This window comes from Salvelinus alpinus, chromosome 9 (assembly GCF_045679555.1).
Source record: "Salvelinus alpinus chromosome 9, SLU_Salpinus.1, whole genome shotgun sequence".
NCBI classification, from domain to species: Eukaryota; Metazoa; Chordata; class Actinopteri; order Salmoniformes; family Salmonidae; genus Salvelinus; species Salvelinus alpinus.
Window position 1 is genome coordinate 24,037,467 of NC_092094.1, and position 142,598 is coordinate 24,180,064.

The 142,598-nt window shown below is 43.2% G+C and overlaps 2 protein-coding genes, 2 long non-coding RNA genes, 1 other non-coding gene and 1 pseudogene across 8 annotated transcripts; 3 read left to right on the forward strand and 3 right to left on the reverse strand.

Moving 5' to 3' along the window:
- Positions 1 to 1,319: 1,319 nt before the first annotated feature.
- Positions 1,320 to 4,823, reverse strand: LOC139584515 (uncharacterized). The gene is made up of 3 exons (XR_011676770.1): positions 3,518 to 4,823; positions 1,743 to 1,847; positions 1,320 to 1,603 (listed from the first exon to the last, which is right to left on the reverse strand). It is a non-coding gene; the product is annotated as an uncharacterized lncRNA (long non-coding RNA).
- A 14,823-nt stretch (positions 4,824 to 19,646) lies between these two features.
- Positions 19,647 to 37,687, reverse strand: LOC139584517 (F-box only protein 31-like). 3 transcript variants are annotated; one of them, XM_071416479.1, is made up of 10 exons: positions 37,172 to 37,687; positions 35,599 to 35,670; positions 33,187 to 33,273; positions 32,564 to 32,640; positions 32,194 to 32,361; positions 31,355 to 31,429; positions 30,904 to 31,013; positions 23,682 to 23,835; positions 22,106 to 22,509; positions 19,647 to 21,773 (listed from the first exon to the last, which is right to left on the reverse strand). In XM_071416479.1, exons 1-10 carry the CDS (start codon positions 37,590 to 37,592, stop codon positions 21,551 to 21,553), a joined length of 1,791 nt encoding a protein of 596 aa, XP_071272580.1. In that variant the 5' UTR covers positions 37,593 to 37,687; the 3' UTR covers positions 19,647 to 21,550. The 3 variants fall into 3 exon arrangements, with proteins under 3 accessions (XP_071272580.1, XP_071272578.1, XP_071272579.1); XM_071416477.1 differs by lacking the exon at positions 33,187 to 33,273 and having other exon boundaries at positions 37,172 to 37,686; XM_071416478.1 differs by lacking the exons at positions 35,599 to 35,670; positions 37,172 to 37,687 and having other exon boundaries at positions 32,830 to 33,812.
- A 2,623-nt stretch (positions 37,688 to 40,310) lies between these two features.
- fanci (FA complementation group I) lies at positions 40,311 to 61,097 on the forward strand. 2 transcript variants are annotated; one of them, XM_071416476.1, is made up of 38 exons: positions 40,311 to 40,692; positions 40,857 to 40,961; positions 41,262 to 41,334; positions 41,466 to 41,596; positions 41,793 to 41,946; positions 42,048 to 42,105; positions 44,339 to 44,380; positions 44,502 to 44,625; positions 44,716 to 44,801; positions 44,944 to 45,076; positions 45,313 to 45,390; positions 45,662 to 45,798; positions 45,983 to 46,166; positions 46,585 to 46,672; positions 46,862 to 46,992; positions 47,109 to 47,179; positions 47,426 to 47,540; positions 47,704 to 47,826; positions 48,370 to 48,438; positions 48,512 to 48,613; positions 48,799 to 48,993; positions 50,183 to 50,301; positions 50,599 to 50,754; positions 50,890 to 51,069; positions 51,219 to 51,385; positions 51,902 to 51,987; positions 55,550 to 55,666; positions 55,760 to 55,811; positions 56,435 to 56,562; positions 56,836 to 56,901; positions 58,275 to 58,371; positions 58,558 to 58,742; positions 58,818 to 58,874; positions 58,980 to 59,039; positions 59,288 to 59,365; positions 59,465 to 59,560; positions 59,783 to 59,884; positions 60,214 to 61,097. In XM_071416476.1, exons 2-38 carry the CDS (start codon positions 40,866 to 40,868, stop codon positions 60,274 to 60,276), a joined length of 3,999 nt encoding a protein of 1,332 aa, XP_071272577.1. In that variant the 5' UTR covers positions 40,311 to 40,692; positions 40,857 to 40,865; the 3' UTR covers positions 60,277 to 61,097. The 2 variants fall into 2 exon arrangements, with proteins under 2 accessions (XP_071272577.1, XP_071272575.1); XM_071416474.1 differs by having other exon boundaries at positions 40,311 to 40,589.
- LOC139530934 (DNA polymerase subunit gamma-1-like) lies at positions 60,633 to 89,463 on the reverse strand (annotated as a pseudogene).
- Positions 88,952 to 89,024, forward strand: trnaq-uug (transfer RNA glutamine (anticodon UUG)). The gene has a single exon. It is a non-coding gene; the product is annotated as a tRNA-Gln (tRNA).
- Positions 89,464 to 93,362: 3,899 nt separating the features above from the next.
- Positions 93,363 to 111,067, forward strand: LOC139584519 (uncharacterized). The gene is made up of 4 exons (XR_011676771.1): positions 93,363 to 93,557; positions 95,518 to 95,786; positions 97,633 to 97,913; positions 110,664 to 111,067. It is a non-coding gene; the product is annotated as an uncharacterized lncRNA (long non-coding RNA).
- Positions 111,068 to 142,598: the final 31,531 nt, after the last annotated feature.

The following is a 142,598-nucleotide window of genomic DNA, read 5'->3' on the forward strand; positions in this document are numbered from 1 at the left end:
TGTGATATTTCCATTTTTTATTTGTAATAAATTTGCTAATATTTCTTAAAACCTGTTTTCGCTTTGTTGTTATGGGATATTGTGTGTAGATTGATGAGGGTAATTTAAAAAAATCTATTTTAGAATTAGGTTGTAACCTGACAAAATGTGGGAAAAATCAAGGGGTCTGAATACTTTTTGAAGGCACTGTATATGGGCCAGATTATGATTTAGGAAATTATGTCTTTCTTATGCATGCCTTTCCAATGCACTTCCCAGTAGTTGGTATTCAGACTTACCTTATGAAGGTGCCTAAGTGCATTTATCTTAGCCATCCCTTAAAATACGTGTAGCCTACCTTTCAGTTCAGATTCTGTCGACAGACTCAATAAAATACATAAAGAGAACAGGTTCAGAATATTAGGGACCAATGAAAGAAAGCCATCTAAATATATGCATATTCATCTCAGTTTCACCACCAATTGATAGATTAAAAAAATACTTTGATCTTGTAGATGATTTAGCGTTTGGAACGTATTTATGAATCATAAAAAACAGGTTTGGAGAGCTTTTATGTACGAAAGAAAGAAAATTATGGTTTGATTCATTCAGAAAATTGCTACATTCAGTTTTTTAACTGTTAAAAGATTTTATAAGGAATTAAGATAAATGATTAAATAATTCTACCCAGAAACTTAACCATTAGGGATTAGAGGTTATGTAGCATGGACAAGGAGTAATTAAAAATAGTAAGGGAAGAGAGGAATGTATGTGTGTGCCGAAAGAAAGCAAAGAGAATCCTTAACCTATGTTTGAACCGACCCGGCTATAACTCTGTGGAGATAAGATAGGACAGGGAGTACCCCTCCAGGTTTCCCTTATCTGGGGGGGACTGGAACTGTCAGCTGGGTAGTGATCAACTGTGGTGAGAATTGTAGAGACCAAGAAAGCTCTCCTAATGTTAGTGTGTATGTTTGTGCGTATGTTAAGATAATGTTATAAAGGGAACATCATTGTATATGCACAGGAGCGCTCTCATAAATACATTTTCTGACTATCGTAGCTGGGCCTCCATTTGATTCATTCCAACCAGTTTCATACAAATTCTTGGTTTCAGGTTGAGTAGTTAATTGAATTGGGTTTATGAACATCGAGAACAAAATTCTCGTGACATTAACCCATGGTAATGTTGGAAGATTAGTGTACGTATAATTATAATAGGTAGATTAGTGTACATTAGTAGACTATACCCTCATCTATTGCCTGCACTAACCATGGAACTGTGTGATGACACAGCCAAGTACTGCGCCATGCATTGACTTCAAACAATTACGGCTTGATCTGCGTTCCGCACCATAACTGTTTAATTAGAACGTATTTTTTTATATTATCAACTGTTACAAATGATCCTCAGTCAGTCAAGTCAGGGTTCCATAGCCTCTGGAAGAACAGTTGAAACTGGAGCAGCAAGCACGGCAAGGTAGCACTTCTGGTGAACAGGTCAGGGTTCCATAGCCACAGGCAAAACAGCAGAAACTGGATCAGCAGCACGACCAGGTGGATTGGGGACAGCCAGGAGTCATCAGGCCAGGTAGTCCTGAGGCCTGGTCCTAGGGCTCAGGTCCTCAGAGAGAGAGAGAGATGGGACAATTAGAAGAAGTTCACACTATGCCTTGAATCTATACTATCGTGCCCAGAAACCTGCTCCTTTTACTCTGTTCCGAACGTGCTAGACAGCCAGTTCGTATAGCATTTATCCGTACCTTTATCCTACTTCTCCTCTGTTCCTCTGGTGATGTAGAGGTTAATCCAGGTCCTGCAGTGCCTAGCTCCACTCCCACTCCCCAGGTGCTCTCATTTGTTGACTTCTGTAACCGTAAAAGCCTTGGTTTCATGCATGTTAACATTAGAAGCCTACTCCCTAAGTTTGTTTTACTCACTGCTTTAGCACACTCTGCCAACCCGGATGTCTTAGCCGTGTCTGAATCCTGGCTTAGGAAAACCACCAAAAACCCTGAAATCTCCATTGCTAACTATAACAAAGATAGAACTTCCAAAGGGGGCGGTGTTGCAATCTACTGCAAAGATAGCCTGCAGAGTTCTATATTACTATCCAAGTCTGTACCCAAACAATTCGAGCTTCTACTTCTAAAAGTTCACCTTTCCAGAAACAAGTCTCTCACTGTTGCCGCTTGCTATAGACCTCCCTCTGCCCCCAGCTGTGCCCTCGATACCATATGAATTGATTGCCCCCCATCTATCTTCTGAGCTCGTGCTACTAGGTGACCTAAACTGGGACATGCTTCACACCCCGGCTGTCCTACAATCCAAGCTTGATGCCCTCAATCTCACACAAATTATCAATTAACCTACCAGGTACAACTCCAAATCCGTAAACACGGGCACCCTCATAGATATAATCCTAACTAACTCGCCCTCCAAATACACCTCTGTTGTTTTCAATCAAGATCACTGCCTAATTGCCTGCATCCGTAATGGGTCTGTGGTCAAACGACCACCCCTCATCACTGTCAAACGCTCCCTAAAACACTTCTGCGAGCAGGCCTTTCTAATCGACCTGGCCGGGATATCCTGGAATGACATTGACCTCATCCCGTCAGTAGATGATGCCTGGCTATTCTTTAAAAGTGCCTTCCTCACCATCTTAAATAAGCATGCCCCATTCAAAAAAAATTGAACTAGGAATAGATATAGTCCTTGGTTCACTCCAGACCTGTCTGCCCTTGACCAGCACAAAAACATCCTGTGGCGTTCTGCATTAGCATCGAATATCCCCCGTGATATGCAACTTTTCAGGGAAGTTAGTAACAAATATACACAGGCAGTTAGGAAAGCTAAGGCTAGCTTTTTCAAACAGAAATTTGCATCCTGTAGTACTAACTCAAAGTTCTGGGACACTGTAAAGTCAATGGACCATCACTACCGCTAGTAAGACGGCGGACGTAAAGGTAACGTAAAGGTAATGGCGGACTGAACGAAGTTATGTAGAGCACCTCAAGATAAAACATAATATTCGAAATATCTGCTAAATTAGACTAAAATATTAGCACTAAATAATCTGGTGGGTGATAACCTTCAATCTGGATAATAACACAAAACAAATCCTAAGACTAGAGACATTTATCGACAAATATTACGAAAACAAGCAACACCCAAACATGACGGAGAATAAGACAGGGGAACCGAATCAAAAACGAAAACGTGACTCCTCAACCGACACGGATGATCTAATATTCTCAACACCGGCAATGGTAAAGGTCGAAACCGATCTGTTAAAATCAATAAATGACAAACTGGGTATACTTGAATTAGTTAGTAAAGATATAAAAGAGTTGAAGGCAAGCCTAGAGATGAGTGATGAAAAAGCTGCGGCTTTGGAGAAGGAAACACACGCGCTAAAAGGGACGATCAATAAGATTGAAACCGAAATGAATGAATTTAAAAAGGAGAACAACGTTCTGAAGGAATGCTTACTGGACATACAAACTAGATCCATGAGAGAGAATTTGGTACTTACAGGTATCCAAGAGAAAGAAGGAGAGGTTCCTGAATCTGTAGTTAGAGAGTTCCTTTTTGCAGCGCTTCAGATACCGCGCGAAGTTATCGATAAGATCCAACTTGAACGTGTACACCGCCTCGGACAGAGAGGGCAGAGGTACGAACGCCCAATCGTTGCCAAATTTGCTTCATTTAAAGATAAAATAATGGTTAAAAGCCTGGGTAAAAGACTTGCTGGGACCAAAATTGGCATGAATGATCAGTTTCCGAAAGAAATTGCAGAACGGCGCAAAGTTCTGTATCCAATTTTCAAAGAAAATAGATTAAAAGCGAAACGAGTAGCTCTCGTCGTTGATAAACTATATATTGATAACCAGTTGTTCAGAGACACAAAGATTACTCCATGGTTATTTTAAAAATTACAAAGTTCTCATAGATGAGGAAAATAAACACAATTCAAGCCCGGTTACTGATTGTAACAATACAATACAAAATATAGCTTTTCTATAAATCTTCACATATAACTAATTGAACACAAGCACTATTTCTATATAGTGAAGATAAAAACTAAGTAAACAGAAGGCACAGTATGTGTGGATGGTGTGGTGTGTGTTTATTTTTATTTGTTATGTTTGAAAAGTTGAGTGAGTGAGTAATGAAATAGTTGCATATCCCAGAGCCAGTGTATTGCTGTGGGCCGGGTATGAGAGGGCTTTCAATGTTGTTCAGATGATGGATATACTTTTATAATGAATTACACGTCTTATTTATTTATTGTCCTATCATGGGGAACTACATTTTTTAAATAAATTATATCTAATTATTTATTATCCTATTTTAATGGTACGGTCCATGGCCCTATACCCTAGACACCCACATGAATAGCCCAGATACTAAGGAGAAGTCCCTAACTGTTTTATGTGCATGCTGTATGCGGTCTGTATGCAGCCAAAATGAGGTCAGGGACCAAGAGCAGCACTGCCCCCTCAAGATTCTGAGCCTGCTTGGCAGGGTTGGTCCTGCAAAGCCAAAGCCCCCTAAAGGGAGAGCATAATAAACAAGGAAATTCTCAAAGCTGCTAATGAGAACCTTGATGACCTTGTACCTAGCCGGTGGGGATTCCGGTGGGGTGCCCCCACCCAGGCAGTGGCAGTGCTGGCAACACTAGCTGCAGTAACCCATGGGGAGGGGGTCACACTCGGACATTCAGAGAGGGGGTATATTATTGTGGCCCTGGTGGCACGAAACCAATCGGACTGCATGGAGAGGCTTGGGAACATGGTCAAAATGGATGACCGTATTGTGGGTGTTTCAGGAAGAAGGTGTACATTTGACCTCCATCATCTAGGATGTGACAATGGTAAATAAATCTCTACATTTATGCTCATTTTTTGCACGGTCTTGCAGGCCTTCTCATGCAGCTGCAACTGCAAGTACATTTGTAAATCATGACCCATCTTGAGTTGGGCTCTGGGATGGTGCAATTGTTGAGAGGGTGAGCTTATGGTTGTGTGGGGGTAAGGGCTGAATGTGTGTGGGTGTATGTGTGTATCCCACAACTGTTGCGAAGGAAGAAGTAAAAGATGTTAGGGACTATAGAGGATGATTCACAGCAATATGGAATAAAAATCGAGGTGAGGGCGATGGAAATGCATTTGGCAATGGATCTGCTTCGGTTCGGTGGATGGTGCTGTGTGCACTTTTCGAAGGATGGATCCCAGTCGGTCCGGGGCTGTGCGATGCGGGGGGTCGGGGGTGGTCTGCCGGGCATTGGGATGACATCCCAACTCGAGATGGGGGCTTTTGGCGGGTGGAATAGTGGGGACCAATTGGAGGTTTGCTTAGTGGAGATGCAAATGTCATGGTACAACTATATAGACACTCAATCATTATGTTACTTTTTAATAGGACGTTTACAAACATATATTTTGATAAAAATAATTGAAAGGTGTGTCTCATTATGGTAAGTGGTGAAATAAGTATAGCCAGTTACAATTGTAATGGCTTAGCAGATAATAAGAAAAGACGATCAGTATTTACCTGGCTAAAAGAGAAGGATTATAATATCTACTGTTTACAGGAAACCCATTCAACAGTTTTAGATGAAGTTTTGTGGAAAAAGAACTGGGGGGGCGAAATATATTTCTCCCATGGGCAAAGAAATTCAAAAGGGGTGATGGTTTTAATTAATAATAACTTTGATCCAAATGTGCAACTTGTCCAAACAGATCCTCAAGGTAGATGGATTATTTTAAATATGTTATTGGACAATAAACATATATGGCTTATTAACCTATACGGTCCGAATAATGATGATCCAAGCTTCTTTGACAATATATATAAGAATGTATCAACTCTACAAGCAACACTAGACTCTATTATTATAGTGGGAGATTTTAATACGGTCTTAAATACCTCTATGGACCGGAAAGGAAATCACACTACAAACTATCACCCTCAGGCACTTAAGGAAATCAGGAATGTCATGGATATATTGGAATTAGTGGATATATGGAGACTTAAATACCCTGACCTAGTGAGATATACATGGCGGAGGCTTAATCAAGCTAGTCGCCTTGACTACTTTCTTATATCATTCTCTCTGGCACCAAAAGTTAAAAAGTGTTTGATAGGGGACAGAATGCGGTCGGACCATCACATAATTGGCATATATATTACTCTTACAGAATTTCCACGTGGGCGAGGATATTGGAAATTTAATCAAAGCCTACTAGATGATAAATTGTTTAGAACTAGGACAGAAGAATTTATAACTGACTTTTTTAGACATAACATAGGTACAGCAGATCCCCATATTGTATGGGACACTTTTAAGTGTGCCTTTAGAGGCCATGCAATTCAGTACTCATCTATAAAACAAAAGCAATTTCGATCAAAAGAGTCCATATTAACAAAGGAAATTGAAGGACTAACAGTACAGTTAGATAACAATAAAAACGGTACCATAGAGGCACAGAATAAGTTAGAGGAAAAACAAAAAGAAATGGAGGAACTTATTCAAGAAAGATCCAGTGTAATATATTACAAAAATAAAGCTAACTGGATGGAATATGGGGAAAAATGCACCAAATTCTTTTTCAATCTTCAATATAGAAATGCTACCAAAAAAAACGTATTAAAACTTGTTACAAATGATGGAGTCACGCATGATTCACCAAATGATATTTTGAAAGAGGAAGTAAAGTACTTTAAGAATATATTTTCGTTTCAGGCTCCTCCATCTCCACTAACTGAAACTAATTGTATGGATTTTTTCCCTAATAATAATGTAAAATTAACATCTGTACAGAAAGACTCATGTGAAGGCCTAATTACAGAGGAGGAACTACTTGATGCAATTGGGGCCTTTAAGGATGGGAAAACTCCAGGACTGGATGGCATACCAGTGGAAGTATACAAACATTTTTTTTATATACTCAAAGGACCACTATTAGCTTGTTTTAACCACTCCTATATAAATGATAGATTATCAGACACGCAACAAGAAGGTGTGATATCATTATTACTGAAACAGGACCCAAGTGGTATATATAAAGATCCAGTCCATTAAAAAAATTGGAGACCTCTTACACTTCAGTGTTGTGATGCAAAAATCCTAGCAAAATGCTTGGCGCATAGAATAAAAAAAGTTTTGTCAGATATTATTCATCCTAATCAGACAGGTTTTTTACATGGACGATACATTGGAGATAATATAAGGCAAGTACTGGAAACAATAGAACACTATGAAATATCGGGGACACCAGGCCTGGTTTTCATAGCTGATTTTGAAAAGGCTTTTGATAAAGTACGACTGGAGTTTATATATAAATGCCTAGAATATTTAAATTTTGGGGAATCTCTTATAAAATGGGTAAAAATTATGTATAGTAACCCTAGGTGTAAAATAGTAAATAATGGCTACATCTCAGAAAGTTTTAAACTATCTAGAGGAGTAAAACAAGGTTGTCCACTATCGGCATATCTATTTATTATTGCCATCGAAATGTTAGCTGTTAAAATTAGATCAAACATTAATATTAAGGGATTAGAAATCCAGGGCCTAAAAACTAAGGTGTCATTGTACGCTGATGATTCATGTTTTCTTTTAAAACCACAACTAGAATCTCTCCACGGCCTCTTAGAGGATCTAGATACATTTGCTATCCTCTCTGGATTAAAACCAAATTATGATAAATGTACCATATTACGTATTGGATCACTAAAAAATACACATTTTACATTGCCATGTAGTTTACCAATTAAATGGTCTGACGGTGATGTGGACATACTCGGTATACAAATCCCAAAAGAAAGAAATGATCTCACTCCAATAAATTTTTATAGAAAGTTAGCAAAAATAGATAAGATCTTGCTACCATGGAAAGGAAAATACCTGTCTATTTGTGGGAAAATCACCCTGATTAACTCTTTAATCATATCACAGTTTACCTATTTGCTTATGGTTTTGCCTACACCTAGTGACCTGCTTTTTAAATTATATGAACAAAAAATATTCAATTTTATTTGGAACGGCAAGCCAGATAAAATTAAAAGGGCCTATTTATATAACGAATATGAATTCGGAGGGCAGAAATTATTAAATATTAAAGCATTAGACCTCTCACTAAAGGCATCAGTCATACAAAAGTTATACTTAAATCCAAACTGGTTCTCTAGTAGATTGGTACGAATGTCTCATCCTATGTTCAAGAAGGGCCTTTTTCCCTTTATTCAGATTACACCTGCTCTTTTTCGGTTGCTTGAAAAGGAAATAATCTCCAAAATATCTTTATTTTTTAAACAAGCCTTAGAAAGTTGGTTGCAATTTCAGTTTAATCCACCTGAAAGGACAGAACAAATAGTACAACAAATCTTGTGGTTAAATTCAAATATAGTAATTGATAAAAAAACTGTATTTATCGAAGAAATGTTTAAAAAAGGTATAATTTTTGTGAATGATATCATAAATAGGACTGGTGGAGTAATGTCACACATGCAGCTAACACAGACATATGGAAATGTCTGCTCTACCCAAAATTACAACCAATTAATTGCAGCATTACCACAAAAATGGAAGAGGCAGGTGGAAGGGGATAAAAGTAAGGAACTTGTATGTCGGCCTTATATTAAAGAACATAAATGGTTAAAGAAAAGTGTGATAAATAAAAACATATACCAATTTCATTTAAGGACCAAAAAACTTACAGCTGTGCCATATAAATTGCAAAATAGTTGGGAAGAGATTTTCGATGTACCCATTCCATGGCACATGGTTTATGAATTGATACGCAAAACAACGCCGGATTCAAAACTTCGAATTTTTCAATTTAAATTATTGTACAAAATTCTTGCAACTAATAGAATGTTATATATATGGGGGATACAATCTTCTCAGCTCTGTAGATTCTGCTGTGAGGAGGCAGAGTCATTAGACCATTTATTTTGGTATTGTCCGCATGTAGCTCGTTTTTGGTCACAGGTCCAGGAATGGTTGAAGAATTGCAACATTTGCGTAGAACTAACGCTACAGATAGCAATACTGGGGGATTTGAAAAGCCATAGTCAATCAATCAATAATATAATAATTATTTTAGCAAAAATGTTTATTTTTAATTTACAATCCGTGGAAGCTATGAGAATAGGAAGATTCAAATCTTTTGTGAAGCATCACAGCACAGCTGAAAAATATATGGCAAATAAAAATCCGAAATAGATGATGTTGGAAGATAGATGGGAAAGGTTGAGTGGAGCTGAAGGGTGGGACTAATAACAAGATAAACAATGTAGGGCATACGGGATCTGTGAAATGTGTATAGGTGCGGAGCTATTGTGAAATAGCACAGTTACAAGTGGAAATCAAACTGGATGGACAACAGAAATAGAGGAAGGACTAAGAACAAACAAGAGAGAACTATTATAAAGTAGACTGTGTCTGTAAATGTGTATAAGATGTATAAATTGAAGGTAAAAACAGAAATGTTTATCAGTTTACTCCAATTGGGGGATCGGTGGTAGGGTTTGCAGGGAATAATAATAAAGGTATACTCTTTAAAAAAAAGTATGTATGTCTATGTAGGTATGTGTATGTATATATGTGTATATGTATGCATACGTGAATGGATATATATATTTACCCAAAAAAATATGGGGGATTGGAAATGATGCAGACAATTACATTGGAAACAACATTCTTTCCGCAATATTAAGCTGATCCACCCCCCAGAAAAAAAATAAATAAAAAAAATAATAATAAAAATAAATAAAAATAAATAAAAGTCAATGGAGAATAAGAGCACCTCCTCCCAGCTGCCCACTACTCTGAGGCTAGGAAACACTGTCACCACCGATAAATCCACTATAATTGAGAATTTCAATAAGCATTTCTCTACGGCTGGCCATGCTTTCCACCTGGCTACCCCTACCCCGGTCAACTGCCCGGCACCCTCCACAGCAATCCGCCAAAGCCCCCACCATTTCTCCTTCACCCAAATCCAGATAGCTGATGTTCTGAAAGAGCTGCAAAATCTGGACCCCTACAAATCAGCCGGGCTAGACAACCTGGACCCTCTCTTTCTAAAATTATCTGCCGAAATTGTTGCAACCCCTATTACTAGTCTGTTCAACCAGGGGCGAAAATCTGATATCAACTTTGGAGGGGACAATTACATGAAATTTTCTCAAGAGCAATTCCTGAGGGGGACACCAAAAGTAATGCTGTAACACATAGCCTACTTTGTAATATGTTAAATGTATATTGAGGAACCATAATCACTACTACTAGATAATTGATAGGTACAGTAGTTAACTGAAGGGTTGTCCCAACTTGTTCAAATGTTTAAATCATTATAATACTACTACTAATAATAGTTATAGCAGTGTTCCTTATAAGTCCAGTATGTATGCAGGTATTTGTACTTACAACGAGCAATACCAAGAAAGGCCAGTAGGTGGCAATGGTACTGTACACTGTATGGGTGCAGTTTTCATAAATACAATGAACATGGTGTGATCTCGTCTAAAATAATCTCCATTGAAAACCATCACAAAGTTGATTCAAACATGCTCTTAAACTTTCCTGACTGGCCATAGAGGACACCTAACTGATGGACCCAAGAAAGGGAATCCCGGATCAGTGGGGAGGCTGAGCAGCCAGCCTGTGTAATCAGATTTACACAGTGTGCTCCACAATGCACATAGAGAGCTAATGGCTGCTGACTCCTCACAATTGCCTGTGCACCTGTGTATTTTCCTGCCATGTTTGAGGCACCATCATAACTCTGCCCACGTAAACCAGATTATGGGCAAATTGAGCCTCAACAACACATCAGTTGCCACTTTCGCAATGCCCTCGCATGTTGTCTCCGACACCCTGTATAGCCCAATAAACTCCTCGTGAGGGACAAGGCCATGGTCAACATAACGCAGACAGACACTCCTGTTCAGCACCAGAGACATCTTGAGTACCATCAACAATTACTGAAAATTGTACAATCGGAAGAGACCTAATCTCAGCTGCAATGCCTCGAATGACTGTATTGGCCATGATGTTCAGAATTTCATTCCGTGCTTTGGGGCCTGTGTACATTGTGGTACGCTCTGTTAACCACTTCAGTAAAATGGGATCATCCTCTTCTGCCCTAAGTTTCAAAAGCTGGTATAAATTCCCACTGTCATCCGTGTGGCCTTTAAAGGCTTGTCCCTGTCTTACTACTTGCCGCACAAACTAACAATTTTCATCAATCAATGCCTTGCGTCCTCCTGCTGTTTACCCCACGCGCTGGATAACTGGACACTGATTGGATTTAGCTGGTGTGCTGTTACAGTTACAAAGTGGCGGTGGGCTTGGCAGTTTTGATGTGCTGTGAATTTTTCAATGGCTTTTCTCCAGTTCCTAAATCCTGCACTAATGAAGGCAGCATCTGCTCTTTGGCCAAAAGATGGCTGGCTTGAAAACCCTTGACAACAGTGAAAACACAACACTCCTTTTATTGATGGACTATTTTACAACAACAACAAAAAATTGAGAACCTTTCATAATGTTGCCAAACAAAGACTCAACAAACTTACCTGAGACTCCCTGTCTCTGCCAGTCTGTCCCTGCATATCTGTCCCCAACTCTGCTGTCTATGTGTCATCTGTTGCCTGCTCTGCCTAATGACATCATTGTGAAACATTCCCATTAGCATTTCACTTCTTTCTTATGAACATTTTATCAACTAGTCTTTGAGATATTAGGCTACTAGGGTTCTTACTTTGCGTTTTGGTGTACTGAAAAATACTCTGATGTCCGTCTTTTTTCTGCCATTTTTCTACCTGGCTGGCTACACACACACAGTGTGTAGGTTATTTACAGTAGGAGATGGGCTTCTATCATCTTATCTTCTATCATTCTATATGTGCTTCGATCTAAAAGGTAGCTAGCAAATGTGAAACGGATTGCAGTGACAAGAGTTGACAGCTGTATGAGTTCACCATTTACACAACATATGTTGCAACCTTTCGTAATGTTAATATAGTTTGTTTCATATTGGCTGGCTTCCAACAATAGCTGAATTTGCAAAGCTAGCGAGCACCAATTCCGTTTCTGTGGTATTTGCTATAATCTTTGCTACCTGGTTAAATAAAGGTGAAATAAAATTAAAAAAGTTCACTAGCGACAATTTAGCTTTTGCAACGAGACCATTAAATATATTTAAGACAATGGTAGAAGAGTGTGTAGTTCTGTTCAGTTTGGACTTCAGTTTATCGCTAACCTTATCACAGGGACTTTGAAGCACTATAGCTGCATGCTGATCTTGGAATAAACTGACGATAGCAAAGATTCCATCTTTGACGACGCCACATAAATGGAATAGGTACTAGCTAGCTTGATGGTTAATGTTTGCTTTAGTTTGCGTGCTAGCTCTGCAAATTCAGCTAGTGTGTGTGTGAACCCTGCCAACATAAAAAAAAAACATTGCTATGGCCGTTTGACTAGATAAACCTCACGTCAGTTACGTGCATTGAGTGCCTTTCACACAGTAGATACGAACCCTCTGTTACCTTGTCAGCTAAGGAACTGGCAGTGGATCAAACCATTGTGAGGCAAAGGGCGGGGGTCGCAATCTTTTGAAACTTAAAAACGCGCTATTAAGTGTCTGTAATCAGCATAAGTGCTTTCATTGCGTATTATTAATATTATTGAAATTACATAGTTATGTTTACAGTGATATATTGGGGGGGACAAATCATATTTTTCCCAGGATGGGGGGTCGTGTCCCCCCCCCGTCCCCCCTGGGATTTCCGCCTATGCACTGTATATAGACTTTTTGTTTTCTTTTGTTCTACTGTATTATTGACTATGTTTTGTTTTTTCCATGTGTAACTGTGTTGTTGTATGTGTCGAATTGCTATGCTTTATCTTGGCCAGGTCGCAGTTGCAAATGAGAACTTGTTCTCAACTAGCGTACCTGGTTAAATAAAGGTGAAATAAAATAAATAAAAATAAACACAGGACACCAGATAAAACAGGAGAATTTCACCAAATAGGACAGACTGACCCTAGCCCCCTGGCACATAGACTATTGCAGCATAGATACTGTATCATTAAACAAGTGCATTTATATTTGCAAGGAGGTGGAGTTATTGAGAAGGGTGCAACTGCAGCCTGCAATTCGAGGCATTCCTGCATGTGGGCATTCCTGCATCTGCAGGAACCCCTCTTTATACTTTTATTGGTACATTTTTAAGCTATGGTGCCAGTACATAGGTAGGAGGCAGGGGCCTTCTAGTGCAGTAGATGGTGGTAATGCACTATAACGTTGGATGCCAACCACCGATAAACCCCACAGAAGAGGCGGGGTGTGAAAATGATAGCTAGCAATAGCTAGTACACACTGGTAGTGTCCTTCGTCCCCACCTGTCATGCACTGTTTTGGTTGGGAGCAAAAAACACTGTGTGCTAGCTTAGCCAGCTAGTCTTAAGGAGGACTCCGATACAAAGGAGGTGGGAGGCGACACCGTATGCTAGATAACTAAATAGCAAGCTAGCTAGCATACGGTGTTGTCCCCACCTGCTGTGTACAGGAGTAGCTAGCTGTAGGCGGGGGCTACACCGGTAGACAGTGTCCTTCGCAAGCTAGCAAATGGTCTCGCTAACTATCAAGCTAGTACACAGTGTCGCTAACTTGCAAGTTAGCACATGATGTCGCCCAAGCCTCCCGCCTGCAATCCTAGTAGACAATGTCCTTCGACCTGCCTGTCGTGCACTGTTTTCCCGCAGTTCTGTTAATGACGGTGAGGGCAGGCGGGAGCAAAGGACACTGTCTACTCATGTCGCTCCTGCTAGTTAGCAAAGAGGACTCCGGTACACAGCAGGCTGGGGCAATAAAACTCAGATATTTTTATTTCCCTATTGAACCACATTCAAAAGTGTCACACAAGCATGAAAAGGAATGTCCACATGCAGGAACGCCCCCGAATTGCGGGCTGCAGTTGCACACTATTGGAATTATTTGGGATAACGTTATATGTCAAAGTCAGAATACAGCATATCTGTAGACACATATCTGTAGACATTTATTCAATATCCACCCAAAACAAATAGCAGGTGAATAGCATTATTCTCATGCTTAAATTCAAGGTCAGAATACGCATAGAGAGAAAAGTGCATAAAAATATTACGTTCCATTTACACACGCTTAACTCAGGTCGGGATCTGGCCTACGGTGATGAAGTGAACATCTGACACCCGCACCCGACCCTGACCCGCAAATATAAAAAATACCCTGTAGGCTACAGTCAGACGGCAGAACTATTTTTTGACGGGGGTGCAGGATTGTTTGGGGCCCAATTTAGATAAGATTTTGCTTATAGTTTCCAACATTTTGGTAGGCTATTAGTTTTTCACCTTGTCTATAGGATACATGCAGCTTATCTTCTGTCATTATATGTTGCCCTAGAGGACTAAATAAACCCTTTCTCACCAGAATAATGTCATAAATTATAGAACATCAGTAAAATTTTCTTTGCTTTGTAAGCGGAGCAAAGAAGTTTCTGGACCCGGAAGAAAATGCTATGAAAAATAAATAAATAAACTAATGGATCAGATTTTCTGAGCAAATTTTTTTCAAAAAGCAGTTGTAAGGAAATAGAAAGCTGTGAAAACTACCCAACATGTTTCTGATAAGATTTCAGTTTGGCTTGGATGCATATTTAAAGTGGTTGAAATACGATCAGCTTTTATGATGCTGATATAATAGCACCTCTACAGATGGTCCCTAAATGTTCATTAACATTCTTTCAAGATGCTGAAAGAAATGAATCTCTCTACTCCTGTTCCCGAGTCAAAATGTACATTTGGTGTGTACTTTTACTGCAAGAAATACTTAATTATGCATGAGTTAGTCTTTAATATTACGTGAGAGAGGAGGCTGGTGGGAGGAGCTATAGTAATGCCTGGAATGGAATTTTTGGGACGGTATAAAACTCATACATATGGAAACCACATTTGACTCCGTTCTATTTATTCCATTCAAGCCATTACAATGAGCCCCTCCTATAGCTCCTCCCACCAGCCTCCACTGAGGAGGTTATAGACCTACAGTCAGTGACCAGATTTAAGTTTCCATTTAACCCATCTAAACAGCAGGGTACAGCTCTCTTGACGTACCATAGGCCTATTGGAAGTCCCCTTCTTGTGACTGTCTAATTTGTATAGCGCCTCACAATCACACATAACATAGGCACTGCTATCATCGTCTTTTAACACTTAAAATCTTTCCCAAACATTACTTTTCTGGCTCTCCCTTCTCTTTATTTTCAACTCTACATTTAGCATATTTTCTCTTGTTGAATTCAACTCAGACATTGTCATTTTTGCCTAAGTGGATCAATGTCAACTTTTACTGGCCATTCCCAAAACCATTTGGCTATTTGGCATGGGTACTTCTGTGCTTGCAAACTCCCTTAAAATACCTTCACTTGAAAAACTAGAAAAAAGCTACAATATACACTAACATTCAAAAGTTTGGGGTCACAAAAAATGTCCTTGTTTTTGGAAGAAAAGCAACTTTTTTGCCCATTAAAATAACATCATGCATTTCTCAGAACAAGAATAGACTGACGAGTTTCAGAAGAAAGTTCTTTGTTTCTGGCCATTTTGAGCCTGTAATCAAACCCACAAATGCTGATGCTCCAGATACTCAACTAGTCTAAAGAAAGCCAGTTTAATTGCTTCTTTAAACAGGACAAATGTTTTCAGCTGTGCTAACATAATTGCAAAAGGGTTTTATGTAGATATTCCATATAAAAAAATCTGCCATTTCCAGCTACAATAGTCATTTACAACATTAACAATGTCTACACTGTATTTCTGATCATCAATTTGATGTTATTTTAATGGACAAAAAAAATTGCTTTTCTTTCGAAAACAAGGACATTCCTAAGCGACCCCAAACGTTTGAATGGTAGTGTATTACTGTTTATCCCTCTTGATATGCCATAGCAACATAGCCAGTATACACTTCCTCAAAATAGTCTAAATTAATCTAAGATAAATAAAGAAATCTGTCATTTATTTTATGTTTTTGCCAAGGTCTCAGACACTCTTTTAACTAAGATGTTTGGTGCAGTATTTCAAGTGAAAAAAATTGCATGAAAACTTGTCTTGCATTTAATGACAAACACTTCCTCGAAGAATCCTGTCCATAGTTCCCACGTGTACTAGGAGTAGACAGACCTAGTACTGTTGACAAACTACAGACGAGGGGGCATAACTTCGGCTTCCCTCAGGTAAAAATGTTGTTTACGTGAACAGCCGAAAAAATAAAACTACCGGACACCAAAACGAACAAAAACGTCACAAAATTTTGCCATAATATATGCGCAAACTGTTTTGACTGGTAAGCATGCGACAGGCTTTAGAATGCTATCCGGAATCCTTGGGACGTCTCACCCCGTTGAAGTTGACATTTATAATGGTTAAGGTTAGTAAGGGCAGTACTTGACTTGGACTGATAAGTTACGGTACTCATGTTGGCTTTATACACAGCTCAAAAAAATAAAGGGAACACTTAAACAACACAATGTAACTCCAAGTCAATCACACTTATGTGAAATCAAACTGTCCACTTAGGAAGCAACACTGATTGACAATAAATTTCACATGCTGTTGTGCAAATGGAATAGACAACAGGTGGAAATTATAGGCAATTAGCAAGACACCCCCAATAAAGGAGTGGTTCTGCAGGTGGTGACCACAGACCACTTCTCAGTTCCTATGCTTCCTGGCTGATGTTTTGGTCACTTTTGAATGCTGGCGGTGCTTTCACTCTAGTGGTAGCATGAGACGGAGTCTACAACCCACACAAGTGGCTCAGGTAGTGCAGCTCATCCAGGATGGCACATCAATGCGAGCTGTGGCAAGAAGGTTTGCTGTGTCTGCCAGCGTAGTGTCCAGAGCATGGAGGCGCTACCAGGAGACAGGCCAGTACATCAGGAGACGTGGAGGAGGCCGTAGGAGGGCAACAACCCAGCAGCAGGACCGCTACCTCCGCCTTTGTGCAAGGAGGAGCACTGCCAGAGCCCTGCAAAATGACCTCCAGCAGGCCACAAATGTGCATGTGTCTGCTCAAACGGTCAGAAACAGACTCCATGAGGGTGGTATGAGGGCCCGACGTCCACAGGTGGGGGTTGTGCTTACAGCCCAACACCGTGCAGGACGTTTGGCATTTGCCAGAGAACACCAAGATTGGCAAATTCGCCACTAGCGCCCTGTGCTCTTCACAGATGAAAGCAGGTTCACACTGAGCACATGTGACAGACGTGACAGTCTGGAGACGCCGTGGAGAACGTTCTGCTGCCTGCAACATCCTCTAGCATGACCGGTTTGGCGGTGGGTCAGTCATGGTGTGGGATGGCATTTCTTTGGGGGGCCGCACAGCCCCTCCATGTGCTCGCCAGAGGTAGCCTGACTGCCATTAGGTACCGAGATGAGATCCTCAGACCCCTTGTGAGACCATATGCTGGTGCGGTTGGCCCTGGGTTCCTCCTAATGCAAGACAATGCTAGACCTCATGTGGCTGGAGTGTGTCAGCAGTTCCTGCAAGAGGAAGGCATTGATGCTATGGACTGGCCCGCCCGTTCCCCAGACCTGAATCCAATTGAGCACATCTGGGACATCATGTCTCGCTCCATCCACCAACGCCACGTTGCACCACAGACTGTCCAGGAGTTGGCGGATGCTTTAGTCCAGGTCTGGGAGGAGATCCCTCAGGAGACCAGCCGCCACCTCATCAGGAGCATGCCCAGGCGTTGTAGGGAGGTCATAATGGTTATCCCCCCTCTGATAACCAGGTGGTGAATCGCATCTCTGCATGTCTGGCAGACATATCAGTGTGGATGACGGATCACCACCTCAAGCTGAACCTCGGCAAGACGGAGCTGCTCTTCCTCCCGGGGAAGGACTGCCCGTTCCATGATCTCGCCATCACGGTTGACAACTCCATTGTGTCCTCCTCCCAGAGTGCTAAGAACCTTGGCGTGATCCTGGACAACACCCTGTCGTTCTCAACTAACATCAAGGCGGTGGCCCGTTCCTGTAGGTTCATGCTCTACAACATTCGCAGAGTACGACCCTGCCTCACGCAGGAAGCGGCGCAGGTCCTAATCCAGGCACTTGTCATCTCCCGTCTAGATTACTGCAACTCGCTGTTGGCTGGGCTCCCTGCCTGTGCCATTAAACCCCTACAACTCATCCAGAACGCCGCAGCCCGTCTGGTGTTCAACTTTCCCAAGTTCTCTCACGTCACCCCGCTCCTCCGCTCTCTCCACTGGCTTCCAGTTGAAGCTCGCATCCGCTACAAGACCATGGTGCTTGCCTACGGAGCTGTGAGGGGAACGGCACCTCCGTACCTTCAGGCTCTGATCAGGCCCTACACCCAAACAAGGGCACTGCGTTCATCCACCTCTGGCCTGCTCGCCTCCCTACCTCTGAGGAAGTACAGTTCCCGCTCAGCCCAGTCAAAACTGTTCGCTGCTCTGGCACCCCAATGGTGGAACAAACTCCCTCACGACGCCAGGTCAGCGGAGTCAATCACCACCTTCCGGAGACACCTGAAACCCCACCTCTTTAAGGAATACCTAGGATAGGATAAAGTAATCCTTCTAACCCCCCCCCCCCTTAAAAGAGTTAGATGCACTATTGTAAAGTGGTTGTTCCACTGGATATCATAAGGTGAATGCACCAATTTGTAAGTCGCTCTGGATAAGAGCGTCTGCTAAATGACTTAAATGTAAATGTAAATGTCATACAGGCACGTGGAGGCCACACACACTACTGAGCCTCATTTTGACTTGTTTTACAGACATTACATCAAAGTTGGATCAGCCTGTAGTGTGGTTTTCAACTTTAATTTTGAGTGTGACTCCAAATCCAGACCTCCATGGGTTGATAAATTTGATTTCCATTGATCATTTTTGTGTGATTTTGTTGTCAGCACATTCAACTATGTAAAGAAAAAAGTATTTAATAAGAATATTTCATTCAATCAGATCTAGGATGTGTTATTTTAGTGTTCCCTTTATTTTTTTGAGCAGTGTATTTCGGTGCAGGAGCTCCACAATACTTTGAGCTAATATTCTATAAGAGGAACAGGAGCCCAAGTCAAGGGTAAGGGTTAAGGTCAAGGTTTAAGGTAGGGATGTCCCAGATTGCACTAACACTTTAGAAAGTGCTTTTAGATCCAAGAGGCAGAATGATCAAATGTGTGCGCTTATTTTAAATGGAAAATTTCAGCATTATTGCGTGGAAAAAGAGAGGAAAAACAGAGTAGAAATGTGTTGTTTCTTTTTTTTTTTTATTGAGAAGAGAAAGAGCCGTAGGCTGCAAAGCTCCCTGAAATCAGATTAAGAGCAGTTCAACAGGTCAAACAGTTTCCAGTCGTGCCACTGGGATTGGCAATTTACAAAGCGCAAGACTCAATTTACAAATGTGATTCATTTAAACAGCGGTGTACAGAAGCATTACTTACAAACAGATGAGCGATGTGCTTGCTTACAAAACACAAATCAACAAGCAATGATTAAAAAATGTCTACAGTTGTCCCAAAAATAAAAACATCAAAACACTTATTAAATAGTTTCCTTTCATTAATATATATTACTTATTTACTCTCTATAGAGTTAGTTTTTTGCTAATGTTAGTAAAGCTGTAGTCTAATACAAAAGTACTGCTTTGAATGAAGCCTCCCATGAGATAGGGAGTCTCAATACTGCCCACTAGCTTCTTTTCCTTATGTCCTGCCCTCCATGATCACTGACATGTCAGGTGACAGGACAAGACTGGTGAAAGCCATATGGTGGAAAAACCCTCCTGGTCCATTTGTGGTCATGAAGGAAAGGAGTCAAGGAAAGGGACCCATAGAGGAGTAGAGAGTTGAGAGACAACCATCCACTGACCTGCCTAGAAAAGTTAACTTGCAATAGGAGACCCCCTGGGCACCACTGTTGCCTAATGCGAGACAAACACACATTTTTCACAATGTAAATAATGTAAAGTATGAGAGTACCTTGAATTACATTTTGTGTTGTGCAATGTTTTGCAAACGGTCATTATTAAAGAGGATGTTGCAATATCTTTATAACACCCTATTATTAAAAGCATCCAAAGGACAATGCTATCAGTCCAACTAAGAATGGCTGATACAGCTACAGTACAGCATAAGCTTGTACCAAACACGCAATTTTCAAATCTCCATTCATTCAACATTTCCATTTTACTACATACAATCCATCAGAAGTATTTTGCAAATAAAAAGTAATAATTTCTGATATGCACATGCCCAATTGTGTAATATTAACATAGTTACAGTATATTTTCCTTGACCGAGTGACAAAAAGAGTGAAAGTGCCTGAGATGCAGTCTTTTCCAATTCCATAATGCCATCTGTGCACCAAACTATAAGCAATATACAGCAAACCAAAAGTGTTTAATCGGATTGTGAATAAGATAATTAGAGATAGGTGGCATTAAACAAATTAAATGCTGCATGCATCCAAACATGAGGCATTCAAATAGTTACACAATAATAGCTTTAGTAGAATGAATAGGAAATCCCTAGGCAATGCAGACATGGTATAGTTAGAACTCATGGGCTGCATTTACACAGGGAGCCCAATTCTGATTTGTTTTCAATAATTGGTCTTTTGACCAATCACATCAGATCTTTTTCAAAGCTGATCTGAGTTGTCCAAAGATCAATGAGGGGAAGAAAGCAAAAGAATTTGGCTAAAAATGCAGTCAGAGGCACGGATACTTTGTTCCAGAGTTTGTGGGATGAAACGTCATCAAATCCTCTTCTTTGGTTTAAAAATAAATAAGAAGCTTTTGAGAAAGCCTTTGGCTGGGTTTACACAGGCAGCTACTAATTGGTATTTTGACCAGTCAGATCAGCTGTGAAAAAGATCTGATGTGAAAAGATCAAATTGGTCAAAAGACTAATTAGTGGAAAAAATATCAGAATAGGGCTGCCTGTGTAAACACAGCCTTAGTGTCATATCATATGACCTGTGGACATGCCTCAGCAGTAGAGATACTGAGGTCACGTGGAGGTAAGCAGAGGGGAAACATTGGACAGAGAGAGATGATTAGATAATAAGCGATATGGTACTATCTCCACATTTCCCTCCGATAGGCTAGGTGGACTTTTAGGTGCCTAGGGGGTAGGGGGGCTAAAGGTTGTTTCTGTCCAGGTCCAGAAATGTGTGGGACGGTGTCGAGGTGGTTGGGTTGTAAAGCTGTGTGTGCATACAGTAGTGATTCTACAGGGATAGGTGAGGGTAAATATCATGTTGTGTTTTCGGGGTCTATAGAGGGAAAATATACATACATAAGTGATAATTAGGGCCCAGAGTTTTTCCTAACCACATGACCTAATCAGGAAAAAACTATGGGCATTACTTTTAGTTTACAAACTAGGGGCCTAGAGCTATTCCAGGTGCAGTCAACACATCGGGGTGTGTGTATGGGCCTAAGTAAACGTGTTTGTATGAGACGTGTGGGTCTGCCCCATCAGGATGTCCAGGACTGCATGTTGCGCAGCATAGCCTCAAACCGCTCCATGTTGGGGGCATAGGCGTGGGCCAGCTGGTCGGTCAGGCGGCTGTATAGGCTGAACGACTTGAGCTCCAACCAGATGAAGCCGAAGCGGTCCTCGTCAAACAGGATAAAGAGGCCAGGCGTGCGCTCCGGGCTCGTGAAGCCGTGGCCGGCAATCAGGCCTGTCCCGTAGAAACTGAAATCGATGAAGAAAATCTATCAAGATATCCTGTTGCGTAGCCTACATGTTGCGATCCAATGTTTCAGATGGCCGGAGGGTTGTGCTTGTAACACTTGAGTTGTGTGGGTCTGACTCCCACATGGGCCACATATACTGAATACATGCATTAACTTTAAGTCCATTTGGATGAAGGAGTCTGATAAATTACCATTATATTCTATTACAAGTGTACATACATGTGTGAGTATCTCTTCTCACTCTGCTATGCAGCTACATTTGACAGGCACTCTTGGCTATACGAGGACATGTGCAAAACAACTTGAACACGTGTGAGATAGATGACTCACCACATCTTGCAGGTACGGGGGTACACCTCGTTGCGGGCCATGACCCCCAGAGGCAGGACAAAGGGCTGGGCCTCCGAGGTAGCACTGCTGCTGCTGCTACTGGGCCCAGGCTGGGGGCTCTCTGATTGGGCTTCCATAGCCAACTCCAGACCCTCTGCCCCGCCACCATCCACAGCCCCCTTTGCAGCAGCAGCCCCCTGGGGGGCCACAGCCCCCTCTCCAGCAGCAACCCCCTGGGGGGCCACATCTGGGCTCTGCGCCTCCTGCTGCGCCTCCTCATGCACCCCCAGCACCAGGCGAGACAGCTCCTCCACGCTGCGCTGGTGCTCCAGGTCCGGAAGGTGCACAGGCCGATTCAGGTCCACATCGAGCGTTAGCTGGCCTGCTGGAACGTTGGGGTCCCCCTGGGAGGGAGGAGAAAGGACAGGGGCATGTTCAGTAGGGGGAAAACGTTTTGAAATGGAAGAGGTACTACCCAAACATCGGTAATAAGGACGTTTGTTTTCATGACACAACAGTAGTAGGCCTGATTACCAACAATGATGAGACAGCCTACAGGGAGGAGGTGAGGGCCCTGGGAGTGTGGTGCCAGGAAAATAACCTCTCACTCAATGTCGACAAAACAAAGGAGCTGATCGGGGACTTCAGGAAACAGCAGAGGGAGCACCTCCCTATCCATCGAAGGGACAGCAGTGGAGAAGGTGGAAAGTTAAGTTCCTCGGCGTACACATCACAGACAAACTGAAATTCTCTATTCACAGGAGGCTGAAGGCGGCTGAAGAAATTTGGCTTGTCACCCAAAACCCTGACAAACTTTTACAGATGCACAATTGTCAGCATCTGTCGGGCATCACTGCCTGGTACAGCAACCGCAGGGCTCTCCAGAGGGTGGTGTGGTTTGTTCGATGCATCACCGGCGGCAAACTACCTTTAACTTGATTTGACCTTCCCTACAGGACCCGATGTCACAGGAAGGCCAAAAAGATCAAAGACAACAACCACCTGAGCCACTGCCTGTTCACCCCACTATCATCCAGAAGGCGAGGTCAGTACAGGTGCATCAAAGTTGGGATCGAGAGACTGAAAAACAGCTTCTATCTCAAGGCCATCAGACTGTTAAATAGCCATCACTAGGTGGCTTCCAACCGGTTACGTAACTCAGCACCTTAGAAGGTGCTGCCCTATATACATAGACTTTAAATCACTGGTCAATTTAATAATGGAACACTAGTCACTTTAATAATGTTTAAAAAAAGAAATCTTTACTCATCTCATATGTATATACTGTATTCTATTCTACTGTATTTTAGTCTATGCCACTCCGACATTGCTCATCCTAATATTTATAAATCCCTTAATTCCATTCTTTTAGGTTTGTGTGTATTGTTTGATATTACTGCACTGATGGAGCTACAAACACAAGCATTTCACTACACCCACAATAACATCTGCTAAACGTGTATGTGACCAATAACATTTGATTTGGTTTTCCATTTCAAAAACTGTTGGTTTGGAAACATTAGGGGCCAGGCAGGGTGGGAGCCCAGCCGGGGTGCAGTGGAGGTGGGGGACTCACGGTGAGCTTGGTGGCCCTGGCGCGAGGCCCATGGAAGCTGAGCATGATGATCTCCAGGCCGTGGCTGCCGTAGGTGCCTTTGAACAGGCCCGGCTGCAACAGATCAGAGGGCAGTCGTGGAGGGAGGTAGATCCGCCGGTACGTCAGGCAGTTACTGTCAGAAAATAACATTACAGCATCATCAACATTAATGAAGCCAACTAGATGGTAATTTTCCATGACGAAAAATTGTGCGACTTTCTTCAGCTCTTTGAAAAAATATTTTTATGGTGGTGGAAGAAGTTTAAAACATTTTACTTAAGTGAAGCGGTGAAATACAGTCAAAGTTAAATATATACAAAAAATCTGGTCTGATAGACAACATTTACTTTAGAGTGTGGGGCAGTTGGATGACATATTTCATCACAATGAATACTACTACACTTTCAAATTCTCCTACTAGAAAACCAAAGTATATACAAACTGTAATAATTACGCATAAGGAATAGAAAAGTTTTAAGCTATCATTTGGGGAGGGAAATACAATGGTGCCTCTAGTGGAAGAAGTTTAGAAGTTTGTTTTAGCTATATTAACTAGAGGTCTTCACGGATATACGTTAACCCGATTACCAACCAGATATATGAACAGGTCGGATCCAAAATTCTGCAGTTGACCCTCGGATCCCGGGTTGGATCACGCTCGGTGGCCACGGACCTCGGATTTGTCGGAAAATATGTGAAATATTGACCAGATCTGAAATTATATTTGAAGACAACATCCTGATGAAAATAGGCTTAAATATCGTCTTTAAATCACATTTGCTACGCATGGCGGTTGGTTCAGTCAAAAGCATTAAGTGCTCTCCTCTGCCTGTCAACCTCTCTTGGCCTGGATTGAGCTTTCGCTATAGCAAACTTGCAACATTGTTTCAACTGGGCCCTCACCGTTTCCCGCGCCAATGAGCTAAAAACAGACATAACTGTAAATGTTCAGATAGCCTATTTTATGACATTCCCACTGGAGATATGGGATCAGCAATATGTTGCTAATTCACACTGAAGCACGGTGGTTACTTAGGCTTATTGAGAAGGACCAACTGGGCACAGACGTCAGTTCAACGTCTAGTTTGGATTTACATTTGGTTGAGTTGTCAACCAACAACAAATGTCACCATGTCATTGGAATTAGGTGAAAAGTTTGGTGAAAAAAGGTCTAAATGCCCTTAAATTGATTACTTTTTGCAAACCCAATCAGTTTTCCATATCATCACTTGGCTTGGGCGGTATCCAGATTTTCATTGTCATACACTACATTACCAAAAGGTATGTGGACACCTGCTCATCAAATATCTCATTCCAAAATCATTGGTATTAATATGGAGTTGTTCCCCCCTTTGCTGCTATAACAGCCTCCACTCTTCTGGAAGGCTTTTCACTAGATGTTGGAACATTGCGGCCGGGACTTACTTCCATTCAAGAGCATTAGTGAGGTCGGGCACTGATGTTGGGCGATTAGGCCTGGCTCGCAGTCGGCGTTCCAATTCACCCCTAAGGTGTTTGATGGGGTTGAGGTCAGGGCTCTGTGCAGGCCAGTCAAGTTCTTCCACACCGATCTTGACAAACCATTTCTGTATGGACCTCGCTTTGTGCACAGGGGCATTGTAATGCTGAAACAGGAAAGGGCCTTCCCCAAACTGTTGCCACAAAGTTGGAATCACAGATTCGTCTAGAATGTCATTGTATGCTGTAGCGTTAAGATTTCCCTTCACTGGAACTAAGGGGCCTAGCCCGAACCGTGAAAAACAGCCTCAGACCATTATTCCTCCTCCACCAAACTTTACAGTTTGCACTATGCATTAGGGCAGGTAGCATTCTCCTGGCATCCGCCAAACCCAGATTAGTCCGTCAGACGGCCAGATGGTGAAGCACGATTCATCACTCCAGAGAACGCGTTTCCATTGCTCCAGAGTCCAATGGCGGCGAGTTTTACACCACTCCAGCCGACACTTGGCATTGCGCATGGTGATCTTAGGCTTGTGTGCGGCTGTTCGGCCATGGAAACCCATTTCATGAAGCTTCCGACTAACAGTTATTGTGCTGACGTTGCCTCCAGAGGCAGTTTGGAACTCGGTAGTGAGTGTTGCAAACGAAAACCGATGATTTTTACGAGCTACGTGCTTCAGCGGTCCCGTGCTGTGAGCTTGTGTGGCCTACTACTTCATGGATGAGCCGTTATTGCTCCTAAATGTTTCCACTTCACAATAATAGCACTTACAGTTGACGGGGGCAGCTTTAGCAGGGCAGAAATTTGACGGACTGACTTGTTGGAAAGGTGGCATCCTATTTTGGTGCCACGTTGAAAGTCACTGAGCTCTTCAGTAAGGCCATTCTACTGAAAATGTTTGTCTATGGAGATGGTATAACTGTATACTATACTTTAGTATTGAATTGCATTCAAGTGTAACTTCATCACCTCATGTGTGCCGCACAACAGACTCGCCAGCGCCAGACTCGCCAGACTCTATTTAACTAGGCAAGTCAGTTAAGAACAAATTCTTATTTTACAATGACGGCCTACCCAGGCCAAACCCTCCCATAAGCTGGACGATGCTGGGACAATTGTGCGCTGCCCTAAGAGACTCCCGATCCCGACCGGTTGATATACAACCCCGGATCGAACCAGGGTCTGTAGTGACGCGTCTAGCACTGACGCCTCTAGCACTGAAAACTATGAAATAACATACATGGTAACCAAAAAAAGTGATAATAAAATCTAAAATATATTTTATATTTAAAATTCTTTAAAGTAGCCACGCTTTGCCTTGATGACAGTCAGTTTTGCACAATCTTGGCATTCTCTCAACCAGATTTGAGGTAGTCACCTGGAATGCATTTCAATTAACAGGTGTGCCTTGTTAGAAGTTAATTTGTGGAATTTCTCTCCTTCTTAATGCGTTTGAGCTAATCAGTTGTGCTGTGACAAAGTAGGGGTGGTATACAGATGATAGCACTATTTGGTAAAAGACCAAGTCCATATTATGGCAAGAACAGCTCAGATATTACCTCGACTAACCGGTGCCCCCCGCACATTGACTCTGTATCGCTACCCCCTGAATATAGCCTCGCTATTATTATTTTACTGCTGCTCTAATTATTTGTTACTTTATTATTATTTATTTTTTTACTAATCTATTTTTTACTTAACACTTATTTTTCTTAACTGCATTGTTGGTTAAGGGCTTGTAAGTTAGCATTTTACTGTAAGGTCTACACCTGTTGTATTCGGCGCATTTGATTTGAAATTAGCAAAGAGAAACAACTATCCATCATTACTTTAAGACATGAAGGTCAGTCAATCCGGAAAATTTCAAGACCTTTGAAAGTTTCTTTAAGTGCAGTCGCAAAAACCAACAAGCGCTACGATGAAACTGGCTCATGAGGACCGCAACAGGAAAGGAAGACCCAGAGTTACCTCTGCTGCAAAAGATAAGAGGTGGTGGTGTGATGGTGCTTTACTGGTGACACTGTCAGTGATATATTTCAAATTCAAGGCACACTTAACCAGCATGGCTACCACAGCATTCTGCAGTGATACGCCATCCCATCTGGTTTGCGCTTAGTACGACTATCATTTGTTTTTCAACAGGACAATGACCTCCAGGCTGTGTACGGGATATTTGACCAAGAAGGCGAGTGATGGAGTGCTGCATCAGATGACCTGGCCTCCACAATCACCCAAACTCAACCCAATTGAGATGGTTTGGGATGAGTTGGACTGCAGAGGGAAGGAAAAGCAGCCAACAAGTGCTCAGCAAACTCCTCCAAGACTGTTGGAAAAGCATTCCAGGTGAAGCTGGTTAAGGGAATGCCAAGAGTGTGCAAAGCTGGCAAAGTGTGGCTACTATGAAGAATCTCAAATATAAAATACACTGCTCAAAAAAATAAAGGGAACACTTAAACAACACAATGTAACTCCAAGTCAATCACACTTCTGTGAAATCAAAAACTGTCCACTTAGGAAGCAACACTGATTGACAATAAATTTCACATGCTGTTGTGCAAATGGAATAGACAAAAGGTGGAAATTATAGGCAATTAGCAAGACACCCCCAATAAAGGAGTGGTTCTGCAGGTGGTGACCACAGACCACTTCTCAGTTCCTATGCTTCCTGGCTGATGTTTTGGTCACTTTTGAATGCTGGCGGTGCTTTCACTCTAGTGGTAGCATGAGACGGAGTCTACAACCCACACAAGTGGCTCAGGTAGTGCAGCTCATCCAGGATGGCACATCAATGCGAACTGTGGCAAGAAGGTTTGCTGTGTCTGTCAACGTAGTGTCCAGAGCATGGAGGCGCTACCAGGAGACAGGCCAGTACATCAGGAGACGTGGAGGAGGCCGTAGGAGGGCAACAACCCAGCAGCAGGACCACTACCCCCGCCTTTGTGCAAGGAGGAGCACTGCCAGAGCCCTGCAAAATGACCTCCAGCAGGCCACAAATGTGCAAGCGGGCTGTCATGTGCGGGCTGTCATGTGCCTTTTATTGATGAGTGGCTTCCGTCTGGCCACTCTACCACTCCAAGAACTCTGTGTTCTTGGGGACCTTCAATGTTGCAGAAATGTTTTGTTACCCTTCCCTTCCCCAGTGCCTCGACACAATCATATCTCGGATCTCTAAGGACAATTCCTTCAACCTCATGACTTGGTTTTTGCTCTGACATACACTGTCAACTGTGGGACTTTATATACACACACAGGTGTGTGCCATTCCAAATCATGTCCAATCAGTTGAATTTACCAAAGCTGGACTCCAATCAAGTTGTAGAAACATCTCAAGGATGATCAATAGAAACAGGATGCACCTGAGCTCAATTTCAAGTCTAATAGCGAAGGGTCTGAATACTTATGTAAATAAGGAATCTGTTTTTTTATTCTTAATAAAGTAGCAAACATTTCTAAAAACCTGTTTTCACTTTAACATTATGGGTTATTGTGTGTAGATTGATGAGGGAAAAACATATTTTAATCAATTTTAGAATAAGGCTGTAACGTAACAAAATGTGGAAAAAGTCAAGGGGTCTGAATACTTTCGAAATGCGCTGTAGATTTTTTGGGGTTGATTCAAACAGTTTTTGCCCAGTGGGGAGGGGGTTGGGGTGATTTTTCAAATACAGTGAGGAACTATTGTCATTCGCAATGAATGTAAAACACTCTGTTGACTTTCAGTGTGAGGTGATGAAAAAAATACTTTGAGAAGTTCCGCAGCTCAGAAATACTAGGCTCAGTCATCCCCAGATAGGAACTTTTATAGGCCTACATTTGCACACAGGATAGGTACTTCTATGCGTGCTGAAGCAAAAAAAAAAAAACATTAACAAACAAAGGGCAAAGAATTCACACAATGATGCGCACGAATTAGCAGAAGACAGAGAGCGCATTCTGGAGAGTCTTCGCCACACACCCCTTCCCTTCTTCTTGTGTCTACATTTTAAATTAGGGATGTAATTTATGACAGGTCCAGAACAGAGGCTGGGAAACACACAGCATTAAATAGAGCCAAGACTACATGGAACTCTCTGCCTCCTCAGTTAACTCAAGCTAGCAATAAAACCAGATTCAAAAACCAGATAGAAGAACACCTTATGGCACGATGGGGACTGTGAAGAGAGACATTTTTATTTATATGTATTGTATATTGCATTGTATTATGTAGTAGTAGTGTTGTGTATATTAAGTATTTCATTTGTTGTGTTTTGTTTCCTGTTTGGACCCCAGGAAGAGGGTATAATTGGGGAAGCTAATAAAATACTAAGCTGTAGTGTAAGTAGTGGCTCATAGGGCGTGGACCCTTCTCCTGTTTCTGTAGCGTGAGGCACCTTGATATAAAAGTACACCTCCTGGACAGTACACTAGTCTAAAGCAGGGCCTTACCCCCGATCCATCTCCTAGTGTAGACCACAACTAAATTATTTTAGATAGGTCTACAACAGAAAATGCATGTGAAATGTAAACGTTCACTGCCTGCCAGACAATTCAAAACAATTCTGCTGGCTTGCACATCAATAAAGCTTAATTTTTTATATTTCAGGTCCATTTGGGACCGATACAGACCCAACCCAATTTGGATCCGATTCTCCCTCATCTAGGACATATTTTGGGTCTGATCTGGTCCACCTCGGTTCCGAATCGGTAATGATTTTAAAAGAAATGACAGGGTCCTGTCAGTGTTGGATGGGAATTTCACAGATCCAATTCAGTTCAGATCTCAATTTCAGGATCCGAGAAGACCTCTAATAGTAACCTCTCTTCAACCATACATGTATTTCTTAAGCAAAGAAAAAGACATATCTCAGACTGGCCAATAAAAATAAAAGATTAAGATGGGCAAAAGAAAACAGACACTGGACAAAGGAACTCTGCACTGCCTCTTCACTGTTGACGTTGAGACTGGTGTTTTGCGGGTACTATTTAATGAAGCTGACAGTAGAGGACTTGTGAGGCGTCTGTTTCTCAAACTAGACACTCTAATGTACTTGTCCTCTTGCTCAGTTGTGCACCTGGGCCTTCCACTCCTCTTTCTATTTTGGTTAGAGCCAGTTTGCGCTGTTCTGCGAAGGAAGTAGTACACAGCGTTGTACAACATCTTCAGTTTCTTGGCAATTTCTCACATGGAATAGCCTTCATTTCTCAGAACAATAATAGACTGATGAGTTTCAGAAGAAAGTTATTTGTTTCTGGCCATTTTGAGCCTGTAATCGAACCCACAAATGCTGATGCTCCAGATACTCAACTAGTCTAAAGAAGGTCCGTTTTATTTCTTCTTAAATCAGAACAGTTTTCAGCTGTGCTAACATAATTGCAAAAGTGTTTTCTAATGATCAATTAGCCTTTTAAAATGATAAACTTGGATTAGCTAACACAACGTGCCATCGGAACACAAGAGTGATGGTTGCTGATAATGGGCATCTGTACACCTATGTAGATATTCCATTAAAAATCAGCCTTTTCCAGCTACAATAGTCATTTACAACATTAACAATGTCTACACTGTATTTCTGATCAATTTGATATGATTTTAGTGGACTTTTTCATGTTGCTTTTCTTTAAAAAACAAGGACATTTCTAAGTGACCCCAAACTTTTGAACGGTAGTACACACACACGCACACACACACATATATGAGAGAGAAAGAGATCTGGCCACAGTACCTGCACACCCCTGGACTATGTCATAAGGAAAACCTACTCGTATTGGCTTGTGTAGATGAACTTCATGAGTATGAGCTCCTGCATGTGCTCATGGAAGATGTCCTCCAGTGTCCTCCCCCACTCCTCCTCAAGCCACGTCCGGAACTCCTGCCAACAGAACATCAAAAACCCACGGTCATGCCCACTTACCGATTCGCCCCAATCCCCTATTGAAATCAACTGTCATCACAGTATCTATCCTGTTACAATGCACTCTTGCCTGCTTGAGCATTATTTACCATCTGCTGAATGATTTGATTCAACACAAATTTAGACAATCGGAACACTTTCAGTATGATAGCTTTGAGGTTAAATGTGTTTGCAAAAAGTGCTATACAAATATGTGATTGATTAATTAATTAATTAGACAAATACTGAGTAGCCTCAGCCATGTGAGAACAATATACAAACTGTTGCGAAGTTACAAGAGATCGTTCTCTCCTCCTCACCTCCTGCCTCCCCCCTGGCATGCGGTGATGGTCTGTCTGGTTGCATTTGGTCGAGAACTCGTCCTTCTTCCCAGTCTGGAAATAAGAAAAGACATCCCAACTTTTACAAAACCATGGAAGACAGGGGACTACTTCACCACACAGTGAGTGCACCGGCTTACACATTACAAAAGGATAACATCAGTGATGATTATGACTATTTAAGCACAATAAGCGCATCATTATTTCCCTTATTATCGATTAATCAGTTTCCACCACGTCATCCCTTGTGTTGTCTGTCTCACCTAACAGTCCCTCTTATGGGCACTACAAAGTTGGAAAAGCTATAGCGACAAAAGACATGCAACATTTTAAAGTAGTTGACTGGGTGGGACTTGCTGGTTCAAAGAATGCCATCCAGGTCAGTAGATCAGTCAAATGATACTCCTGAGCAAACATTAAAGTGGCAATCCACAGTTGCTACATCCATTTTTTTACTTATAAATTAATTATACATTATATACCAATTGATTAAAATAGAACCTAGAAATGTCTCGCAAGCTTAGTTCAACTGTCAAACCCCATCAGAACCCAAAATATCAGCTTGTTTAACTCAAATGTTTGTAAACATAAACAAACACAGTATAGACTAAAAATATGGTTAACACCATATTTTTGATATTGTGGATATTGTCCTTGCATCAATAGCTCATGAATTTAAGAGTGGTTACATTTCTCCAGGCCTATCCCTCAGATTTTTGCCAACTGCAGATTGCCCCTCTAAAAAGAACTGCAGGTGGCTGTACAATAAATCACCAACGTTGGTTTTACGCCCATTCAAAATAAGAAAATGGACTCACTTGGACGTCCCCCTTGTGAGGGCCCTTGTGTCCATACATACACTCCACTGCTGCCTTGTTGCTCTCCAACATGTGGATGCGGAAGAGTGGCCGCCGCCTCATGGGATCCTCGACCCGAGGGTCGTGGGGGGGCAGATACATCCAGCCAAGGATGAATAGCCCATCAACCTGGAGAGGGATGGGTGTAGTAGAGAAGTAAAGGGAGAGAAAAAAAGGAAAAAGTGATCACCACCTAACACAAATAAAATGTTTTGATGGGAAAAGACTAATTTTTACAACCAGGTGGGGCTGAACAATTTAAAAGACAATTTAAAAAAAAATGTGACAAAGAAGGAACACAATAGTGTGTGTGTGTGTACTGATTACATACCACCACGTTGAGCAGCCCTCCGTACGGCCCTATGTCAGGCTGCCAAAGACCCAGGATGTGTCTGTATGGGTGCAGCACTGCAACACAACAGTGTAACAAAGGGTTAAACACTAAGTGGTGAACAGTTCAATCACAGGGTATCACAGCAATACATAACAGAATTTGGATAGAGAAACTGATGACAACTCAACACACCATAGTCGAGGTCTGGCCTTAACTCATGGACAGCAGATATGGCAGAGGGGACACATTGTTATTGTACTCACATGAGAAGACGGGTGACACGTGAAGTTATATCAAGGGCATGGTTTCCATTGTTCCAAAAGAGTGCATGATGTAGACAAATTGAACAGGGAGCTGTCACCAAGCACTAACCATGTTGACTAGCATGCTAAATGCACACATACAGTGATTTTTTTCAGTACCAGTTCTAGTAGTCAGATGTCCCAGTTAAGGTAAGGAGCAAAGTGCATTCACTTCAAAACCACATCACACAGTCAGTAAACAAATGGTATATGTCACAACCGGCTGCAAAAACATAAAACAAGTCCGTATGCGAGTCAGTCACACACTAGCACACGCGTGTCGAGACAGTCAGGTCAGGCCTGTCCAGCAGTATATACAGTGCTTGTACATGTCCCTGTAGTTCATGTGCTCATAGTCCGGTAGGAGCTTCATAAAGAGGCCAGACTTAACCTGAAGGCTCACACCTGGACAGTTACACCAGAACAGCTGGGCAGACTAATCAATATGCATTTGTAGATGAGTGAATATGCAAATACATACATACAGTACCAGTCAAAAGTTTGGACACGCCTACTCATTCCATAAAATTTAAAAAACAATTTTCTACATTGTAGAATAATAGTGAACACATCAAAACTATGAAATAACACATATGGAATCATGTAGTAACCCCAAAAAAAGTGTTAAACAGATCAAAATATATTTTATTTGAGATTCTTCAAAGTAGCCATCCTTTGCCTTGATGATGCTTTGCACACTCTTGGCATTCTCTCAACCAGCTTCATCTGGAATGCTTTTCCAACAGTCTTGAAGGAGTTCCCACATATGCTGAGCACTTGTTGGCTGCTTTTCCTTCACTCTGCGGTCCAACTCGTCCCAAACCATCTCAATTGGGTTGAGGTTGGGTGATTGTGGAGGCCAGGTCATCTGATGCAGCACTCCATCACTATCCTTCTTGGTCAAATAGCCCTTACACAGCCTGGAGGTGTGTTGGGTCATTGTCCTGTTGAAAAACAAATGATAGTCCCACTAAGCGCAAGCCAGATGGGATGGCATATCGCTGCAGAATGCTGTGGTAGCCATGCTGGTTAAGTGTGCCTGTAAAAGCCCTGATAGTGTTCATGTCATGACATAGATGCTGAGTAGGCACCATCTCCACCCCAAGGAGCAATTTCCCACATGCCATCTTGAGATGACCCATACAGCTACAAAAAGGCATGAATATCCCTCCAAGGGTGCTAACCACTGGAAAGTGTTTAACAGCAGCCCCTGTCCAGATGAGTTCGAGGCTAGTCAAGATGCTGGAATTTGGAGGAGGAAACAGAGTCATCAATGGTTTGCAGAAAGTGACAGTTTGTGGTATTATTCCTGGACCTTCAATGCACAAGTGACCCTAGCGTGACTTGGTTTAATTAGTCAGTGTGGAAAAAGATGCCTATTGTAGTCTGTAACTATGGCCCAGAGTTTTTCCAGGTCAGGTCACAGGGTCTGGTCAGGAAAAACTTAAGGTCCCAATAATATATTTTGGATGTTTTTAGTTAGAGTGGCTGAATCCCAAATCACCCCCTTCCCCCTTCACAAGTGATAACATATCAGTTAAACATGTATTGTTAAACATGTATTGTAAATGTTTATCAGCACAGCATTATGACAGCATTTTCTAATGCTTTCTAAAGTGATAGGCTAATATTGTCACCATCAAACTATTCTTGATTTAATCTTGTCTTTACATATACTAAATAATATGTGTGACATTTTTTATTTAGAATGGACCATTATTAAGCACCTGTCTCGAAACAGGGGCAGCAAAAATACATGTCATCTATGCACTTAAATAGCGAATGGAGGACGCTTTCACATGGTTAATTTTCATACCAGCCAGGTAGGCTATACTCCTGTAGGCCTAGCCTATAGAAAGCTGATGGGATCCTACTCTTTTTAGAGGCCATCACTCTGTTTTCTCACGCAATTTCATAGCCTATAGAAATGTTGCGCAAGATGAGCTCATGGGCTCTCATGAAGTGTTTGATTAGATTTTCTATTACATTTGCATTGATGTCAGAGTGATTCGAGGGACAATAGAGTGCCGAGGACCAGGCAGTAAGCAAGTTTGGTAAGCTACTAATGACCATCAGCAGCATCAGAGCTCGGAGAAGCCTAATTATCCTGACTAAATGGTCACTTGGAATTTGCCTGCCTTCATGACTCGTGACCGTTGGTGTGGTGGTAATACGGTCACCGCAACAGCCCTAGGTGTTCCTAATTATAAGCCACCTGAATTTGTTTGTCTGATTTCGCAACGCGACACATGTAACAGATGAAATACCAGTAGAGGCTGCTGAGGGGAGGAGGGCGTATAATAAAGGCTGGAATGGAGCGTAATGGCTGGAATGGAGTGAATGGAATGGTATCAAACCCATGGAAACTGTGTTTGATACCATTTCATTCACTCCATTCCGGACATTATTATGAGTCACCCTCCCCTCAGCAGCCTCCACTGTTAAATACCTCCCAAATTAAATGTTTAACTGTTACTGAGGTCTAAATCTTGTAAATCAACAGGGGGGTTAGTTCATTTGAATATCATACTTGATTTATTATTTAAACGTGGACCATGAATTGCATCATTCAAGTCAGGAGTGTGTCCCGAAGTTTATGGGTTTATTGATCCCCTCGCCACTCTCTGGAAGTCACCCTCTGAGTTTCGTCAGCAACATGGTACAATGAAGGACCCTCCGAGCGAGTTGGTAGGGGCGAGGGAGTGGGTTGGGATTTACAGAGAGACTCACATTTGGCATAGAGCTCCCGACTGGACACACCCGCCACTTCTATCTTGCGCAGGTCTTCCCTCATGCCAAACTCTGTGGGAGAGAGTAGAGACAGACCATAGAGATAGATAGATGACTCATCTTTGTATCTATGCCATTATATAAATTGACAACTACATTTTGAAGTAGTCAATTTACTTCTTCACAATTGGCTAATCCCTCCTGATGACCCAGTTGGACATGACTCCAACAGGGTCACCAGGAGGGATCAGCCAATGAAGTTGGAAGTCCCACCTAGTTGCCTCCATTAAAATAGTGGAAGCCCTCAACAGCTCTGCCCATGCCAATATGGACTTTTGGCCACTGGAGGCCTCTATCATTCTCTATAAAACAGACATGTGACACTGAAGGACAAAGTAGGTTGTGACAGTACCTTGGTCAAAGCTAATTGTGCATACAGATCTAGTGACCAGGTGTGCAATACATGATGGCATGACAATAAAAGTCAAGCGTTGGCTAAAGCAGGGGTTCCCAAACTTTTTAACTCAGGGGCCCCCCTTCCAGCATTGTGGAACATCCCTGTTCATGACACAAACTGTTCACTTTTAAAACTAATTTTCTTGCAATTCTATACATTTTGGCATGTCTAATGTGTATTCATGTGATATTTGAGTGATTAAAAATGACAACAATATATATGGGCTAAAAAAAAGAAATAAAAAAATGTTGGCTGACATGGGCTAGTTGATCTGTACATTTCTGACAAGTTATAAAACAGCTCTCTAAGGTATGCAGTGAAAACAATGTGGGGGGACCCCGCGGCCATCCTGCCGACCCACAGTTTGGGAACCACTGGGCTAAAACACATTCAGATCAAGCCCCCCAGTTTTGTATGAGATATGCACATCCCACATTTCAAAAGCAATACTGACCCAATAATGGATTGGATACTACGAATGTAGTAAGAAATCTAAATCCAATACATGGTATATACCAGGCAAATTCAAATCTAGACCTTGAAGCCAATTCCTCTGCCAATTCATTCTTCCCCTCTAATCAAGGACTGATTTGGACCTGGGACACCAGGTGGGCGCAATAATTATAAGGTAAGTCAAAACCAGCAATACCCTGGATCTCCGGGCTCCGATTTGAATAGTTGACAGGAGGTAGAGCTGCATGAACCCTTTTACAGTAATTTATGTCTATGGGTTATGATATTAAGATAGGGTTGTAGAAGACAAGGATAGTTGAGGCAATGTAGTCTTTCATAATGGTGTGTTCAAAGCAAAGATTGGAACGGTGCATTGCATAACAACAATCAACAAAGTTCCTTCTCGGTGCCCGTAGACTGGTCGATAAGAAAGCTTTGAGAAAAATCTTACATTGAATCTCTCGGGACCAAAGCACAATACATAAATAGAAACTGCAAAAACAAGAACGCAATACCCGGACCCTTCCCTGGCCCAACCTATAGACTAACCTACGTCCCAAATCATATAGGCTACTGTCAATTCCCGTTTGATGAAACGCCACATTTTGCATAGGACATGATAGAAGAATATCTGCAATGATGAGCGATCACCGCATTATTTACCCTCCGTGCATCGCCTTCTCCAGATGGTTTCCGTGTTGAGGATTTGCCTGAATGTCTTGCAGACGAGCTCAAGGTTTGGAAGCTCTGTGCCCGGCAGCGAGGAGAATATTCCCACCAAAAGCTCTGGGGGCAGATCCAACAGGGACTGCGGGTTCGGTGGTCCGGTGCTTGCACTTTGCCCATACGAAAGTCTGACATTTGCACGACCACATTCAGCAGTGGCTTCATGGGCCACACTCGGCCCTGCCGCGGCCGAGGGGTTTTCGGGGCCGCCAGTGACGGCTTGTGTCTTGCCCACAATCCGCACCCCTTCCTCATCGTCCATGTCGGAGTCGCTTCCCTGGTCCTGTTGATTATGCCGCTGTCGCCGCCTGCACCTCCGCGACTGACCCACTCCGCAGAGCCTGGCACACACAGCCATCCGTAGTAGTCACCAAAAGGGTAACATTACATCACCACAACAACTGTACTAGCTGCAGTTTCGATTATCTCCCCCGTCCTTGCGTGCCTGGGCGGAAACCTATGACGCAAAGTCGACGTAGCTACGTAGGGACTTCCAATTGAATTGTCAACAAGGTTTCAACCAGATAAACGTGGATACAGTATACTGTATATCTATGCATTTACATGCGTTGTAATTGCGTGATGGAATGTAGTAATATCTGTCTAAATACAATTTACCTAGATGCGGGAAAAAAACGTGTTAGTCAGGAGTCAAACGCGCTATCAATTTGATATAACATTAGTCGAGGTCATGCCACCAGGAATTAAGAAGTTTAGCGAATTTGAGGGGCATTTGCTACGAAGGATCAACATGTATGGAATCCCGACACGGCTGATGTATTTAACCTTGAATTGTTGTTTTATGCTTTATTTTCCTTTAGTGTGAAAATCTGAGAGTAGAATAGCATCGGGCTTCTTCCGACAGTCCTCGTTCCTTTTACCCCGTAAATCTGTCATCATCCATACATTTTTATTATGAAAACCGTTCTCTTTTTGTCAAACCGTTCACCCTCTTTAGGATTCGAATTTATAGAAGGGTTGCCTAAATGTGGCCCAGCGTCGTCCGGGTTTGGCCGTCATTCTAAATAAGAATTTGTTCTTAACTGACTTGCTAAATAAAGGGTAAATAAAAACATACAAAAAACACCACAGGAGTTAAAACTTGTTTATCTCAAATGAGAGAAATGGCTTAATCTATACATTTAATATCAAGTTCACATCTAAAAACCTAATGTTAGATAAGTTGTTTTGATTTTACATCAATTGTAGACACAGAATTGGAGGAAGACATGTGAATGACAAATATACAATAATTGTTTGAAATCAGTGCACAAGGCACACAAACAGGACAATGAAATAGTTTATACAATGGAGCATTCAAAAACGGAAATTAGTTGATCAAAATGTAATTAGAGAATTCAGCAAAGGGCTTTTTTGCACAGAGTGAATTAAGAGGAAGGGGGGCATACTGTTGAGTAATACATCAATGAAAAAGGATGCTGTATATACAGTTAAATAATCACCACAGAGGGACAAACAATTGAACACAAATAATTACAATGATATATAATTGACTGAAAATGGAGAGCAACTGGAGTAGAGCAGAGGATGGGGATGACTGAGGGACAACCGAGCATAGGTGTGGAGGTCAAAGACAGGCCCAGCCAGGCACAGGTGTGGAGATCACAGCTTTTGTGGAGTGATAGGCAACGATGCTTTGTGGGTGACAAGTTGTCGATCTGTTCAGAGGGTCCCTGACTCAAGCCCAGGTTGGGGCAAGGAGAGGAATGGAAGCAATACTGCTACAGTCAGTAGAAATAGTCTCTTAAGGTGCAGGTGAACAGCAGGTTCTGCAGGTGGATAGCCAGGCTTTTCCACTGTCTCATGGCCTGGTGGTGGATGCTCCGTTATTTTTTTATTTATTTTACCTTTATTTAACTAGGCAAGTCGGTTAAGAACAAATACTTGTCTACAGTGACAGCCTAGAAATAGTCTCTTAACGGCCTGTTCAGGGGTAGAACAGCAGGTTTGTACCTGTCAGCTCGTGGATTTGAGCTTGCAGGCTTTCGATTCCATCTAACGCTCTAACCACTAGGCTACCCTGCCGCCCCATATATATATATATATATGTTATAGTCAGCCAGACAGAAGTGGCGAGAACAGGCTATGGCTGAAGTCCTTGGTGATCTTCCAGGGGACAGTGCAGCTGCCTTTACAGGTGGTGATGCAGCCGGATGCTCTCAATGGTGCATTTGTAGTTGCTGTTGTCTTTCAGGACAAGGCTCCCATCTGGTAACTTTTTGACGATGGGCCACCATGTCTGCTATGGAAATAGGAGGGAGGATGAGTATAAGATGTACATTTTAAAACAGTGAGCTGATTGGATGTATAGATGGAACATTAAATGAATGGCATCTAACCTTTACCTAACATCTTAGCTTGCTCAGCACATTAGAACACACACATAAGTGCATGTTTATTCAATATAAACGTCTTGCTAGCTAGCCACAGTAACGTTTGTTAAGTAATTTCAAAGTATCCAACGTTAGATAGCTGGGTGTGACAAAAAATAAGCCTACTATGAAATCACACAAGTATGGAAATATTGGGTCTGACAGACTATTTTGATGATGATGTGACAAACTATTTAGACAACCTGTCAAAACACACAGCTTGCTACTGTTACTTTAAGTATTGTATCTAGCTAAGTTGTTAGCCAACTGTACTAACGTGATGTAGCCTAATGCACTGATGTTACCTGCTAGCAAACAAGACATTCCACAGTTTAAGTGAATGTTTTTCCATATCTCGTCTGTCTGTTAACGTTACCTTGACACTGTCAGATAAATTATCCAGCTAACACCTGGTACACAACGTGGGAATATGCATATTTCATTAGTTCATCTAGCTAATCGTTGGAAATTCGAGTTGCTAAATTTAGGAAGCTAACTCGTCTGCTTTTCTTTCTTTTTTTTATTGTAAAGAAATAGACATTTGTAGGCAGCACATGTGGGCGTTCCATACACACAGAGAGCCAATCACTGGCATGCAAACATTGACAACAGGAAAAGGTTTGCTGGCGGGAATTTCGGTCGTCACTAGTTACTACAGCCACAAAGTCATCATTATGGCTAAATCCCGACTATTTCTAAAATGTATCTTCTTAAAATTTAACTTTAACCCTAACCACACTGATAACCTTATGCCTAACCTTAAATTAAAAACAAAAAGGACCTTTTTGTTTTTATACATTTTTACTTTGTGAATGTGGTAACTAGCTAGTGACAACGGAATTTCATTTCGCTGCTAATTCGAAACGTTAGTAGGAGCTGGCATGCTAGCTACTGGTGAAATTGTCCGAAAAATACAAAAATAAACCATTTTACTCGATAAAATACAATTAGGACCTGCAAAGGTATGTTCAACCAAAGTGGTGGTATTGTAATTTCTTCTGAAAGTTCGTTCAATAACTTTTATCACACGACTGGAAGCGCGATAGCTAGCGAGCCTAACGTGAGGTAGTTAATTGTTAATGTTATCTTAAAGCCAATGATTAGTAGTGAACTGGCAGTGGTGTACCTAGCTAACTTTGCCAACGTTGTTATAATTTAACACCCTATTGAACATTGTGCAATACACTGTAAATCATATCAGAAAGTGTATGTCTTCTTTTACCTTGTAGACGTCCAACATGAGAGCTGACATAATGGAGAAGATAGTTTCGTTGTCTGATGGAGAGCGCATCCCAGAGCTGCAGCAGTACCTCTCATCCCTGACTGATGACCAGGTTACCAGTCAACACAAATTTTCCCAACACCCTACAACACAATTATGATAATGTATCTTGTAATACACATTATTCATTTGACTACATCTCAATAATGTATTAATTGACACATTGTATTACTATGTTGTACCTAACTAGGTATTGCATAGTCCCCAGATCTGTTTGTGCCATCTTGCCAACTGTCATTGTCATGCCATGTCAATTCCATAAGAGGTTTCCATAAGAGAGCAGAAACAGAGTGGCAACCAGGCTAAACTATTTACCCAACTCTTGAATAATCTCTGGGTGTTTTCCCTCTAGCTGACCACTGTGGTAACAAACAGTGCGTTGAAGGGGAAGGACATTGGAGCCATGGTCAAATCCATATTCAAAGGTAACCATGTGTGATATACAAAACATTTCTTGACACTATGACCCAGGCCTTTGTCATTGTCCCATGCTATTTCCTTTGGATGCTTCTGCAATGTTGGAGTATGGTGTCTCAAAGTGTGTGTGTTCTCTCAGGCTCTCCGCCCAGTGCCCCAGAGGGGGCGAGTCGCAGGCTGCTCCTGTACCAGCACTGCATCACCCTGTGTGAGTCTGGAGATCTCCAGACAGAGGTGGCATCAGACATCATTGGACTGCTCATGCTAGAGGTACAGTGATATTTCAAAGGTTGTTTTGCGCACAGCCATTAATTAGGCTACGCAGTTTCATAGGCAGATTTATTTATTCACAAACCGGAGGAGGGTTGTTTCTGCCATTTCTTTCATGTTTAAACTTAAGTCGTTTGGTATTGATGATTAGACTCATCTGTTCCAATAACCCTGTCCCTGTATGTTCTCATCCTAGACCCACAACCTGCCCGGCCCCTCCCTGGCACAGCTGGCGTCTCTTTTCGTTGATGCCATTAAGTTGGGTAAGATGGGCAGTGGCAAATCCCTGGAGCTCTTCCCCACAGTCCTCACTGCCCTGGCTGCCACTGAGGCTCTATCCTATGGCAAAGGTACCAAACCAAACTCAAAACCATGAATGCAGAAACCTTACCATACAGAATTGTCTAAATCGTCTTCTATACCCTTATTTTCTACCCTGATATATCTACAGGTGAGCTCAGTGGGGAAGAGTACAAGAAGCAGCTCATCAACAGCCTCTGCTCCAGCAGGTAATAGGGGGGCGATTCCATGGTATCGGAATTATGCATAGACTCAGATTTTTCACTTAAAATGTGTGCCAAATAAAATCCATTGATTTTAAAAGTTTAACAAACTATACAACTCCATGCACAAGGACTACTTTTAACAATTTCACAGAAACTTTTACAAAAACTCATTTACTGGAAGAACTGCAGATGCAAAGTTTGGTATCAGAATTGTGGTAAAATCTCCCTCCGTTTTTTTCTGTGTTCACGTTTTCCAAAAACACTTAAATATCTGCTCCGATTCAGAATGTCTGCAGAAAGAATGCGGTGTCAGCTATCACATGACACCTTGAGTTGGTTATTGAACTACAGTAAGTGAAGTGGATTTGCTCTAACGGAATTTTATCATGGGTCTCTAATCTGTAATACACAGAAATGCATAATTATGGATATGAATGTCATTCTCTTCATGGTGATGTGTCCTAAATAGGTACACAAATGTATAAATATGCAATATCCTCCTTTGCATATTCTGATATTATTCTAGACACAGGCTATTATTTTAATGAGCTTTGCCCCCAAAGAAGACTGAATTTGGTTGGTCCAGACCAGACCAAATCTTATCCAATCATAGATCTCTATGCTTCACAAGTTTGGACATCAAAGTACAGCTCAGTAGAGTACAGCAGAGTATGGTACAATACAGTACATTATAGTGTACTCAACTCTAGTGTACTATACTGAACTTTACTGTACTGAACTATACTCTACTTTTCTTTACGGTACTCTACTGTGTTGTTCAAACTGGTGAACCCAACTGTGGTTTGTGACTACTATGATTTCCCATTCTAGCCAATTCAATTGCAGAAATTCCGTTACCTATTTTATTTTTGGTAATGACATTTTGAATTTGAATCACTTAATAATTCATAAACGAAATTGATATCAGTAAAAACAAACTAATTGATAGGTTTACCTTCTCTCATGAGGGAAATAAAATATTTTCGATAAGTGGGTTTTTGTTACCGTAATTAAGGCAAAGTTTCTTAAACTTACAGAAGCCAGAAACATTTATCCATCATTTAAATTTGTGTTGATATTTGTTTTCGGGGGTCATTGTTTCAACATTGTTGTGTTTTGATGTATTTCTTATACTTTTTAAGACTTTCTTTTTTTCTGGTAGATGTTTTCTGAGAGCCCTTTTCCATCTGTTTGAGCAGAAATCAAAACCTTTGCTTATTCCTATTTTTTTGGATGGAAAATGGTTGAAAAATGTATATATGCCAGCACATCCCAAACTCTGTCCTGGGGACCCCAAGGGGAGCACGTTTTGGTTTTTGCCCTAGCACTACACAGCTGATTCACATTATCAAAGCTTGTTGATTGGTTGAGTATTTGAATCTGCTGTGTAGTGCTAGGGAAAAAAATAAAACGTGCTCCCCTTGGGGGACCGAGTTTGGTAAACCCTGATATATACCTTATCATTTGATATGCTCCTATGAATTTCACATGTTGCTGCTCATGGGTCCTTTTTCATGGAAATGACCAGGGCTAGGAATTGCCAGGGAACTCCCGATACGATATTATCACGATACTTAGGTACTGATACAATGTGTATTTAGATTCTCATGATTCTGTCTATATATATATATTGCGTTTCAATACTGCTATTTTATTGCAATTAAATGTTTCAAACATATTGCTCACTCGTCTGTTGCAGAGGGACAATAGGGAGCTTTGAGAACACAAGTTTTGATCAGTCATTGAACTAAAAGTGCTGGAAGCAAATTCTCACTATTTAAAAAGATGGAGAGCAAGCTATGCCGGTACAGCTGACTAGCGCAAAAATAATATTTCGATATATTGCCAAAAGTAATATCCCGATATGAAACTCGATTTAAAAAATAATAATAATAATCCTATCACTAGCAGGTAAGGTCCTGGATTACACTGGAAATGACATTGAGTCAGCTCCCTCATGACATTGTGACACTCTTCTTCTAAGGGTGTGACACTCTTCTTCTAAGGGTTACCATACAAACAATTCATTCAGATCCTGACACCAGTCTTATAATGGCTTGTATTTAAGGTGCTGTTATAATAGTCTCATATCAGAGCACTGTTAAGAGGGATATATTTCATATTAGGATATTTGATGTAAACAGTTGCATGTACTTCAGGGAGCCATGATTGCTCACTGATATGGCACACAGCTTGTGGTCAATGCAACTTAGATGTATTTGTTCTGTGTTTACAGATGGGACCCACAGTGTGTGATCCACTTGACCACTATGTTCAGGTAAACCTGAAAGAATTGGGCTTCACTTCGTTTCAATAGAAATGTTTGATGTTAGTCGATGAGTGCATTGGCACTAAGTTAATGAGTGCATCAACTCCCCGCCTTAAACAATCTTCTCCAGGGATGTGCCCTTGGCCCCAGAAGAGCTGCAGTTCCTGGTCGAGAAGGTCCTGAGGATGTTCCTCAAACTAGACCTGCAGGAGATCCCACCTTTGGTCTACCAGCTGCTGCTGCTGGCTGCTAAGGTGTGTGTGTCTGTTTGTATGTACAATGTCCTATATGTTTCCACATAGCTTGGTGAATGAACAACCTCTTGTGTTTGTGTTGTCTACCAGGGCTGTAAGAAACAGGTCCTGGAAGGAATCATCAGCTACTTTAAAGAGCAGGATCTTCGCCAGAAAGAGGAACAGAAAGATGGAGAGTGAGTGAGCATTATGACACCAATAATCCACAATGTCTAATTCAATGACAAGCTGTGTGTGAACTTCCTTGATGAGAAGACTACGATCTCTCTTTCTCTCTCACACACACACACACACACACACACACACACACACACACAGGAGTATGGACGTGGAGGTTCAGTCCGTTCCTCAGGACCAGCTGAGGCATGTGGAGGGCACAGCCATCCTGCACATAGTTTTTGCAGTGCGGCTTGACCAGGAGCTGGGGAGGGAGTTCCTGAAAAGTGTTAAGGTCCCAGATATACTCTCACATACTCTCTCACCCACCCCTTAAATAGATTGACAGTAATGATAAAGAAGGGGTGTTTTATTGGTGTGCTGTTCATACTGCTTTTGGAGTGATGCTTTAAATTGTCTATAAATTAAAAATTGTTATTCAGGAATTCAGTCACCTGTATGTATGATGAGTAATGTTCAGTGTGGTGCTTAGACAGTATTGACTGTGTGTTTGGTCTCTGTTCTCTGCAGGGGTCCCAGGGGGAGCTCTGTCCGTTCAGCATTGCTCTGCTGCTCTCGGTGGCCAGGATTCAACGCTACGAGGAGCAGGTAGGAACCCAGACAACCTGCAATCACAAAAAGAAAGAAAATTATCTTTCTCAATTTGTCTTTCCTGTGTTCCTCGCATCTTCTCTTTGCCTGCTTCTCAAAATGCATGGGAGGAGAAGATTTAGAGGGGAAGGAGCTTGAAACTACGTCTCCAATGAGGAGACTACGCAAGGAATCGAGGAAAGACCATTGGGGAAAGAGCCTCTGACCCTCCCTTCTCTCATAACCCTCCCTGTTCTACCCTTTACCCCCTCCCTCCCTGGTGGTGTAGTTGTTTGATTTCTTGAAGGGGGCGATCACTAAGGGCTTCAAGGATGAGCAGCTGCAGCAGGGCTCCAAGTTCCTGCAGGACCTGCTGCCTCAGCGCTGCAGCCTTGCTCAGATGATCCTGGACACTGTCAAGAACAGGTCAGGGCTCGTATTCAGAAAGCAGTTTGGAGTAGGAGTGCTGATCTAGCATCAGGTCCTCCCTGTCCATATAATCTTATTCATTATGATCTAAAAGGGAGAACTGATCCTTACTCCAGCATCACCTCAGGGGGATGCTAGTGTGGTAACTAAGGACACCATCACTGACCTTTGATCCCTGCAGTGTGTTTGGCTGGGACCATGTGACCCAGGGGCTGGTCCAACTGGGCTTCATCCTCATGGACGCCTTTGGCCCCAAGGCAGGGCCGTTCGGGAAGACTGCAACCGAAGGGGCCAACGCCACAGCCAAAACACCCATACAGCAGGCCTGTCGGCTGGGGGGACAGGTCCTCTTGGAGGGCTTCAAGGTACGGTGACTATGGCCTCCTCCCCTGGATCATTTAATGTAGACTGACGGTGATTAATGAATAGATTATATAAGGAACAGGATCTGAAGTGACAGCCATGTGCTAATGTCATTATACTGATTATGATCAGTCTGTTAGTTCTCATCTGAAGCACTATATCTGATTTGGGATGATTCTGATCCCCAGTTGCCTTTCAAAGAGCTGATTTTATTAGGACTAACCTGGTTAAACCAGACTGAATATTTAGCTCAGTGAAACAATGGTGAGCGCATAATTCAGTCTGCTTTAACCAGGCTATAATATTAGAGTGCTGTAACAGGCAATGTATTTTGGAACACTGAATATTAAAGCAGCTCTCCTGTAAGATATCTCCTGTTCATCTGATATTTCAACCACTTTCTTTGGTTTATTTAAACAGATGCATGAGCCAATCAGGGGTGAGATTCTGGAGCAAGTCCTGAACCGATTGGTCACCAAAACAGCCTCCCCTGTCACTCATTTCATAGGTAACTATAGGTATCTTGTTCTCCTTGCGCTCTAATGGGATAGGTGTATTTTTTTGTTTGTTGCTATTTGGCATTAGGCCTTTTGCATACACATGTCCAATCCTCTCAGATCTCCACGTGTCCAGATGGTTGGGACTAGGGATTGTTTCTGGATGTTGTCTGATTTCTTTTTCTCATCTTCATCATCAGATCTCCTCTCGGACATTGTGGTCTCGGCTCCCATGATCCTTCTGGAGTCATCATCCAAGGTGACAGAGACGTTTGATCACCTGTCCTACCTGCCACTGGCCACCGTGCAAGGGCTACTCAAGGCTGTCCAGGTAACACACACACACACACACACACACACACACACACACACACACACACACACACACACACACACCAGGCCCAGTGCAGGGGCTGCTTGTGTGATCTCTCTCTCTGGTGTTCCCAGCCTCTGCTGAAGGTCAGTATGTCCATGAAGGATGCTCTGATTCTTGTTCTGAGGAAGGCCATGTTCTCCAGGTAAGTTCCCCCTCCCTCTGTCCTAACCAGACATAGCTCTGATCAGAGATGGAGCCGTATGTATCAAGTGTCTCAGAGTAGGAGTATTAATCTAGGATCAGGTCACTCCAGTCCATGTTGTCATTTTCATTGTGATGTAAAAGGCCAAACTGATCCTAAATCAGCAATCCTACTCTGAGACACTTGATTCATACAGCCCCTGGGCTCATACTCAATTAATCTTTCCTGTCATGTGACCCCCTGCAGCCAGTTGGATGGGAGGAAGTCTGCGGTGACGGGCTTCCTGCTGCTGCTGAAGAACTTCCGGGTCCTGGGTAGCATGGGTTCCAGCCAAGCCAGCCAGGCCATCTCCTCCAGCCAGGTGTGTGTCTCGGTCTGTCTGATATTAGTGTCTTGATATCAGTACCACCACTCATAGTGACTGAGTACACACTGAGTGTACCCCTGCACTTTCATTAATGTATTCAAGCCATTATGAGGGAATTTCTATTGGTCCATTAATCTGTGACGTGTCCTGTGCCCAGGTCCAGGTGGATGTTCACTCCCGCTACAACTCTGCTGCCAACGAGGCCTTCTGCCTGGAGATCCTCAGCAGCCTGCGCCGATGTCTGGGCCAGCAGGCCGATGTACGACTCATGCTCTACGAGGTCGGAACCCCCACACCACAACGTCTAGCCTGGTCCCAGATCTGTTTGTACCAATGACCATTACAAGACAGTGACCATAGGTGTTCACAAAACAGCACAAAAATATTTGGGATGAGGCTACACAATGTCAGCTTTGGCTGATAAGTGTTATAAGACTGAATGTACAGTACATACACTATATATACAAAAGTATGTGGACACCCCTTCAAATGATTGGATTCTGCTATTACAGCCACACCGTTGCTGACAGGTGTATAAAATCGACAGCCATGCAATCTCCATATACAAACATTATTTATGTCTGTAATAAAGCCCTTTTATGGGAAAAAACTTATTCTGATTGGCTGGGCCTGGCTCCCCAGTGGCTGCACCCATGCCAATTCATGTCAAATCCATAGATTGGGGCATAATGAATTTATTTTAATTGACTGATTTCCTTCTATGAACTGTAACTCAGTAAAATCTTTGAAATTGTTGCATTTACATTTTTCAGTATACATATTATCTTCTAACACAAGGTTGTCATGTGTGCCTTATTTGTAGGGTTTCCATGATGTCCTCCGCCGCAACTCTCAACTAGCAAGCTCCATCATGCAGACCCTGCTCTCGCAGGTGTGTGTGATATCTTAAGGTATAATTACATGTGGTATATTGCACTGTGATTTGACGCGTGTGTTCTGTCTAGGTGAGGCGGTACTATGAGCCAGAGCAGGACCTTCTGCCCCCAGTGAAGCTGGAGTTATGCATCGGTGCTCAAGGAGACCAAGTCTTCCTCCAGGAGCCTCTGGTATGAACTTTTACCTATTATGTCACTTGCTCGTGCATGTGTGCGTGCGTGTGTGCAGAAGTGGCCCAACTAGTGAGCAGCACAGTCCACTCTACTGCTTTTCTCTCCCTTGTCTGGCATGCTTGTATGTGTGTGGTGTACGTCCACAAGAACATCAAGACATTGATGCTTCCTGTTCCTCTCAGGCCCATCTGTTGAGTTGCACAGTCCACTGCCTGCTCTGGTACCAGGGCATGCGCCGTTCAGCCCGGCCCAACGCAGGCGGAAGTGACGATGATGATGATGATGAAGAGGAAGGGGGATTTCAGGACGAGCTGCAGAGCATCCTGGAGAGCATCACGCGCCGGATGATCAAGTGTGAATTGGAGGACTTTGAGCTGGTGCGTATCAGAGTAGTGACTTTCATAGAACAGTCTATGAAGCAACTTAAATATACTTTGTATCCCTCATTTACTCAAGTGTTTCCATTATTTGGCAGTTACCTGTATATACAGGTAGGAGCAGATCCATGGCTCTACGCTGACCTAATATACAAGGACCATGTGTGCACCTCAGTTGAGAAATGTAGGCGTACACAAAGAAATGTAGGAGCACAATGAAAAATATTTGCGGTAATAAAGCTAGAATTCTGACTTTTTCTAGGCTCACTGATGCTCCTAAATTTAATTTCCAGGTCGCACAGCAAAATATTTAGGCGTGTATGCGAGTAGAGCCCTGAGATCTGCATATTATATTACAGGTCCTGTTTGGTCCACGCGCGTCGCAGTATGTACTTTTTTGGGATTCTACCTGCCGTTCTGGGGCCTTTTTTCAACCTCTCAAATAAAAAATTTAAAATATGTAGTTATGGTTAGTTTAGTTTATCATAAGGAGTACTTTAGTAATATTTAAGGTTGCGGTTAGTGGTAGTGTAATCTGTGGTTAAGGTCAACTCTTAAGAAAATCTTACAGGGGGAGAGAAGCGGAATGCTTTTGATTGGTAGAATGAACAGCAGTATTGAGTATTGTATTGTATTGTATTTTATTAGGGGTGCTGGCAGCGACGCTGCAAGCAAGCAAACCTATTATTTCTGATGGAATTCTTTCTTTCGCGCTTGTCGCAATGTCTCAATGCCCGATTGGTTAAAAAGTATACTTTGGCTATATCAACACCGCTACTCTCAGACACCAAAAACGTCACCAATTGGTTTAAGTTTAAGGCTCAGCCTTTTCGCCCCGTTTGACGTACAACCACAAAACTTGGTATAGCGTTGGTTCTCGTCATAAGGACCACATTTTCCTCAAGGACCCATAAGGCATCTTTATAAAAAAACATATTTGTGTCCTCAATTAAACCGGAATAACTTAACTTCTCTTTGCTCTATCAACTTGAAACTTGCACATAGTGTTTTGAATTGTACGTGTACACGAGGGATGATGTATAATGCTTCCTTATTTAACCATTATCCATACAGGTAAGTCAATTAAGAAACATTTGTATTTACAAAGACGGCTTGTCAAGTGGCAGAGATTACATCAACAGTACACTGTGACTGAAGTGATGTAATATCTGTGCAACCCCCCCTCTAGGATAAGTCGGCTGAGTTCTCCCTGTCCAGTGTGGGGGTGAAGAACAGCATCTACGCCGTGCTGGTGATGGGAGTGTACGAGGTGCTCATCGAATACAACTTCACCAAGGCCAACTACAGGTAACCTGAAGAAGACTGGTTCACTGGATCTGTGGGAGAAGCTACTGTATCAGTGTTTTGAATAATGAACTTGTGTGCTCAGATGCTTAAATCAATGTTTAGAAATTAGGATAGTTTTTTCAGGATGCTCTGTCCCGGTGAAGTAAAAGAGTGGGAAACGTGCTGAATAGGATTTTTATTTATTTCAATGTGACAAGCAACAAAACTCTTGAGGATGTGTAGGACTGGGATGGATAATATGCTACATTGTGAGACGGTGAGTGAATTTGTCTTTTACTATGACACTGTGTGTTGCAGTAAGAGTCTTTTCGAGGAACTCCTGGAGCTGGTTAGTCGCTATAACAAGCTGTCTGAGATCCTGAAGGAGAAGTCTGGAAAGGGCAAGAGCAGCAAGAGCCCTCGAAGCCTGCTGTCTATGGGCTTTGTGTCAACACTGCTCACTGCACTCTTCAGGTGTGAGTGTGTGTTTGGGGGAATGTATTTCCTGTCAAGGCTGCATATACAAGTGCCACATTTTAGTTCAAAGTCATACAGTACCTGTGTGTTTTGTGACCTGTCTTGCACCTGAAAGTGTGTGTGTTCTTCCAGAGACAGCGCTCAGAGCAGAGAGGAGGCTCTGTTGGTGCTGCGCTCTAGTGGGGACTTCCTGCGTTACGCTGTGAGCGTGGCTCTGCAAAAGATTACACAGTTGGAGGAAACTGGACACACTGACGGCCCCGACGGACAGAACACAGACAAGACCTTCCACCACCTCTGTGACATCACTAGGTCCGATTTTATCTAAGAGATCAGCAGGTTATATTCTCTGTGACACCACCTAGTAAGATTCTCTATGACATCGCTTGGTTAGATTCTCTATGACCTCAACTGGTCATATTCTCTGTGACCTCAACTGGTTTATCCCCCTCCTCCCCCAGTGTCTTGATGTGGCGGTACACCAACATCCCGTGTGCAGTGGAGGATGCTGGGAAGAAGGAGAAGCGTTGCAGTGTGTCCCTGCTGTGTCTGGAGGGCTTGCTGAGGATCTTCAGCACCGGGCAGCAGCGCTACCCAGCCAGGGTGGCCCAGCTCCTTTCTGCCATCGGTGCGACACACACAAACTGCTCTCATTCTCAATGCGTCACACCAAGGGGTCTTCTGTAAAGCGCAAATCCTGAAATGAGATAGTTGAAACTTTAAAGTATCTTTCAAATAATCTATTGATATCAATGCAAAACCACAGTGGATATCCCATTGAGATACAGAATATATTTTATAAGGGAGAGCTGGCCAAGATGTCTCCAGTTTAAAAACACATGATCATACATTCAGAACAGACACAATGAAGCAACTTTGAGACCACAATACTAAAATCCGCAGACAGCTCTCATTCACAATGCTTTCAGAACAGGGAGTTTGCTTAAGGCCCAAGTCTTGACTCCACACACTTTCAACTACCAAACAGAACTGTTCATTCACACTCGTCAATTGAATTAATTAAATAAGTTCTTGTGAATGGGTTCCTCGTTAAAGTCGGTTCCTGTAGATATGATTTTGTGAATAACAGATGTCTTGTCCGTAACCGTTTGTAAAAACATATAATGTGGTGGTTTCCTTTCAGATGTCTCTGTGGAGGAAGGGAGTGATCACGGGCCAGGGAATGCCAGTGTCACGGAGAAGACTGCTTTCTACATTCGCCAGTTCCAGGTGTGACTGAAGTGTTAAAGTATACAGGATGTGACCTTGGATAGATTCTAGATCATTCTGTTCAAATCAAAATCAAATAAAATGTTATTTGGGGGGGGCAATGCAAATAGTCTGGGTAGCCATTTGATTAGATGTTCAGGAGTCTTATGGCTTGGGGGTAGAAGCTGTTTAGGAATCTCTTGGAACTAGACTTGGTGCTTCGATACTGCTTGCCGTGGGGTAGCGGAGAGAACAGTCTATGACTAGGGTGGCTGGAGTCTTTGACAATTTTTAGGGCCTTCCTCTGACACCGCCTGGTATAGAGGTCCTGGATGGCAGGAAGCTTGGCCCCAGTGATGTACTGGACCAAACTAACTACCCTCTGTAGTGCCTTGCGGTCGGAGGCCGAGCTATTGCCATTCCAGGCAGTGATGTAACTCGTCAGGATGCTCTCGATGGTGCAGCTGTAGAACCTTTTAGGACCCATGCCAAATCTTTTCAGTCTCCTGAGGGGGAATAGGTTTTGTCGTGCCCTCTTCACGACTGTCTTGGTGTGCTTGGACCATGTTAGTTTGTTGGTGATGTGGACGCCAAGGAACTTGAAGCTCTCTGTGAATGGGGGCGTGCTCGGTCCTCCTTTTCATGTAGTCCACAATCATCTCCTTTGTCTAGATCATGTTGAGGGAGAGGTTGTTGTCCTTGCACCACAGGTCTCAGAAGAATTCCTGACAGGTCTCTGACCTCCTCCCTATAGGCTGTCTCGTCGTTGTCAGTGATCAGGCCTACCACTATTGTCATCAGCAAACTTAATGATGGTGTTGGAGTCGTGCTTGGCCACACAGTCCTGAGTGAACAGGGAGAACAGGAGGGGACTGAGCACACACCCCTGAGGGTCCCCCGTGTTGAGGATCAGCGTGGCGGATGTCTTGTTACCTTCCCTTACCACCTGGGGGCGGCCTGTCAGGAATTCCAGGATCAGCGAAGTTCTGTTCAGCAATGGGAAGGATGCGCACACACAGCCAACATCAGCTGGTGAGAGCAAGCAATGAGTGTGGGCAGACAGGCTTCGCTCCAGATCTGATTATACATATCGCGCGGGCGACTGTCTTGCTTCCCCGTAGCTAACCAGTCACCACCAGCCACTACCCTTTGCCTGGTTAAGAAACAAGCTGCTTTATGAAATTAAAAACAATAGCAGTATTGAGTTTAATAGTAAACAACAGTCTAGCTATGTTTTTCTCTCCCTTGAGTTTAGAAAAGTAGGCTGTCTTTGCATTTGTAGTCTCACTCAACCCTCCCACTTTCCCCACTGCATTCCATAGCCAGGTTATGTAGCCAAGTCTCCCTCTTTTACCCAGACCGTTGGCCATTTGTTAGGCTACACCTTGTTCAGTCATGTTACTCCATTAGCTAGCTATAGCTAACAACCTAGGGTGCATTCAGCAGGATCCAACGTTTTGGAACGTTCAGATGGAAGTATGCTATGTAGAACAAACATGCCTCAGACATGTTGAATAAGGAATAAAGTTTGCTCTATTCATGGAATTTCTATCTGCAAAGTTCGAGAACGTGGCACAGAAAGAACTCGGACTTGGACTCTGACTTGAGCACAGGGGATTTGGGACTCGTTTCGTACTCGGTTTAGTGACTCGACTACATTACTGGGCGAAACAGTCATTAGCTCCCATTCTACTTCTGGACATCAATGTGTCTGTGGAACATTGATTACAATGGCAATGACACGACCGACTGACGGAGGTGCAACTCATACTACTTTGACAATACTTTGCGGCACCATCTGGTGATTTTGCTTCTGTCTCTGCATTTGTGTGTGACGGTTTGTTTTGTATGTAATGTGCAATATCTATGTAGGCTGAATTAGACATTTACATGGCCAGATAACTATTATATGTTCCTATATATTTTTGTAATATTTCTGATGTTGGGAAGAGAATATGATGTAATGCATACAAATATGTTGGTAGGACAAAGGTATGTACAGTACCAGTCAAAGGTTTGGACACACTTATTCATTCCAGGGTTTTTCTTTACTTGTACTATTTTCTACATTGTAGGATAATAGTGAATACATCAAAACTATGAAATTACACATATGGAATAATGTAGTAACCAAAAAAGTAGCTACAAATTAGCCACCTTTTGCCTTGATGACAGCTTTGCAAACTCTTGGCATTCTGTCAACCAGCTTCATGAGGTAGTCACCTGGAATGCGTTTAAATTAACAGGTGTGCCTTGTTAATTTGTGGAGCCAATCAGTTGTGTTGTGACAAGGTAGGGGTGGTATACAGAAGATAGCCCTATTTGGTAAAAGGCCAAGTCCATATTATGGCAAGAACAGCTCAAATAAGAAAAGATAAACGACAGTCCATTACTTTAAGACAAGAAGGTTAGTCAAAGTTTCTTCAAGTGCAGTCACAAAAACCATCAAGCACTATGATGAAACTGACTCTCATGAGGATCGCCATGAGGACCACCATTAGAGTTACCAGCCTCAGAAATTGCAGCCCAAATAAATGCTTCACAGAGTTCAAGTAATCTCAACATTAACTATTCAGAGGACACTGTATAATTCAGGCCTTCATGGTCGAACTGCTGCAAAGAAACCACTACTAAAGGACACCAATAAGAAGAAGAGACTTCCTTGGGCCAAGAAACACGAGCAATGGACATTAGACCGGTGGAAATCTGTCCTTTGTTCTGATGAGTCCAAATTTGAGATTTTTGGTTACAACCCCCGTGTCTTTGTGAAACGCAGAGTAGGTGAACGGATGATCTCCGCATGTGGTTCCCACAATGAAGCTTAGAGAAGGTAGTGTGATGGGGTGTTTGGCTGGTGACACTGATTTATTTAGATTTCAAGGCACACTTAACCAGCATGGCTGCCATAGCATTCTGCAGCGATACGCCATCCAATCTGGTTTGCACTATCATTTGTTTTTCAACAGGACAATGAACCAACACCACGCTGTGTAAGGTCAATTTGACCAAGAAGGAGAGTGATGGAGTGTTGCATCAGATGAGCTGGCCTCCACAATCAACCAACCTCAACCCAATTGAGATGGTTTGGGATGGGTTGGACCGCAGTGAAGGAAAAGCAGCCAACAAGTGCTCAGCATATGTAGGATCTCCTTCAAGACTTTTGGAAAAGCATTCCAGGTGAAGCTGATTGAGAGAATGCCAAGATTGTTCAAAGCTGTCATCAAGGCAAAGAGTGGCTACTTTTAAGAATGTTAAATATAAAATATATCTTGATTTAACACTTTTTTTGGTTACTACATGATTTCATGTGTTATTTCATAGTTTTGATGTCTTCACTATTATTCTACAATGTAGAAAATAGTACAAATAAAGAAAAAACCTTGAATGAGTAGGTGTCCAAACTTTTGACTGGTACTGTATGTTTGTGCACATGGAAGTCAGTGATTACAATACAGAGACAATACAGAGGCAATACAAAATGTGATGTGACTAAAATGAAAAGGTATTTACAAAAATGATTAAGACGAGGCTAAATCTAAAAGAAAAGTGCCAAAATTAACACTGTTGCCCTGTACATCCACAGAGGTCACTGTTTACCCAGCTGAGTGGAGGGGAGGAGGACTTCAACAGCAAGGAGGCTCAGCTCCTGGTAAACATCCTGAGTGTGCTCTCACGCCAGCTAGAACCCTCCTCCCAGCAGGTAGGCACCCTCCCAAGTGCACTTCATAGAGCCAGTGAGGACTCGGATGAGTGGGCTAGGCCTCCTGCTCACTCTCCCCTCTCTCTCTCCCAGTTTGTTCAAATGATCACCTGGACAGTGAAAATCTGCAAGGAGACCAGCTTTGGTGAGTAAATGGCAACAGTCAAGGTAAAGTGTTGCCGTTTTGAACCCTAGGCCCAAGGCTGCATGATATGGGCAAATAATCAAATTGCTTTTATTTATTTTTACCAACTATTGTGATTTAGATTTAAAACCCTTTGGTGAATTGTTGGAACCATAGAAATAAAATATGTATTCCGATTCTATGGTTGGTGTTGTTTGGCATTACAACTAATGAAAAGGCCAGGTACAGTAGACGTTGTAGGAACGAAAGTGTTGGTCAGAGTTTCCTAGGGGACCCTTATTAAGTTAGAATGTTACTCTCATGGCATGAGATATTGCACATCAATATTGCAATTTTGATAAAAATTCAATTAATTGATTTTAAAACACTGCAGATTGAACAGGTCTGAACTGACACAATTTGAATTCTGTCACAACATACACAAGAGCTTTTGTTCCTAAGAATCAGTTTGGCATTAATGCTGCTAGGAGTTCTGCATTTAATAGAACGGGTAGTGGTTATGTCTCTTTTTCCTTTCTTTTCCTCATTCACTCCCTCCCTCTTTTTTCTCTTACTCCCTCCCTCAATCTTTCGCTCGCTCACTCACTCCCTCTCTCCGGCTTTCTTTTCCTCCCTCCCTTCAGAGGACGTAGCGTTCAGTAAAGGCCTGCTCTCCCTGCTCTTCAGTCTGCACGTGCTCTACAAGAGTCCCGTCAGTCTGTTGTGGGAGCTTTGTCAAGACATACACAGTCAGCTGGGAGACATCGACCAGGTACCGACTGCTACAGACCGCACTGTATCACCAGGCAATCTCACTGACAACAGCCTTCAGATGGTCATAGTATTTGACCCAAAACAATAAATCATTATGATCAGAGAAAAAATGTCAACGCTGTTTTAGCCTTACTACAGGGTCGGGGTCAATTTCAATTCCGTTAATTCAGGAATTAAACTGAAATTCAATTTCTTCCTGAATTGAAGTGGAATTGACCCCAACCCTGTTTTACTGTAGCCATACTGTTGTGGTTTAATTATACAATAACAGGATTTGGAAGTGGAGAAGCAGTCTCACTTTGCCATCGTCAACATGAAGACCGCTGCGCCGACAACAGTGAGTGGCGCTTACCTACCTGCCTTTTAAATGCAAAGTGTTATTGTGTCTCACCCTTCCTGCCTAATTGACTCTTACCCCTAGGCACGTGTAGATCTAAAAGTAAATTCTTTGTGTTAACTCCACAGTTATGTCCATTGTCCATTTAGCTTTTGGAATACTCGGCAGGATTTTAGACAGATTATACCTATCCCATCCTTCAAGATCTACAAGACTTACCTTGGCACGTTTCTTACACTGGCTTTAGCCACGGAGGGAACAGGGCCCTCGGAGGGTCTGCATTGCGTGACAAATTCCCATGATTTGTGAATCTGTTCGGACCAAACACCTAGCGCGACAGCTAAAATGGATTTGAAAAAGTTCGATTTCAGTTAATAGGGGAAAGTATTTAACAAAATAACTACATGATGGCCTTCACTAATCTGTAACTATTTATATACAGTGCATTCAGAAAGTATTCAGACCACTTGACTTTTTCCACATTTTGTTACGTTACAGCCTTATTCTAAAATTGATTAAATCGTTTTTTCCCACATCAATCTACCCACAATACCCCATAACGACAACGCAAAAAACAGGTTTTTAGAAATTTGTGCAAATGTATTAAACATAAACGGCAATATCACATTTACGTAAGTATTCAGACCCTTTCCTCAGTACTTTGTTGAAGCAACTTTGGGTTCTTGGTCACCCCCCTGACCAAGGCCCTTCTCCCCCAATTTCTCAGTTTGGCCGGGCAGCCAGCGCTAGATAGAGTCTTGGTGGTTTCAAACTTCTTCCATTTAAGAATGATGGAGGTCACTGTTTTCTTGGGGACCTTCAATGCTGCAGACATTTTTTGATACCCTTCCCCAGATCTGTGCCTCAGCACAATCCTGTCTCGGAGCTCTACGGACAATTCCTTTGACCTCATGTTTGCTTTTTGCTCTGACAACTGTGGGACCTTATAAAGACAAGTGTGTGCCTTTCCAAATCATGTCCAATCAGTTGACTTTAACAAAGGTGAACTCCAATCAAGTTGTAGAAACATCTCTCAAGGATGATCAATGGAAACAGGATGCATCTGAGCTCAATTTCGAGTCTCAAAGCAAAGGGTCTGAATACTTATGTAAATAAGGTATCTGTTTTTTATTAATACATTTTCTGAAATCTATAACAAAAATATAAAAAAAGTATTTGCTTTGTCATTATGGGGTATTGTGTGTAGATTGATGAAGAAAATTGTATTTGAGCCATTTTAAGCTGTAACGTAACAATGTGGAAAAGGTGAAGGGATCTGAATACTTTCCGAATCCACTGTATAATAGACATTTCGGTACATTAATGGACAAAATTCTTACTTAACCTTTAATGTCCTATTTCTCTTCTTTCAGCTCCTGGTGCTGTCTCAGGTGGGGAAAGTATTGGATGAGGTGGACTGGCTGATCACCAAGAAGAAAGGCCAGTTGGTCCCTGACAGGCTCAGCTCTGGTACGGTACACACACAGCATGACTAGTCCTCAACTGGGAAGGATGAGTAGCAGGGGAGAGGATATGTGTAACCTGTGTGTGAATGTGGTAGTTGCCCTAGTCTGTCTTTCTGTCCATCCCTGTTCTGTCTGCACACACACACACATGCACCATCTTTGTCCTTCATCTTCATGTGTGTGTTTCCAGGTGATGCCACCCAGGCTGCAGGCCAGCAGAACCCAGTGGAGAAGGCGCTGACGCTGCAGCTGGGGACTCTCCTGACGGCCCTGAACGAGCTGGTCCAGACCGCCCTGCCATCTGGAGTCTGCACCAACACACTGCTGGGAGAGCTGAGCCGTACATACACCATCCTCACCAATCTGGTCAAATATGTAAGTCTGACTTCACTATACCTACCTACTATTTTCCCTCTAAAATTAATTACCCACTTATCTTTTCCTTTGCAGTATATCCAACTGTGCTCAGGCCAACAGGGCCTGCTCCCAGCACGCGTGGAGAAGCTGGTGAGTCTGCAGCATTGTCCCAATGTACATTTACTGTTTTACCTGTCATATGAGCCCCAGGTGTGCGTGTGTCCACTAAAATCCCTAATACCCCTGTATTTCCAGGTCAAGCTGTCCGGCTCTCACCTGACTCCACAGTGCTACTCCTTCATCACCTACGTGCAGGTATAGCCTCCTGTTGATGTAATCTAGCCTCCCCATCAGCCATTGTCTGCCAGCAGGTGGCATCGTTTGCTTCTGTCCTCGACATTTGACAGTATGGGCCAGATTTACTAAGTGTCTGCACCTGTTTTTTTCAGCAAGGGATAGACTTTCACCCAGTGCAAATGCTAATAAAACCTTTCTTGTTGACACTGTCCTCTAGCTAGGAGGCCTTTGTTGTTATGACCTTTGAGATGTGTGTTTTCCTGCAGAGTGGTGAGCTGGCCGGTGGAAGTGCAGATGATAAAAATAAGAAGAAAAAGGAGGGGGAGGCCACAGCTACAGCATCAGTAAGAATTTATGTTAGACCTTTTATTTACAACCACTTCAACTGATCTTCGGAGCCTTTGTCTAACTAAAGCTATGTGTGCTGTTCTCCCATTCTCAAGGCCAAACTCCTACGTGAGACCAAGGCCATTCCCAACCTGATCTACAGTATAGAACAGTACGAGAAATACCTCATCACCCTCTCCAAGAAATCAAAGGTATGTAAGGGAGTGGTTTGGGATTGGAGATTGTCTCACATTGAATTGATGAGTATAGCTGCTTGTAACCAGACAAATCCAGATCTGGAATGGAGGACACAATAGAAGATATAGAGGCGTATGGGCACTTCTCAGTAACAGACCAATCTCCAGAACTAACCAAAGCACTGCATTATTGTAACTACAGTGAGAAACGGGTGTCTGGGTGTTATTGTTGTGTAGGTGAACCTGATGCAGTACATGAAACTGAGCACGTCCAGAGATTTCCGCATCAACGCAGCCACTCTGGAGGCAGCGCTGCAGGAGCACGACAACAGTCAGCAAGTGAGCATCAACCATACCACTGACACATACTGTATAGATGACGGCGGTCTAAAACTTTGATTGTCTCCTATTCACTCAGCTCCATCATGACTTGTCACACCAAATTCACTAATGCTTAATTAGTCCTGTCCATACTCCCGCATTCCTCACATCTACTGCTATCGCCCACATTCAAAAGTTTGAACTCCATGGATCGTTTTTGTGTCTTTCCCAGACCCAATAGTCTGAGCTGAAGTCATTCATTTCGTCAGTGTCTGACACCACATATCCAAGTGCGTTTTGAGGAGGATACATGTGTAAGTTCTGGTTTGTCTCTCCTCTCCCTTTAGACCATAGCCTCCCAGGAGCCAGAGCAGAGCCAGGAGCCCAAGAAGAAGAGGAAGAAGCAGTAATGGAAATCAATAATACCCTGGCCCTTCTAAACCTCTCAGTACACTCCTCTCTTAACCAGTCTGGAGTTGCCCCCATTCATCCGGATGCATTCTGATGATCTGCTGAGTTGGGTTGTGCTCATTAGGCCACACCGTAGCAAAATGTTTTGCAACAGAAAACAAACATTTGTGTTTCTTATTGGCACTTCTATTTAGTGCCTCATCATGAACCTGCATAGAACCAGTAGTTCCTATTGGCGTCATTGGTTTGATGACTCAGTGCCTGGGTTGGGGCAGCTCTGGAGGACCTGTGTATCTATCCCATGAAGCCTCTGGCTGCACTAGCTACATCATAGAGGACTGCTCGGTTCACCCTGTTATTTCCCTTTTCCCAGAGAGCCTTTGGGGATGTCTGATTTGGTATATGTCCAGGGCCTCACCTGTGAAGAGTCAATGTGTTGTTATTCTAGGTATACATACTGTACAGAGAGATAAAAAACGATGTTTTGCATTATGATCATTTGTTAAAAGCAGATTGAGAGCATGCAAGAGCATTTCTGCTGTATTTATTAATTTACAGTAAAAATGCCACTATGTAAAACATGTTTGTTACTTTACAATCTTTTTTTGTTGCCCATTTGTGTGTTCACTGCCAGTCAACACTACTTCCATCTGGTATCAGTGTTTTTTTTCTAGTGTTTTGAACAGCCAAAGCTGCTGTATACAGTTTGAGGTAACATGGTTTGTAAAAGCAACAAACAACTTTATATACTGAATTAAAAGAAACGCAACATGTAGGTCCCATGTTTCATGAACTGAAATAAATGTTCCATGTGCACAAAGCTTATTTCTCTCAGATTTTGTGCATAAATTTGTTTACATCTGTTGGTGAGCATTTCTCTTTTGCCAAGATAATCCATCCTCCTTACAGGTGTGGCATATCAAGAAGCTGATTAAACAGCATGATCATTACAAAGGTGCACTATATGCTGGGGACAATAACAGGCCACTCTAAAATGTGCAGTTTTGTCACAACAATGCCACAGATGTCTCAAGTTTACAGGGAGCGTGCAATTGCCATGTAGCCTGCAGGAATGTCCACCAGAGAGCTGTTGCCAGAGAATTTAACGTTAATTTCTTTATCACAAGGTGCCTCCTATGTAATTTTAAAGAATTCGCCGATCACATGTAACCACGCCAATCGGGGACCCCCACATCCAGCTTCTTCACCTTAGGGATCGTCTGAGACCATCCACCCGGACAGCTGATGAAACTGAGTATTTCTGTAATAAAGCACTTTTGTGAGGAAAAACTCATTCTGATTGGCTGGGCCTGGCTCCCCAGTGGGTGGGGCTGTGCCCCTTCCCAGTCATGCGAAGTCCATAGATTAGGGCCTAATTCATTTATTTCAATTGACCGATGTCAATCCTTATATGAACTAACTCAGTAAAATAGTTGAAATTGTTCCATGTTGAGTTTATGTTAAGTATAGATCTGATTTCCATCACATTCACACTACAATATTGCAACGCAAAGACTTTAAAGAATGAAGTACAATGATGATATACATGACACCCTATGGTAGGCAATATCTGCACTCCAGCCCTGTGGGGTTGGAGGGAGTCACACAGTCCATGGTCACCTCCTTGCTCAGACACTGGTCAATGTCCACGGCACTGAAGAAAGCCAATGACTGGGGCATGCCCTGCATACTCAGCGCATGGGCAAACAAACTTAAAGCACAACGATAAAAGATGGACGAACACATAAGCAGCTTATTGAACAGACGTTTGAGACATTATGTAAAATGAGTAATTCACGGGCTATGAATGACAATACTTTCAATTTTAACTTACAATAAGCTACATCCCAACCATTTAAATGACCACATGATCATTTATGTATTATTTAGCCCGAAAAGACCATTGATGTTAGATCTTTTGCTAGGGTGACCCTGTAAGAGGTCAGCAGGAGACAGTGTATGAGCAGTGTGTATGAGCAGGTTGGTGATCTGCAGAGCCAGTGCTGCACAGTAGCGGTCTTCACTGCGGACCAGGTAGCGCACCTCATTATGAATACTAATACAGAAGCATCCGTCAATGTCATGCTCCTCCATCAGTCAGCGTACGGCCACCAGCATAAGAGTGGGGGTAGTCCACCACCGAGCTCTGTACCACCCAGTTCACCCTGCTGGTGATGAACTGACACACACACACGTTAATCTCTTCATCTACAACAAGTGTGTGTTTGAGTGTCAGACAGTCTGTCTTATGATTGAGTGTGTTATGTGTGTGTGTTATAATTATGTACATTTTATGTGCTTTTATGATTGTGTTTTGCATAAGTTCTCCAGACCTCATCCTTCACGGTCTGAGGCTCCAGTGCTCTGCTGATCCTGCAGCCCGGGACAGGGGTGGCCGGCTGAGCTGGGTGGGCGATGTTCTCCAGCTTGTTGAACGTACCTCCAGACCACAAACACTGGCCTGCCACCTCCCACTTCATCTTCTGATAGAACTGCACACCCAAATAATGAGTGGGTGAGATAGAATGTGAAAATGTGTGTTCCTAGCCAGATCTACAGGGGTATCTAGGGGGGAAGGGCTAGTGGGTCGATTTGGAATTCAGGATCAGTGCTTGTGAAGGACTTCAGTTCATACAAAGCTGACATTATTGCCCGGTTCAAAAATACACTACATCACCAAAAGTATGTGGACACCCCTTCAAATTAGTGGATTCGGCTATTTCAGTCACACCCGTTGCTGACAGGTGTATAAAATTGAGCACACAGCCATGCAATCTCCAAAGACAAACATTGGCAGTAGAATGGCTACAGCTACCTTGTCCCGGACCTGCTGTTTTCGACTCTCTGTACCGCACCTGCTGTCTCTAACTCTGAATGATCAGCTATAAAAAGCCAACTAACATTTACTCCTGAGGTGCTGACCTGTTGCACCCTCTACAACCACTGTGATTATTATTATTTGACCCTGCTGGTCATCTATGAACATTTGAACATCTTGGCCATGTACCGTTAGTCTCCACCTGGCACAGCCAGAAGAGGACTGGCCACCCCTCAGAGCCTGGTTCCTCTCTAGGTTTCTTCCTATGTTCCTGCCTTTCTAGGGAGTTTTTCCTAGCCACCGTGCTTCTACATCTGCATTGCTTGCTGTTTGGGGTTTTAGGTTGGGTTTCTGTATAGCACTTTGTGACATCAGCAGATGTAAAAAGGGCTTTATAAATACATTTGATTGATTGTCTTTCAACGTGACACCGTCATAGTATGCCACCTTTCCAACAAGTCAGTTTGTCAAATTTCTGCCCTGCTAGAGCTTCCCCGGTTAACTGCCCCTTAGTTCCAGTGAAGGGAAATCTTAACGATACAGCATACAATGACATTCTAGACGATTCTGTGCTTCCAACTTTGTGGCAACAAAAGTTGTTTCAGCATGACAATGCCCCCGTGCACAAAGCAAGGTCCATACAGAAATCGTTTGTCGAGATCGGTGTGGAAGAACTTGACTGGCCTGCATAGAGCCATGACCTCATCCCCATCGAACACCTTTGGGATGAATTAGAACACTGACTACGAGCCAGGCCTAAACAGCTAACATCAGTGCCCGATCTCACTAATGCTAGTGGCTGAATGGAAGCAAGTCCCCGCAGCAATGTTCCAACATCTAGTGAAAATCCTTCCCAGAAGAGTGGAGGCTGTTATAGCAGCAAAGGGGGGACCAACTCCATATTAATGCCCATGATTTTGGAATGAGATGTTCGACGAGCAGGTGTCCACATATACTTTTGGTCATGTAGTATCTCTAACCACTATACCTTTGTTTTTTTGCAGAACTGAAGGAACCTGATAATGATGATCATCGATCACTCATGAATTTCACTTTTTCTTCCTGTATTTGTCTGTATGTCCTTTGATTATGTGTTTTTATGTATGCACAAAGCCGCAAACCACATTTCCCCAAGGGGGTAATAAAGTCTTATCAGGGGTTCCCAAACTTTTTCACTCAGGCCCCCCTTCCAGCATTAGGGAACATCCCGCACCCCCCATGCACACACCACATGTATTTCTATGGCACAAGCACTGTTCATGACAGAAACTGTTCACATCCCTCTTCTTGGTGGAGAGAACATTTAGCAGGTTTAAAGCTTATTTCCTGCAATTCTACACATTTTGTCATGCGGTGCAGAGAACATTTTACAGTTTTAAAGCTCATTGTCTTGCAATTATATACATTTTGCCATGTCTAATGTGTATTCATTTGATATTTGAGTGACAAACATTACAACAAAATCTATGGGTTAAAAAACCTAGCTACGGCCTCCCGGGTGGCGCAGTGGTCTAGGGCACTGCATCGCAGTGCTAGCTGCGCCACCAGAGTCTCTGGGTTCGCGCCCAGGCTCTGTCGCAGCCGGCCGCGACCGGGAGGTCCGTGGGGCGACGCACAATTGGGCTAGCGTCGTCCGGGTTAGGGAGGGTTTGGCCGGTAGGGATATCCTTGTCTCATCGCGCTCCAGCGACTCCTGTGGCGGGCTGGGCGCAGTGCGCGCTAACCAAGGGGGCCAGGTACACGGTGTTTCCTCCGACACATTGGTGCGGCTGGCTTCCGGGTTGGAGGCGCGCTGTGTTAAGAAGCAGTGCGGCTTGGTTGGGTTGTGCTTCGGAGGACGCGTGGCTTTCGACCTTCGTCTCTCCCGAGCCCGTACGGGAGTTGTAGCGATGAGACAAGATAGTAATTACTAGCGATTGGATACCACGAAAATTGGGGAGAAAAGGGGAGAAAAAAAATTGTTTTTAAAATATTAAAAAACTAGCTAAAAAACAGCTGACATGGGTTAGATGATCTAGACATTTCTGACAAGTTATAAATAGTTCTAAGGTCTGCAATGACTGACATGACAAGAGCAAAACTGATGATGCACTACCCCATTTCGAAAGTGCACCTTGTGCATTCTAATATTACAACTTTCAAGAGCAAGTTGAAAGCCAAACTGAGCATCCCAAACATGCTCAATGAGTGACATGTCTAGTGAGTATGTAGGCCATGGAAGAACTGGGACATTTTCAGCTTCCAGGAATTGTGTAAAGATCCTTGCCACATGGGGCTGTGCATTATCATGCTGAAATATGAGGGGATGGCAGTGGATGAATGGCATGACAATGGGCCTCAGGATCTCGTCACGGTGTCTCTGTGCAAAATGCCATCAATAAAATGCAATTGTGTTCATTGTCCGTAGCTTATGACTGCCCATACCATAACCCCACCATGGGGCACTCTGTTCGCAACGTTGACATCAGCAAACCGCTCACCCACACAATGCCATCTGGCTGGTACAGTTGAAACCGGGATTCATCTGTGAAGAGCACACTTCTCCAGCGTGCCAGTGGCCATCGAAGGTGAGCATTTACTCACTGAAGTCGGTTACGACGCCAAACTGCAGTCAGATCAAGACCCTGGTGAGGACGAAGAGCACGCAGAGGAGCTACACAGAGATGGTAGTTTTTGCAGAAATTCTTGGCATGCTTATGTAACCAGTGTGAAATGGCTAACTAGTTAGCAGGGTGTGCGCTAATAGCGTTTCAATCGGTGACGTCACTCGCTCTGAGACCTTGAAGTAGTTGTACCCCTTGCTCTGCAAGAGCCGCGGCTTTTGTGGAGCGATGTGTAACGATGCTTCAAGGGTGACTGTTGTCTATGTGTGCAGAAGGTCCCTGGTTTGAGCCCAGGTAGGGGCAGAGAGAGGGACGGAAGCTATACTGTTACACATGGTCTGTGGTTGTGTGGCCGGTTGGACATACTGCCAAATGTTCTAAAATGACGTTTGAGGCGGCTTATGGTACAGAACATTAAATTATTTGGCAACAGCGCTGGTGGACATTCCTGTAGTCAGCATGCCAACTGTACGCTCCCTCAAAATGAGACATCTGTGCCATTGTGTGACAACACTTTTGTCCCCAGCACAAGGTCCACCTGTGTAATGATCATGCAGTTTAATCAGCATCTTGATATGCCACACCCGTCAGGTGGATGGATTATCTTGGCAAAGGAGAAATGCTCACTAACAGGGACGTAAACAAATTTGTGCACAAAATTGAGTGAAATAAGTTGTGCATTGGAACATTTCTGGGATATTTTATTTCAGCTCATGAAACCAACACTTAACATCTTGCGTTTATATTTGTTCAGTGTAGATGCATTTAAAGTGCTTAGATCCAAGCTTACACCTCCAAAAGAGCAAGCAGAGATTACTTTATGACTTTCACAGTATAGCTCTGAACTGCCATAATCTTAACTGTCCTGTACCCCTCTGTGATACTACACACTGGTAGTGGATGAGGTGAGTTACCCCCGCCCTCATCCTTACAATCTGAAGCGCTTTGATCACTAGGTCTGCGTCTGAAATGGTACATTATATTTCCAAGCGTGACATTTCAGACACAGAGGGTCATCACTAACTAAATCCGATCCACCACTATCCTTCCTGTACCTGCCTAGGCCCTTGATGAGGGCATACATCTGCCGGGTTGCTGGTGGCCTACGGCTGGCTGAGGTTGAATTGCAGGCACTTGGCAAAGGGCTGCCCGGCTCTGTAGATGCGCCTGTAGTTGAAGCCCTTGGCATGCTCGCGGCTGATGCCCACCGTGTCGGCGGTGCGGCTGTACAAGTCAGTGCCCTGGCTCTTCTTGCCCTGCAGGGTCATCCAGCCAAACACTGTGCAGCATGGACATACAGTAACTGGCTACATTTATTATTGTCAATGGATTTCTCAAGTATTCAGATATATGCCACCTTTTGTAACATGATGTATGTTGTGTAAAAATATATCTGTGACAAAATGCAAACAGACACTTAAATATTCTGACTGGGAATGTTCTGTAACATGAGTTCCCCATTAGATTGCCGACTTTCTTGGGCGCTTGCATAAACATTGTTTGGAAGTTGTCAGAAACTCACATTTCTGATGATTCTCATAAAATGAATGCTGCATCAAGCTGAGTATCAGTGCCAGGAGTGAGGTCTCACTGTGCATGCCAGCGAAGTGGGCCTCTCCTAGCCCGGTTAGCAATCCACAGCTCCTGGCAGTCCACGTCCATCCCCACCAGGTGGTACCCTGTACCATGGCCTTCAGCTCACTGCCCACTCGATCCCGCTGCACAGACAGCACGCAAAGGCTATGTCAGTGGTTCCATTAAAAATCTGTATTGTCCAGTCCACTTACGCCCTTTCCCCCCCATATTTTTTTCTCTCTATTCTCTTACCTGAGTGTTGCTGGCAGTCAGCCACGTTGGTTCCTCAGCCCTGCAGGTGACGGTTCCCGCAGTGAAGACCTGGGGCAGATGGCGCCATACTGCCCCTCCTCATGCCTGCTGACAGTGCGATGGAGCTCCCCTTTCCTCAGCCACACCACCTTCTGGGAGCTGCCAGGACACAGACATGATAACAACTGTACTTTAACCCTGTAGGATCAGTCCTTTCAGATGTTTTATTGTGTATGATCATGATGATTAGCAATGTAAATGCAGTATGTCTTCAACCATTGTTTTCTCCATTAAGTCAATTGAATTCCTATTTATGAAGTCATTCTTACATGCAACGGTCCACATACAGTGGAGCCTAGGTGTTTTCTGAGTGTTCCTCCAGAAGGAGATCTTATTGATCTCCAAAGCCCGGGTGGCGTTGGTGCCCCCCTGCCCCGCCCTCAGGGTCCCGTCCTCCATCTTGGACAGAAAGTCATTGGAGAAGGGGCTGCCCACGTTGTTGTCGTTTTCATCCTGTAGCCAAAACAGTCTCTTAAGCATTTATGAGTGCAACAGTGCCTCTTCAACCTCAGGAGGCTGAAGAAATTCAGCTTGGCCCCTAAGACCCTCAAACCTTTACAGATACACAATTGAAAGCATCCAGGCCTGTATCACCGCCTGGTACGGCAACTGCACCGCCAGCAATCGCAGGGCTCTCCAGAGGGTGGTGCGGTCTGCCCAACGCATCACCGGGAGCACACTGCCTGCCCTCCAGGACACCTACAGCACCTGATGTCACAGGAACACCAAAAAGTTTATCAAGGAAATCAACCACCCGAGCCATGGCCTGTTCTCCCCGCTATCATCCAGAAGGTGAGGTCAGTACAGGTGCACCAAAGGTGGGACCGAGAGGCTGAAAAACAACTTCTATCACAAGACCATCAGACTGTTAAATAGCCATCACTAGCCGGCTACCACCCGGTTACTCAACCCTAAAGATCATTAACCCTAAAGATCATTGCGGTAATAGTTGGTGTCGCGGCGGACCATAGAGAGAGCAGTGTTGCCCAAAAGTACACAATTTCATTGTAGCCCTGGACAAAGTCATTGAGGACTTGGTGATTAGTTAAGGTGTGCTTGTCCAGGGTTACAATAAAAATGTGTACTGTTGGGGGTACTCAAGGACCAGGGTTGGGAAACACAGAGAGGGTGCACTTGCCACAAGAATTGATCAATGTCAAAGAGAGGAGGTGTGCCCTCGTCCCATCTCTATGGAGAGGACAGTTCACCTCATTTCTCTTGGTCCTCGTCACGCTGCCGCCATTCTCCTCTGACACTCTCAAGATGACTCAACTCCACCTACAGGTCAGCACAGGAAAGACAACCACCTGTTGAACTATTTGACAGAAGAGCATATTTGATATTTGCACAGAATTCCTGGTTGATATGGGCAGTTCATTTTCTGTGTGTACTTCTTTATTACACAGTTATCATTGAATGTATACATTCCAGCTATTAAAAACGGTCATCCAGGAGGTGTCATGAAGACAGACCAATCCTGTGTTCACGCTTGTGCGACAGGGTTTTACCGTCTGCCACAGCGAGCTGTCGGTCAGCATGAGGTCATCAGAGGCCGTTATCCAAACACCTAGGCTGCTCCTTACCTTTCTGCTCACAGTACAGTCGTGGTCAAAAGTTGAGAATGACACAAATATTAATTTTCACAGGCTGGTGCCTCAGTTTGTATGATGGCAATTTGCATATACGCCAGAATGTTATGAAGAGTGGTCAGATTAATTGCAATTAATTTGCCATGCAAATGAACTGAATCCCCCAAAAATATTTCCACTGCATTTCAGCCCTGCCACAAAAGGACCCGCTGACATCATGTCAGTGATTCTCTCATTGACACAGGTGTGAGTGTTGACGAGGACAAGGCTGGAGATAACTCTGTCATGCTGATTGAGTTCGAATAACAGACTGGAAGCTTCAAAAGGAGGGTGGTGCTTGGAATCATTGTTCTTCCTCTGTCAATAATGGTTACCTGCAAGGAAACACGTGCCGTCATCATTGCTTTGCACAAAAATCCTTGCTTCACAGGCAAGGATATTGCTGCCAATAAGATTGCACCTAAATCAACCATTTATCGGATCATCAAGAACTTCAAGGAGAGCGGTTCAATTGTTGTGAAGAAGGCTTCAGGGCGCACAAGAAAGTCCAGCAGGCGCCAGGACCGTCTCCTAAAGTTGATTCAGCTGCGGGATCGGGGCACCACCAGTACAGAGCTTGCTCAGGAATGGCAGCAGGCAGGTGTGAGTGCATCTGCAGGCACAGTGAGGCGAAGACTTTGAGGATGGCCTGGTGTCAAGAAGGGCAGCAAAGAAGCCACTTCTCTCCAGGTAAAACATCAGGGACAGACTGATATTCTGCAAAAGGTACAGAGATTGGACTGCTGAGGACTGGGGTGAAGTCATTTTCTCTGATGAATCCCCTTTCCGATTGTTTGGGGCATCCGGAAAAAAGCTTGTCCGGAGAAGACAAGGTGAGCGCTACCATCAGTCCTGTGTCATGTGTAGTAGTAACATAAGCTAGCTGAACATTAAAAATAGACTTCTAAGACAATTGCACACACTAAGGATAGGGGAGAGCAGAACAAAGGGCAACTGGACACACTAATGCTAGAACAGACACATATAGTCTGACAAATTCCACTCAGGACACATACCAGAGACACGTAGGCGCCTAGGGAAATTGGACACCTAGATATATAGTCTGCTGATTCCCTTAAGTGCATGAGACTAGACATGTAGGCGCCTAAGAGAACAGCCACCATTATAAACTAATTGAAAGCAGATGGCGTTATAGGGCGTGAACAAGTAGGAAGCTTGAACTAAAGGATGATGGTGGGGAATGACTTCAGAAAGGAAACTTCATTTGCATAGGGGAGGGACATAATACTATGTGTGTATAAATATAGGAAATGGACTTCTGGGGGGGGTGTGTTCCGCGGGGTGTGTTCCGCGGGGACATGCCAGTGGGCTGTACAGTTGTAATAAAGAGCATGTTTGATTTTAAAAGTTCTGGTAAGCGTTGTATTTGAAAATGATTTTCCACGACAGATTTGGCGAGCTGAGCCAGGAGGGACAGGGACTGAGGAATGGCGTTCAGGGCTGGAGATAGTTTCTTTGGACAATCTGGCAAACAAGGGTGGCCGCCCAACTAGACGGTAAGCAAGTTCTTACAATAGTTGAAATGTTTGTGTAAGATTGCTTCAGAGATCCTGTCTCAGCGAGAGGGGCGCCATGTAAGTCTCTCTTTCAAATTTCCTAAAAAGAAACCAGTAAAAACGAAAGAACTTTTGAATTCAAATAAATTTGCATGTATGTGTAATTTGGGGAATTGTATTAAATATAAATGCATGCGCATGTATAGAAAATGAGTGAATAGGCGATGTGAACTTTGCTTGTGTTAGGTGTTTAGCGGAGTGGGCATGCATGCGCTCGTTCAGATCAGACCGTTCGAATGTGTAGCTTAAATGATGCGGTTGTTTGTGCATCTGGCTGAGAAGGCTGGCTGTGTAAAATATAGGGACAATTCAAAAGTAAATAGAACAATTCACATATCTAAAGATATGGTAAAAAGAATAAGTGGTGGCATTTTGAACATTAGAGCAAAAGTAGCTTATACGGTCAAAGCATAAATCAGTAGGTTGTAGGAAAACGTTAGCCCGATTGTGCGGCGTTCAACTGCAAAAGTAGCTTATACGGTCAAAGCATAAATCAGTAGGTTGTAGGAAAACGTTAGCCCGATTGTGCGGCGTTCAACTGCAAAAGTAGCTTATACGGTCAAAGCATAAATCAGTAGGTTGTAGGAAAACGTTGGCCCGATTGTGCGGCGTTCAACTGCAAAAGTAACTTATACGGTCAAAACATAAATCAGTAGTTAAATAAATATTCATAGTTTCCGCTCTGAAAGGAGGACTGTACGGGTGAAATATGTAGGTGCAGGAAAAACGTTGGCCCGATTGTGCGGCGTTCAAATGCAAAAGAAATCCTGCGAATAAAAAACCGCTCTGTCTAGCTAACAAGGTTTTGTAATTCAGTAGGTCACGCCACAATACTACTCTAATAATAGAAGAAAAGATCAGTATTGGGGGGGTGAATAGGATATGAAGACAAGCTGATCCGATTAGACAGTAGTCTCGTCATATTGTAGAAATCTTAGCAGTCTAGGCTTATGTAGGAGGAAGTGAATTAAGTCAATAAAGAAAGACTAAGTTGTTTTGAGGTAAAAACAAAGGGATTGAATGAACGGATGAAACATAAAAGTATGAATGAAAATGTTGTAAATAATGAGTAGATCTGTGTAAAAAAAATAATAAAAGGAACATTGGGAAGGAAAGACAAGTTGTGTGTGTGTGTTTAGGCAGAGCGTCCAGAGGAGGAGTGCGCAGTCTTCCTGTGACAGAGTAGAACGTGGAGGAAGGGTGCCTCTAAATACTAAGATAGAGGGAACGAAATTAAGAAACATCGAAGTAAAAATAAGTTGTAATCAAGGATAAAAACACTGATGTGATAAAGTAATAAGCGATCATAGTAGAATTACTAAAAACGGTGTCAAAACAAATAATAAATAAAAATACTTAAAAAGGCGTTAACCGAATAGTATAAATACGGATAGAAAAGTGTGTAACAAAACAGAAAGTAGGAGCGCCAATAAATTGAAATTATACTATAAAGTTAAAAATGAATCTAGGTAGGTTAAGATAAATAGTGAAATCCAGGACATAAGAATTTACGTACTGTGAAACAAAGAAAGAGGGAAAGACACTCTGTGTCTACAGAAGCTACGGTCTAAAAATAGCCTGCAGGGTAGACAGCGGTGCAAAATCGAGTGGCCAGGATAAAAAGGAGAACAGGGGTGGCTTGACTCACTAGTAAATTGACCATAGGATCAAACAATAAGAATATGGAGAAGAGGTAAGAAAGTAGAGACAAAATAAATAAATAAAGGTAATAGTAAGACGTTAGATAGAGATCTTAACGGAGCGGGCAGTGGACCTGTGTGGCTCAGTTGGTAGAGCATGGGCAGGTCCTGGCTGGACGGCTCTGGCAGATCCTGGCTGGACGGCTCTGGCAGGTCCTGGCTGGACGGCTCTGGCAGGTCCTGGCTGGACGGCTCTGGCAGGTCCTGGCTGGACGGCTCTGGCAGGTCCTGGCTGGACGGCTCTGGCAGGTCATAGCAGGACGGCTCTGGCAGGTCATAGCAGGACGGCTCTGGCAGGTCATGGCAGGACGGCTCTGGCAGGTCATGGCAGGACGGCTCTGGCAGGTCATGGCAGGACGGCTCTGGCTGGTCATGGCAGGACGGCTCTGTAGGGAGGAGAAGGAGAGACAGCCTGGTGCGTGGTCTAGGCACTGGCTGCGCTGGAGAGGAGGAAACAGCTGGAGAGAGAACCCGGAGAGACAGCCTGGTACGGGGGGCTGCCACCGGAGGACTGGTACATGGAGGTGGCACCGGGTATACCGGACCGTGAAGGAGGACACGTGCTCTTGAGCACCGAGCCTCCCCAACCTTACCAGGTTGAATGGTCCCCGTAGCCCTGCCAGTGCGGCGAGGTGGAATAGCCCGCACTGGGCTATGCAGGCGAACCGGGGACACCACCTGTAAGGCTGGTGCCATGTACGCCGGCCCGAGGAGACGTACTGGAGACCAGATACGTTGGGCCGGCTTCATGGCACTCGGCTCGATGCCCAACTTAGCCCTCCCAGTGCGGCAAGGTGGAATAGCCCGCACTGGGCTAAGCACGCGTACTGGGGACACCGTGCGCTTTACCGCATAACACGGTGTCTTACCAGTACGACGCCTTCTACCTCCACGGTAAGCACGGGGAGTTGGCTCGGGTATCCTACCCGGCTTTGCCACACTCCTCGTGTGCCCCCCCCCAATAAATTTTTGGGTCTGACTCACGGGCTCCCAACCGCGTCGACGCGCTGCCTCCTCATACCAGCGCCTCTCAGCCTTCGCTGCTTCCAACTCCTCCTTGGGACGGCGATATTCCCCTGGCTGAGCCCAAGGTCCTCTACCATCCAGCGAACAATCCAAAAAGACTGACAAGGTTTGAATCTCTGTTCCACCTCAACTTATAACAGAAGCTGGAGAACTGAAGTCTATCTCAATCATAAGGATCAAACCCTTACCGGAGATGGCACTCTGTGGATGGACACATCACCAAACAAAGGGACAAGTCGTTTGGGATCCGAAAGGATGTGACCTGACATTAATCAAAGAAAAAGACGAGAGGGTGCTCATCATGAATCAGATTGAACCAGTTGAAGGTGAAGAATTAATAGTTGAAATAACAAGAACAACAGTGACCGAAGGGAGTAGCACCATGGTCATTAAGATTGATCCTACCCCTGCACCTGAACAGGAAGAACCTGTGACAACGACAAGGGTGGCGGCTGCTGTGACGACCACAGTAGCTACCACTGAGATGACATCGACCTCCCTTACCAAGCAGATCACTGTACCCACAAAGCAACCTGAGACATCAGAGTCAGGAGAGTTTTTTACTGACATTTGGAACTTTCTGATAAACTCTAATGATCTACCTCAAGATAAGAACATTGAAAAAGCGACAGAATTAGATATATTAGAACCACTCAAGGACAGCACACGAGAAGAAGTAGTGAAGAACGAGTGGTCCAAATGGGCTAAGTATATGACAAACAAACACAGAATGGACAATTGTATTTTGTGTAGAAAATCACATTTGTCTGATCTTTTAATAGTTTCTGAACTGTCATCATTTAAAAACTGTGTAAGTTGGAAAAAGGACCATTGTACCAATAGAAAGTATTCTATTCCCTTGTGTGACATAGAATATAGGATTGCTCTGGGTAAGCACTAGGGGTAAAACTATGTTGAATAAGACCATGTTGGGAGACAATGATTGTGATGCCTATAACATTAGGACTGAATTAACTGTACCTCTATTAGACAGAGGTACCGTGATTGAAGGAAAATATGAATGTTTTTACAGACACCACACCGAAGGAATTGATGTAGGAAACACCACAGTAGAAGTGATACTATTTGGGTGTTAGAGAATGTGGGAGTTCGTAAAAGTAATGATAAAGGGTTGATTATGAATAGAAAAGGGTTGTGTGGTCACATAACTCAGGTTGCACCGTCTCTCACTATGCTAAAGAATCAAGACAGAGGTATTGCGGATAATTTCTGGATGTGTGGAAAAAACAAATTGTTGAATGTATTGCCTAATGAATGGATTGGTCTTTGTGTCTTAGTTAGAACAATTCAACAGGTTACCATTATTAAATCACCCCACGATGACTCTGTTAATTCTAGAGTTAAAAGGAAGTATGAGGAAGACCCTGAGGTATACCTTGATGCAATTGGCCAGCCTAGAGGTGTACCTCGAGAGTTCAAGGCAAGAGATGAAGTTAAATCAGGATTTGAATCTATGTTTTTGTGGATGACACCAAATAAAAATTTAGAGTGGATTAATTATATATATTATAACCAACAGATGTTCATTAACTATACTGATTCGGCTCCAACGGCGTTGGAGGAACAGGTACAGGCTACCAGTAAAATGACTTGGCGAAATAGACAGGCTCTCCATTGGCTCTTAGCGGAGAAGGGTGGAGTTTGTGTCATGTTTGGGGATGACTGTTGCACCTTTATTCCCAATATTGCTATGGACAAACTCAAAGGATTATGAGCAGAAGTAAAGGCTAATACTGGTTTAGACTCCCTTGTATGGGATTGGTTAGTCCTAGCGTTAGGAAAGTGGGGAGCCATGTTTGCTAGGATGGCCATCGTGTTGGAAGGAGGGTTATTGACTCTGGGTATTGTAGTTTGTTGTGTTATACCCCTGGTAAAGTTAATTGTGGTTCAGACAACAGTTAAACAGATGTCTGTAATGAGAGATGACTCTCCTGTGGTGATTAATTTTGTACCGGGAAGCCCAGGCAATTATACCAATAAGTATGGAAAGCCTTGCAATGCGGTTGGAGGACCTCTTGACTGCCCCTTTGGTAATCCTAACTGTCTCTATGAAGTGATTGGGGGGTTGGTCATGCGTGTCACGATTTTCGTAAGGATGATTTCCATGTATATGTTCAATTACCCAGTTCAGATATATGTTTACTTATACATGTCCACAAAAAGTGTCATTTGCGTCACTATTGCAAGTGGTGTACAAAAATTCATGAGGATGGTCATAACCATCACCCAGAACCTTTTTTCTGTGCCATGTGTTAAAGAGGAGATTGTCTTATTTGTAAGGATGTTGTTGAACTGTTTGGTCTAGTTAGGTTTTCTTTAATGTTTCTGATTGAATCTTTTACTCTTATGAATATTGGAGATGTTTGGTCTAGTTGGTTTATATGCTTCACTTTGTTTTTATTTTTTGTATTTTCTTGTTTATCATAGGTTTTTTCATTTACCATCCCATAGTCTTATTTGTATCATTTATGTGGCTTAATAGCCCCAGAGGGGGGATTGTAGTAGTAACATAAGCTAGCTGAACATTAAAAATAGACTTCTAAGACAATTGCACACACTAAGGATAGGGGAGAGCAGAACAAAGGGCAACTGGACACACTAATGCTAGAACAGACACATATAGTCTGACAAATTCCACTCAGGACACATACCAGAGACACGTAGGCGCCTAGGGAAATTGGACACCTAGATATATAGTCTGCTGATTCCCTTAAGTGCATGAGACTAGACATGTAGGCGCCTAAGAGAACAGCCACCATTATAAACTAATTGAAAGCAGATGGCGTTATAGGGCGTGAACAAGTAGGAAGCTTGAACTAAAGGATGATGGTGGGGAATGACTTCAGAAAGGAAACTTCATTTGCATAGGGGAGGGACATAATACTATGTGTGTATAAATATAGGAAATGGACTTCTGGGGGGGGTGTGTTCCGCGGGGTGTGTTCCGCGGGGACATGCCAGTGGGCTGTACAGTTGTAATAAAGAGCATGTTTGATTTTAAAAGTTCTGGTAAGCGTTGTATTTGAAAATGATTTTCCACGACACATGCCAACAGTAAAGCATCCTGAGACCATTCATGTGTGGGGTTGCTTCTCAGCCATGGGAGTGGGCTCACTCACAATTTTTCCTTAGAACACAGCCATGAATAAAGAATGGTACCAACACATCCTCCGAGAGCAACTTCTCCCAACCATCCAGGAACAGTTTGGTGACAAACAATGCATTTTCCAGCATGATGGAGCACCTTGCCATAAGGCAAAAGTGGCTCAGAGAACAAAACATCGATATTTTGGGTCCATGGCCAGGAAACTCCCCAGACCTCAATCCCATTGAGAATTTGTGGTCAATCCTCAAGAGGCAGGTGGACAAACAAAAACCCACAAACTCCAAGCATTGATTATGCAAGAATGGGCTGCCATCAGTCAGGATGTGGCCCAGAAGTTAATTGACAGCATGCCAGGGCGGATTGCAGAGGTCTTGAAAAAGGGTCAACACTGCAAATATTGACTCTTTGCATCAACTTCATGTAATTGTCAATAAAAGCCTTTGACACTTATGAAATGCTTGTAATTATACTTCAGTATTCAATAGTAACATCTGACAAAAATATCTAAAGACACTGAAGCAGCAAACTTTGTGGAAATTAATATTTGTGTCATTCTCAAAACTTTTGGCCATGACTGTACTCTGTACACTCTCGATGGCCCTGCAAGTCACAGAAACATACATACACACACATACATATATATATACAGTGGGGAGAACAAGTATTTGATACACTGCCGATTTTGCAGGTTTTCCTACTTACAAAGCATGTAGAGGTCTGTAATTTTTATCATAGGTACACTTCAACTATGAGAGACGGAATCTAAAACAAAAATCCAGAAAATCACATTGTATGATTTTTAAGTAATTAATTTGCATTTTATTGCATGACATAAGTATTTGATACATCAGAAAAGCAGAACTTAATATTTGGTACAGAAACCTTTGTTTGCAATTACAGAGATCATACGTTTCCTGTAGTTCTTGACTAGGTTTGCACACACTGCAGCAGGGATTTTGGCCCACTCCTCCCTACAGATCTTCTCCAGATCCTTCAGGTTTCGGGGCTGTCGCTGGGCAATACGGACTTTCAGCTCCATCCAAAGATTTTCTATTGGGTTCAGGTCTGGAGACTGGCTAGGCCACTCCAGGACCTTGAGATGCTTCTTACGGAGCCACTCCTTAGTTGCCATGGCTGTGTGCTTCGTGTCGTTGTCATGCTGGAAGACCCAGCCACGACCCATCTTCAATGCTCTTACTGAGGGAAGGAGGTTGTTGGCCAAGATCTCGCGATACATGGCCCCATCCATCCTCCCCTCAATACGGTGCAGTCGTCCTGTCCCCTTTGCAGAAAAGCATCCCCAAAGAATGATGTTTCCACCTCCATGCTTCACGGTTGGGATGGTGTTCTTGGGGTTGTACTCATACTTCTTCTTCCTCCAAACACGGCGAGTGGAGTTAGACCAAAAAGCTCTATTTTTGTCTCATCAGACCACATGACCTTCTCCCATTCCTCCTCTGGATCATCCAGATGGTCATTGGCAAACTTCAGACAGGCCTGGACATGCACTGGCTTAAGCAGGGGGACCTTGCGTGCGCTGCAGGATTTTAATCCATGACGGCGTAGTGTGTTACTAATGGTTTTCTTTGAGACTGTGGTCCCAGCTCTCTTCAGGTCATTGACCAGGTCCTGCCGTGTAGTTCTGGGCTGATCCCTCACCTTCCTCATGATCATTGATGCCCCACGAGGTGAAATCTTGCATGGAGCCCCAGACCGAGGGTGATTGACCGTCATCTTGAACTTCTTCCATTTTCTAATAATTGTGCCAACAGTTGTTTCCTTCTCACCAAGCTGCTTGCCTATTGTCCTGTAGCCCATCCCAGCCTTGTGCAGGTCTACAATTTTATCCCTGATGTCCTTACACAGCTCTCTGGTCTTGGCCATTGTGGAGAGGTTGGAATCTGTTTGATTGAGTGTGTGGACAGGTGTCTTTTATACAGGTAACGAGTTCAAACAGGTGCAGTTAATACAGGTAATGAGTGGAGAACAGGAGGGCTTCTTAAAGATAAACTAACAGGTCTGTGAGAGCCGGAATTCTTACTGGTTGGTAGGTGATCAAATACTTATGTCATGCAATAAAATGCAAATTAATTATTTAAAAATCATACAATGTGATTTTCTGGATTTTTGTTTTAGATTCCGTCTCTCACAGTTGAAGTGTACCTATGATAAAAATTACAGACCTCTACATGCTTTGTAAGTAGGAAAACCTGCAAAATCGGCAGTGTATCAAATACTTGTTCTCCCCACTGTATATATACACACACACACACTTCCTCTGGTGGATGCACGTATAGTACACCCAGTGATGTACTGCTAAAAAAATAACAAATCAATAGGTTGACTGATTAAAACTAATTCATTCAGTAATGCTTATTGGCTTATTGACTCATCCCTGTGCTGCCTTTGTCTTTTGTCTCCATTTCCCCTGGTGCCCGTGTCCCTGAGCTGTTTGTTGTTCTGACCTACCTATGGGGCACACACTCCGTGGCATCCTCCCCCTGGGGTTCCATCATGTTGTCCCTGCAGCCAGGCCCCATGAAAAATTAAAGGAGAGCCACACTCTTGGAGCTCAGATGCAATCATTTAACTACCTAATAACCAACGTTTCAACAGACAAGCTGTCTTCATCAGGGTATAATGACAAACACTGTGGAGTGACTAGTTTATATAGTGTCAAAGGACACACACAGGTGTCTGTAATCATGGCCGGGTGTGGCCTGATATCATTGGTTAATTCTCAGATATAAAAATAACATACCAAAAACATGAAAGGATAGCATACGATCATAGATCAAATTTGGCTACATAGGCCTACAAACATTTACAATAGCAAAATCACAAGAATCACAAGAATGGCTTCAGATCAAAGTCTACGTTGAGGCCGAAGGGAGCAAGGGTCTTTAAATTAAAGATCCAGGCAGCCTTTCGTTTTAACAATAAATGGTTGAGGTCACCCCCTCTCCCAGGGAGGGTTACATGTCCGATGCCGATATAACGAAGGGACTAAATCGAGTGGTTTGCTTCCCAAAAAGTGGTCCGCAGCTGGATAAGTCGAGTTTTTGCACCTAATGTTGCTACGATGCTCTGAGATTCGTATTTTTAATTTCCGCTTTGTTTTACACACATTATTTATACCACAAAAACAAGTTATAAGATAAATAACTGCCTTAGTGGAGCACGTGATAACACCTTCGATTGGGATCTGTTTCCCTGTTTGGGGGTGTTTGAAGGATCTACATTTATAAGTTCCATTGCATTGAGCGCAGCCATTACACTTGTAGTTTCCATCTGGTAGGGGCCCAAATATACGCTGTGCAGGGATATCTTGGGGTGGTAAATCAGAGTTTACCAATTGATCTCAGAGATTTCTGCCCCGCGAGAATACGACCAAGGGAGGGTCCGAAAACACCTTACCGATACTGTCATCGGATCTTAGAATGTGCCAATGTTTGTGAACAATTCTCTTCATTTTTTCAGAGCACTTCGAATAGCAGGTAGTTAGAACGCATGAATGCTTCTTTTTGCGAGACTGTCCTTGAAAAAGATCATGTCTCGGTTGTTATGAATTTTATGAATAAATGACTAAACGATGTATACATTTAACTATAACTATAACTAATTGAATTCTACCCTGTTTTTCTATATTGATAAATAATGTTAGTTCATAAGAAAGAGGTTATGTAGTATGTACATGGGAAGAAAGGAATGTCTGTGTGTGCCTAAAGAAAACTAAGTGGATCATTAACCTATGTTTGAACCGACCAAGCTATAACTCTGTGGAGATAAGAGAAGACAGCAAGAGCCACTCTAGGTTTTCCGTATCTGGGGGGGACTGGAACTGTCAGCTAAGTGGTAATAAACTGTGGTGAGACTTCAGGAGATAATCCAGATATAGTGTGTAATGTATGTGCGTTAGTGTGTTGGAATGGACTTTTGGTCAGCTTTGTCCTTGTCGAAGAAGAGGAGGGACATTTAGAAAGCTATGACGCTGTGTGTGATATATAAACTAATGTAGATGTTTTTTTGAGTAGAGATCTCTCAAGAATAAACGCTATTGATTAATTTGGTGGCTGGTCTTTGTCTATTTTATGCAAATAAGAACCTTACAAATTCTTATAAACTGACAGAGTGTTTTCATTGTTATAATTAAACGAACACATAGGAATCAAATTCCTTTATCAGGTTTGTTTTGAATTTTCTCAATAGCAGTATTAATCTGACCATTTTTGTACCCCCTCTCCTTGAATTTTCTTTGCGTCTCAGCTATATTTCTGTCGAAATCTGATTGTTTTTTGCAAATTATTTTGATTCAACAGAATTGGATGTAGGGCAAACTGCTTTTCAAGGGAAGCGGGTGACAACTATCAGTCCCTCAACAAACTATTACAAACTATTACGATCAGTAGATTTCCTGTAAAGATCAATGTATAGAACATTATCCTCACAGATCAGAAGATCAAGGCAACTAATTTGACGTGTGTCAGATTGCATAGTAAATCTCAGATGCTCAGAACAAGAGTTAAGAAAAGCATGTAATGCCTGGAGCCGTTTTGCATCACCCCTCCAAAGAACAAAAATATCATCAATATACCATTTCCAAATAATGATGTTAGGCAAGAAAACTTTTTTGAGAGGATTGAAAATTGACTGTTTCTCCATGTAACCCACATACAACTTAGCATAGTTAGGAGCCATGGGGGATCCCATAGCAGTACCCTTCGTCTGAATAAAGAAATCATTTAGAAACATGAAGTAGTTGTGTGTGAGTACTATTTCAGACAATGTTATAATGCGTGCACAGGAAGGTAGTTCATTAGGGTCACGTTGCAGAAGAACAGGTTCCATAGCTTCAATACCGCCCTCGTGTAGAATATTCGTATATAACGACTCAACATCAAAAGTAACTAACAAAGTATTATCAGGGAGAGGATCAAGAGATTCAATAATAGAGATCATGCCTACCCATGTGAGAGACGCAGACTCGGTCTCAACCTTTAAGTCTTTACTGAAGACTTATCTCTTCAGTAGGTCATATGATTGAGTGTAGTCTGGCCCAGGAGTGTGAAGGTGAACGGAAAGGCTCTGGAGCAACGAACCGCCCTTGCTGTCTCTGCCTGGCCGGTTCCCCTCTCTCCACTGGGATTCTCTGCCCCTAACCCTATTACAGGGGCTGAGTCACTGGCTTACTGGTGCTCTTTCATGCCGTCCCTAGGAGGGGTGCGTCACTTGAGTGGGTTGAGTTACTGACGTGATCTTCCTGTCTGGGTTGGCGCCCCCCCTTGGTTTGTGCTGTGGTGGAGATCTTTGTGGGCTATACTCGGCCTTGTCTCAGGATTGTAAGTTGGTGGTTGAAGATATCCCTCTAGTGGTGTGGGGGCTGTGCTTTGGCAGAGTGGGTGGGGTTATATCCTTCCTGTTTGGCCCTGTCCGGGGGTATCATCGGATGGGGCCACAGTGTCTCCTGACCCCTCCTGTCTCAGCCTCCAGTATTTATGCTGCAGTAGTTTATGTGTCGGGGGGCTAGGGTCAGTTGGTTATACCTGGAGTACTTCTCCTATCTTATCCAGTGTCCTGTGTGAATTTAAGTATGCTCTCTCTAATTCTCTCGTTCTCTCTTTCTTTCTCTCTCTCGGAGAACCTGAGTCCTAGGACCATACGTCACGGCAAACCGGGCATGATGACTCCTTGCTGTCCCCAGTCCACCTGGCCTTGCTGCTGTTCCAGTTTCAACTGTTCTGCCTGCTGTTATGGAACCCCTACCTGTTCAACTCTTAATGATCGGCTAGAAAAGCCAACTGACTTTTATTCCTGATTATTATTTGACCATGCTTGTCATTTATGAACATTTTGAAAATCTTGGCTCTCTCTAATTCTCTCCTTCTCTCTTTCTTTCTCTCTCTCGGAGGACCGGAGCCCTAGGACCATACGTCAGGACTACCGGGCATGATGACTCCTTGCTGTCCCCAGTCCGCCTGGCCCTGCTGCTATTCCAGTTTCAACTGTTCTGCCTGCGGTTATGGAACCCCTACCTGTCCCAGACCTGCTGTTTTCAATTCTTAATGATCGGCTATGAAAAGCCAACTGACATTTATTCCTGACTATTATTTGACCATGCTTGTCATTTATGAACATTTTGAAAATCTTGGCTCTCTCTAATTCTCTCCTTCTCTCTTTCTTTCTCTCTCTCGGAGGACCTGAGCCCTGGGACCGTGCGTCGGGGCTGCCGGGCGTGATGGCTCCTTGCTGTCCCCAGTCCACCTGGCCCTGCTGCTATTCCAGTTTCAGCTGTTCTGCCTGCGGTTATGGAACCGCCACCTGTCCCGGACCTGCTATTTTCAACTCTTGATGATCGGCTATGAAAAGCCAACTGAAAATTATTCATGATTATTATTTGACCATGCTTGTCACTTATGAACATTTTGAACATCTTGGCATAGTTCTGTTATAATCTCCACCCAGCGCAGCCAGAAGAGGACTGGCCACCCCTCATAGCCTGGTTCCTCTCTAGGTTTCTTCCTAGGTTTTGGCCTTTCTAGGGAGTTTTTCCTAGCCACCGTGCTTCTACACCTGCATTGCTTGCTGTTTGGGGTTTTAGGCTGGGTGTCTGTACAGCACTTCGAGATATTAGCTGATGTACGAAGGGCTATATAAAATAAACTTGATTGATTGATTGATTGAGATCATACTGCTGGTGTCCTTTCGCCTCTAGATTTACCAGGTTGCCCCAGCCATGCTGCTCCGTGCAGTGCAGGGGGAAGCCGTCCCACGTCAGCCCCATCAGCTTGGGAGTCACCCGCATCGACCGCCTGCTTTGGCGACCAGCTCTCCTCCCCCGACATCTTCACACACAACTTACGATACCACCTGGTAAAGTAAGAAGGAATGGACTATGGCCCTTTCTCAATGGGATTTCCTTGACTCACTTTTCACCATATAGGAAAAAGTCCTAGTGTCCATCGCAACAGACCTTCTTCTCCAGTGCATTTTGAGGCGAGGGGAAAGGATGCAAGGCATTAAGGAAAGAGAAATTGAGAAAGAGCCCAAATGGGAATTTGAAGAGTGAAATGGGGAAAATAACATTAGTGGGTGTTGCCTGATGTATGTCACAGCCACAGTTATCTGTACCATGGTGTTATTGTGCTATATTAGTTAGCATTTAGCAAGATGGAGCTCCACAAGGGGCCCAGTCCAGCCTAGCTCACCCAGGATGTCCAGGCAGGTGCTGTTTCTTTTTGGGAAGCCAGCTAACCGTCTCCTTCAGCCTCTCCAGAGCCTCCCTACTGGGGCACCGCCCTGCAATCTCCTCCTTAGTGGGAGGGACCTAGGTCTGACAGCACAACACCACAGCTAGAGTAGTATCTTTGATGAGAGTTGTGTTTGTGATGCTAACGTTAGCTCACGAATGTGAGGATGTCTGAGTTGGATAGCGTGCACTGCAGCACAACGGGAAGCTGTGAACCAGATGATTTGATTACTGCCGGCCGTGATTAGACTGTGCCAGGCAGTGGTCCTGTGTGGGCAGGGTTGAAATCAAAACCCATCTCTCATGTAAATTGTGACATTCTCAGTTACACAGATCTCATAAAATTCAGTTTTGGAATATACTGACTTTGTGACCAAAATTATTAACTTTGTAGTCATTTTGACACTAGAATAAATGTTTAATTCATATTGATGCCACACAGGCTGTTTTCCACCAGAGAAGTTGTTTTTTCGGTTCAGTCGCTCTTTAATGCTTTGGTTTGGCCATATATTTTCATCCTGACAACTACTTGGAGAGGATGGGCAATCTACTCTGCGATTGCTATATCCATTATTTTTTATTTTAAGTAAATGATATCATACAGTTGAAGTCGGAAGTTTACACACACTTAGGTTGGAGTCATTAAAACTCGTTTTTCAATCACTCCACAAATTTCTTAACAAACTATGGTTTTGGCATGTCGGTTAGGACATCTACTTTGTGCATGACACGAGTAATTTTTCCAACAATTGTTTACAGACAGATTATTTCACTTAGAATTCACTGCATCACAATTCCAGTGGGTCAGATGTTTACATACACTAAGTTGACTTTGCCTTTAAACAGCTTGGAAAATGACAGAAAATGATGTCATGGCTTTAGAAGCTTCTGATAGGCTAATTGACATCATTTGAGTAAATTGGAGTTGTACCTGTGGATGTATTTCAAGGCCAACCTTCAAATGCCGTGCCTCTTTTCTTGAACCAAGCCTGGTTCATCCTTGGGGGCAATTTCCAAACGCCTGAAGGTACCATGTTCATCTGTACAAACAATAGTACGCAAGTATAAACACCATGGGACCACGCAGCTGTCTTTCCGCTCAGGAACGAGACGTGTTCTGTCTCCTACAGATGAAAGTACTTTGGTGCGAAAAGTTCAAATCAATCCCAGAACAACAGCAAAGGACCTTGTGAAGATGCTGGAGGAAACAGGTACAAAAGTATCTCTATCCACAGTAAAATGAGTCCTATATCGACATAACCTGAAAGGCCGCTCAGCAAGGAAGAAGCCACCGCTCCAAAACCGCCATAAAAAAGCCAGACTACAGTTTGCAACTGCACATGGGAACAAAGATCGTACTTTTTGGAGAAATGTCCTCTGGTCTGAAGAAACAAAATTAGTACTGTTTGGCCATAATGACCATTGTTATGTTAGGAGGAAAAAGGGGGAGGCTTGCAAGCCGAAGAACACCATCCCAACCGTGAAGCACGGGGGTGGCAACATCATGTTGTGGGGGTGCTTTGCTGCAGGAGGGACTGGTGCACTTCACAAAATAGATGGCATCAAGAGGAAGGAAAATTATATGGATATATTGAAGCAACATCTCAAGACATCAGTCAGGAAGTTAAAGCTTGGTCGCAAATGGGTCTTCCAAATGGACAATGACCCCAAGCATACTTCCAAAGTTGTGGCAAAATGGCTTAAGGTCAACAAAGTCAAGGTATTGGAGTGGCCATCACAAAGCCCTGACCTCAATCCTATAGAAGATTTGTGGGCAGAACTGAAAAAGCGTGTGCAAGCAAGGAGGCCTACAAACTTGTGTCAGTTACACCAGCTCTGTCAGGAGGAATGGGCCAAAATTCACCCAACTTATTGTGGGAAGCTTGTGGAAGGCTACTCAAAACATTTGACCCAAGTTAAACAATTTAAAGGCAATTCTACCAAATACTAATTGAGTGTATGTAAACTTTTGACCCACTGGGAATGTGATGAAAGAAATAAAAGCTGAAATAAATCATTCTCTCAACTAGTATTCTGACATTTCACATTATTACATTAAAGTGGTGATCCTAACTGACCTAAGACATGGAATATTTACTCGGATTAAATGTCAGGAATTGTGAAAAACTGAGTTTAAATGTATTTGGCTAAGGTGTATGTAATCTTCTGACTTCAATTGTACATATTAATGCCCATGATTTTGGAATAAGATGCTCGACTAACAGGTGTCCACATAGTTTTGGTCATGTAGTCTATGTCATACAAGCACTCACCACTAACTAGCTAAACTCAGCAAAAAAAGAAACGTCCTCTGTCAACTGCGTTTCATTTTCACCAAACTTATTAACATGTGTAAATATTTGTATGAACATAAGATTCAACAACTGAGACATAAACTGGACAAGTTCCACAGACATGTGACTAACAGAAGTGGAATAATGTGTCCCTGAACAAAGGGGGGGGGGGGTCAAAATCAAAAGTAACAGTCTGTATCTGGTGTGGCCACCAGCTGCATTAAGTACTGCAGTGCATCTCCTCCTCATGGACTGCACCAGATTTGTCAGTTCCTGCTGTGAGATGTTACCCCACTCTTCCACCAAGGCCAATAAAGACATACAAACACGACAACAACATTCAAAACCATTTGTTAACCATTGAGTTTATTTTGTAACTTCGGGAAGGAAATAACCAAAGCCAATCAAGGGAAGGAGAGCTGAGGAATGAGCTTGTTAACTGATAGATCGGCAACAGCAACATTTCTACAAGTATGGAACCATTGCAAATCAATAGTTTTCTGTGTACTTCTACTAATCGTGAGGCTAGAAGACAGAGAGTACTGATCATGGACCCTTCCTCCCGCCAAGGCCGACCTACTTTCTTCATGTGTTCTTTGACCTCCTGGAGGCCCCGCCACAGCGTGAGCTGGAACCCAGTTAGACCAGAGATGGCCATGTGGAGACTCATTGTGTCCAGGAAACTAGCCTTCGAACCCTGTGGGACAGAGAACATATACAGAGGCTGTGTTTCAATCCAAGGCAGCTACCTGCTGCCTACCTGCTTCCACTGGAAGCATCCTTGAGGATTGGGAAACAGCACAGAGATTGATAAAGGGCTCTCTTATCCGTATTTTTTTAAACTGCATTGTTGGTTAGGGGCTCTTAAGTAAGCATTTCACTGTAAGGTCTACACCTGTTCTACTCGGCACATGTGACTAATAAGATTAGATTTTTAGTGGCCAAAAGGCAGTATTATCATGGGCAGTGCCATTGAGGGCTTCCACCATTTTAATGTAGTCAACTGTGTTGGACATCCAACTTCATTGTCTGATCCCTCCTGGTTAGCCTGTTGGAGTCATGTCCAACCGGGGGATCAGCCAATAGTGAAGAAAATGTACTACTTCAATATGGATATTGCCTCAATGGCGCCGGGGTCACCTCAAAACGTGACCCCGGAACCCTGTGAACTTTCAGCAGGTACTGCTCCATGATGTAAGATCGGTCAAAGCTAACATTGTGGTCCACAATCAGTGTCTACCTCCGCTGGGGGGGGGGGGGGGGGGGGGATAGAGTTGTCCGGGTCTCCAAGGGGATGAGGTCAGCAGGCATCAGCTGGCTGGATCAGGAGTATCTCTCCTCTATCAGATGCTTGCTGGACCAAGAGTACCTGTCAGGAAACAGAATGATAGAATACAGAGTATTCAGTGAAACTGCAATCCACTCCGGCTCAGAATAAATAGTCCTTGTTAAATAATTGTAATCATTCCTGCCCAGTCCCAACACAATATTATACACCATCTATTAACCTCACTACAAAATCATTTTTACATTTACAGATCATTTTACAGTTACAAATACTAAGAAGTGATATAAACTCTCCTGTACTGAAATAAAGTAGTAATTTCCTCCAGCCCAGCGTAAAACCCTCCCTCCCACAGTAGAGGGTCTTGGTCCTCTCTTTCAGTCTCACCAGGCAGTGAGGGACACGGCCAAAGCCAGTGTGGCCTGCCTCGTCTGGGAAATCCACCCGTCTGGCCTCCCCATCCGGCCCGTAGCGCATCCAGCCCACCTCCCACACCCAGTCCTTGGGCATGGGCGGCAGCGGGGCCTGCTGAAGCTTACTGGCAGCCTCCAGGTAGGGCAGGCTCTGCTTTAGGGCCAGCAGGCGGAAGTGGCAGTCAATGTCCTTCCCTTCCATGTGGGGCAGCTGGAGCTTCATGCCAGGGAGCAGAGACCTCTTTCCCCACAGCTGGTGCCTCTGCAGGTGCCTGATACTCCGCTTCACCTTCTCGTCCTCGTACTCCTGCTCCGCGCGGCGGTTGATCTGCTCCTGGAGGTTTTGGGACAGCATCTGGATGTTGAGGGGGTTCAGGCGGGTTTCTGGGGGGTGGGAGCCCTGGAGAGAATGGTGCTTCTGGGTGGAGTAGGAGGTGCGGCATAGTGTCTTCCATAGGACAAAGGCCTCCAGAGGGGACGAAGATGCAGAATTGTCTCACTAGTCGTGACAGTCAATTGTTCCTCCCCTTGGACTTTGGTCAGGAGCATGATGAAAACCTTAATGGAGAGAGAGTCAGGATGCAACTTTGTGACCATAACGAAACCATCCAATAAAAGCCATAAAATAATCAATAAACATTAAATGTAATCTTAAGATCATCAACATGAGAACATGATGATTGCTGAATAGACCTACGTTAGAAAACTGCTATAACTACAAGCGGCATTGCAGAGAATGGTCAGAATGCTGTGTTTACAACAGAATAAAAATATCCCTAAAATTCCTAGCTAACGTTTTGCAATCCTCAACTCGCATCAATGTGACACATATAAACAATGTTTATCGGGATTTCCAGGCATGGATTGTGAAACATTGCAGCAGACCAGGTATCTAGTGATATCCAGTGGCAGGGATGACCTCCCCTTGCGGAAGCGTGTAAGATAAAGCGAATGTTTTGCAAAGTATATGGCCAGTATTTGACCAAAATATGTTAAACAAATCAATTAGTCACAGGCTAAAAGTAATAATAATATCGAATATTATAGCGTGTTTTCATTAAATGTTTATCGGCCTCGTGGCCTAATGGATAAGGCGTCTGACTTTGAATCAGAAGATTGCAGGTTTGAGTCCTGCTGGGGTCGGTTTTTTGTGAAATTATTGACGGATAATCGGATAATGACCTAAACATGCACAACTTGCTTCGTCAATCAATGTGATGATCACGGATACAATCATACAACAGGCTATATAGTATGGGAATCAACGATATGTTCGTCTCTTAGTTATTCCTGAATAGAAAAATCCATCTCTTTATGACATTCTGTGCAGTTCATGCTCTTTGCAAAGTAAACTTGCTGGGCTATTCAATTGATTTGGCCTTTATCCTTAACCAAAATAGGATTTAAAAATATAAAAAAATCTTATGGAAAACCATCGCTAGGGGTCAGTCTGTCCATTCAAACTGAGAATATACCTCCCATTACCCTCTGCATGAAGGAAGGCACACAACAATAACAAAATCTCAGAACGAATTAACACAACTGGGCTTTCATTGCTCGAATTAGATAGGCCTACATTCATGATACAAAGTCATGATGGTGATAGGCCCAGTAGAATCACCTTACGTTTATTATATGTCCATTTCTCATGGCATATATTTGTATTCAGCTATTTTGACTACATGTGGGCAAGTTGTAAGATTTTTTTTTTCATAATTTCTGTCAAATGTAGGCCTACATAAAAAAATGAAATGCATTAAAATGTTGCCACTGTGGTGCAAAGGGAGTGGAATGCGTGGACACCAGTAGGTCACAGTCTTGGAGCGCTGGTAGGGTCACCGGCAAGAACTTGGCCCCTGCCCTGCCCCATGTGATTTGTTAGCTGACAGTGTCACGAACGATGAGCATACATCATGTTGTTGTGATTCTGGATGGTCAGATAGCTAGCAACAATGACAAGAAACTGCCTGCCATGTGTTGAATCATAAGTGGCTCGTTTGATCTTGTTCTTGATACCAAGTCTTGTTTTGTGGTGTTTTGACTGCCACGTCTATGCAAATATGGCTTAAATGTGCTAGCTAACCAACAACTGTAACGATGTATTTGAGAGAAATGTGTGCATTGTGCAACTTTGTTTTCAATAAACATTGGAGACAAAATATAGCTTAAATGTTGTCAACAATCTAAGAAGGGGGTTATCAAGGCACAAGGCGAGACCCAGATGCAGACACAGGAGGCAGATGGTTGGAGTCTTACAATGTTTAATAATCCAAAGGGGTAGGCAAGAGAATGGTCGTGGACAGGCAAAAAGGTCAAAACCAGATCAGAGTCCAGAAACAGGCAAGGGTCAAAACCGGGAGGACTAGAAAAAGGAGTACAGGAAAAACACGCTGGTTGACTTGACTAAACATACAAGACAAACTGGCACAGAGAGACAGTAAACACAGGGATAAATACACTGGGGAAAATAAGCGGCACTTGGAGGGGGTGGAGACAATCATAGGAACAGGTGAAACAGATCAGGGCGTGGCAGGGGGTAGCTGCATCCCAATATGGCGATTGGAGTATGGGTGAGTGGGTGTGTCGAAAGGAAATTAGTGGGCGTGTGGAAAGGAGTGGGTGTGTCAAAAGTGCTCTGCCATACATTTGCCGGTTTTGATTGAGCTATGTTTTTTGGGGGTCACTCAACTAGGATGTTGTAGCGATTTTTGTACACCAGTAATGCCCATTTGATGTGGACTTCAGTTATAAGAACAGTTTGGGCTGACCGGGTTTGAAGTGGAGGGAGTACAGGGCTTAGCATGTCTCTCAAGGAGGCTAAAAATACATTTTGGCTTGGAAAAGTAACATTTTCAGAAGGAGCCGATAATTGGTTAAGGGAGGAGAAAGTAGCCACCCTTTGCCTTGATGACCGATTTGCACAGTCTTGGCATTCTCTCAACCAGCTTCATGAGGTAGTCACCTGAAATGCATTTCAATTAACAGGTGTGCCTTGTTAAAAGTTCATTTGTGGAATTTCTTTCCTTCTTAATGTGTCTGAGCCAATGAGTTGTGTTGTGGCAAGGTAGGGGTGGTATACAGAAGATTTGGTTCATAATATGGCAAGAACAGCTCAAATAAGCAAAGACAAACGACAGTCCATCATTACTTTAAGACATGAAGGTCAGTCAATGCGGAAAATGTCAAGAACTGTGAAAGTTTCTTCAAGTGCAGTCGGAAAAACCATCAAGCGCTATGATGGAACTGGCTCTCATGAGGACTGCCACAGGAAAGAACGATCCAGAGTTACCTCTGCTGCAGAGGATACGTTCGTTAGAGTTAACTGCACCTCAGATTGCAGTCCAAATACATGCTTCACAGAGTTCAAGTAACAGACACATCTCAACATCAACTGTTCAGAGGAGACTGAGTGAATCAGGCCTTCCATGATTGAATTGCTGCAAAGAAACCACTACTAAAGGACACCAATAATAAGAAGAGACTTGCTTGGGGCAAGAAACATGAGCAATGGACATTAGACCGGTGGAAATCTATCCTTTGGTCTGAAGAGTCCAAATTTGAGATTTTGGTTCCAACCGCTATGTCTTTGTGAGACGCAGAGTGTAGTTCCCCCCGTGAGGCATGGAGGAGTAGGTGTGATGGTGTGGGGGTGCTTTGCTGGTGACACTGTCAGGGATTTATTTCGAATTCAAGACACACTTAACCAGTATGGCTACAGGAGCATAGCTACAGCAGTATTCTGCAGCGATACGCCATCCCATCTGGTTTGTACTTAGTGGGACTATATATATATTTTTAAAGGACAATGACCCAACACATCTCCAGGCTTTGCAAGGGCTATTTGACCAAGGAGAGTGATGGAGTGCTGCATCAAAGGCCTTGGCCTCCACAATCACCCGACCTCTGAGATGGTTTGGGATGAGTTGGAGTGTGAAGAGAGTGAAGGATAAGCAGCCATCAAGTGCTCAGCATATATGGGAACTCCTTCAAGACTGTTGGAAAAGCATTCCAGGTGAAGCTGGTTGAGAGAATGCCAAGCGTGTGCAAAGTTGTCATTTAGGCAAAGAGTGGCTACTTTGAAGAATCTGAAATCTAAAATATATTTTGATTTGTTTAACACTTTTTTGGTTACTACATGATTCCATATGTGTTATTTCATAGTTTTGATGTCTTCACTATTATTCTATAATGTAGAAAATAGTAAAAATAAATTAAAAGCCTTGAATGAGTAGGTGTGTCCAATTTTTAACTAGTACTGTATGTTTCAGTAACATTGGCTTCTTAGTCTCGCGATGTAGCACCTCCGGGTGTAGAAACTCTGGTAATAGTGCTCACTTTTGCCCCTAGTGGCCAGTTTTGAAGGCATTTCCTGACGTCCTCAGGACATGGATAGACATCCAATTTTGACGTCAATCTTGAACCACCTGGCTGATTGGCTATACAGTTAAACCATGCAATGTACTGTAGGCTACACATGCTCAGTTTTTTTTGTAAGATAGACAGTCATGTCCCTTTGGACAGGAAATGAATATCCAAGCTCGAACAGTTATTTGGACACAGCCATTCTCAAAACATCACTCATATAGGCTGTTTCAACGTGCATTAGTCATCTATTTCATTGGAAAGTTTATAGGGACATATATTCAACGTACACAACAATAAGTGTTGTTTGTGTTCACAAACAAAATAAACACCAGAACATTGGACCAACTACTGAGAGAAAAGTCATAATTTCATTCATGGCAGATTAGTCAAATGGAAAAAATAAAGTCTGAGTTCAAATTCCACCAATTCAAATAATATAATGGCTTCGAACGTCAGAGAATCAAATATAAACTCCCATATAGGAATTGAGTCATCATTCAGCCATAAAGCAGTTAGAATGTAATGTTACTGAATTAGGCTACTATGACATTAATCAATCACCTACGTGTACGTTGCCATATTGTAATCAATGTTGCTGGATGAAAAATCGCCTTTTACGCACCAGTTAGGCCTATGCATAAATTATTATAGCTATCAAGTGAAATTTACAAATACCTCTTAGTTTTGTGTCTGCGTGATGGCTACGTGATGGCTATATGGCTACGTGATGGCCTACATTTATAGAGTAAACATGAGTCATAACGTTTGTTGTAAGAAGCCATAACTGGGAATCATCAAATATATTATACTGTAGATTGCTCCGTGTAGGTTGCATTGCCTTATCATAATCGCAAGCGTACAATAACGCTTCCATAACCGGCACATTTGGATTCCCAAGCTGTAGCAATTGGCAGTGACTTTTTAATGGAGTAACTCAATAAGTGTTAATAAGAAATGTAAAGACTATGTACCCGTGGCTCCCATGCACCTTACTAACACATGCGCACATAAAAACCTTTCGTTACATCTGGTTCTGTGATTGGACATAAAACAAACTGCCACTGGAATGACGTCACGGAGGCCGTAAATTGTCAACAGAGGACGCGCGCAGCAGGCGAGTAGAGCTCCGAGGACTGAAGGAGACGGACTAACCCGGGGAAGACCGTGCATATTAATCCAATGATTGGATCGACAGATGAAAAGTGAGACCGCGAATTAGCCAGACATACGCACGTGGAGGGAAGATAGAACTGAAGACTAAATAAAGGGGATTCCAAAAATGTATTTATTCATCTTGGACCTATAACACAAGTAAGCCATATCAGCATCACTAAGAACTGACATGGTATCTCATTCCATGGATTGATTGCATTTTACAATGAATCTGTTCTCTCGTCATGTCCATGGTCTGCCTGCTACCTTGGATGTGTCTGATTTGCTGGTGGTCGCCTTTTACTTACAATTATCGTTTTTTAGTTGTGCCATGTTTAGAAATAGGCTTGCGCTTCTGGCATCGGTGACATTGAGCAGATTGGGGTATATGTTATTTCTTTACATCAGATATAAAATAAGCCTACATTCTTGTCCAAAGTGTTATAACAATGTAGGCCTACTGTGTTATTTTCAGTAATAGATTACAATACAGTAATTTTGTAGGTTATAGCCTTCTTGCTTTTGATGAGAATAGCCCTTGGTTCAGAAAACAGGTCATTGGCACGAAGTCTCATTAAAAGTGACCAGGCCTAGAAGCACACAAAGGCAACTCTGCAATCATATGACAGTCTGTTAAATAGGTCTCCTTTCATGTCTTGTATGTTTGTAAACGGGTCGGGGTTTTTTAGATCGGAACGTGGTTGAACCGAAGCATGGCAAAGGGCCGAGACCTATACGATCTGTTCTCCATTTTCATTGCACGTCCAAGTCATCCTCTAAATATGTTAAACTTCTAAACAGGGACGTATAGGCCATGAGCAAATCAGTCTTTGAAGCTAGTATGCACAACTAGGCCTAGTGTTGTTGTTCTTAAAATTATATACACAACAAATAAGTATTGCGATTAAGAATACTCCCAGAATAGAAGTAAACCTAGGCCTGCTTTCAATTGTCTATATGCCTATGTAATTTGATTATAGACAAGGACTTGTTAAATCTGGTTGTAGTTCTGTAACCTGTTTATTAATGGAAAGAAGGAAAATAACTGTCCAAATGCAAACAAAACCAGTACGCCCTATGCAGCCCAAACCCTTACACAACTAATTAGTAATTTCGTAAATACAAATGTAATTTTGCCTTTTTTTCAGTGGAAGTTCAATAGTTTAATTTCTGTGTAAGTGTTGTCCAATTATTTTAGCCAAATTAAATGTAACAAAGCACCTGTTGGTTAGGTCAGTGTCATGCTAATTAATCAACACTTTTCACATCACATTTACTGAATTACCTACTAAGATTACAATTGTCATTTTCAAGATATAACACAATAATATACTATTTTACTAGACTATGATTTCATACTAGACTACAGGAAAATATCCATTATTTTTCTCTCTCTGAGATAAATGAAAACATCTCAAATTGTCAAGGAAACATCTCCAAAATGTTGCAGAGATATCTCCTAAATTACGATACTTGATTAATTTAATTTGGTGACAGAGAACTATAGGCTCAACATAAACCAGGTCGCATGCGCATATGATACATACAAACACTTGTATTTATCATAGAACAAATGATGAACCTCTCTGTTCGTACCGTTTTTTTGTTTTGGTAAGCTAGAAATACATTTATGTTTTATTCAATCAAAGGCAATGTAGTTTTTAACTCGAATCGATTGTAGCTCTAGATATTTTAAAGGCTACTTGTTAATGGAACTTAATACTGATTATGTTTTATTTTGAATCTATTATAGATATTAGAAAATTAAATATAATCGAATGACATGCCTATTAATAATAATGTATATCAGTATAGGCCTTTTTGTTGTCATAGCCTGAAAGAAGTGGTGCTATATTGTAATTACAGGCCATACTGTATAAACCCACTTATAGTCCATGTTATTCCAGGTCTTATTGGTCTTTTAAAAATTATTGTGTTGCTTTGCTGTCAGTGTCCTGTCTTCACGCCACATGGACATCTACGAATAGAATAAATTGACATCTCTAGAATAGAAAATAATTCTTCCCCTCTTATTTTCGGCCATCATTTTGAAGGAAATTTATAGCCTAATGGTCATAAGCATATTTAAATCATATATGTCATTCCTTCCTCTCTTAAGGTGTCTGATGAAGCACGCCATCACTACCTGCTCACCAATCCGTCATGAGTTTGAGGCAGCAAGACAAAGTAGTCTACGAAAATGTGAACCGGAGGTCGTTTTCTGTCTTTGGTTATCTAGCTGTATGAGTGTTAAATACCTGTCATAAAGCTAGATAACCGAAAGTAGAAATTACTTCCACATTCTTGTTCCGGTGGAAAATAAGGCGTAGCGTATGCCTACAACTAAATTGGGCCTTTTGACAAGGTTCGCCAAGTTCCACCTCAAAGGTAAGCAACACGTCATGTTGTTAATTTTAAAACAATTAACATATTTGTTGTCACACTGCTTGCAATGAAATTGGTACAAAATGATGGTGTTTTTAATATTTTGTAAAACGCTTACAAATCGAATCAAATCAACAATAAAAAATGGCAGACTTTTTAATTTCAGACAAAAAAATATGAACAGATAGCCTAGCCTACTTTTCTCCCAACTCACTGACATCGTAAAACATTTCTTAGTTTTGATATGGCCCTCTCGGCAGTTTTTCTTGGCACATTTGGCTGTTTCCTAATGACTATGTTTATGGCCTAATAAGGACTACAGGCCTCTCTTTACATTTGTAATAAATAAATAGTTAAACATCGTTGCATTTTTTATTATGGCTTGGTGCTGCCATAAAAGCTATTTAAACAGGCACATGACTCAAATAATTTGGTGGGACATATGTATATGCTTATACTAGGGCCTGATGTTGACAAATGTTTTTCGATTTCGATTTAATTTTGGTTGGTGGCATTAGTCGGGGTTGTATGAATCTGTTTCGATTGGTTGGATTAGTTTGTCTTCTTGGGGCGATTATCCGCGGAGTCTAGCCACTTGGGAGCTGTCCCGTCCATTCTAGAACATGATGCTGAATGCTAAACAGCTCGCGCCCACTCGGAGAGAACGGCGCGCGCTCTCTGGCGGGGTTTCAACTTAAACCACCACCCTGTCAACACTTTGTCATCACCACCAATGTGTACACAATTAGGCCTCCTAACTGAAATTAATCTCTTTTACAATTTGGCAAAATATTACAGTAGGCCTATTCCTTATTCAAGCCATTAGGAAAACAAAAAATGTAAGGATGTTTGAAATAATGGTCAAAGCACTAAGTGTTTCAGGCAGTGTAGGCTATTTGAATAAACAATACACTAGCAATGCAACTGAAGTTGAATGGTTTAGGCCTACTCTAAGAATACACCCATGGGTAAGAAAAACACTTGCAGACTGCAGTTAAAATTAAAGTGCATCTGAGAGCTTGGGAGTAATTCTACCAATACCTTGACCTCTCAATAACAAGGGCAGGGGCATCCAGGATACAGGGCTTGAACATCTGAACTTGGTACTTCACCTACTCTGTATGCTTTGGGCAGAGAATTAAGCAACTGAGATTGTAAAGCCTAGAGAGCTCTAAAGTGAGATGAGTTTTCATTCATCCCCTTAACTACCTGCTGCAGCGAAGCTCACTGTCAGCCCATGCCTGGCTAATTGCTTTGATTCAAATAGGGAGATTGGATTTATGCAAAAAGTCCAAGGTCTTTTCCCTTGCAGGCATGGACCAAAGCTTTCACTCAGTGTGGTCTTCACAGTATTCGGGGAATTCTGTATGCCATCACAAAATCTTGCAATAATATAGGTTTCCTTTGATTCCATTAATTGTGGTATTGTTAGCCTGTTTGTATGATGTAAAAATTATGATTTGGGGAGAGGCTTCTGGGAGAGGCGTGTGTGCGTGTGCTTACCATACAATCTTCCAGAGGCAGCTGACAGAAAATTCACCTCTGTGTTAGTAGAATGTGTGTAGAAGTATGGTATGAAATAATTACTAAAACACTGTGATATGTAGAATGTGTATTAGACGTATGCTATGAAATAATTACTAAATCACTGTAGAATTGGTTTCTGTATGTTATCATTATAGTGAACTAAAGGAACAATACAGGAATGTTGTGTTCACATTGGTCTCTTATAAATAAACAGCAGAGGTAGTTGCCATGGTTTCGGATCTGCAATAATAACCTCATAACATAGTGTCTGTTTTTAGTGTTTATTCTCATGTCCTCTCTCCTCCACCTGCCTTCCTCACAGGTGACTCATTAACAACATGGTGTGATCAAGGAGCACAAATAGGGGACAGAATCATCAAAAAAAGCGAATGAGGAGGAAAATTGCCACACAATACCCCACCCCCTTTACCCACCGGCCTCTAATGCCATCTGTACTGCAAAATGGGAGACAAGAGACGCCGTGCCTATGCCAAGATGGGGACAAAGCCAGATCTCCAGAGGATGGGCATGCTGAGAGCAGAGAGAGGAGCCATCTTGGGAGACATTGCTGCAGCACCTAAGATGGCTGGGCTGGCATACGACGTGAGTTGCATTATGGTCCTGTGTTTGGTACCAGAGTTGGGGGGTGGGGGTGAAACATTGTTAGGGGGGTGATGAAGGGAGGAGGGTGTTCCCTATTTCCTCACACCTCACACTTCTTCCCTCGCCTATCTGATACTACTAATTAGAATAGAAGGGGTTGGGGCGAGGTGGAGGAGGCAGAGGGCTGGGAGGCAAACAAAATGAATGAGCTGGCACCGATTGGAGGATTGCAGGAAAGCCTGCCATTTTCTCTTATCATGGTGGCTATTTACTCTTTACTCCCCTCCCGCCCCCAACGTCTTTTCCTAGTTTACAGTAGATGAACACATGCTGAAGGCCTATTCCTCCCACTCAAGTAGAATATGTTATTCTGAGAAGCCCTTGATTATGTTATGTAATAATGTAACCGTATTTTGACAATATAGTTGGTTATTCTTTGTTGTGTTTTAGAGGGTGGCAGGGACATTTTTGTTCTGAAAGGCTGAAGGCTTAGTGCTCTAGGAAAATATGCTAGCATGGGTTGTGTTGATGGTTGGTTTGCTTGATGCAAATAATTATTAATTAATTCTCAATCTTCTTTGGCTTTTTCTCATTATGTTTTTGTTCAGATGAAGACTAATATACAGTACAGTTCTTGAATGATAATTGATCTAGAATAATTATTTAGATATTGTGGGAGATTATCAAACACACATCAAGCACGATTTATATTGACATTTTTTTGTAATTTAGCAGATACTCTTATCCAGAGCGACTCACAGGAGCAAGTTCGATTGTAAAACAGGAAAGGCTGTTAATTGCATTGTGTGTTGCCATTCTCAAATGATTATTTTATTGATATTAATCTATATTTAAAAAATGAATCAAATGTGTGTGTGTGTGGTGTGTGTGCATGCGTGCGTGTCTGCATCTTTGTGAGCATAGTTTACTCACAAATTACTCCCACATTTCTGTATATACTCTACTCCCAAATATTACTGATAAGACACGGAGCCATTATCTTCACAAATATTATAGAAATAGCATTGCATATACAGTATTGCACAACTGCCTTGATGCAGTGGTTGTGTGTGTTCGCCATCCTAATCAAATGACTTCCAATGTATCCACTACTGTGGTAATTAAGCTCTATGAACATGCAAAACACACTCACACCAAAATCAGACTTGTGTCTGGTATAAATAACGCCCTGTGCCCCTGGCGGTTTCTGCCACAACCTGAAACGGGGAGAGAGAGAGTCTGCTTTAAGGGCCAATGTGTGCAGCTGCAGCCTGAATTCGCGTGTTAATGAACAGAGCCTTCCGTTTTCACATTATCATTCAGCCCCACTTTCTCTCCCCCTCAATGGCTGTTCACCCACCCCTACCCCCCTTAACCCCCCCCCCCCCCACCCTTAAAAAAAGCCCATGCTTTCCCACCATTGTAAGGGCTGGTGGTGCGGCGGGCCCTGGGTCTGGAGGGCCTGGGGCCGGGGGCAGGGTGGGAAAGGCCCTCCAGACTAGACTATGAGCAGATGCCACAGACATAGGACTTTCACAGCCGATCAGGAGGGTCTTGTGAGCGACTGAGTTTAATGTGTGTGGTGTGTGTTTAATATGTGCGTTTGATATGTTGGCTGGGTGACTGAGGGATGGTGGGTAGGTTTACACACTAGAGTGCCACCTGACTATTCAATCTGCTCTGCATGTCTAAGAGGGGTGTAAATCCTGTGGACTGGGACATTCTTTGACAAACGTATAGGAGATTTTACTGCCATTATATGTACGCTGACAATATACACAGGACCAAGCTGGCATATGATAGAAATATAAGTTGCAATATAGGTGAAATGTTACTCATCACTCTTATTTTGATTGTATGAGAAACATATTGTATTTTGCATTCTAGATTGTGTTGCCTTAAGTGATAAAATAGATTTGGAGACAAAGCCAGGGAGTGTTTCAGTATTATCAGTGCGTCTGACGTGCTTCCTCTCTGCCAAGTTCTCCTCCTCTACCTAATTTTTCTCTGTTTATCTCTGGGGTGCATGGTACGGGTTCCACAAAGGAACCAGGTAAAGATAAAGAAAAGACACTGAAACACTGGATGTATCAGAGGGAATCTAATGGTATTGTAGTCAATTTGGGTGAAGTAGATGAAAAGTGATGTATTGATTGACTGAGCATTGTCAGCAAACCTGTGTGTTTAAACAGCAGACTAATCATCCATCTTCTTCATCATGCAGGTTTAACGAATGTGTCGTTTATATTTGGAAGGCTGGTTTCTCAGACCCAGATTAAGACTGGTCCTGGACTAAAATGCACTTTAAATAGAGAATCTCCATTGAGCATGCTTTTTAGTCCAGGAACAGACTTAATCAGAGCCAGCCCATAATGTATTGCCCTTTTTATTCAGATGAATGATACTCACAGCTCTATATATACTGTAACTGCATTAGGGCGATTTGTTTTATGTCTATACAGCATAAGTGGAGCTATGATGGAGACAGAAAGAGAGAGACAATTTGCTCATACTATACTTAATCTCTTTTTCTATTACAGTTTTTTCCAACTGCTTACCTTTTTTCAAAACTCTACACACAATTCCCAAAACTGCACACACAAAATGCAAAATGCCTCACATCTCCTTCAAAATGTAACACTGCTTTCAAAATGCCATAAACACATGTCAGAATGAAGCATTTGCATCAAATGGCAAACACTGCTTTCATAATAGTACATTTTTGGATATACCATGTAAGCACTGTTGTTCTAAATCTAAAGCTCTTTGGTCTTTCATAGGCTTATATCTAAATTTCAATACAATGTTCTACAGTGAAAGTAATCTGCTGAGAGGGGTAACAAGTACACTGTAAACACCAATGCAATGTAGAAACAGAAAATATTTATTAGGCCAAACATTACTGTTGTATACAGTAGCATACAACAAAACCATAAACATATGTAAACCAAAAGTATATTCTTTAGAATACAGTAAAGAACACAATTGTGTGTGGGGCCCCGGGGGGGGCAGTCGAGGAATTGGTAGGGGGGGTTGCAGTCACCAGTGTTAAGCTACGCTTCATCTCTTCTCCGGCCTGGGTCTGGCCACAACACAAGATACGTTTTCTCTTGCCAAACATCGAGGGAAGTATCTCCTAGCATGGCATATCCAACCTTGGACAGAGGCAACCTCTATGTCCCCACATGCGTCCTCCATTGCATGGAGAAGCGGCATGCGGGCATAGGGTTGGCGATCATACACTTTCCAGCGACAGGCTGAGAAGAATTCCTCTATGGGATTTAGAGAAGGTGAATATGGGGGTAGGTACAAAACTACAAATTGTGGATGGGTGGACCAGAACAGCCCGGTGAAAACTAACATTGTCCCATAAAACCACAAATCTAGCAGTCTCCTGATCTGGATCAGGGACAAGCATTGTGTAAATTGCATCCAGAAAAGTGAGCATATGGCCGGTGTTGTACGGACCCAGTGTGGCATTGTGATGGAGGACCCCGTTTTGAGTTATGGCAGCACACATAGTTATATTACCCCCACGCTGTCCAGGGACATTGGTAATTGCCCTCTGTCCTATTACATTTCTTCCGCGGCGCCTGGTTTTGGTGAGGTTGAAGCCAACCTCATCCACATAAATAAATTCATGGTGAATTACATGGGCATCCAGCTCCAATACTCTCTGTAACAGACAAAAGGATATACAGATGAGTAAATATGGTATGTCTGAAGTACTGGAAGTAGTGTTGCATACATACCTCTACAAAGTCATGTCGCATATTCTTGACTCTGTCAGAGTTTCTCTCAAATGGCACCTTGTAAAGTTGTTTCATCGTCACTCGGTGCCGTTGGAGGATGCGTTGTATGGTCGACAGGCTTACAGCATTGATGTTGTTAAATATGGTGTCATTATTCAAGATATGCTCTCTTATCTCTCGAATCCTAATTGCATTCTTGGCCAAAACCATATTTATAATTGCAGTCTCTTGTACATCTGTAAACAAGCGTCCTCGTCCTCCATGATGTCTTTGCCTTTCCACTCTGTACAGAATTCAAACACAGTATGTGTTCAGCATAGGAACTGTAAACAATGTACCAAAAAGTGTAGTACAGCATGATAACCAACCTCATTCATTCAATGCAGTGCAGTAAATGGATGGCTTAGAGTTACAAAAGTTTATGCAATACTATGCAGTCATACGTATTTTACAGTACATTACTGTAATGCTAAAATAGTCATTAGATAGTTGCATACCTGTTCTCATTTCTGAAGGTTCGAATTATGGACGCCACTGTAAATCGACTCAAGTTGGGCTGGACTCTAAGTCCAGCCTCTCTCATGGTCAAACCGTGGTTGATCACATGATCAACAAGTGTAGCCCTAATCTCATCAGAGATGGCTCTCCTTCCTTCTCTTCTTTGCCTTCGTCCTCTTCTTCCTCTTCCTCCTACTCCTCTTGCTCTCTGTCCATTGTTGGCATCCATTGTTCAAAACTGGTAATCTGACCGTTGACCTATTTATAGGCCTATACTACAGTAAAGCAGTGATTGGTTAGTGATCAGTTAAGCTATTAGTGTTTACACATGTGAGGAGTGTGTGTGTGATCTGGTGAATAAGTGTAGCATTTTGATTGGTTGTGTTTGGAAAAGGAAAGCAAGTCACTTCCTGTTAGATTTTTGTGTTTTAGGTAGAGAATTGTGTGTAGTGTTTTGAAAAAAGTGTTTTATGCAATTGACAACTGAGTCAAAGGCTGAGAAATAGCTTATGGTTTTGGATATTTGGTGTGTAGTTTTGCACTTTAGGTGAGAGGTTTCAAAAATCGTGTGACATGAAAAGATTTTGTGTGTAAGCAGTTGTAAAAAACTGTAAAGTGGTGTACTGTGTTATAGCAAACAAAGAGAGAAAGAAAACCTGTTTGACAGACAATCTCCTTTTTGAAAAGGTAAAAACAGCTATAGAATGCCATTTCTGATGACAGTTGTTCATCGAAAAGGGGGATAGACAGATGAGTGGAAAAGGACAGGGAGAGAGATGCAGAGAGATGCTAAGGGGGAGGAGAGAGACAAGTGACAGTATGTAGAGGGTGAGCTGCCATCTTTCTTCCCTCTGTCTTCCCGCGTAGAGCACAAGCTACTGTAAGTAGAGGAACAGTGAGACGCAGGCTCTTCCAAAGGATCTCTATGTGTTGAATTGCATATCAGTAATGGAGCACTAGGGAGGATGTGTGTGTGTGTGTGTGTGTGTGTGTGTGTGTGTGTGTGTGTGTGTGTGTGTGTGTGTGTGTGTGTGTGTGTGTGTGTGTGTGTGTGTGTGTGTGTGTGTGTGTGTGCGCGTGCGTGCGTGCGTGCGTGCGTGCGTGCGTGCGTGCGTGCGTGCGTGCGTGCGTGCGTGCGTGCGTGCGTGCGTGCGTGCGTGCGTGCGTGCGTGCGTGCGTGCGTCGTGCGTGCGTGCGTGCGTGCGTGCGTGCGTGCGTGCGTGCGTGCGTGCGTGCGTGCGTGCGTGCGTGCGTGCGTGCGTGCGTGCGTGCGTGCAGCTCTATGTGACAGATGGTACAGTCGTTGGCAGGGGCACAGTGGCGACCGAGGCAGATTTGTCAGGCGATCTAAATGTATTCATGCTCACTCTACTAGTATTTAGGGAGACAGGTTTTTCTTTCAAATACTGGAAGCGTGCATGCATGCATTTAGACCCCCCATCCAGCCCCAGTACTGTCCATGCATATCTGTTCAGTGTTCACAGACATGCACTGTTCCCCTATGTGTTTTCTTTAATGATACACTAAGCCATCGTTGCATTAAATGAAGGAAAGAACACAGTTAGTTCATATGAAATACATTCTGTCCAACAGTTCCAGATCATATGAATTTGGTATGGAAGTAAAACCTCAATTGTTATCAAAACAGAAAACAGAAAATCAACTCTAACACAAAATACCAAAATGATCCAAAACAAGTCAAATGTGGCATAGCTTGATGGTCATTATAACGTGCCAGTATTGAGATGCTTAAGGAGGAAGACTTAAATCTGTTCCTAAACAAAGACCCAGGTGTCAATCAAGACTGTGGCCATGTCCATTCAGTGATTGGTCATGGAGGTCAGTGGCACTAAGACATGGTGTCAAGAGGATTTGGGATCTAAATGTTCCCATGATTCCCCCACCCGTGTATGCATACCTCAACCATAGATTTTACCTTAATCTCTGAACAAACGTAGATATCTGTATAGGGGATGTAATGTGTGGAATTAGAAATATATTGGAGCCTAGCATTAATTGCATTAATATAACTGTTGTTTGAGGTTCTTGGACCTGTTGGATATTTTTTCTAAATTGATTTTATTATTTGAATAAAGTATTTTCTAATGTTTGGAGTTATTTCAGTGATTGAGAGTCATACCAAAAAGGCCAGTCACTTCTTATTTACACTGACGGCCTACCCCGGCCAAACCCTAACCTGCGCCGCCCTATGGGATTCCCAATCACGGCCAGTTGTGATACAGCCTGGAATCAAACCAGGGTCTGTAGTGACACCTCTAACACTGAGATGCAGTGCCTTAAACCACTGCGCCACTCGGGAGCCCAAATATGTGTGTTCCTACACTTCCCATTCTCTATACGTAAGTTAAGTAGCCCACAAACAGTTAATGAAATAAGTACAGCTCCCCAGTTACCTCTCTGGACTGCTCTCTCGCTGTGTGGATACTATAAACGTTCACTCTGATATATATTAACCCTGGCTCATGGGTTGTCTTTGGGTGTGTGCGCATTTATTTGTGGGTCCAATGTGGGTCAGGCTGGCCTCATCAGGCCTCCTTAATGTAACTCTTGCCGAGACTAATCTAGCACAAAGCCTTGTCCTTAAGTATCTTATAGAGGAAGACACAGGAGAAATTTCTATATCCAGGACTTATGTCTGGTAGTCCTGGAGCAGGGGTCTTCTGTGCTCCAATGAAAGTAGAGGAGAATTAGGTGACTGAGCTTACAGTACTCTTATACTGTATAATCACACTAGGAGAAGATGAAGTTTGGAGGGAGGAAGGGGTGACCTGTTTTTTTTAAATCTTTGCGTATTTCTTAATCTGATGGAAGATGTATAGCTACTGTATAGTACTATCTACAGTTCTGTAATTATTGTGTTTTTCCTTCTTTGAAATACTTCAGGTTTGCGAACTGAGAGAAGCGGGGAACACTTAGAAAGAGGAGTGTCCGTTTTCCAGTGTCAAGTACAACACTGTATAGATTTCTAACGCTCAGTTCTTACTGATACTGCATACTGGTTCTTTCTCCATTTTGTTCTTTCTACTACTGATTCTATATTATTTGACCCGATTTATATTTGACAAATATCACCGTCTTATCAAAGTTATATAATGAGCAGGCTTTTTTGTTTCTACATTTTTTTGTATTATGGGTCAAGTTCGTCAAGTTCATGTTCATGGCTGTCAAACTGCCTGGTCTCTGGCCAGTGGGAGAGGTGGTCTTGGAGATGGTGCGGAGGAGTTGTTTTTCCCTTTGACCCCTGTGGAGGTTGCTAGGGGAGGGAAGTGCACCAGTGAGAAGGCTGAGCTGTCAGAGCTGTCTAAGACACATCAGCCCCCACACACACACACACACACACACACACACACACACACACACACCCACCCACCCACCCACCCAGAGCTGGGGGATGTCAGCTCTGAGCGAAGGGGGGCTTTATGCTCATCATAAAGCCCCCCCATAAAGCCGTCCCTCCACCTCCACTACAATTCCAGTCTATCCCTCCACCTCCACTACAATTCCAGTCTATCCCTTCACCTCCACTACAATTCCAGTCTATCCCTCCACCACCACAACAATTGCAGTCTGTCCCTCCACCTCCACTACAATTCCAGTCTATCCCTCCACCACCACAACAACTGCAGTCTATCCCCCACCCCACTACAATTCCAGTCTATCCCTCCACCTCCACTACAATTCCAGTCTATCCCTCCACCTCCACTACAATTCCAGTCTATCCCTCCACCTCCACTACAATTCCAGTCTATCCCTCCACCTCCACTACAATTCCAGTCTATCCCTCCACCACCACAACAATTGCAGTCTGTCCCTCCACCTCCACTACAATTCCAGTCTATCCCTCCACCACCACAACAACTGCAGTCTATCCCCCCACCCCACTACAATTCCAGTCTATCCATCCACCTCACCCCACTACAATTCCAGTCTATCCATCCACCTCCACCCTACTACAATTGCAGTCTATCCCTCCACCCCCACTACAATTGCAGTCTATCCCTCCACTACAATTCCAGTCTATCCATCCACCTCCACCCCACTACAATTCCAGTCTATCCCTTCACCTCCACCCACTACAATTCCAGTCTATCCCTCCACCCCCACTACAATTCCAGTCTATCCCTCCACCCCACTACAATTCGTCCATACCCGGGCGCGAACCAGGGACCAGGGACTCTGCACACATCAACAACAGTCACCCACGAAGCGTCGTTACCCATCGCTCCATAAAAGCCGCGGCCCTTGCAGAGCAAGGGGAACCACTACTTCAGGGTCTCAATGCGAGTGACGTAACCGATTGAAACGCTATTAGCGCGGACCACCGCTAACTAGCTAGCCAATTCACATCCGTTACACTCACCCCCCTTTCGACCTCCTCCTTTTCCGCAGCAACCAGTGATCCGGGTCAACAGCATCAATGTAACAGTACAACTTTAGTCCGTCCCCTCGCCCCGACACGGGCGCGAACCAGGGACCCTCTGCACACATCAACAACAGTCACCCACGAAGCATCGTTACCCATCGCTCCACAAAAGCCGCGGCCCTTGCAGAGCAAGGGGAACCACTACTTCAAGTCTCAGAGCAAGTGACGTCACCGGCTGAAAAGCTGCTAGCGCGCACTACCGCTACCTAGCTAGCCATTTCACATCGGTTACATTAGTGTAACGGATGTGAAATGGCTAGCTAGGTAGCGGTAGTGCGCGCTAATAGCGTTTCAATCGGTTACGTGGATGGATAGACTGGAACTGCAGAGGGTCCCTGGTTCGCGCCCGGGTCGGGGCGAGGGGACGGACAAAAGTTATACTGTTACACCTCCACCCCCACTACAATTCCAGTCTCTCCCTTCACCTCCACCCCACTACAATTCCAGTCTATCCCTCCACCCCCACTACAATTGCAGTCTATCCCTCCACTGCAATTCCAGTCTATCCCTCCACCTCCACTACAATTCCAGTCTATCCGTTCACCTCCACTACAAATGCAGTCTATCCCTCCACCCCCACTACAAATGCAGTCTATCCCTCCACCTCCACAACAAATGCAGTCTATCCCTCCACCGCCACAACAACTGCAGTCTGTCCCTCCACCTCCACTACAATTCCATTCTATCCATCCACCTCCACCCCACTATAATTCCAGTCTATCCCCCCACCCCCACTACAATTCCAGTCTATCCCTCCACCTCCACCCCACTACAATTCCAGTCTATCCCCCCACCCTCACTACAATTGCAGTCTATCCCTCCACTATAATTCCAGTCTATCCCCCCACCCCCACTACAAATCCAGTCTATCCATCCACCTCCACCCCACTACAATTGCAGTCTATCACTCCACCCCACTACAATTCCAGTCTATCCCTCCACCCCCACTACAATTCCAGTCTATCCCCCCACCCCCACTACAATTCCAGTCTACCCATCCACCTCCACCCCACTACAATTGCAGTTTATCACTCCACCCCACTACAATTGCAGTCTATCACTCCACCCCCACTACAATTCCAGTCTATCCCCCCACCCCCACTACAATTCCAGTCTATCCATCCACCTCCACCCCACTACAATTGCAGTCTATCACTCCACCCCCACTACAATTCCAGTCTATCCCTTCACCTCCACCTCACTACAATTCCAGTCTATCCATCCACCCCCACTCACCTCCACCTCACTACAATTCCAGTCTATCCATCCACCCCCACTACAATTCCAGTCTATCCCTTCACCTCCACCCCACTACAATTCCAGTCTATCCCTCCACCCCCACTACAATTCCAGCCTATCCCACCACCCAACTACAATTCCAGTCTATCCCTCCACCCCCACTACAATTCCAGTCTATCCCACCACCCCACGACAATTCCAGTCTATCCCACCACCCCACTACAATTCCAGTCTATCCCTCCACCCCCCACTACAATTCCAGTCTATCCCTCCACCCCCCACTACAACTCCAGTCTATCCCTCCACCCCCCACTACAATTCCAGTCTATCCCTCCACCCCCCACTACAATTCCAGTCTATCCCTCCACCCCCCACTACAACTCCAGTCTATCCCTCCACCCCACTACAATTCCAGTCTATCCCTCCACCCCCCACTACAACTCCAGTCTATCCCTCCACCCCCCACTACAACTCCAGTCTATCCCTCCACCCCCCACTACAACTCCAGTCTATCCCTCCACCCCCCACTACAACTCCAGTCTATCCCTCCACTACAATTCCAGTCTATCCCTCCACCCCACTACAATTCCAGTCTATCCCTCCACCCCCCACTACAACTCCAGTCTATCCCTCCACCCCACTACAATTCCAGTCTATCCCTCCACCCCCCACTACAACTCCAGTCTATCCCTCCACCCCACTACAACTCCAGTCTATCCCTCCACCCCACTACAATTCCAGTCTATCCCTCCACCCCACTACAATTCCAGTCTATCTCTCCACCCCACTACAATTCCAGTCTATCCCTCCACCCCACTACAATCCCAGTCTATCCCTCCACCCCACTACAATTCCAGTCTATCCCTCCACCCCACTACAATTCCAGTCTATCCCCCCACCTCCACTACAATTCCAGTCTATCCCCCCACCCCCCACTACAACTCCAGTCTATCCCTCCACCCCACTACAATTCCAGTCTATCCCTCCACCCCCCACTACAATTCCAGTCTATCCCTCCACCCCCCACTACAACTCCAGTCTATCCCTCCACCCCCCACTACAACTCCAGTCTATCCCTCCACCCCCCACTACAACTCCAGTCTATCCCTCCACCCCCCACTACAACTCCAGTCTATCCCTCCACCCCACTACAATTCCAGTCTATCCCTCCACCCCACTACAATTCCAGTCTATCCCTCCACCCCCCACTACAATTCCAGTCTATCCCTCCACCCCCCACTACAATTCCAGTCTATCCCTCCACCCCACTACAATTCCAGTCTATCCCTCCACCCCACTACAATTCCAGTCTATCCCTCCACCCCACTACAATTCCAGTCTATCTCTCCACCCCACTACAACTCCAGTCTATCCCTCCACCCCACTACAATTCCAGTCTATCCCTCCACCCCACTACAATTCCAGTCTATCCCTCCACCCCACTACAATTCCAGTCTATCCCCCCACCTCCACTACAATTCCAGTCTATCCCCCCACCCCCCACTACAACTCCAGTCTATCCCTCCACCCCACTACAATTCCAGTCTATCCCCCCACCCCCCACTACAACTCCAGTTACCCAACCCCCACTGGCACCCCAACTTCAGACACACAATCTAACCCACCATAGGCACACAGTTCACCCCCAAAACCCAAGTACTCAGTCTGCGCTCCATAGCTCCAGTCTGGCCCCTCCTTCAATCTACCCCTCTGTAGATCTGTGTAGGGTAACCCCCACCCTTGATCCCTGTCTAGACTCTACCTCAAAGTCTACAACAACACCCTCACCATATAGAAGATAATCCATGCATCCTCGGCCCTATATTAAAACTTTTCCCTCTGCCACTCACTGCATGCTTTGCCTACTCATATTTGAAGTAGTATGCTTCTGTTGTATTGTCTTATATTGTTGTGTTGAATTGAAGATTCATTTGGATGGCATAAACCTCTAGTGTTACAGAACCACCTTATGGCTGTGGTAAGGCCAGGACAGATAACAGTTTTACTTTTCAGTGTAAAATAACTGGTATGTCAGTCTGTATGTGCCAGTGTTTGCGTTTGTAAGTCTGTTCGTGTGTGAGTGTGGTCCCCTTCGAGGTTGTACCCGTTCAGAGGAGGGGTCTTGCGAATGAAAGGGTCTCTATTTGCATACGCTGCATGCCGTCTGAGAAGAGGGAGCAGTCAAAAAATATATCAGAGGTGGACAAAGAGAGAGAGGACAAACCCTGCATTGTGGGGCTGGTGAGAGAAAGAGACTGTTTGAATGGGTGAGTGGGTGAAAATTGACAGAGAAAGAGTTTGGGCCGGCTCCCTGAAGTGATTAAAGCCTACAGAGCTCCATTCATACAGAGTTAAAATGGAGGAGAGGAAACGCACACAGCACAGTGCATGCAGGGCCTATTTGCTGAAATATTGAAAAATACTGTTTGCATTTTCAGGCTTGAATAAATGTTTGAAAGTGTCTAAAATGAACAAAAAATAAACATAAATTATGTTATGGTAGCCTAAATAACAATAGTGGACTGTGGAGGTGGCTATCATGTTGACCAAGGATCTGGCATTGTTATGGATTGTGTAAGTGTTTCGGGTAGGCAATGAAATGCATTTATAGTTAAACCTTGTAGGGTGACGTTCTGCTTGATTGAGCATCTGAGCTTCTTATAAGCTTGCCAATAAGCTTGCATACATGCGTGTGTGCATGTGTGTGTGTGTGTGTGTGTGCTCGTGTGGTTGTCTATTAACTGCAGGTTTTGTAGCTCTTGTCCTCATTCTAATGCTAATGATTCATAACCATTTATTTCTGTCCTATATTCTCAGGTTTGGATGTGAAGTGGTCAGTAGGGAGGGAGATTCTGCATACTCTATTGGTGTTCCTGGTACAGTATGGACCAAACCACTAAACAACCATCAGAATTTTGGAAACCATCTCTGTCACTGTCATACAAAGTTTATACAACCAGAGGACCACGACAAGGAAGAGGGAAGATTTGTGCAATTTAGTTTTATTTGTATTTTTTGTTAGCAATAGGGTAATAGTGTAATGATTCAAATCTCTTTTTTATTTGTATTTCTAATCTACAATTTGTTTCTATTTGTCTTTGTTACTTATTTTTGATATTTATTATTTGAGTCTTATTTTTGTATATATTTATATAGTTTTAAATGCTATGATTATTTGTGTTGTTCCAAATGTCTGAATAAAAATTACAGTTAGTGTAGAATGGTGCTGCTTTTTTTGGGGGGGGGGGGCTGAACTGGGGGTTCACCCAGGGAGCCATACAAGCTAGAACCGCCACTGCTTAAGAGATACGTTGGCCCCCCCAAAAAATGATCTCCTTCCATAGAAGAATGGGGGTGGGACAATGTCTAAAAATACTAATCTCAACCCCCAGAACCAAATCACAAGAGACTAGAAAATACTGGAGAAATCTGATATTTCTTTCATGGAATACATTCACACTTTGACTTTCACTCTTGATTGATTTTGTTGTTCTTTTACTGATTCAATTAAATAATCCTGAAAAACATTATGAACCCACTTATGCTCTCAAATAACAAGTGACAGTCATATACTCAGCTGTATTTGATGTAAAAGTACTGAATATGTATGTGTGTGTCTGTGTGTGTGTGTGTGTGTGTGTGCGCGCGCCTGTGCGTGTGTGCGCCTGTGCGTGTGCATGCATGCAAGTACAGTGCCTTCAGAAAGTATTCAGACCCCTTTACCTTTGACACATTTTGTTAAGTTACAGGCTTATTCTAAAATGGATTAAATCGTTTTTTCCCCTCATCAATCTACACACAATACCCCAAAATGACAAAGTAAAAACAGGATTCTTAAATTTCACATTTACATAAGTATTCAGACCCTTTGCTCAGTACTTTGTTGAAGCGCCTTTGGCAGTGATCACAGCATTGAGTATTCTTGGGTATGACGATACATGCTTGGCACACCTGTATTTGGGGAGTTTCTCCCATTCTCTGCAGATCCTCTCAAGCTCTGTCAGGTTGGATGGAGAGCATGGATGTACAGCTTTGTCCGGGCTCTGGCTGGGCCACTCAAGGACATTCAGAGACTTGTCCTGAAGCCACTCCTGCTTTGTCTTGGCTGTGTGCTTAGGGGTGTTGTCTTTTTGGAAGGTGAACCTTCGCCCCAGTCTGAGCACTCTGGAGCATGTTTTACCAAGGATCTCTCTGTACTTTGCTCCGTTCAGCATTGCCTCAATCCTGACTAGTCTCCCAGTCCTTGCTGCTGAGAAACATCCCAACAGCATGATGCTGCCACCACCATGCTTCACCGTAGGGATGGTGCCAGGTTTCCTTCAGACGTGACACTTGGCATTCAAGCCAAAGAGTTCAATCTTGGTTTCATCAGACCAGAGAATCTTGTTTCTCATGGTCTGAGAGTCCTTTAGGTGCCTTTGGCGAACTCCAAGCGGGCTGTCATGAGCCTTTTACTGAGGAGTGGCTTCCGTCTGGCCACTTTACCATAAAGACATGATTGGTGGAGTGCTGCAGAGATGGTTGTCCTTCTGGAACTCTAGAGCTCTGTCAGAGTGACCATCAGGTTGACCAAGGCCCTTCTCCCCCGATTGCTCAGTTTGGCAAGGAGACTAGCTCTAGAATGTCTAGGAGTCTTGGTGGTTCCAAACTTCTTCCATTTAAGAATGATGGAGGCCACTAGGTTCTTGGGGACCTTCAATGCTGCAGTAATGTTTTGGTACTGTTCCCCAGATCTGTGCCGTGACACAATCCCGTCTAGGAGCTCTACGGACAATTCCTTCAACCTCATGGCTTAGTTTTTGCTCTGACATGCACTATGAACTGTGGAACCTTATATAGACAGGTGTGTGCCTTTCCAAATTATGTCCAATCAATTGAATTTACCACAGGTGGACTCCAATCAAATTGTAGAAACATCTCAAGGATGATCAATGGAAACATGATGCATCTGAGCTCAATTTCGAGTCTAATAGCAAATGGTCTGAATACTTATATAAATAAGGAATTTCTTTATTTTTTTTCTCCTGAAACCAGTGTTTTGCTTTGTCATTATGGGGTATTGTGTGTAGATGCTGAGGATTTGTTTTTTCAATCCACTTTAAAATAAGGCTGTAACATAACAAAATGTGTAAAAAGTCATAGGGTCTGAATACTTTTCCGAAGGCACTGTATGTGGATGACATTGCTGTATGTGTGTGTGCATGTACATGTACGTGTGCATGCGTGTATGTGTGCATGCGTGTATGTGTGCATGCGTGTATGTGTGCATGCTTGTACGTGTGCATGCATGCAACTATGTGGATGACATTGCTGTTTACAAACCCTGAAGAAAGTGATTTTGCATTATTTTCAATAAAATTATGCAATTTGCATTGTACAATGATAATTTGTGTCTTGCTTCATGTTTATCAATATTTTAAGTGATGGCAAATGTAGGGAACCAAAATAACACATTGGGTGGGGAGTAGGACCAAGGACACCTGCTCCAAACTGGAATTAGAAAAGTATCACAGGAGTATGGTGATGAAAACAATTGTAATCTACCATGCTGCAAAAAAACTTTGAAGCTGGCCAGTGTCAACTAAGCAAGCAACCTATAATTTAGCCGTCTTGTTTAAGTACATTGGTACATTGGACAGCGCCACACAAACAACACTGTTGAAATACAATGGGTTAGGCTTCAGCTCTTTTCTTTTGCATTTAGGTTTATAACACACTAATTTATGCAGGTGGGAGTAAAAAAAACAATTGTGGACAAGACGGACGGTGCGTTCTGGAAGTGGTTCTTATCAATCAGGTTGTCTGGTATTTTGACAGATTCACACGCAAATGTGTGAGAAAGTGTCTCCGCGTGACCCCACCGCTAGCTGCCATTAGGCTACTGAATGGCAGTGACGGGAGGACCAGACGTTAGGACGTGCACGGAATCCGCCCCATTTCCCGGTGTGTGGGAAACATTAGGCCTTCCAAGCACACGCCTTACTAAATTTCCCCTGGTATTAAAATTGGCATTTGCAGGGTGGCAGGGTATTTTGTACTGTGTTAAAACGTATGCCTAGACAACATACAAAAAAGTGATAGAAAATATGAATTCAGTATTTTTTTGTGTGAATTTCTATGCCTCAGACACGTGATAAAATGTCAATTAGTAGGCTAAATCTAATGTAATCGAATATTCTCATATTTAACGTTATAATTTCTGAAATAGGTTAAATCGGAAGTTAGAATCATGTTTTGATGGAGTTGTTTACTCTGACAAGAGGCTGCTCCTAATTCTTGATTTAACTAGATTTTGATTAGTGACACCATTTTTTTTTTACACCAAATCTGGATTAGGATTATACAGTGTAGGTCTGATTCGATGGACCCTCCAATATCTCACCCTTGACCTCAATCAGTCCAAATTCAACAACACGTGGACAGGAGTAAGGTCAAGAGGGGATTATTTCTTTGTGTTGTCATAGTCAAAATATGTTTGTTGGTGACAGACAAAATGTAGTAAATTAATGCTTATCATTGGTATTGTTGATAACACTTACAAAGTTGTCTAGGATATTGCTTAATTTATGTTGAAAAACTGTGCAAATATTGATGTTTTGTTGGAGCGAAATTATTGAAATACATTGAAATGTAATACATTTGCAGAACTGTTATAAACTATGATTATTCATTTCGATGTATTTTTCTAACAAATATTTTCTTAAATTGATAAATCATGATATTTTCTTGCATCTCCCAAAGACAGAATTTACACAACTGCACAAGTAATCTTACAAATTGTGCATTGACTGTGACATTTCACATGTATTTCACATGTATAAAAATATTTCCTGAAATATAAGGCAGCAAGCTCTCTTCATCATGAATATAATGGTCTATATTGTAGTTTATGATCACAAGTGGACGTAATTTGTCTCATTTGACTGGACAACAAAGGAAAACACAGAAGAATTTATATATGTATATTATTATAATTTAATGTAATATTTATTTATTGTAAAGTATGCCTACTCTCCAACTCCTTTGTTAGTATTGAGTCAGTTAAATTAGCAGCTTGAAGTGATGAAAGCATACTCTTTGATGAGACAAAGTGGGTCCGAGGCACATGGACCTGTTGGTATAATGTCCTTGTGGCGGCTAGAGGTTGGGGTCAGGAGGTCAAGCTCTGGACAGTCCCCCAGAGGACAGTAAACAGTGCCAGCGAGATATCAAGGTCAGGGGTCACAGCCAGAGATCAAGGGCCAGTAATTAAGTGGCTATTTCCTGCCATTCCCCAGTGACCGCTTGGCTGAGATAGACAGGCAGAGGCTTGGGGAAGTCCTTGATGACCAGGCTTTACCAAACACTACACGGTGATGAACTAACTAAACTAACTAGTGATTACAGCCTATTCACCACAATCAGGAGACTACTGGAGGGAGCAATAATGGAACATTTTACCGGGTGTGTTTACTGGGATATTTACTAGACAGTATTTCATGCATATTTCAAATCAAATCAAATCAAATTTTATTAGTCACATACACATGGTTAGCAGATGTTAATGCGAGTGTAGCGAAATGCTTGTGCTTCTAGTTCCGACAATGCAGTAATAACCAACAAGTAATCTAACCTAACAATTCCACAACTACTACCTTATACACACACAAGTGTAAAGGGATAAAGAATATGTACATAAAGATATATGAATGAGTGGTGGTACAGAACGGCATAGGCAAGATGCAGTAGATGGTATAGAGTACGGTATATACATATGAGATGAGTACTGTAGGGTATGTAAACATTATATTAAGTGGCATTGTTTAAAGTGGCTAGTGGTACATGTATTACATAAAGATGGCAAGATGCAGTAGATGATATAGAGTACAGTATATACATATGAGATGGGTAATGTAGGGTATGTAAACATTATATTAAGTGGCATTGTTTAAAGTGGCTAGTGGTACATTTTTACATAATTTCCATCAATTCCCATTTTTAAAGTGGCTGGAGTTGAGTCAGTATGTTGGCAGCGGCCGCTAAATGTTAGTGGTGGCTGTTTAACAGTCTGATGGCCTTGAGATAGAAGCTGTTTTTCAGTCTCTCGGTCCCTGCTTTGATGCACCTGTACTGACCTCGCCTTCTGGATGATAGCGGGGTGAACAGGCAGTGGCTTGGGTGGTTGTTGTCCTTGATGATCTTTATGGCCTTCCTGTGACATCGGGTGGTGTAGGTGTCCTGGAGGGCAGGTAGTTTGCCCCTGGTGATGCGTTCTGCAGACCTCACTACCCTCTGGAGAGCCTTACGGTTGTGGGCGGAGCAGTTGCCGTACCAGGCGGTGATACAGCCCGACAGGATGCTCTCGATTGTGCATCTGTAGAAGTTTGTGAGTGCTTTTGGTGACAAGCCGAATTTCTTCAGCCTCCTGAGGTTGAAGAGGCGCTGCTGCGCCTTCTTCACGACGCTGTCTGTGTGGGTGGACCAATTCAGTTTGTCCGTGATGTGTACACCGAGGAACTTAAAACTTTCCACCTTCTCCACTACTGACCCGTCGATGTGGATAGGGGGGTGCTCCCTCTGCTGTTTCCTGAAGTCCACAATCATCTCCTTTGTTTTGTTGACGTTGAGTGTGAGGTTATTTTCCTGACACCACACTCCGAGGGCCCTCACCTCCTCCCTGTAGGCCGTCTCGTCGTTGTTGGTAATCAAGCCTACCACTGTAGTGTCATCCGCAAACTTGATGATTGAGTTGGAGGCGTGCATGGCCACGCAGTCGTGGGTGAACAGGGAGTACAGGAGAGGGCTCAGAACGCACCCTTGTGGGGCCCCAGTGTTGAGGATCAGCGGGGTGGAGATGTTGTTACCTACCCTCACCACCTGGGGGCGGCCCGTCAGGAAGTCCAGGACCCAGTTGCACAGGGCGGGGTCGAGACCCAGGGTCTCGAGCTTGACGACGAGTTTGGAGGGTACTATGGTGTTAAATGCTGAGCTGTAATCGATGAACAGCATTCTCACATGGGTATTCCTCTTGTCCAGATGGGTTAGGGCAGTGTGCAGTGTGGTTGCGATTGCGTCGTCTGTGGACCTATTGGGTCGGTAAGCAAATTGGAGTGGGTCTAGGGTGTCCGGTAGGGTGGAGGTGATATGGTCCTTGACTAGTCTCTCAAAGCACTTCATGATGACGGAAGTGAGTGCTACGGGGCGGTAGTCGTTTAGCTCAGTTACCTTAGCTTTCTTGGGAACAGGAACAATGGTGGCCCTCTTGAAGCATGTGGGAACAGCAGACTGGGATAAGGATATTTCAAGCATAATATGTGGTAATCTGTATAATACTGTAGTAACTACAATTTTGTTTCTTTTCTGATTGATCATTGATGATTGTACAATGTTAAAATCATGTTGTCTTGTGAAAAGGTAATAGTTTTCAAATGTTTATATGGCAAGTAGTAAATGAAAGAAACACAATCGGAATATTGTGTTTATTTTCCAATTCAGCAGTCAGTGGGGGCTGGAAGTAAGTTTCACAGTGAGAGAATAGGAATTGTTTATGTTTCTATCCAGTGAGTGTATCAGCCGTTAGCATGAGAATAGGCATGGGTCCTATGAACTTCTCTGACCCATCTGACCCACATCCCATCCCGGGATGTAAATAGTATCACTCGAGAGCTGCCCGCTCTCTCCGTCAGACCTGAGCCATGCCTAAACTCATAATCAGGCTGATGTAATGTATCCTACAACCCCCTTCTACACATCCTCACCCCCCACTTCTTCAGACTGGGGGTAAAGCAGTTTGTTTAAGGCATACACCAACCCCAATTCCAAACTATAGTGTACCCCACCCTCATCCAATTTATGGGCATCTGGACTTGGATGTTGGAGGAGTCTGAGGAGCTGGTATGAGACAACAGGGCCCCTTTCTCTCCCTAAAGAACCTGGGCCTCTACATAATCACTAAGCTGTTTGTAGCTAATCCTAATTAGAATGGTAAAAGTATCAGACTGGTGTCACTCTGATCATAATCACTCATTTCACATTCAATACCAAAGTGTCACTGAACTGGAACAGCTAATTCAAAGGTGTGAATTATAATAAGGATAACATGCAATGGGGATAAAACGTGATGCAGAAAGCTGGTCTGAGAGGATAATATTTGTATCAAAGAGATAGTGACAGAGCTTCAGTGAAATGTTCAATCTTCTCAGCAATGGAGTCTCAGATGCAGTCATCGAGGGCTGGCTTGAAAGACTGACACCTTCAGGCATGGAGAATAAACATTTCAGGCTGTAAAATCCAATCTCACATGAATGTCAGGAATATAGCTAAAAAAAGCCCTTCATAACAGAGAATGTGCATCTTGGCCTATTTAATTACACCTTTTGAGAAAATGGACTTAATTTAAGATTCCTTGACAACTTGTGCCTTGTACCTTTAATTCAGGACATCTCATTGTTTGCAATTGGTTTGAATGAAACATTGACCCAAAACATTAGGCCACTTAACCAGCAAAACCTTATTTGTCGCCAAGGCCTATTGGGAGAAAGGGGAGATTAATTAGCAATACCACTACATATGTCAGATAGGGTAATTTATGGTATGGGTTCGAAGTGCTGAAAGTAACCACATAAGCTACTTCCAATGAATCTGTAACTGGCTTGCAATTCAGGACCGGACATAAACAATAATGGCCTATCTAATCTGTATTTATGCACATGATATGGTTCCAGTTTGTGTCTTTATATGTTCAATAATAACCGTTTTATTTAGGTCGTATGCGTTTTCATCGATTTATTGTTATGAAATCGTCGAATAATAATAGATGCAATTAATGTAAGGTCACAATCAATTAGTAAGAATGTCAGACATCACTCTCTCAATGCATTAGATTGGGTAAATGCTCTTATGTCCGTGGCACTTGCTATATGATACAACGTAAGCCTCACTCACAGAATAATTGCAGCGTTGTTAGTAATACCTATAAACTGGAACAGTTAACAGCTGGGTAATGTAGCCCTACTGGAGGCGAGCGATGTCTGGCTCTCTTCCCAGAGCATAAGTAGGGCTCAAAACAAGGTGTGAATATAATGTATTCAACATGGTTATACATCATTGTCTTAATAAATCATATTATTTCATACCTTACCTTAGACCTGTAAAATTGGTACATAACACGTAGGCCTATAATATGAATAGCTCCTTGTCCTCAAACGTTTTGCTATATTTGGAATATAAATGTTGTATATTACATTCTCGCATTTCTTACGAAATTACAGTATATTGTTCGAATTGATTTTCGTACTGTTAGACAATGGCAAATCAAATAAAAGTTTGTTCCCTTTTCATTTCTGGATTGAATCCTCACATTAGCAATTAATGGTAGGGCTAATTGTTATCAAACGTGGAATATGTCAACGAAACGTCTTGAAAAGCCTTTCTGCAAGTGAAAGGGAATGTTCTGCTGCTCTCTTATTCAATTGAGAAACAAAACATTTTAGACGAAAGTGGGCTACAAATATTTCACAGTCAAATAATTGACGTTTATTAGTGCAATTATTTCTCAGACTGTTTTGCTCTGGCTATTGTTCAGGCCTACACAATGAAGGCAACATAACCTCGGCCTACACAATGTGTGAAACGTAAATGCTTTAAAACGGAAACAGGAGGGAGAGAGGGAAATATAGATTTTGGCACACATTTTCGTTAATTTTCTTCCAGTATATTGTAAATTAGTATTTATAATAGTCTATAAATATATATATATATATATACATATGTTTTTAATCTTCGTATTTATACTTGTTTGCAAAGCAATTTCGTATGGCGCAAAACTGCCTTAATATGCCCAAACGTTTAAAAAGAAAAAGGCAAAAAACATCTAACGTTGATCAACCCCTGAATTATTTGGAAGTATAAAAGGATTTTATTGTTTCTAATTTAATCGTGTGATTTTATAAATCCCATGGTCTTGAATTGACAGAGATAATAAGGGAGATAAGTGGTTGCTGATCCACCTTTTCCTGTCACTCCCTGACACCCACGTCTATAAGGTATGCATGATATACACTGAGTATACAACACATTAGGAACACATGCTCTTTCCATGACATAGACTGACTGGTGAATCCAGGTGAAAGCTATGATCCCTTACACTTCAATCAGTATAGATGAAGGGGAGACAAGTTAAAGAATGATTTTTGCCTTGAGACAATTGAGACATGGATTGTGTATGTGTGCCATTCACAGGGTGCATGGGCAAGATGATAAATGTAAGTGCCTTTGAATGGGGTATGGTAGTATGTGCCAGGTGCACCGGTTTGTGTCAAGAACTGCAACACTGTTGGATTTTTCACGCTCAACAGTTTCCTGTGTGTATCAAGAATGGTCCACCACCCAAAGGACATCCAGCCAAATTAACACAACTGTGGGAAGCTTTGGAGTCAACATGGGTCTAACGTTGATGTCCAATGGTGGAGGAGAGGAATGCTGAATACACTCAGCCGCCCTCCTTCTTACAGCAAGAGACAAACAAATAGCCCATTACTGCTTGTAGGCTATGCGCTAAGGAGGTTGAATGAGAAAAGTACAATTTCATCCGCCACTCTAGAAAACAATCCAACCAATTTGAGTAACTCATTATGGGTCTATTCAGAAAGGTGAAACATTCCAAACATTGCATATAGAAATGTGCTAACGGGATCCCTTCTATTCAACAAGGCAGACAATCAGGTTTGTTCTACACAGTACATTTCTATCTGAACGTTCTGTAGCGCAAGGATGAGTGAGGTATGGATTGGTTGAAACCAGGGGGAGTCACCAAAGGTAAAAGGTAGAGTGTATTTGAGCTATGAGTTATGGATACAGAAACAGAACAACGTTACTAAGAACAGTGGCTGAAACTATGTATATTTAATAGCAAATCCAATAATGAAATTGAATAGAAAATTGTCTATCATATTTTAAAGATCTGAGGTCACTTTATTTTATTTATTTAACCTTTATTTAACTAGGCAAGTCAGTTAAGAACAATTTCTTATTTACAATGATGGCCTACCAAACGGCAAAATACCTCCTGTGGGGACAGGGGCTGGGATTATTTTTTTATTTTTTTTAAATGTAACATATATAGCACAAAACACACATCACGACAAGAGAGACAACACAACACTACATAAAGAGAGAGCTAAGACAACATAGCAAGGCAGCAACACATGACAGCACAGCATGGTAGCAACACAACATGACAACAACATGGTAGCAACACAAAATGGTAGCAGCACAAAACATGGTATAAACATTATTGGACACACACAACAGCACAAAGGGCAAGAAGTTAGAGACAACAATACATCACGCAAAGCAGCCACAACTGTCAGTAAGAGTGTCCATGATTGAGTCTTTGAATGAAAAGATTGAAATAAAAGTGTCCAGTTTGAGTGTTTGTTGCAGCTCTTTCCAGTCGCTAGCTGCAGTGAACTGAAAAGAGGAGCGACCCAGGGATGTGTGTTCTTTGGGGACCTTTAACAGAATGTGACTGGCAGAACGGGTGTTGTATGTGGAGGATGAGGGCTGCGGTAGATATCTCAGATAGGGGGGAGTGAGGCCTAAGAGGGTTTTATAAATATGCATCAACCAGTGTGTCTTGCGACGGGTATACAGAGATTACCAGTTTACAGAGGAGTATAGAGTGCAGTGAAATGTAAATGTGTCCTATAAGGAGCATTGGTGGCACATCTGATGGCTGAATGGTAAAGAACATCTAGCCACTCGAGATCACCCTTACCTGCCGATCTATAAATCATGTCTCCGTAATCTAGTATGGGTAGGATGGTCATCTGAATCAGGGTTAGTTTGGCAGTTTGGGTGAAAGAGGAGCGATTACGAGAAAACCAAGTCTAGATTTAACTTTAACCTGCAGCTTTGATATGTGCTGAGAGAAGGACAGTGCACCGTCTAGCCATACTCCCAAGTACTTGTATGAGGTGAATACCTCAAGCTCTAAACCCTCAGAGGTAGTAATCACACCGGTGGGGAGAGGGGCATTCTTCTTACCAAACCACATTACCTTTGTTTTGGAGGTGTTCAGAACAAGGTTAAGGGTAGTGAAAGCTTGTTGTACACTAAGAAAGCTTTGTTGTAGAGCATTTAACACAAAATCCCGGGAGGGGCCTGCTGAGTATAAGACTGTATCATCTGCATATAAATGGATGTGAGAGCTTCCTACTGCCTGAGCTATGTTGTTTGTAACGGTTGTCGTCGGTGGAAGGAGAGGACCAAAGCGCAGCGTGGTTAGTGTTCATCTTATTTAATAAATCAAAAACAGAACACTTCAAATTACAAAACAACAAAGTAACAACCGAAACAGTTCTGTCTGGTGCAGACACACAAAGACTGAAAACAACCACCCACAAAACCCAACAGAAAACAGGCTATCTAAATATGGTTCCCAATCAGGGACAACGATTGACAGCTGCCTCTGATTGAGAACCATATCAGGCCAAACACAGAAAACCAACACAAACACAAAACATAGATTACCCACCCAACTCACGCCCTGACCAACTAAAACAAAAGACAAAACAAAGGAACTAAGGTCAGAACGTGACATTGTTGATGTAAATTGAGAAGAGCGTGGGGCCTAGTATTGAGCCTTGGGGTACTCCCTTGGTGACAGGCAATGACTGAAACAGCAGATTTTCTGACTTTATACACTGCACTCTTTGAGAGAGGTAGTTAGAAAACCAGGCCAAAGACCCCTCAGAGACACCCATATTCCTTAGCCGGTCCACAAGAATGAAATGGTCTACCGTATCAAAAGCTTTGGCCAAGTTAATTAAAATAGCAGCACAACATTGCTTAGAATCAAGGGCAATGGTGACATCATTGAGGACTTTTAAGGTTGCAGTGACATATCCATAACCTGAGCGTAAACCAGATTGCATACCAGAGAGAATACTATAGACATCAAGAAAGCCAGTCAGTTGATTATTAACAAGTTTTCCAACACTTTTGGTACAGGGCAAAATAGAAATAGGCCTATAACAGTTAGGATCAGCTTGATCTCCCCCTTTAAATAAAAGGATGCACCATGGCTGCCTTCCAAGCAATGGGAACCTCCCCAGAAAGGAGAGACAGGTTAAAAAGGTCGGAGATAGCCATGGCGGTGATAGGGGCAGCAACCTTAAAGAAGAAAGGGTCTAAACCATCTGACCCCAATGTTTATTTGGGGTCAAGTTTCAGGAGCTCCTCTAGCACCTCGGACTCAGTGACTCCCTGCAGGGATAAACTTTGTAGCAGGGCAGGGGAAAAAGGGAGAAGCATTGGGGATAGTCGCATTAGAAGGGGTGGGAGATGAGGAAATGTTGGACGGGCAAGGAGGCATGGCTGAGTCAAATAGGAATCCTGACTTAATGAAGTGGTGATTAAAGAACTCAGCCATGTGCTTCTTGTCAGTAACAACCACATCATCAACTTTAAGGGACATGGGCAGCTGTGAGGAGGGTTTATTCTCCAGGTCTTTAACCGTTTTCCAGAACTTCTTGGGGTTAGACCCACAGAGAGAGAACTGCTCCTTAAAGTAACTAACTTTGGTCTTCCGGATAGCCTGAGTGCACTTAATTCTCATTTGCCTGAACGAGAGCCAGTCAGCTTGAGTATGCGTGTGCCGAGCCTTTCGCCAAATGCAATTCTTGAGGTGGAGTAACTCTGCAAGATCACAGTCGAACCAGGGGCTGAACCTGTTTTTAATTCTAATTTTCGTTATGGGGGCGTGTTTGTTAACAATACCACTGAAAAAATCAAAAAAGAAGGTCCAAGCGTCTTTGACAGAGGGGATCAAGGTGATTCTATACCATTTTACAGAAGGGCGACTACACTTCCTTATTCATTTTAGATTTGGTTCATAAAAAAAGCTAGCGGCCATGACTGATTTCAAACGTGAGTTTGTTTCGGGGTGTGGTTTGATGTGGGTGTCTATTGTGTGTGTTTGCAGGTGGGAAGAGTTAGCCAAATTATTTAGCCAATTAATTTCAGCCAGCTGGTGTGCAATCTTGGCATAATTGGTTTGACTTTGGATAGCCTATCTCTGGGGATAGTTAGGGACCGTCAATAAATCACAGAATGTAAATTGTACAATATTTTAACGTTGCACATCTTTCAGTTGTCTCATTTTATGCTTTCAATATTTGTATATGAATATATACAATGTATAGTTTATGGTTTGAGGTTTTTAAGTAATTGAAATTTGGAGCTAGTTACCTTTTGAAATATTGTTGCATGTACATAGTGTAATTTACTGATGGTCCCTAACAAGCCCCATAGGGATATCGAATTGACCATGGACATTATGATCGGGTGGTGTGCAGCGGTGCTCCAAATTTATGATTACTTGGGTGCTGCCAGCTGTGGACATGTTGGCAGAATTAAAATAAACCCAACCCATGGAAAACTCTTACGGTACCCTTCAGTCCGTGGCATACAGTCTTTTCCTAACCTCTTGCAAATCTCAGTTTTGGACGAGACTGACTATGACCAAAATGATCCTATTCACACTTTGTAGTCAATTTTGACTCAATCCCACATAGGCCATTTTCTAAACAAGAAGTTGCTTTTTAGAGGAAGTTGCTCTTCAACAACAACATTAACAATTTAGCAATTATAAAGCAATATGTCCTGTCATATGCTTAAACATAAGCTAATGCTTTAAAAAAAAATTGGCCATATGATATGGATTGTTCATGCGCTTTATTGCTGCAATTATTTTAGGTCTTTGGGTCCATGTCTATAGGAATGCACTAGCCACATTCCAACAGGTTGACTCTCAATCTGATTACCATTATTTCCCATGCACTTCAATGCAGGCATGGGCCATCAACCATGTCTGATGTGTGGCTACCAGGCTAACCTTTGACTCCAGTCTGTCTGGAGGGCCACTGTGACAGGGGGGTCAAGGTCAATGGGAAAGAGGGAAAGAGGGATGGGAGCATATTGGGCATATTTGGGGGTGCTAGGGGTCCCTGTCTGGGAGAGAAGGGTCCAGACTGTTCCAGATGTCTGGTTGAGAGAGGAAAGATTGTGTATCACACACCCCTTTAGCTCCTCACCCAACCCCACTCCACCACCCCTCTGTTCCCCTTACCCCCTGGGCCCGAATGAACAGGGGGACTGCTGAGGGACTGTCTGGGTACTGGCAGAGTGCTGGTTCCCAGATAGGGATGTGTAAAGAGGGTACACAGACAAACACAAAGAGGTACTAGCGTACACAACACACATATATTAACTGCATAAACACATTATATCCTTATATGAAAATAAACACATGAAATCAGAATCCCACACTGTATATCTGCACTGTCTATTAAGACATTGGAATGTACATTAACACCACATTGATTCACTTTGCATTTTACAAAGCAGTCTGAGGGCCCTGGGAACCTAGTCTTGACTAGGGGAAACAAAGAGCTGTGATGGATGTTCTGGTGGGGCCCAGACAGTCAGCAGACATGTATTGGACTCACTGGGAGTTTAGGTGGCACTTGATTGACTGAAGAGATGGAGCATACTTCCCCCTTTAGGCCATAGTGAACTGGGCTGGTTATGGACCAGAATATGTGCTAGAAGTTGAAACTTGAGAGACCCCATCCTATTGACTTACAAACAGAACTCTCAGGGTTTCACCAATGCTATTCTATTGGTAGTGCACGCACGCACGCACGTGCACACACAGGCACCCCCCCCCCCCCCCCCACACACACACACACACAGGCCCCAGGAAGGACAGACCTCCCGGGCGATCAGCACTGGAGCATATAGCCACCTGTCAATCACCAGATCCTGCAGGTCTTAAGAGAGACGTTTCGTCTGGCCACAACACCCGCTGTCCCTCCCCATACATTATGCCTCCTCTGGCAACCGTCGTCGGGCGACCGCGGGCCATTGTCCCTTCACAACGGGGGCTCGCCAGTGAACCCTGGGGTCCTTAGCAACCAGAATAAAAGGTGCCAAAAAGGCCTATTTTCTGTGGCTGAAAGAGCCTGTTCTTGTGCGCTGCGTCTGGGATTCATATGCCAGGGCCTGAATGGACAAACCTCCTCCTTTTATACACTGGTGTAACAGAGCGTATGAAGGGGCTGACCGACAGTGGATAAGATGGATAGGATCATGGCTAATCTGCTGTTCCTCTCCACTGTGGTCCGATAGGGACACTTAACCAACCTCTGGGGCCAGTTAGCGGCCTGGGGCGGCCAGGGCTAGGCAGGGCAGTGATGGTGGTCAGTGGGCTGTGACAGAGCAAAAAAGGGTGGGGGGTGGAAGGATTACCTTTCCTATGCTCTACTGTTGGATGTGTGTGGCATGGATAGAAGTCTTATGTATCCATCACTTTCCACATCTCCTAATAAGATATGTTTGGTCAGACAGTAGGCTGAAGCTTGTTTTGAGAAAACTATAGAGAGGCTGGGGATAATGCGAAGAGAGGATACATAGAGTATATGAACACTTTTATGGACTTCTGGATGTTTTTACAAGTGTCTTTATGAGAGACTGAACATAAGGCCCTGAATACCTCTGTGCACTATGAGGGTCTGAGACATGCAACTCATAAAGTTAACTTTCTGGAGTTGACATTTGAATACACCAAAATATAAAATCGGATCAAGAGTCTGATTGATAAAGATGGAACTTGTTTATCAGCTGATCGAGAGATTGTCACCAACTGTGGCGGGAGGTGTTCATTGTCTAGATCTTGCTCCCTAATAAAAAAAATTAATACCTTCTAATCACCAATAAAAAATAATCACTCAATGAATGGTGATTCATGCTCATAAGGTTTAATGGGCTTACTTCTAAGCGGTCTACTCTATGTCACAGTTATTTTTTCAAGTACAGCAGACTACTAACAGACTATAACTTTGTACCAACATTTTAATAGATGAGATGCAGATCTTTATCATTCATAATCGAGATAATAATAATCATTGAGCGTCACCCAATTTAGCTATTTTGTGATTCTTTTGTAGATTATTTTTACTTTAATTTCACGAAATGTATCAGCTATAACTTTTTTAAACTGACAATAACTTTTCCCCTCCATTTTACTGGTCAATTGGTAATATAAATGGATGATATCCGTTTGCGGATTTGGTACCAACGGGACTCGCGAAACTGAAATATTCTCTGCTTTTCTGAAACATGGATCTCGGATAACTCGATGGATTCTCGACTCTTCTCTCTCCCGAGGGAGTTTTCAGCTGTTATCGTGACTGTTACACTCCACATACATTCCACCTCAGGACAAGAAAAATAACAAGCTGGCAATTAACAAACTGTATGGGGCTATAAACAAGCAGGAAAAATGTCATCTGGAGTCTGCTTTTCTGGTTGCCGGCGATTGTAATTCCACATCACTAAGACACGTGTTGCCCAACTTCCATCAACATGTCTCCTTCGCCACTAGGGGCGAGGAAGTCCTAGACCACTGTTATTCTAACCACAAGCAAGCATACAAGGCCCTCCCGCGTCCACCATTTGGCAAATCAGATCATGACTCCGTACTCCTGCTTTCTGTTTACGAGCAGAAGCTCAAACAGGAAGTACCTGTGACTTGCTCCGTTTGAGAAATGGTCACCAGAATCAGAGATTATGCTATAGGAATGCTTTGCTAGCACTGATTGGAATGTGTTTCGAGACTACGCCGACAATATCGACGGGCTAACCACCTACGTCACTGGCTTCATTAGGAAATGCATTGGCGACGTTGTCCCCACAGTAAAGGTTTGCTGCTTTCCCAATAAAAAGCCCTGGATTAACACTGAGGTTGGGGCCAAACTAAAGGACAGGGCTACCACACACATGGCTACCACAGGAATAAGAACAAGAAGTCCCACTGTGACCTCTGCAGAGTCATCAAACATGCAAAAGGACAATATAGAAATAAGGTGGAGTCATATTACACAGGCTCTAACGCCCGCCGCGTTTGGCAGGGGCTACAGTCCATTACAGATTACAAAGGAAGACCCAGCCATGATCTGCCTAACAATGCCTCTCTACCAGATGAACTCAATGCATTTTATGCACACCTTGACAATAACAACATTATGCCGGGCGTGAGGGACTGGGTAAGGTCTTCAAACAGGTCAACACCCGCAAGGCCGAGGGGCCCAACGGTATTCCAGGGTGTGTTCTCAGAGCGTGCACAGAACAGCTGAATGGCATATTCACAGTAATTTTCAACATGTCCTTGTCCCAGTCTGTAATCCCCACATGTTTTAAGATGATCACCATCATTCTTTTAAGGCTTCATACCTCAATGACTGCCACCCTGTAGCACTCACATCCGTAATCATGAACTGCTTTGAGAGGCTGGTTATGGCACAAATCAACTCCACAACTCCAATTTGCATACCGCCCCAACAGATCCATAGACAATGCAATCTCAATTGCTCTCCACACTGCCCTCACCCACCTAGATAAGAGGAATACCTATGTGAGCATACTGTTAATTGACTACAGCTCAGCATTCAACACCATTATCCGCTCCAAGCTCGTCACCAAGCTTAAGACCCTAGGACTGAACACCTCCCTCTGCAACTGGATCCTGGACCTCCTGACGGGTCGACCCCAGGTGGTGAGGGTAGGCAACAATTGTTTCCTGCCATGTAGGACCCCTTCCCTCCTCAACTCTGTGCCCCCTTCCCGCCACAACTCTGTGCCCCCAGGGTCATGTCCCCCTCAGCACCAACTTGTCTGACCCCTGGGGTAAGGAGTAGGACCATAAAAAGGGCCTCTGATTTAGTTTTAACAAGGCTGATGAATAAACATGAGCTGAGTTTGGAATGGCAGGAGGGGCCGTGGTTGGGTCGCATGGCGCTATAGAGTGTGGTGCGGACAGACATGTACATCACTGGGGCCAAGCTCCCTGCCATCTAGGACCTCTATATCATTTGTATTTGTATTTATTATGGTTCCCCACTCTTCCTGGGGTCCAGCAAAATGAAGGCAGTTATATACAATTAAAAACATTAGATTACATTTCACAACAGCTTTCACAACACATATCTACAATGCAAGGAAGGCCCAGGAAAGGAAGTACTGGAAAATTGTTTAAGTCTTCAGCCACCCAAGCCATAGACTGTTCTCTCTGCTTCCGCACAGCAAGCGGTACCTGAGTTGACACTTGTATTTCACTCTGCACACCTGTCAATCAACAGTCTTGATTGACCCTAGAAGGCAAGTCAGTCATCAGCTCTGAAGAAGAGAAGCCTCACTCTTTTTCTCTCTGTCTCTTCCTGCTCTCTCTTTCATGCCCCATGCCTCTACAAGTTGTTCTTACCTTCTCTCTCCCTTTCTGTCTTTCGAATACTTTCTGTCTGTCTCTCTTTTGCTCTCTCCCTATCTCTCTCTCTCTTTCACATTCTACTCCTCTTCATTTCCCCCACCACCTCCCCCCCTTCAGTCTTATCCATCACTTAGGTCAGTGTGTCACGATCGTCGTCTGGAGAAAGAGAGGAGAACCAAGGTGCAGAGTGGTAAGTGTTCATATTTTTTTTATAAAATACGCAACACTTGACAAAACAACAAAAACGACAAACGAACAGTCCTGAAAGGTGAAACAAACACTAAACAGGAAACAACCACCCACAAACACAGGTGGGAACAGGCTACCTAAGTATGATTCTCAATCAGAGACAACGATAGACAGCTGCCTCTGATTGAGAACCATACCAGGCCAAACACATAGAAATACAAAACAAGGACAACATAGAACACCAGACATAGAATGCCCACCCAAACTCACGCCCTGACCAACCAAAAAGAGACATAAAAAGGATCTCTACGGTCAGGGCGTGACACAGTGTCTCTGTCCAAATGGTAGTTTAGTTGGGTCTCCTTCCCCTTGCTCCTCTCTACTCCTCAACTCTGTTTTCCCTTTACTCCTCAACTCTGTTCCCCTTCCCTCCTCAACTCTGTTCCCTTTCCCTCCTCAACTCTGTTTTCCCTTCCCTTCCCTCCTCAACTCTGTACCCTTTCCCTCCTCAACTCTGTTTTCCCTTCCCTCCTCAACGCTGTGCCCCCTTTATTCCTCAACTCTGTTCCCCTTCCCTCCTCAACTCTGTTTTCCCTTCCCTCCTCAACTCTGTGCCCCCTTCCCGCCACAACTCTGTGCCCCCAGGGTCATGTCCCCCTCAGCACCAACTTGTCTGACCCCTGGGGTAAGGAGTAGGACCATAAAAAGGGCCTCTGATTTAGTTTTAACAAGGCATTTAAGTGGCTGATGAATAAACATGAGCTGAGTTTGGAATGGCAGGAGGGGCGATGGAGAGGTGGGTGTCAGGGAGAATGTTGTGTGTGTGTGTCTGTGTACGCATGTGTGTGAATGTGTCTGTGTGTGTACACACGGGCACAGGCAGATGCAAGTGTGTGCGGAGGGGGAAGAGTGCTGTCAGTGTCTGAAGGGGGGAGTGGCTCACCAATTTTTCACAGCAGGAATGCATCTCGTTTAATTTAAGCACTTGTGGCACCATTACCTCCTTTACTCCGAAGCGTTACTGATGACAAAAGAAAACAGCTCCAAGCCTGCCTTTGTGAGGGAGAGGAGATGGATCCCTCGCTGCTACTGATGTGTGGGAATCATCTGCACTCACAACATGAGTTACCCTCTCAGGGGGGCAATAGAACATCACTGCAGAGGGAACTGTAAATGCATAATGGCAGATCATATTGATGCATAGTAGTAAAAGAAAGAAATAGTGGATGCTGCTGTTATTGTAACAAGGTAAAACAACACGGCCAACAGAGCTCTTCTGTTAGACTATATCTTTTTTTATTCATGGCAACATTTTTGTGGTGAAAAAATACAGTGAACCTCAGTATAATCTGGCAGCGTGATTCAGAGGGTCTAATGCAGTACCCAAAAGTAAGAAAGGCTGTAATCGTCTCACCTACTTTTTTTCTACTCAGTGGGACAAATTGTTTCTACAGTTATCCATACTGAGCTAACTAAGATTTAGATGAAAATTTGAATCCTGAAACCTTTGTGAAATCATTCATGTGCCTGTGGAGGCCTGAGTGTGACCTTGTACTTGATCAAACCTTTGAACCTTTTACCTTGGGGCGTGTTGAGGCTGATGCTGCGGGCTGGGTTCTGATGTGTTCCTGTCCCAGTGGTCATTTTAGTCTCCCAGGAGAGCATATGGACATGATCTCTCCCTCCCGTGCGTGTGTGGCTGACTCTGGTGTCCCAGGAGAGCATTGGGGAATGACATCATGACCCCTGACCCCTGTGTGATCTCTTTGGAGAGGACTGTGTGTAACGGCGTTCCTCCTCCTCTTCATCCGAAGAGGAGGAGCAGGGATTGAACCAAACTGCAGCGTTGTATTTAGACATAATGAATTTATTTAAGTGTAGACGAAAAACACGAACTTCACTTGAATACTTACAAAACAACAAAACGAATGTAGACAAACCTGAACATACGAACTTACATATAACACGAAGAACGCACGAACAGGAAAAATGACTACATAAAACGATGAACGAACGAAACAGTCCCGTATGGTGCAAACAAACACAGACACGGAAGACAACCACCCACGACAAACAATGTGACAACACCTACCTTAATATGATTCTCAATCAGAGGAGATGAAAACCACCTGCCTCTAATTGAGAACCATATTAGGTACCCATTAACCAACATAGAAACAGAAAACATAGACTGCCCACCCAAACTCACGTCCTGACCAACTAACACATACAAAAACTAACAGAAAACAGGTCAGGAACGTGACACTGTGGAGGATCTGGTTCAGAGTAATGGCACGTTACCAAACATTTGTTGTGCGAGGAGAAGCCTGGAGATTGACTGTACACTCTTAAAAATAGAGGTGCAAGTTAGAACCAAATAAGGTTCTTGAGAGCGATGCTGTAGTTTCAAGTTTCAAAGTTTAATCGCCGCGTGCACAGGATACAATAGGTGTAAAACAGTACAATTGTCACGGCCGTCGAAAGAACTGGACCAAAGTGTAGCGTGGTGGGCGTACATTACTTTTTATTTTGGAATGACGCCAACAAAAACAATAAACAATACAAAACGACCGTGAAGCTTAAGGGCTGTAGTGCCACAAACAAAGACAACTACCCACACTGAAAGAAGGGAAAAAGGGCTATCTAAGCTCTCTAATGTCAGGGCGTGACAGTACCCCCCCCCCCCCCCCAAAGGTGCGGACTCAGGCCGCAAAACCTGAACCTATAGGGGAGGGTCTGGGTGGGCATCTATCCACGGTGGCGGCTCAGGTGCGGGACGCAGACCCCGCTCCACCTCTGGCTCACCCCACTTTGGTGGCACCTCTGGTGCGGGGACCCTCGTCGCCGACCCCGGACTGGGGACCCTCGTTGCGGGCCCCGGATTGGGCACCCTCGTTGCGGGCCCCGGACTGGGGACCCTCGCTGCGGGCCCCGGACTGGGCACCCTCGTTGCGGGCCCCGGATTGGGCACCCTCGTTGCGGGCCCCGGACTGGGGACCCTCGCTGCGGGCCCCGGACTGGGCACCCGCCTTAGGTAGCCTGTTCCCACCTGTGTTTGTGGGTGGTTGTTTCCGGTTTAGTGTTTGTTTTCACCTTTCTGGACTGTTCGTTTGGCGTGTTTGTTGTTTTTGTTTAGTGTTGCGGATTTAATTAAAGAATATGAACACTTACCACGCTGCACCTTGGTCCTCTTCTTCTCCTCCAGACGACAAGCGTTACAGCGTGACAACAGTGGAATTCTTACCTTGTTAGGTCTTTTCCAATAATGCAGTGATAGTAATAATAATATAGATAATAGTAGAAAAGAGAAAAAAACTAATAATAATACAAAAAACACACAAGAAGTACCATATAGGTTGAAGAAAGCAAGTATATACAGGTCAGTGCCAGTTCCTTACTCAATGTCCATTTAATAATCTTATGGCCAGGGGATAGAAGCTGTTTAGGAGACGGTTGGTCTGATCCTTGATGCACCGGTATAGTCTGTCAGTGGGAGCATGGAGAACAGTCCGTGTCTCAGGTGGCTGGAGTCTTTGTCCAATTTTGGGGCCTTTATCTCAGACGCCGCCTGGCATGTACACTTGAAGTGGGAAGTTTACATACACTTAGGTTGGAGTCATTAAAACTTGTTTTTCAACCACTCCACAAATTTCTTGTTAATAACAAACTATAGTTTTGGCAAGTCGGTTAGGACATCTACTTTGTGCATGACACAAGTAATTTTTCCAACAATTGTTTACAGACAGATTATTTCACTTATAATTCACTGTATCACAATTCCAGTTGGTCAGAAGTTTACATACACTAAGTTGACTGTGCCTTTAACCAGCTTGGAAAATTCCAGAAAATTATGTCATGGCTTTAGAAGCTTCTGATAGGCTAATTGACATCATAATTGAGTCAATTGGAGGTGTACCTGTGGATGTATTTCAAGGCCAACCTTCAAATTCAGTGCCTCTTTGCTTGACATCATGGGAAAATCAAAAGAAATCAGCCAAGACTTCAGAAAAAAAATGTTTAGACCTCCACAAGTCTGGTTCATCCTTGGGAGCAATTTCCAAATGCCTGAAGGTACCACGTTCATCTGTACAAACAGTAGAACGCAAGTATAAACACCATGGAACCACGCAGCCGCCATACCGCTCAGGAAGGAGACGCGGTCTGTCACCTAGAGATGAACGCCCTTTTGGTGCGAAAAGTGCAAATCAATCCCAGAACAACAGCAAAGGACCTTGTGAAGATGCTGGGGGAATATCCACAGTAGAACGAGTCCTATATCGACATAACTTGAAAGGCCGCTCAGCAAGGAATAAGAAGCCACTGCTCCAAAATCGCCATAAAAAGAAATGAGAGAAATGTCCTCTGGTCTGAGGAAACAAAAATGTAACTGTTTGGCCATAATGACCATCGCTATGTTTGGAGGAAAAAGGGGGAGGCTTCCAAGCCGAAGAACACCATCCCAACCGTGAAGCACGGGGTGGCAGCATCATGTTGTGGGGGTGCTTTGCTGCAGAAGGGACTGGTGCACTTCACAAAATAGATGGCATCATGAGGGAGGAAAATGATGTGGATATATTGAAACAACATCTCAAGACATCAGTCAGGAAGTTAAAGCTTGGTCGCAAATGGGTCTTCCAAATGGACAATGACCCCAAGCATACTTCCAAAGTTGTGGCAAAATGACTTAAGGACAACAAAGTCAAGGTATTGGAGTGGCCATCACAATGCCCTGACCTCAATCCTATAGAACATTTGTGGACAGAACTGAAAAAGCGTGTCCGAGCAAGGAGGCCTACAAAACTGACTCAGCTACACCAGCTCTGTCAGGAGGAATGGGCAAAAATTCACCCAACTTATTGTGGGAAGCTTGTGGAAGGCTACCCAATATGTGTGACCCAAGTTAAACAATTTAAAGGCAATGCTAGGAATACTAATTGAGTGTATGTAAACGTCTGACCCACTGGGAATGTGATGAAAGAAGTATAAAAGCTGAAGAAAATATCATTCTCTCAACTATTATTCTGACATTTCACGTTCTTAAAATAAAGTGGTGATCCTAACTGACCTAAGACATGGAATATTTACTAGGATTAAATGTCACGAATTGTGAAAAACTGAGTTGAAATGTATTTGGCTAAGGTGTATGTAAACTTCCAACTTCAACTGTTTGTCCTGGATGGATGGGAGCTTGCACCGAGTGATGTGCTGGGCCGTCCGCACCACCCTCTGTAGGGCCTTCCGGTCGAGAGCGGTGCAGTTGCCATACCAGGCGATGGTACAACCAGTCAGGGTGCTCTCGATGGTACATCTGAGGGGCCATGCCAAATCGTTTCAGCCTTCTGAGGGAGAAGAGATGCTGCCGTGCCTTGTCCATGACTGTGCTGGTGTGAGAGGACCATGTTAAAGTCCTCAGTGATGTGAACACCGAGGAACTTGACGCTCTTGACCCTCTCCACTGCGTGCGTGGCCACAGAGTCGTGGGAAAACAGGGAGTACGGGGGGTTGAGGGTCAGCATGGCAGAGTTGTTGCCTACACTCACCACCTGAAGTCCAGGAAGTCCAGTACGTCCAGGATCCAGTTGCAGAGTGTTCAGTCCCAGCGTCCAGCGCTTGGTGACGAGCTTGGAGGGCACTATGGTATAGATAGCTGAGAAGTAGTTGATGAACAGCATTCTCATGTACTGTAAGTATTCTTCTTGTCCAGGTGGGAGAGAGCAGACTGGAGTGCAAATGAGATTGCTTCGTCTGTAGATCTGTTGTGGTGGTATGCAAATTGGAGTGGGCCTAGGGTGTCGAATATGGTGTAATTGCAGACTGCAATTTGGGGGATTTCTTGATGTGGGTGTTCCCTGACAGCCATTGGTCAGATCTGAGGTTATGAGATGGATGGTTTCTCAATCAATCAATCAATCAATCAATCAATCAATCAAATGTATTTATAAAGCCCCTTTTACATCAGCCGATGTCACAAAGTGCTATACAGAAACCCAGTCTAAAACCACAAACAGCAAGCAATGCAGATGTAGAAGCACGGTGGCTAGGAAAAACTCCCTAGAAAGGCAGGAACCTAGGAAGAAACCTAGAGAGGAATCAGGCTCTGAGGGGTGGCCAGGCCTCTTCTGGTTGTGCCGGGTGGAGACTAGAACAGTACATGGCCAAGATGTTCAAGCGTTCATAGATGACCAGCAGGGTCAAATAATAATAAACACAGTGGTTGTAGAGGGTGCAACAGGTCAGCACCTCAGGAGTAAATGTCAGTTGGCTTTTCATAGCTGATCATTCAGAGTTAGAGACAGCAGGTGCGGCAGAGAGATAGAGAGTCGAAAACAGCAGGTCCGGGACAAGGTAGCATGTCCGGTGAACAGGTCAGGGTTCCATAGACGCAGGCAGAACATTTGAAACTGGAGCAGCAGCAGGTGGACTGGGGTGGACTGGAGACAGCAAGGAGTCATCAGGCCAGGTAGTCCTGAGGCATGGTCCTAGGGCTCAGGTCCTCCGAGAGAAGAGAGAAAAGAAGGAAAGAGAGAGAGAGAGTTATAGAAAGCATACTTAAATTCACACAGGACACCGGATAAGACAGGAGAAGTACTCCAGATATAACAGACTGACCCTAGCCCCCCGACACATAAACTATTGCGCATAAATACTGGAGGCTGAGACAGGAGGGGTCGGGAGACACTGTGGCCCCGTCCGACGATACCCCCGGACAGGGCCAACCAGGCAGGATGTAACCCCACCCACTTTGCCAAAGCACAGCCCCCACACCACTAGAGGGATATCTTCAAACCACCAACTTACTACCCTGAGACAAGGCTGAGTATAGCCCACGGAGATGTCCCCCACGGCACAAACCCGAGGGGGGCGCCAACCCGGACAAGAAGATCACGTCAGTGACTCAGCCCACTCAAGTGACGCACCCCTACTTGGGACGGCATGGAAGAGCACCAGTAAGCCAGTGACTAAGCCCCCATAATAGGATCAGAAGCAGAGAATCCCAGTGGATAAAGGGGAGCCGGCCAGGCAGAGACAGCAAGGGTGGTTCATCACTCAAGTGCCTTTCCGTTCACCTTCACACCCCTGGGCCAGACTAGACTCAATCATAGGACCTACTGAAGAGATGAGTCTTCAATAAAGACTTAAAGGTTGAGACCGAGTCGGCGTCTCTCACATGGATAGGCAGACCATTCCATAAAAATTGAGCTCTATAGGAGAAAGCCCTGCTGTTTGCTTAGAAATTCTAGGGACAATAAGGAGGCCTGCATCTTGTGACCGTAGCGTACATGTAGGTATGTACGGCAGGACCAAATTGGAAAGATAGGTAGGAGCAAGCCCATGTAATGCTTTGTAGGTTAGCAGTAAAACCTTGAAATCAGCCATAGCCTTAACAGGAAGCCAGTGTAGAAAGGCTAGCACTGGAGTAATATGATCACATTCTTTGGTTCTAGTCAAGATTCTAGCAGCCGTGTTTAGCACTAACTGAAGATGATTTATTGCTTTATCCGGGTAGCCAGAAAGTAGAGCATTGCAGTAGTCTAATCTAGACGTGACGGAAGCATGGATTCATTATTCGGCATCATTTTTGGACAGAAAATGTCTGATTTTTGCAATATTACGTGGATGGAAAAAAGCTGTCCTTGAAAGAGTCTTGATATGTTCGTCAAAAGAGAGATCAGGGTCCAGAGTAACGCTGAGGTCCTTCACAGTTTTATTTGAGACAACTGTACTGTACAACCATCAAGATTAATTGTCAGATCCAAAAGAAGATCTCTTTGAAGATTTCCAGTTTGGTGCAATGTCGTTTCCATTCCAATTGTCTGGAAGCTTGCTTCAAGGCTTGGGTATTTTCTGTATACCAGGGAGCTAGTTTCTTACAACAAATGTTTTTGGTTTTTAGGGGTGCGACTGCATCTAGGGAATTACGCAAGGTTAAATTGAGTTCCTCAGTTAGGGGGTTAACTGAGTTTTGTACTTCGACGTCCTTGGGTAGGTGGAGGGAGTCTGGAAGGGCATCTAGGAATCTTTGGGTTGTCCGAGAATTTATAGCACGGCTTTTGATGATCCTTGGTTGGGGTCTGAGCAAATTACTTGTTGCGATTGCAAACGTAATAAAATGGTGGTCCGATACGGCCAAGGAGGCCTGTAAACAGTAGCTAGAAAAAGTGATTGAGTAGGCTGCATAGAGTTCATAACTAGAAGCTCAGAAGACGAAAACGTAATTTATTTTTGTAAATTGAAATTTGCTATCGTAAATGTTAGCATCACCTCCGCCTTTGCGGGATGCACGGGGGATATGGTCTCTAGTGTAACCAGGAGGTGAGGCCTCATTTAACACAGTAAATTCATCAGGCTTAAGCCATGTTTCAGTAAGGCCAGTCACATCAAGATTAGGATCAGTGATTAGTTAATTGACTATAACTGCCTTGGAAGTGAGGGATATAACATTAATTAAATAGCCCTATTTTGAGATGTGAGATATCACAATCTCTTTCAATAATGACAGGAATGGAGGAGGTCTTTATTCCAGTGAGATTGCTAGAGCGAACACCGTCATGTTTAGTTTTACCCAACCTAGATCGAGGCACAGCTGACTACACTGACTGTGCTAGTGGCAGACTCCACTAAGCTGGCAGGGTGGCTAACAGCCTGCTGCCTGGCCTGCACCCTATCTCATTGTGGAGCTAGAGGAGTTAGAGCCCTGTCTATGTTCATAGATAAGATGAGAGCACCCCTCCAGCTAGGATGGAGTCCGTCACTCCTCAGCAGGCCAGGCTTGGTCCATTTTGTGGGTGAGTCCCAGAAAGAGGGCCAATTATCTACAAATTCTATATTTTAGGAGGGGCAGAGAACAGTTTTAAACCAGCGATAGAGTTGTGAGACTGCTGTCGAGCTCATCACTCCCTCTAACTGGGAGGGGGCCAGAGACAATTACTCGATGCCGACACATCTATCTAGCTGATTTACACGCTGAAGCTATGTTGCGCTTGGTGACCTCTGACTGTTTCATCCTAACATCGTTGGTGCCAACGTGGATAAATCAAATCAAATCAAATCAAGTTTATTTTATATAGCCCTTCGTACATCAGCTAATATCTCGAAGTGCTGTACAGAAACCCAGCCTAAAACCCCAAACAGCAAGCAGTGCAGGTGTAGAAGCACGGTGGCTAGGAAAAACTCCCTAGAAAGGCCAAAACCTAGGAAGAAACCTAGAGAGGAACCAGGCTATGAGGGGTGGCCAGTCCTCTTCTGGCTGTGCCGGGTGGAGATTATAACAGAACTATGCCAAGATGTTCAAAATATTCATAAGTGACAAGCATGGTCAAATAATAATCATGAATAATTTTCAGTTGGCTTTTCATAGCCGATCATTAAGAGTTGAAAATAGCAGGTCTGGGACAGGTGGCGGTTCCATAACCGCAGGCAGAACAGAACAGGATAACAATATCCCTATACTCTCTACACTCGCCATTTTTAGCCTTAGCTAGCACCATCTTCAGATTAGCCTTAACGACGGTAGCCCTGCCCCCTGGTAAACAGTGTATGATCGCTGGATGATTCTTTTTAAGTCTAAACTCCAGGGTAATGGAGTCGCTAATGACCAGGATTTTCAATTTGTCAGAGCTAATGGTGGGAGACTTCGACATCTCAGACCCTGTAACGGGTGGAGGAGAGACCAGAGAAGGCTCGGCCTCTGACTCCGACTCGTTGCTTAAAACTTCTTCTTAATAGGGGGCGCCCTTTTCACTTCTGGATAAAATCGTGCCCAATTTAAACGGCCTCGTACTCTGTCCTAGATCATATGATATGCATATTATTATTACTATTGGATAGAAAACACTCTGAAGTTTCTTAAACTGTTTGCATTATATCTGTGAGTAAAACAGAACTCATTTGGCAGGCAAACTTCCAAACAGGAAGTGAAAATTCTGAAATGGGTCTCTGTGAAAAGCATTGCCTATTCAATTGTCTTTTATTTATGGATCTGTATGCACTTCATACGCCTTCCACTAGATGTCAATAGGCAGTAGAACGTGGAATGAAGTCTCTAGCTTTTTCTGGGACCGGATGGGACTCGTTGGAGTGAGAGGTCAGCCATATTGGTAGTACCTGGCTACGCACTTGGATTTGTCATATCGTTTTCTGCAATGCGTTAGGTAGACACGAAGAAATGCTCCGTCTGGGACGTTATTGGATTGATTTCTGAAAAACATCCTAAAGATGGATTATCAACTGAGTTTGACCAGTTTATTCGACTATTATTATGACTTTTTGAATTTTTCGTTCACGCGTAAAATCTTCATGGACACGTGAGCTCCACTATGCTAGCCAAAGTTGCTAATTCGACAGAAGAAATGGACATTCTAAAACAAAACAACGATTTATTGTGGAACTAGGATTCCTGGCACTGCATTCTGATGAAAGATCATCAAAGGTAAGGGAATATTTATGATGTTCCCTTACCTTTGATGATCCTAGTTCCACAATAAATCGTTGTTTTGTTTTAGAATGTCCATTTCTTCTGTCGAATTAGCAACTTTGGCTAGCATAGTGGAGCTCACGTGTCCATGAAGATTTTACGCGTGAACGAAAAATTCAAAAAGTCATAATAATAGTCGAATAAACTGGTCAAACTCAGTTGATAATCCATCTTTAGGATGTTTTTCAGAAATCAATCCAATAACGTCCCAGACGGAGCTTTTCTTCGTGTCTACCTAACTCATTGCAGAAAACGATATGACAAATCCAAGTGCGTAGCCAGGTACTACCAATATGGCTGACCTCTCACTCCAACGAGTCCCATCCGGTCTCTAGGTTTCTTCCTAGGTTTTGGCCTTTCTAGGGAGTTTTTCCTAGCCACCGTGCTTCTACACCTGCATTGCTTGCTGTTTGGGGTTTTAGGCTGGGTTTCTGTACAGCACTTCGAGATATTAGCTGATGTACGAAGGGCTATATAAAATAAACTTGATTGATTGAAACTTGATGTTATTTCGTATTTTTGTGGACTCTTTGGACTCCAACATGGCGGAGAATGGCTGAGCGCTGTCTCAGATTATTGCATGCTGTGCTTTGTACTAAAGTTATTTTTTTAAATCTAACACAGCGGTTGCATTAAGAACCAGTGTATCTTTAATTATATATGCAACTTGTATTTTTCAGCAAAGTTTATGATGAGTTTTTCTGTTAGATTACATGGCTGTCTAAAATTTCTCCGGACATTTTGGTGCTATTTGTGACCATGGCTGCGTTGTAAAACCCAGATTTGTAGCTATAAATATGCACATTTTCGAACAAAACATAAATGTATTGTATAACATGATGTCATAAGACTGTCATCTGATGAAGTTGTTCAAAGGTTAGTGATTAATTTTATCTCTATTTGTGGGTTTTGTGAAAGCTATCTTTACGGTGAAAAAATGGCGTTGTGTTTTGGGCTATTGTGGTGAGCTAACATAAATATATGTTGTGTTTTCGCTGTAAAACATTTTAAAAATCGGACATGTTGGCTGGATTCACAAGATGTTTATCTTTCATTTGCTGTATTGGACTTGTGATTTCATGAAATTATATTATATGATATTCCCTGTGGCGCTAGGCTAGGCTATGCTAGTCAGCGTTTCTGATGAGGAGGATCCCGGATCCGGGAGGGGGGGTCGGTAGAGGTTAATGGGGAAAACCGGTTGAAAGTTTCTGTCAGCTGAATGAGCGACACCGGTTGAGTATTCCTACATCATTTTCTTCCAGAAACCATGAGAAAATTGTCCGCCTGCTGGGACTCTGCGAGTGGATTTTTACTGCTATCTGTACTTACTGGTGGCACAGACTCTGTTTCATTCTTTCCTACACTTAAATTGCCCTTGCCTAACGATTGCGATTGCGTCTGAAGCTGGGCTTGCAGTACGGCTATCCTCACCATAAAGCGATCGTTCTCCTGTAGATTATGCGTACAGCGACTGCAATTAGAAGGCATAATGTTAATGTTACTTCTTAGCTTCGGCTGGTGGAGGTCGTGTAGAACCATGTCCAGATAAAGTGTCCGGGGTGAAAAAGTTGAATGAAAAAAGTTGAGTGAGGGAAAAAATGTAAATATAAAGCGCAGATGATTTGTTTACGTTGCAGGTTAGGATAACTAACGTGGTAGATGAGGTGAATTAGCAGGTTAGGAGACTGAGATTAAGGTTAGGAAAAAGGTTAGGGTTAGGCTTTGCTACAATGTTACAGTTGGGTTAGGGTTAGCATCAATGGGTGTAACTTGATCAAGAAACGCCCAATATCAGAAAACGCCCCTAATTGAGGTCTGCAATTACACCCCTCTCAGGGTGTCTGGGATGTATTTAAATGCTTTATTTAACCTTTATTTTAACAGGGAAGACATATTGAGACCTATGTCTCTTTTACAAATGTGCCTTGTATATACAACCTAAATAAATATACACATTATACCCAAACTATATATATATACAGTACCAGTCAAAAGTTTGGACACACCTACTCATTCAAGGGTTTTTCTTATTTTTTTTTTACTATTTTCTACATTGTAGAATAATAGTGAAGACATCAAAACTATGAAATAACATATGGAATCATGTAATAACCAAAAAAGTTTTGAACAAATCAAAATACCATTTATATTTGAGATTATATTTGACACCCTTTGACTTGATGACAGCTTTGAACACTCTTCGTATTCTCTCAACCAGCTTCATGAGGTAGTGACCTGGAATGCCTTTCAATTAACAGGTGTGCCTTGTTAAAAGTTAATTTGTGGAATTTCTTTCCTACTTAATGCATTTGAGCCAATGAGTTGTGTTGTGACAAGGTAGGGGTGGTATACAGAAGATAGCCCTATTTGGTAAAATACCAAGTCCATATTATGGCAAGAACAGCTCAAATAAGCAAAGAGAAACGCCAGTCCAACATTACTTTAAGACATGAAGGTCAGTCAATGCGGAAAATGTCAAGAACTTCTTCAAGTGCAGTCGCAAAAAATCCTCAAGCGCTATGATGAAACTGGTTCTCATGAAGACCGCCACAGGAAAGAAAGACCCAGAGTTATCTCTGCTGCAGAGAATAAGTTCATTAGAGTTAAGTCCACCTCAGATTGCAGCCCAAATAAATGCTTCACAGATTTCAAGTAACAGACACATCTCAACAGCAACTGTTCAGAGGAGACTGCGTGAATCAGGATTTTATTTTTGAGTTACTGCAAATCTGTCCTTTGGTTCAAATTTGAGATTTTGGTTCCAACCGCAGTGTCTTTG

Coding starts and splice junctions, on each gene's coding strand:
- LOC139584517 (XM_071416479.1), bottom strand. CDS start 37,592: ATGGCTGTGTGTGCCAGGCTCTGCGGAGTGGGTCAGTCGCGGAGGTGC. Junction 35,671..37,171: donor GAGAAGGCGATGCACGGAGG/GTAAATAATGCG, acceptor TCTCTCCCACAG/AGTTTGGCATGAGGGAAGAC. Junction 21,774..22,105: donor CCCCGTACCTGCAAGATGTG/GTGAGTCATCTA, acceptor CATCGATTTCAG/TTTCTACGGGACAGGCCTGA.
- fanci (XM_071416476.1), top strand. CDS start 40,866: ATGAGAGCTGACATAATGGAGAAGATAGTTTCGTTGTCTGATGGAGAG. Junction 51,070..51,218: donor CACCTCTGTGACATCACTAG/GTCCGATTTTAT, acceptor CTCCTCCCCCAG/TGTCTTGATGTGGCGGTACA. Junction 51,386..51,901: donor CCAGCTCCTTTCTGCCATCG/GTGCGACACACA, acceptor GTTTCCTTTCAG/ATGTCTCTGTGGAGGAAGGG.